The sequence below is a fragment of the Oryza glaberrima genome, chromosome 12 (assembly GCF_000147395.1).
Source record: "Oryza glaberrima chromosome 12, OglaRS2, whole genome shotgun sequence".
Taxonomy (NCBI): Eukaryota; Viridiplantae; Streptophyta; class Magnoliopsida; order Poales; family Poaceae; genus Oryza; species Oryza glaberrima.
In genome coordinates, this window is record NC_068337.1 from 22,817,338 (window position 1) to 22,961,516 (window position 144,179).

Consider the following 144,179-nt stretch of genomic DNA (forward strand, 5'->3'; position numbering starts at 1 on the left):
GACTTATCTATCTATCTATCTATCTATCGTGGTGTCTTAATTTCGATCGCATAAAAATATCAATAAATTTCGGTCACTTTTAGATGTCACACCTAGATTTATTAAATACTCTCTCTGTTTCAAAATATATACGCAACCTAGTGTAAGCATTTTCTTTTTGTGGTAGTGCATATTCATGTATTTGTAATTATTCTCTAGTTTTTTAACTGATTGATGTTTGTGTCTATCTATTAATTCATGGATTATCAACTTGTATGTAGCCCCGTTCCGTCGTGGCGCCTAGCGGGAAAATTTAAATTCTAAAAACCCTAATTACGAAAATTGTTTCTTTGCTTGTTGTCAGTCTCCGTGCCAATTCCGGATCTCAAATCCCCGATCTATCGTCAAGTTCAAATCCCGAATCCAAATCCTTCCCAAATCAAATCCCTCCGCAAAAGTCTATTTTACCTCCCTTAGGATCGGTGGGCCGATTTCCTCTCGGCCCATCTCTCTCTCCCTCCCTCTCTCTCTCTCCCTCCCTCTCCCTATCTCCCTCGCTTTGCCCGCGCGTGCGCGTGCGCGTGCGTGAGAGCCGCGCAGAGCGCCTCCCCCTCGCTCTCCCTCTCCCCGCCTCCATCCCCGGCGAGCTTCCCGCGCCGGCGTGGTCGCCGCCCGTGCCGCGCCTGCGCCGTCTGCGCCGCATACTCCCTCCGCACGGTGAACCGTGTCACCGACAAGCGGGTCCCACCCGGGACCACGCAAGGTGGACCCAGCCCACCGGCTTCCTCTCTCCGCCCCTCCCCGCGAGCCTCCTTGGGCCGCCCCTCAGGCCGGCCAGCCCAATGGCAAGGCCGGGCCGCGCCAACCCCTCTCGGGCCGCGCTCAAGCCGCCCGCGAAGTCTAATTCCCCTTCCTCTTTCTTTTCTTTTCTTTTATTTTCTCAAAAAGGATTTAAATAAATCCTTTTCCTTTAGATAAAAAATCCAATAATCTTAGAAATTCAATATCTTCCCAACCGTATGTCCGTTTGACTCCGTTCAACTTCCAAAATTTCCCAAGTCTCGAGATCTATCTAATGGCACGCTTAGAGGTCAATAATAGGGCTTTATTTTCGCCGTTTGTTGAGTTGTCCCGTTTCGCGTGTAGTTTCGGAGCCCGAAGACCCGCAGTGCGAGGATTTCGAGGATCAAGCTCAAGATCCGGGCCTACCAATCCGGGACTAAAGATCGCTATCTTTAGTCCCAGGTGAAATAACCGGGATCTTTCCTTTTTTTTTGCATGGCCCTGTTGCTGCATGGTTTATATATATATATATATATATATATATATATATATATATATATATATGACCTAAATATATATTTACATTAAAGAAAATGTGTACATGCATATAGAAAAATAGACATGTATTACTTACAATCCATTATGATGTCCTAGCTAGCTAAGATTTCGACGTAGTAGTAGTCATTATCTCAGAAGCTAAGGACCTATGAATTGTATTTCCGTCGTAGTAGAATTCACCCTTGGGATCAAGGATTTGTTCGTTGATGAATCCCATGAGTTGTTCTTGAACCGCCACGATAAATTCCTTGTGTGTGAGGTTATCCCTCATGCGAATAAACTATATGAATATATGAAATTAATTAGTAATTAAACAACAAATCGATACGTACGCAATGAAATTTTGAATTTATTTGTATGTACATCGAGCTCTCTTGTGGTGAAGATTTGGTCTGCAAGGCAGTGGCAATACTCGCACACGTAGTAGCCGCACAAGTTAATTCCCTGCTTTTTCTTTGCGCACTATATATAAATGACAAACGGCGAGAGATCTAATTAATATACACTTGTATGTATTTGAATTGTAGATTCAATATAAATGTAGAGCCTATGTACTCACAAGAAAATTAAACTTCCGCCTAAGTCTTTCTCTCCATTTGCTGCGGACCAAATGACGGAACCGATACCAAGCCCTACATGGAGTTTAAAGCTATGATTCGTAGTAGCAATTAATTATAACAAGATTCTTAATTAACATAGGAACTTATGACAGTACCTGTATATAAGTTCGAAAACCTTGTGAAATGTAGACTCTTTTTTATCCATTGAGTCATATACGTTGACGGTGCAGGCCTCCAAGTCGAAGAGTAAAAGGACCTAGTGGAATCTGCAATGTGCGTCAGATGCATTACATATGAAACACTTAGCATGTTCGTACGGGAATGAAATTTGGTATAGGAAGACAGTAAAAACTAACTCTGTGTTGTACGGCAATAGTATGAACGTCTTGTAATGCTGCGCCTTCAGGAGATGGACGAGATTGTCCTCTTTGGCTTGCGGATATTGGTCGAGCATTGCGACGTTTACTTTCCGAGGGTCGATGAATCTAGTATCGAAAACCCCCCGCCGTCGGGCCCTTTGAATCTCCATTCTACAACGATAAAGGGAAGTATATATTATATATAGTCTACTTATATACAAGGACCTAATTAAATTAAGGAAATGTAATAAGAAATCTAACTGAACGGTACTTACAAAATCTAGCAACTCATAATAGAGACGTCGAGGGCGTCCAGCTGGTATAGTTCGTAGATACCCTTGAAATTGATCCAGAGAATATCATCTCCTTGCAAGAAGTCCGTATCCCTGATCCTCGCTCCGATCATATCTCTACCGGTTGCGCTCATCTCGATGTACAGTTCATGCAATTTGTACATTTGTGTGGGTAGGGACTGTAGCTGCTCAGGCTTGACAAGCGATTTACCGAGTTCGTACATGTATTTCACTTTCACCTTTTCGATTGGTGCGCCTCGTAGCAATTGATCCGTAGTTAGCCCGGTGTCATTAATAAATTCTTGTATTCCAAAATCTTCACCGGTCACCAACGGCTCGATCTCCTGGTTTGGTTGCTCTCCAAGCTGAGGGACTGGTTTGAACTTTCCAGAAGATGCATTCTTAAGTGTTCGCTCATAGTCCGATAGCTTTATGGCCTCCTTGGCAGGTGCAGACATATCCCTGAAGAAGTTCCTGACACTCGGGTCTATAGAAATCTTCTTTTCTGGACTTCGAGGCTTCAATTGTCTCCTGACTTCTGATGCCACATAAGCGTCAAGCTCCTCTTGCGTGCAATCGTACCCCGGGTCCTTGTTTTTTGCGGCGTCAACTTTCGCCTTCTTCGTTGCCCTTGTGGGGGCTGGCAGTGGAGCTTGGGGGGCCCTCGACTTGGAAGGTGCCGGACGAGGAGCGTGCGGAGGAGTCGGTGTAGGAGCATGAGGAAGAGTCGGTGCAGGAGCCTGAGGAGGAGTCGGTGCAGGAGCCTGAGGTGGAGACGGTGCTGGAGCACGAGGAGGAGACGGTGCAGGAGCCTGAGGAGGAGATGGCGGAGCCGGAGGAGATGGTGCACGAGACGCCGCTTGTCGCCCAGGGAGAATGATGTACCGCTTGCGCCATAGTATAATGGTGTGGCTTGTGTCTCGTAGATGCGTCTCACCGTCTCCTCTAGGGTAATCCAACTTGAGGTCCTCGTACGCGCCTTCTACCAACTCAACTTCGACCTTGGAGTATCCTGCTGGAATCGGCCTGCAGTGGTAAATCCCTGAAGGGTCCGTTGGGATGGCCATGCCCGATGCCACCTTCACGTGGTGAGAGGTTATTTATTAGTAATCAACATATATAAGCAGCAACTTGTGGAATGGACAAGTCTAAAATCTATAAACTACGAGCTTACCTTTATTGATAAGTTCTTGAAGAGAATATACAGCTCACATGGTGTACGCTGAGTGATGTCATCAACGGGGCTGGTGGTTTTGTCCTGGGTTTGCATGGCATCCATGCTCTGTGATCCTACCTGCCCCGTTGAGGCGCAGCTGCTACGATTGCCTGAAGGGCTCACCATTGCAGGAGGAATAATCGGCTGGGGATCATGGGACCGATGTGCGGCCATGCGTTCATCAACCTTCCTTGCCACCTCCTCTTGCATGCTGAGCTCGTAGCTCGATACCCTGTACTCAAGATCTGCAATCTTTGCCTCGGTATCTCTCTTGCTCCTCATCCGACTCCTGTACGTGTGGATGTCCTCCTTGAATCCAATCTTTCAAGGAATCACCCCTTTCCCTCATGTTCGTCCTGGATGCTCTAGAGTTTGTAGGGCGACTGACAGCTCGTCCTTCTCTCTGTCGGGTCGGAACGTGCCCTGAGAAGAGGCTTCCACTGCGTCCGTTAGTCGACGCGCAGCCTTGTGTATCTGATCGCTGAAGACCAGGGAGCCATCAACTGGGTTGAGCGTTCCACCGTGAGCATAGTACCAGAACTTCGATCGATCCGGCCATTTAGCGGTGGCCGGTTCGATACCCCTCTCAAGTAAGCTTGCCTCCATCTCCTCCCACTTCGGCATCGCGACGCTATAGCCGCCTGACCCCAAGTGGTGATGGTACTTCTTCTTGGCGGCATTTTCTTTGTTTATTTCCATCATCGCCTGCCCTTGTTGACCTGTCTTATATGCATTGAACTCGTCCCAGTGATCCCTTAGCTTTGGGAATGTGTCGAAGTTCGGTGTCTGCCCCTTCAGGATATATTTCTGGTACATATCTCCCTTGAAGCTCTGAAACTGTTCTGCCATTTTCTTTAGAGTCCACCTTTTCACTTTGTCCTCTACGCGGGAAGGGTGAATGTCTCGAGCATTGTGGTCCACAGCATCTCTTTATCCAAATCTAGGACAAAGCTCTTATGATCTCCGCGTGCCCTTGTTCTGCGCCAGTACACCGTACTGACAGGCACGTTATCCCGCACAACCCAACCGCTGTGTCATACGTAGTTCTTGGCTGCTTCTGCCGGGGCACTAGGTCGGCCGTCTTCGTCCACTTCCGTTATGATGTGCCGACCCTCTAGCTTCTTCGCGGCACCTCATTGCCCGCGTGCCCTCTTCTGTCCAGCGGAGGGTTGACTTCCACAAGCCTCCTCCTCCTCGTTCCCCTCCGTATCCCTCTCCACGTTCCCCTCCTGGTTCCCCTCCGCATCCCTCTCCACGTTCCCTTCCTCGTTCAAGTACTGGTTTGGATCCTCGTTCCCCTCTTCTTCGTTCCAGTACTGGCTGCTTCCCTCCGCGATTGTATCGTACAGTACCTGTTCCTCATCGCGATCAACCATCTGTTCATACAAGAAATAGTTGCTAAGTCTAGAGGTCATATTTGCTTTAACAATCTTATATGCTTTAACAATCATATATGCTAAGTCTAAGTGTTGTATATTAGAACCCTAGATAATCATTAAAACTGTACTAATCTTGTATTAAAACTCTAACAATCATATATGCTAAGTCTAATTACAAATCTAATAATCTTATATTAAAACTCAGATAATCTTGTATTAAAACTCTAATAATCTTATATTAAAACTGAAATAGTCATATATGCTAAGTCTAACTGTCGTATATTAGAACCCTAGACAATCATATATGCTAAGTCTAATTACAAATCTAATAATCTTATATTAAAACTCAAATAATCTTGTATTAAAACTCTAATAATCTTATATTAAAACTCAGATAGTCATATATGCTAAGTCTAACTGTCGTATATTAGAACCCTAGACAATCATATATGCTAAGTCTAATTACAAATCTAATAATCTTATATTAAAACTCAAATAATCTTGTATTAAAACTCTAATAATCTTATATTAAAACTCAAATAATCTTGTATTAAAACTCTAATAGTCAACTATGCTAAGTCTAAGTGTCGTATATTAGGACCCTAAGTAATCATATATGCTAAGTCGTCTAAGTGTCGTACATTACAACCCTAGATAATCATATATGCTAAGTCTAAATGTCGTATATTAAATCTAATAGTCTTAATTGCATTAAAAATCTAACAATCATATATTTACATCACTTGCCTGCGTGAATTCCTTCGAGGGCTAGCTACCACTTCGGCTTGAGGGACGACGACGACAACGTCTTTTCTGCAACATACAAAAAAATGTATTAGGATAAACGCAAAGTAACATATATTGTATTTCACGTTCGTGTTCTCGTTAAGTTCACGTTTCGTTCACGTTCGCGTTCTCGTTAAGTTCACGTTTCGTTCACCTACGTTCGTTCGTTCACGCACGTTCGTTCATTTACGTTAACGTACGTTAAGTTCACGTATCGTTCACGTACGTTCGTTCACGTACGTTAAGTTCACGTATCGTTCACGTATGTTCGTTCGTTCACGTTATCGTACGTCAAGTTCACGTGTCGTTCACATTCACGTTAAGTTCACGTTCGCATTCACGTTCACGTACGTTCGTTCGTTGACGTTCACGTATGTTTCGTTCGTTCACATGGCGGCAGCGGAGCGGCGGTGTGGCGACAGCGGAGTGGCGGCGTGGCGGCGCGGCTGCGGCTTGGCGCGGCAGCGGCGTTGCGCGGCGGCGGCGTGGCGGCGCGGCGGTGGCGTGCCACGGCGTCGTGGCGCGGCCCGGCGTCGTCGGCACTGCCGGCGCGACGTCGGCGCCGGTGGCGGCCGCATCGAGGTCGGGGTCGGCATCGTCGGGAGGTGGAGTCATGTTCGGCCGCGACGACGTCGGCGGCGGCGTCGGCAACGAGGCGGCCGGCGGCGGTTTGGGGAGATAGAGAAAGAGATTGAGGTCATCGAGAGAGAGGGAGGCGGCGGCGGCTCTCACCCCAGAGATGCGGAGGCGGCGACGACGGCGGTGTCGGCGCGGGGATGCCCTAAGCAGTGGCGGCGAAGGAGAAGCCGAGAGAGATCGATCGGGGAAAAAACTTCTAAGTGTTGGTGGAGAAGACGAGGGCGCGCATCGGGAATATATATACCCCTAGATAAGATCTTTAGTCCCGATTGTTCTCAACAACCGGGAGTAAAGATATCTTTAGTCCCGGTTGTTCTCGGTTGTTGAGAACAACCGGGACTAAAGATATTTTCCTGCTATTTCCAAATTCTTTTTAAACCCGGTTAGGGTTAAGAACCAGGACTACTGATAAACGCACTGAATATTGATTTTCATTACATATGTGTTTCTAAAATAGAAAATAATGCATTAAAATTATTTAAAGTTGAAAAATTAATGACAATTACTTCGAAAAATTATTGTTGTCTGTAGTAAATTAAGTGGATAAAACGTAATAAGCAAATATATGATTTAAAATTAATAAAAATTCTAATAATCATATATAATTAGCATATAAATGATATTAAATTGTTAAAAATTGTAATTAACATATGTATATACATACCACATGCATGATTTAAAATTAATAAAAATTCTAATAATCATATATAATTAGCATATGAATGATATTAAAGTGTTAAAAACTCTAATTAACATATGTAAATGCCACATGCATGATTTAAAACTTTTAAAAATTCTAATTATCGCATATAACTAGCATATGCATGATTTAAAATTGTTAAAAACTCTAATTAACATATGTACATACCACATGCATGATTTAAAATTAATAAAAATTTCTAATAATCATATATAATTAGCATATGCATGATATTAAATTGTTAAAAACTCTAATTAACATATGTAAATGCCACATGCATGATTTAAAACTTTTAAAAATTGTAATTATCGCATATAACTAGCATATGCATGATTTAAAATTGTTAAAAACTCTAATTAACATATGTAAATGCCACATGCATGATTTAAAACTTTTAAAAATTCTATTTATCGCATATAACTAGCATATGCATGATTTAAAATTGTTAAAAATTCTAATAATAGTACGTAATTAACATATGCCATACAACAATTGATTTATATGGATAATAAATACATCCAAAATAGTTTACATCGTGTACACAATAATTACGGCAATACATCGGCGGTGACTGTTGACTGCACGTACTTTCTCCTCACTATCGTTCCCTCCTTGTGATCGCTACGTGAGTAAGGGGTGTCTTCATTTGATAGGAGGATGCTAGGGTCAATCGTCACCGTGAAAGGGTATTGCCCATCCAACTGATCGTAATCCTCGTCAGTCTTGTCCTCAACTCCGACGATTTTTCTTTTGCCTGGGAGAAGCACGTGACGCTTCGGCTCGTCAGGCCCTCTGCCCTTCTTTCCTTTGCTAGGCATGTCCTTCACGTAAAAGACTTGCGTTACATCATTGGCAAGGACAAAAGGTTCGTCCGAGTATCCAACCTTGTTAATGTCAACCGTTGTCATCCCACTATCATCAATCATTACGCCTCCACCAGTCAACCTAACCCATTGGCACCGGAACAGAGGGACCTTGAGAGGACCATAGTTAAGTTCCCATATGTCCTCGATGGCACCGTAATACGTGCCAGTTGTTCCATCGTGTCCCATGGCATCGATACGAACAACGCTGTTTTGGTTCGTGCTCTTCATGTCTTGGGCTCTCGTGTAGAATGTGTACCCATTGATCTCATATCCCTGGAATGTCGCGATCGAGCCAGATGGTCCCCTCGCTAGGAAGGCCAGTTGTTGGTTGATCGTCTCGTTACCCATGAGATGTTGTCGTAGCCACGTGGGGAAAGTATCAATGTGATGCCGCGTAATCCATGCATCGGACATACCGATGTTTCTGGCGCGAACTAGAGCCAAGTGCTCCTCGATGTAAGGAGCTACCAATGAAGATTGTTGCAGAACCGTGAAATGGGCTTTACGGAATAAATTGTTGTCTACCGTCATTATTGCTTTCCTTCCGAGAGTTCCCTTTCCCCGCAGTCTACCTTCATGGCGTGATTCAGGTACCCCGATTGGGCGAAGGTCTTCAATAAATTCTACGCAAAATTCGATGACCTCCTCTGTTCCATACCCCTTGGCGATGCTTGCCTCTGGACGAGCACGGTTACGAACGTACTTCTTCAGAACGCCCATATAGGTACACAGGCCTGAGAATACTGATCTCTTTGACAAGGTGACAAAGCAGATGCGTCATTATATTGAAAAATGAAGGTGGAAATATCAACTCAAAACTAACAAGACATTGCACCACATCATTCTGAAGGGCTTCTAATCTATCCGGATCGATGACCTTCTGCGCAATTGCGTTCATGAAAGCACATAGCTTTGTTATTGTTGCCTGGACATTGTCTGGAAGGATACCCCTTATTACAACTGGTAGCAGTTGTGTCATCAACACGTGACAGTCATGAGACTTTAGGTTTATGTACTTCTTCTCCTTCGTGCTTATTATTCGCTTTATATTCGTGGAGTATCCAGACGGTACCTTTATGCTCTCCAAGCATTCAAACATACTTTTCTTCTCTGTCTTGCTAAGAGTGTAGCTAGCTGGACTCAAGTAATGGCTTCCTTTATCCTTTGGTTTCGGGTGAAGGTCGCCCCGTTGTTCCATATGCTTCAGATCATTACGTGCTTCCAGTGTATCTTTCGACTTTCCATATACACCTAGGAAGCCAAGAAGGTTTACGCAAAGGTTCTTTGTGAGGTGCATCACGTTGATTGCATGGCGGACGTCCAAGAATTCCCAATAGGGTAGCTCCCAAAATATAGAGTTCTTTTTCCACATCGCCACGTGACCATCTTCGCTCTCTATAGGCTAGCTTCCAGGCCCCTTTTCGAACACTACTTTAAGATCTTTAACCATAGCAAACACTGTTTTCCCGCTGCGATGTTTAGGCTTCGTACGGTGGTCCGCCTTATGTTCAAAGTGCTTGCCTTTCTTCCGTACCGGGTGGTTTGCAGCAAGGAATCGACGATGACCCATGTATACAACCTTCCTACAGTGCTTAAGATACGTACTTTCTGTTTCATCCATACAGTGAGTGCAAGCCTTGTACCCCTTGTTGGACTGACCGGAAAGGTTGCTAAGTGCAGGCTAATCGTTGATGGTTACGAACAGCAGCGCTCGTAGGTTAAACTCCTCCTGTTTGTCGTCGTCCCACAAGGGGACACCTTCCTTTTTCCACAACAGTTTAAGATCTTCGACCAGTGGTCTTAGGTACACATCGATGTCGTTACCAGGTTGCTTGAGGCCTTGAATAATAATCGGCATCATTATGTATTTCCTCTTCATGCATAGCCAAGGGGGGAGGTTGTAGATACACATCGTAACAAGCCAAGTGCTATGGCCGCTGCTCATCTCTCCAAAAGGATTTATGCTATCCGTACTTAAACCAAACTGTATATTTCGTGCGTCCTTTCCAAAGTCTTTAAATTTTCTATCAATGTTTCGCCACTGCGAACCAATGGCGGGGTGTCTCAGCATCCCGTCCTGTTGACGCTCTTCAGCGTGCCATCGCATCATTCTAGCATTCCCCTTGTTCGTGAACAAACGCCTTAGCCGTGGTATTATAGGGAAATACCACATCACCTTAGCAGGAATTCTCTTCTTTATTAGTTGCCCGTCAACTTCTCCTGGATCGTCTCGTCTAATCTTGTATTGTAGTGCTTTGCAAACAGGGCACGCTTCTAGGTTCTCGTACTCCTCACCGCGATATAGGATACAATCATTCGGACATGCGTGAATCTTCTGAACTTCCAGTCCTAGAGGGCAGACTATCTTCTTAGCCTCGTACGTTGTCTCGGGCAATTTGTTTCCCTCCGGAAGAATGTTCCTGACGAGATTCAATAAATCGCCAAATGCCTTGTCACTAATACTTTTTTTGCCTTCCATTGCAAGAACTCCAAAGTGGTATCCAACTTTTTGTGCCCCTGCTCGCAACCTGGGTACAACGACGTTCTGTGGTCCTCTAACATCTTGTCCAATTAATGGGCCCCCTTTTTACTTTCGCAGTCCTCCTTGGCGTCCTGCAACATCTGACCAAGATCATTCGCAACGTCGTTACCATCAGCATCCCTTTCCTCCTCGCCCGTTTGATTTCCTTCAAATCCAGCGTACTGAGCAAAGTTCGGAATATTGTCGTCTTGCACTTCATCCTCTCCCATTTCAACCCGTTGCTCTCCGTGGGATGTCCAACAGTTATAGCTTGGCATGAACCCCGACTCAAACGAGTGGAAATGAATAGTCCTGGATGCAGAATACTCCTTCTGATTCTTACACTTATTGCATGGACAACAAATAAAACCCTTATGCCGGTTAGCTTCGGCCACTCTCAAAAAATAATGCACGCCGTCAATAAACTCTTTGGACCGCCGGTCAGCGTACATCCATTGCCGATCCATCTACATGAGATGAAAAAAATCGTACACAAATAATTATTCGTACAATAATGACAGTCATACAATAATTATAAAATAATTACAAACTCTTTCAATAGTCATACAATAATGATATATCATTATTCATATAAAAATTATAAAATATTACACCAAATAATTCTTATTTACTATTTCTAATGTTTTAAACTAATATTAATGTGTTGTACTTCTTTTAATTTTCATTTTAGTTTGTTTTCTATTATTTAAGATAAACTTTCACTATATTTTCCTTCTCAACTATTTTATAAAACCTTCTTTAGCAAATAAACTAAATTTCTATATATTCTTTCTTCCCCACACAAATTTTCTCTCTCATCAACTTACAACTAAATTTTGGAGACAAAAAAAAGTGTGCAAAACATAGCTCCAAATGTAATATGACAAAAAAAAACATTGGAGGATGAAGTTGCTAACCTTTTAGGCACCTCCGATTTGTATATAATCACCAAAATAAATTCACTAGAAATTTTGGCATGACCTCCCCTCTTTTTTGAAGAAATTTTGAAGCTTGCTCGGGCAGCTGGAGGAGGAAGAAGACATACATATATATAGGGGTGAGACTTTAGTCCCGGTTGGTGTTATGAACCAGGGCTAAAGAGCCCTGGTTCATAACACCAACCGGGACTAAAGATCCCGGGGGGGCCTGACAAGCCCTGACAGCATTTGAACCGGGACTAATCTTTAGTCCTGGTTGGTGTTACCAACCGGGATTAAAGATAAAATATGCCCGTTACCCTTTTTAACCGAGACTAAAGATCATCTTTAGCCCCGGTTTTTATTGCAACCGGGATTATTGTGGAATTCGGTCGACCAACGAAAAATGGTTTCTCCGCCAGTGCGGAGCCGGCGGATCAGCTCCAGCTGCTGCACCTGCACGGCGGCGCCATGGTCGACTTCGCCGCCGACGGCTGCCTCTGGTCCTTTTAGCTAGCTAGCTAGCTGATTGATCGATCAGCAGCTAATTAAATAAGTAATTTGGTGTAGTAATTACGCGCCAACCATGATCAGTATAGCAGCAGCATATATATATCGTCGTTGGCTTAATTTGTGCATGCATATGTATATATGAACGCTGTGTACTACTTCCTCCGTTTCATAATATAAATCATTATAGCATTTTCTACATTCATATTGATGTTAATGAATCTAGATAGATATATATGTCTAGATTAATTAACATTAATATAAATGTGGAAAATGCTAGAATAACTTATATTGTGAAACAGATAAAGTAGTAAGTAGCATGTATCGTCTGGACTTCTTCATTCCGTACCTCGCCATGTATGAAACCTAGATCGACTTATCTATCTTTCTATCTATCGTGCTGTCTTATTTTCGATCACATAAAAATATACATCATACACCCATATTTGTTAAGTACTCTCTCCGTTCTAAAAATACTTAACCTAGCGTAAACATTTTTTTTACTGCATATTCACTTTTATTTTTTTAACTCATTGATCGATGTTTGTGTCTTTTTATTAATCCATGCATTATAAACTTGTAATTGATCATATCATTAGTGTTGCATGTATATTTATAGCCAGCATGCATCATGGGTGCTATATTAGCTACCAGTTAGGCACGCATATATGCATAAAAAGTTAACAAATACTACTACAATGTGAAAAAAAGACAAATTTAATCATATGAATTTAGTGAAACTAATATAATATTGGTAAATACTATTATACGTTTTTCTATAAACCTGATTACACTTTAAGGAGTTTAACCCTGAGGATAAAACCAAAACATTTTGATCGCCAGGCCAGCATATGATCGTCCACCGCGTACGGCCGTCTGATTGATCCATTGGCTGCTTGTTTGATTGGCCCATTGGCCCTGGTCTTCCCGTCGAGCCGGGGTAGGGTAATTCCCACTCCGTGCGTTAAAAGAAATATATATACTGTATTACTGTATTTTTTCTTGTATTTCACCATTGTAATTTTGACAAAATCAAATATATTTTTTTCTATTCCTCCGTTTTCTCGATTATGCAATTTAAAAGTAGTCCCTAGAATTTAAATTTTATCCAAAAACATATATATATATATATATATATATATATATATATATATATATATATATATATATTAAACTAGTACTTACTATGGTCTATGAAAGGAGACTTTTATCATTGAACTACTCATACTACCGCTGCTATCCCTTGACTTTATTAATTACCATAACTGAGAAACTAAACACGTATTTTTAACTCTCTTAATATCCATGCTGAAGGGTAAAATTTGGATGGGGAGTGTGTGTGTATGGATTTATACCTATATTGGGACCTTTCCTTTCTTTGTCTCCCGATGTAAAGCATGCCAGAGTACTCAAAAGCCATGCATTCCACGACAAGACTCTTTAATTGGATGCCCAACTTGCACAAGTGGCTGACAGCTACTACTTGTGGAGACAACATAGGACATTAGGAATAGGAATATTGTCACAGTACACTAGCAGTGGAGGCATCCACCATCTTTTGATGTCAAGGCTGATATTATCTTTTGAGTAAAGTATGAGGGCGGTCCTTAAATTTGTAGAGGTGTATCATCTAGATCTCTAAACTTTTAAAATGCATATCTAAGTCCTAGAACTTATTATAGTGTGTCATCTAGGTACCAAATAGCCACAACCCCTTCAACATCCTACATGGCGTTGATGTGGCATGCCACATGGACATGACGTGACATCATTTTGACTGACAAATGGGACCAATTTAAAATTTTTCCTTTTTCTTTTTTCTTCTCTTTTTTCCTCTTTCGTCTTCTTTATCTGTGACCCGAGCAGAAGAAAGGAAAAAAAAAGAAGAATGAGAAGAAAACAAAATAGAAAAATAAAAGAAGAAAAAAAAAGAAAAGGACACATCACGTACATGTGGCATGCCACATCAGCGCCACGCAGGATCCTAGAGGGGATATGTCGATTTGGGACCTAAATGATACACTTTGACAAGTTCTAGGACCTGGATATGCGTTTTGAGAGTTTAGGGATCTATATGACACAACACTATAAGTTTAAGGACCGCCAATGCACTTTACACTTATGTTTTATTGACCAGATAAGGAGGACTACCTCCGTTAATTGGAAAACGGTCATACCTCCATTTTTAATTCAGAATTCACTCAACAATGCGCGATTACCGCTCTACAAGTCATATGTATTTCAGAACCAGTGGTTCGGCTGAACCAGGAATGGTGCCACTGGCCTCCATCTTGCTGTTTGGTTAGCGATAGCGGTTATGGGTACACCGACCTCCCAAACCACCATTCCAACCGTCATCGGAGGCTATAAAAGGAGGAGCTCATTCATTTCCAAAACACACAACAAAGTAAAGTACAACTAACTTACGGCATAACAAAGGGCAACTTGATGATGCTCTCTCTCATGATTCGATCTTCTGATGAGGGGACAACTCTTGCTTTGATCGAGTGCGATGTTTGTGACGTGGCTATCAACAAGAACAAGTTCAGAACGTCGTGCAATCGCTACACCACAAATAATATCGTACCAACCATGACGCGCGATTGATGATCTCAACAATGCAAACGAGAGAACATTACAAGAACAAGGTAAGATGCAATCTAAATATTATGAATAGATAATTAAGCATGAAGAAACAATTGCAATTGAAGTGGTGGATCTAATCGACCCGGCAAATCAACACACCAACTATTGGGGCTCTAAATCTATAGTAATTGACTAATTGAGCGAGGACTAGAGAGAAGGTCCATGACACTTGGCAAAATTCAGCTAAACAAAACCCAATTGTTCTAGAGGGTGTACATAGAAATTTATAGAGGAAAATAGAGATAGGGTTAGGTGCTGGTTCGTGGAGGTGGAGGAACACACTTCCGAGATGGGCCCAAGGCCCAAATTCGGTTTCAGCAACAACGCTGCCTTCTTTTGACGATTCCCACTGAATTGGGATGAATTTTGATATGAGACCGAATGCGTTCATAAGATGATGACGTAAGCTTTCCAACAAGTGCAAGATTACCCAAATCGGAGTTGACATGAATGTTCTAGGTCTATTTGAAGTCAGTGTTGTCTCCGGAGGCCGAACTGGATTCCAAAACTCGTTGAACTTGAATATATCTTGTAAATCCTCCATTCATCTGATATATTATGCGGCAATGTTTTATATTTCTCATGCTTGGTTCTATGCCTATACTTGATGGTCACATCATAACTGCTTTATTAGTGAGAGAGTGAGGGGAAGCTTCGGAAGGAGTGCCCCAAAATTATCGGAATTCTCTCCGAGAATTTCAATATGAGTACCGGGTTTGTCATTATTCTCCCACCGGCGTTCTGGAGGAGCGCCGGAGTTGTTGGCTTTCTTCTTGCTTGTACCTCGTCGCATGCTTCTTTTGTAAAGTAAGTATTCGAGTTTTCTCTATGCTATTTAATTAGTTTACTTAAGTGGGATATATTCATATTAGTGCGGGTTTGTTGCTTAGTTTATAATTAAGTGCTCTAGTACTACGACTCTAGATAAAGAAGGAAGTTCTTGCACGAGGCTAATAACATAGTAGTCAATAGCTTAGGCGTGATGTCTAAGTTGGCGATTATCTTTGTTTGTTGTGTGCTCCATAGAAAGTGAGGTATGCGACAGGTGGTGACAACCTTGTTCGTCCTTTGTATCCCTCCACGTTCATGTGCATCATAGAGCTCAAGACCAACCTCAGCATGGTAGAACTGGGTAGGGCTGGTGCTTGAAGCATTCGATAGAGTTTTACCTTTAACTAAAGTTAGCTAGTTAAATTCATAGGAATCCTCACTAGCCTATCCTTTCATCAGTTATTGTCCTTGGATAGAATCTCGTTCTTAGATATACACACAGGTTCCCTATGATTGGATACCCTTGGAGTAATTCGAGGTGAAGTGCTACAGCGGTATCCAAGCGCTTGCGGATTTCTCTGTGACCGTATCAAATACCAACACTAGGTAGGGGTGCATCAAGGGTTTTTGTCAACAAGTGTGATGGAATAATCTTTAGGGATAGTCGGATTTGACTTCCCTCCAAGGCACGCATTTCGATTTGGGGTTTCAACTTCTCGCCAACGACTTCAGCAAGCTTTCCCTCTTTGACTCGGATTCGATCCAGTCGCTATAGGCTCAAGACTTATTCGGTTACGTTCGGCCTTGCGAACGAGGCCAAGACCTACTCCAGATCAGATTTCCTTGGCCAAGCATCAAACCAGTCATGGGAGTCTACGGCACTGGCATATTCGGCCAGAATCTGGGTCTGCAAACTTTGAATTTGGGTCCATCTCCTTGTGTTCGGTCAAGGCATGGTTCTCCCGTGTAGGGCTGTTAATATATCTGGATCGGTAATCTTCTATGAAATTGTGTTCAGGAAAGCATAGAGCTATTTTATTGTTGTCCGGACATTATCAGGAAGGATATACCTTATAACAGGAAGTAACTGTGTCATCAACACGTGGCATTCATGGGACTTTAGTGAACTTCTATTTCATGCTTATTATTTCCTTTATATTTGAGGAGTATCCAGATGGTACGTTGATGCTCTCCAAGTATTCAAACATACTTTCCTTCTTTGCCTTGCTCAGAGTGTAGTTGGCTGGACTAAGTAATGGATTCCTTTCTCCTTCGGTTCTGGATGAAGGCCGTCGCGCTATTTCATATGCTTGAGATCATTACGTGCTTCAAGTGTATCTTTCGACTTCCCATATACACCTAGGAAGCCCAACAGGTTGACGCGAAGGTTCTTAGTTAGGTGCATCACGTTGATTGCGTGGTGGACCTCTAATACTTCCCAATAGGGTAACTCCCAAAAATAGACTTCTCCTTCCACATCGCCGTGTGACCATCTTCACGTGCTATAGGTTGGTCGTCAGGTCTCTTTCCAAATACTACTTTCAGATCTTTCACCATAGCAAACATGGTATTTCCGTTATGATGTTTAGGCTTAGTACAGTGGTCTACCTTCTCTTCAAAATGTTTGCCTTTCTTTTGGACAGGATGACTTGCAACAAGAAATCGACAATGTTCTATGTGCTTTTGCTTCATGCATAACCAAGGGGGAAGGTTGTAGATACACATGGTTACAGACCAAGTGCTATGACCGCTGCTCATCTCTCCAAATGGATTCATGCCATCTGTATATAAACCAAACCTTATGTTCCGTGCAACCATTTCTGAAGCCTTGAGATGTTCTGTCGATGTTTCGCCACTGCGACCCATCGGCAGGGTGTCTTGTTCTTCTGTGTACCAGCACATCATTCTAGCATGCGCTTTGTTCCTGAACAAATGCCTCAGCCATGGTATTATACGATAAAATAAAGTATAAAAGGTAAAAGGTGGCGATGCGCCGAATTGTATTGATCATGGAGATGAATTACAATGACCCCCGGGTGTACATATTTATAACCATGGGTAGATACTAGTCCTTATTGGACACTAAACACACTTTCCTAAAGATAAAAGGAAACTAACAAATACTACCTAATTAATAGATAAATTGCCATGCCGCATCCTCCATGAACTCGGTCACTTATGGATAAGCTTCCTTTAATAGATTAATTTCCTTAACCGAATATACTAGGAATCCGACTATTAGCGACGTGATAATTCTCTTAGGAGCTTACCAAATTTCACTGTTAACACATGCCCCCCAATTTTGGAGTATGAGAACTCATGCTTCAAAATTATCATCTTTCTGATCTTGATGATTCCAAAATTGATCTTCCTTTACTTCTTCCAATCGTCTTTCATGAGCCGATACTGTCTACATTAGATGAGCTAGGTTGTCAAACTCGTGGCAAAAGAATCTATCTCTGATAGGTGTTGATAGCCCTTGGAATTATGTAAGATCTGTTAGCTGCTCATTGCTTAGACTCAAACTATAACATCGGCTACGGACATTACGAAATCTCTGAATATATTCCATAGCCGATTCTCCTTCTTGCTGCTGAACTGATATCAAATCTGAAAGTTTCATCTCATCGATGCTAGTAAAGAAGTATGTATGAAATTGCTTTTCCAGATCGGCCCAACCTTTGATAGAATTTGATGGTAAAGAAGAAAACCATGTGAAGGCTGATCCAATCAAGGACAATGGGAAAAATCTAACTTTCAAAGTTTCTTCAGCCGATGCCTCCCTACATTGTGCTAAGAATCGTCTTATGTGTTCCATTGTAGATATATCATCTTGCCCTGAAAACTTGGAGAAGTCTGGAACCTTGTATCGGTGTGGTAATGGAACCCTATCAAACCATTCAAGATATGGCAGCCGATACACAGAAGTTTGTTCCTTGGGCTTAAGTCCAAACTGCTCCTCTACTAACTTTGCAATTCTATCAGCCAAATCTTTTCAATGCTGATGACTTTGAATTCCTTCTGGCCGATATTGTTGATATGCCTCATCATACTGTTACTGATATGTTTGCCCCCCAAGCCGATATTGTTGTTGTTCTTCAATCTACCCCCCCCCCCCCCGAGCTAGCATCTTTGAACAATTAACTCATCAACTGTCCTTTTGATCAAATCTTGTAATGTATCCGCCAAAACTCCAAATTGATCGAACAAGGCACGATGAACTGATTCATCAACTATAGCTTGAAGAGTTTCAACCATCGACTTAGGAGATTGTTCTTTCATTGCATTGATTTCCTCTTCAGACATGTTGGGTGCAAAACTCGTGTCCCACCGGGCGTGCCAAATATGTGTTGATGTGAAAAATACACACTGGCCTAGGAGATCTGCTTAGCTCCAATGCAAGTCCAAAACTTGATGAGATGCGGGCGTGCCAGTCAATTTGATCCTGCAACTAGATATGTAAATAGCAGATCAATGAGTCGATCGGTTGACAAGCTGATGGAGTAATTCCAGCCGATATAGCCGATAATAGCCGATGCCAATTCCAGCCAATGTCGATAGGGTTTTGGGCAATCGGCTATATGTCTAATGTAGATAACGATATAAAGACAATCGGCTGATGATAATAAAATATAACAATAATATAATCCACTAGAAACCAATTGGCTAATAAGAAAATGATAGGATAAGTACTGATCTGATGGCTAAACCATACATCGGCTAGAAGTCCGATGTCATAAAATCTGCAAGATTAGATAAACAGTGAAACATTTGTTGTGATCGGCTAAATGCAACATATATGTAATCCTTATAAGCCGATGCAACTTCCAGATAACTTATCGGCTATCACCCCGATAAAACACTAGCATGAACCTATTGGCTTAACAAGATTTATATTATCAACGACAATCTAGTAGGTCGAACCTAACCGATGAAGCATGAGATTGTATATGATAATCTAATACTCGATGAGCCGATAGATCTGTCTAATGTGATGGATATAAAAAATTTATTTAGAACAACATTGTGATTGTAGAGATATATCAGCTAAGATAAAAGATCAGACCTAACCGAGACAGTCCCAACTAAACCGATGCGTCTCTAAACAGAATGCAATTAGAGATAGAATTGAGATATCAGGTAGGCAAATATATCAATAAAACTAGAGCGATCCAAGAGATCGAAACGATGTAGCCTTGAACAACACCATGTAGCTGATAGATTCACCAGGGTCGGCGGAACGTAGGACTTACCCCTTCGCCGGAGATCGAACTAAACCGATGTAACCCCACGTCAGGTGCCAAGTTCCGCCGGTTGATAAGTAAAACCTCGGGAAAGAGGATGGCAATGCGCCGAGAGTAGTTGTATTGATCATGGAGATGAATTACAATAACTCCGAGTGTACATATTTATACCCATGGGTAGATACTAGTCCTTATTGGACACTAAACACACTTTCCTAAAGATAAAAGGAAACTAACAAATACTGCCTAATTAATAGATAAACTGCCATGCCGCATCCTCCTTGAACTCAGTCACTTCTAGATAAGCTTCCTTTAACAGATTAATTTCCTTAACTGAATATAGCAGGAATCCGACTATTGGCGATGTGATAATTCTCTTAGGGGCTTACCAAATTTCACTGTTAACAACCACCTATTAATCCAGGGAGTGGTATCGTAAGACACATGGGGTTTCCGGTGTATAAAACCGGGGGACCACAGGGAGGGGGTTGGAGGAGCCCGGCTGTCGTCGTAATGGTAGCCGCCACCGGATCCACCTCCTTGACCGCCGTGGAGGACTGCCGGCGCCCCCGTCACCCGAGCACCATCCTTCATCAGATCCGCTCCCCGGTACCTCCCACCACCCTGAGGGGAGGGGAGTGAGCCAGCGAGCCACCGCCGCCGTCGGTCTCCAGCCCTCCGACCAGATCTGGTAGGGGAAGGGAGTGGAGGAGTTGGCGCTTCTCTCCCCTCTACTGTTGCCGCGCCGTCGGTGCGCTCCTCCCCTTCCAGCTGCGGCCCGTGCCCCTCGCAGTCCGTCGTGGTCGTGCGTGGTTTTATCTAGTGTAAATATAGGAGGTTACTATAATGGAGTTTTCTCATTGTACCTGTAATTGGGGCTAATTAACGCCATAAATTTGCAGGTACTAATGAATACAGAATGAATTGATCTACCCCTCGACTCAAAGCCTCAAATCATATCGCTCCATAGAAGTCTAATTGAACCCTTCACAAAGTATCAGAGATACCAGTTTGTTTGGATTCCACTGATCAAACACTGGTGGAGAAACCATTTATACTCCCGGTTGATAACCCCCCTTTAGTCCCGGTTGAAAATAACCGGGACTAAAGATGGATCTTTAATCCCGGTTGGTGTTACCAACCGGGACCAAAGATATCGTATATCTCCTTTTCTTTTTTTTCATTGTTTTTTAGCCAGAGTTTAATCCCTCTATTTCCTCCCAAATCGAGTGGGATGCATATCCAAATCAAACCCCAAATCAAAATAACATCCCAAAACATTCACATCACAAATCTTAAGTTACTTGTACACACAAATCAAATACATCACAAATCTTTAAAAAATTACACACAAACCAAATACATCACATATTATACATCTCAGATCCATACAACAAATCACAAAATTATACTCCCTCCATCTACTTTTGATAGTCATATTTCCAAATCTGAAAATTTTATTTTTGATAGGCATATTTCAATCCAACAACCTTATCATCTTAATGATTTTCTTGAATTTTATGTGTGACTCTCCATTCTTCCACACATGATTGGCTACATGGGCTTTGAGAAATGTAAATATTAATGAATCGCTTGTTTACGAGGAATGACTAGTAGTATGTTTAAATGGATGATAAGTTGAATTACTTATCCTTGGTCTATGTGTCAAGATGAAATATGACTATCAAAAGTAGATGGAGGGAGTACATCTCAGTGAATCACAAATTGTAAAAAAAAAGAGAAAAAAATAATGGATGTCAGTAGCGCCGCCTGCCGCCGCTTGCTACTCGGCTAGTGCGCGGCGCCTGCTGCGTGCGGCCCCGCCGGCCGCCTGCCGCGTGCGGTCCTGCTGGGCACGGGAAGGGAGGAGGCGGCCCTTGCCGGGATGGGAGGAGGAAGGGGAGGAGGGGGAGGAGAGGGCCGGGATGGGAGGAGGAAGGGGAGGAGGAGAGGGAGATGGATCTGAGGAGAGATTGGATGGGAAGGGAGGAGTCGGATGTGAAGGGAGGAGGGGGAGGAGAGGGCGGGGTGGGGGGAGGAAGAGTAGAGGGAGATGAATCTGAGGAGAGGAGAGGCCGGTTGTTGGTGGGAGGATAGGGAATAGGGATTATATACTACGCGTGATTTTAGTCCCATTGGTATTACCAACCGGGAGTAAAGATCTAGAAGATCTTTAGTCCCGGTTGGTAAAGTGGTGATCTTTACTCCCGGTTTGTGACACCAACCGGGACTAAAGATCCCCGCCACTCTGACAAGGTACTAACAGGGGATGAACCGGGATTAAAGATGATCTTTTAGTCACTAAAGATCGTAGAATGGCTGTGCGGTTTTAAACCGGGACTAAAGATCCTCTTTAGTCCCGGTTCTTTTTGTAACCGGGACTATTGTGGTTTTGGGGCGACCGAGCAAAGATCAGTTTTATAGTAGTGAAAGTTTTAAAGTCGAGGTCTAATATAAATGGTTGAACACGAGAGTCATTCTTGTTCAGGGTATCACAGAATATGCTTCAGGCATTATCATATCACATATTGCAAATGCTTATATTATCGTACTTTTTTTTCATACCTTTTAACTCCATCTTGATAAACTCTAGTACTATATATTGTGTTGGTTTATTGCCTTGCACATCCTCTTTCAGCCAAGAAATGATTGAATTATATATAATGAGAAAATTCCATGTGTAATCTTGAAACTTTGTCTAATCCTTTCTATGTGCCTGAATTCTGCTCATTCCTTTACGTACCCGCGAATTTTAGTTTGGATCCTTTTTACACCCTTCCGTTAATTGACTACAAGTTGACCGTTAAATTGCTATCCAAAAGTTTATTTTTCTCTTTGGAATGAAGATACATATATATAATTATGAAGCATATTGTTGGAGGGTAAAATTTGGTTGTATGAGACTATTATATGAGTTTGTTATGCGAGATGTTTTTTATGATAAAATTTATTTGTAGATATGACATAAAAATTAAAATTAATTTATTAGTAATTAAAAATTGTTTATGTATGTATAAATAGATTTGTCTTATATAATAAACATGTTGTACTACTATAAAAAAAGTATGCTCCATATATAATTTTTAGTAACGAAAAGATAAATATTGATTTTTAGTCATGTGTAAAAAGAAATTGCTTAAACAATTTCTCGCATTACAAACTCATAAAAATATATATGTCTAATACGACATTTTTTATACTCCATAAAGAACAAAAAAGACAAAATATACCTTTTTGTAAGTACTTAACAGTCAACTAACGAAAAAGGTATAGAAGGATCTAAACTAAAATTCGGAAGTATACAATTAGAGAATGAGCATAATTAAGAGGCATATAGAAATTATTAGAAAAAGTTTCAGGGGGTAGTTGAGTTATGAATCCAAACACTGCATCTATTATATTTGCCTTTTGAGGAACTTGGATTCAGGATATGATCTGTCCAGATAGGTGAAAATTCAATCGTTTGGCAATTGATACGTAGGTATGTGATAATCTGTCCGTCCAGATGATCTGTTTTGGTCACAGGGTGGAATTAATATATGGGCGCTAATCATCATAATGTTTTGGTGCGGTACGTACAGACCTACCATTGCAAATAAGCAGTGCATGAAAATCTAATTCGTGTGGAATTTATTTATGTAGCAGACACATGACCAAATTATCAGTTTACTTGGAGGACAGTAGCATATTTACATTGCTAATTAACTTGTGCAATGTTTGCATTCGGTCTTTATAGCACGTACATGCATATATGTTGGTGACTGACTATCCGGGCCAACGTACTCAAAGCTGGAAAGGGAAGATAGTGATCAAAAGAGGATATATACTAGTGTTTTATTGCAGAAATAAAAGGATGTGAGCAAATTCAAACTATCTTACCTTTCACAAATAAAAGGATATATAACAAAGTGCTAGCTAATTCAACTCTAGCTCTTACCTTTCACACCAGCTACATACACATATATGTTTGCCCAAAACCACAAAGTAATTTTCAATTAAGGCGCACACAACTCCTGATCTCATATCAACGGCAGATTTTTAAGTTTGCATGTTGAACTATAGTGTGTTATTAAAAATTCAAGATTAATTTCATTTAAAGTAGGAAAACAAAATGATTTATTTGAGTAAGTGTTATAGTAGACCCAGACCCATGGACGATGGATTTTTGGAGCTAGAAAGTTACCCAGTTTCAAGAAAATCTTGGATCCGGAGCTATGCAAGACAATACGCACATAATATTACACAAAGTGGTCTGAGAAAGTACATACAACACATTTGCATATATGCTGCATGAGCATGAACACATGAGTTTCTTGACACAAGACAAGGGCCATGATTGATTAATTATACATGACAATTAATTAATTAACGCAATTGTGTTGCTTCACCTTAATTCAGAAGCTCCAGAGATCGGCGGCGGCGGCAGGGACGTCGAGCGGCGCCAAGCTGCCAAAAAGGAGCTCCTGCATGAACGGCTCCGACTCCCAGCCGTCGCTGCTGATCATCGCCTCCTGCTGCGCCGCGCCCATGCTTAACTCCAAGGCGGCCGGATCAGGATCGCCGGCGACGCCGCCATTGCCAATGCTGATGCCACCACCGCCGCCGCCGCTGTGGCTTGTCTTTGACCGCTTCGTCGGTGGTGGGCGGTGGTCGCCGGAGAAGTGGCCGGTCTTGGCGTTGTCGTCGTAGGTGCCGACCAGCCGGCACCGGCGCTCGTCGACGCCGCGCAGGTTGTTCTTGCCCCCCGCCTGCGCCGCGGCCGCGCGCCTTGCGCCGCCACGGCGGCCGCCGCTGTGCTCAGGCGCCATGGCCATGACCTGCTGGGTTGACAGATTTGTCACTGAATATTCCAAAGTAGCTGATGTACCTGCATGTATATATTCAGGCAATTGCTCATAATTATATGTTTCAAAATCCAAATTAAATAGTAGTACTACAAATTAATCGTCAACAAATTTAGTGCAAAACCAGTCAATACCTGTATACAGAGACTTTGAGATTATATTAGAGACTGATGTACGTACGTACGTATACCAACAATCTTGTCGTGAAAATTAACTTAAAACATAGCGATTGGAAAAAATAAATGGCTTAATTTGTCCTTTATAACATACTCCATGCATGTGATTTTTATATATGCAACGAATTGGTCAAAACATTTGCATGCCAATAGAATACATAGCGCCTCTCCTCGCACATGTGAAGCAATAAATCGGTATGCTAATCAAATCTGCATGCAAAACTAGACGCGACAGGCAATTAGGATGATCAATATTGAGTGTTTTTTAATTTATTTATTCGCTGATCAAACATGAACAGAAGGAGTATACTAGTACGTGTGTACTAAGTACTACCATGCTTACTTCAATGCCACTTTTCGTGTAGTGGCATCTCAAATATAGCAATGCTTGACATCAATGTGCTCAGTTTCTCTCACTATTAGAAAAAGGATTTTTCCACGTGGCCCAAAACCATTTTCGCAGGCGGGGAAGAGGACCGCTGCTAACACGTCGACTGTGAAAATAGACCATTTTCGCAGAAAATCATCTCAAAAAAATAAAAAAAACCACGGGCGCCGCCAGGCAGTGCTCTACTCCGTCCACTGCCCCACATAGGAGACGGAGGAGTCAAGCTGCCGCGTCGGTGCCGTCGTCGTCGTCGTCGCTCGTCGTGGACATGGGAGAGGAGGGAGCTGCCAGCGCGCGGACATGGGAGAGGAGGGAGCCGCCAGCACATGGACGTGGGGAGAGGAGGGGAGCCGGCAGCGCGAAGGCCGTCGTCGTGACCGAGGGGAGCCGGCGTCGCGGTCGTCGTCGTCGCCGAGGAGGGAGCCGGCGGCGCACGGACATGGGGAGAGGAGGGGAGCCGGCGTCGCGGTCGTCGTCGTCGCCGGCGGCGGAGGTGGGGAGCCGAGGAGGGAGCCGACCGCGGTGGACTTGGGGAGAGGAGGGGAGCTGGCGGTGCGAAGGTCGTCGTCGTGCCTAGGGGAGCCGTCGGCGCGCAGAGCCGGCGTCGCGGTCATTGTCGTCGCAGAGGAGGGAGCCGGCCGGCGGCGGAGGTGGGGAGCCGGCGGTGCGCGGCCGTTGGAGAGGAGCGAGCCTGCCGGTGGCGCGCGGACGTGGGGAGAGGAGGGGAGCCGGCGTTGCGGTCATCGTCGTCGCCGATGCGCGGAGGCGGCGTCGCTGTCGTCGTCGTCGCCGGCGGCGGAGGTGGGGAGCCGAGGGAGCCGGCCGCGGCGGAGGTGGGGGCCCGGCCGGCGGCGGAGGTGGGGGTGGAGAGAAGATTTTTTCGAAGTGTGTGTGAGAGAGAGAGGGGGAGGGAAATGAATGGTGGAGAGGAGAGGTGAGGATAGGATAAGGATGGGGGAGTAGAGAATAAGGAGGTAGGTACGATTTTTGCAAGCGGACCACCTAAGGTGCGCCTGTGAAAATTGATTTTCGCAGGCGTCGCTTAAGTGGTCCGCCTGCGAAAATGGTTTTCGCAGGCACCGATTTATATTTTTGTAGACAGTCGTTTGGCTTCAAAGGTCATGTCCGACTGCGAAAATAAGACCCCTACGTCAGGAATAATGCTTTTTCTAGTAGTGTCTCATGGAACATCAGATCTGATCATATGCACAATTGACATATATGTAAAACGGGCAATTGGATATATATGTGGGTATGTGCTGGTTGTGAAGTAGTGTTCACAACCATACCCTCTTCATAAGTTGACAATGACTTTCATACCCTCTTCATCAGTTGCTCATTAATTGACCTTCCAATAGAGATTAAAATATTAAAAATATTAGTCCCTCCCTTCTACCATCCGTACTCCTGCTCACATCTACCGTCTATCATCAACCAGGCATGATCGAGCCTTTTACCGACAAATTTTAAGTACAATGTGTATCTTGGATCCAGAGCCATGTCAAATAGAATCTATAATTATATATATGTATATTTATTTATATATATGCAACATTTTGTAAGCCAAGTTGGTTTTGTTATGTTGGCTGCTAAAATGGCGAGCCTGCCAGCATTAAGTTGATCGAAATGTACATAAAGTGCATGCAACGATCCTTTGTAACTCAAAATGCTAGCTCTCACAAGTCACAACTCACGAGATCAATATATCTTCGGTACTGCTTTTCAGTACAAGTTACTCTCTTTTATTAGTATATTGTCGTGTTATGCTATCAGTATAATTTCCTGTAAAATAAAGGATCACAATAGTAAGTGCTCCCTCCAATCCAAAATAAATATAAGGTGATTTATAAGAAGTGTATGCATGTAGCACATCATTTCTACTCAATTATTATTATTTAAATCCTTTGCCCTCAAGATCTCTAATTATTTTGGATACATGCATTGTATTTTTTTAGGGTAATACAATCAGGAAGGTGATAATAATTATTTTTTTTATCTTTAGACTAATGCTTGGTTCGATCAACTCTTTTGGGAAGGACTTTTAGTGCACTCAAAACGAAAAAGCTCATTAGCACACGATTAATTAAGTATTAGTAATTATAAACTTAGAAAATAGATTTATTTGATTCCTTAAATAACTTCTACAAAGAAAGTTTTTAAAAACGTATCATAATAGTTTGAAAAGCGTGCTAATAAAAAATGAGGAAGTTGAAATTTGGACTGAGAAAAAAAAAACTAGGCCTAAGGGTAGTTATCCCTTGTATTTTGGAATGGGTGGAGTATTACTATTGTTTAATTAGCTGTGCGTGGAATCAATCTCAAGATGACCAATTTATTTAGGTTAAGCCTAGTTACTCTTACTTTCTAGTGGAACTGGTTTCAAGCTGCAATCAAATTAAGTATGCAGCTAGCTGCAGACCGTAGTTAGAAATGTCAAAGCATGGCCAACCTGAAAATAGCTAGTATCCAAATCCAACTTAATCTGATGCCACTACATTCCGGAACTGACAAAATAAACTACTGCATTAATTAGATTAACATCGTGAAGCAGAGAACGAAAATATGCATATATTGAACGACATATCATTCGAAGGATCGGAAGAATGACAATGTAAATGCTATGTATATATGCTATTGACTGTGGAGACACGACATATATGAAAAATATGCAGAGAGTCGAGAGAGATCGAGAGACAAACCGCTAGCTCTTCTGGCCGGAGTCCGGCGCGGCGGCGGCGAGACGGTGGCAATGGCCATCTCCTCGTCGTCGTCGTCGTCGTCGGTGTCCATCATGCAATACCTGAGGAACTCTTGTTCAAGGTCGTGGAAGTCCTCCTCCTCCTCCTGCTCATCGAACTCAACTCCGTCGCCGTCTTCCACTCTGACGACCTCCTCCATTGTGGCAGCGTGGCGACGGCGGCGGTTGTCTTGGCGGCTTGCTCGATACATGGATGGGGATAAGAAGATGGATTATTGGTGGTAATTTTTTGCAGGCAAATGTGTGGATGGACAGCACCACCAGCAACAGTGGCACTACCGGGAGTGGAAACCTCTGAGGCTGCTGCCTTTGAGAGCAGCACAAAGAAAGGTATAAGTGAAGAGCCTCCTTTTTTGGACGCACATTTTCCTAACCGTTAACCGGTGTGGCTTTTTCTTTACAAAAGTTTTCTATAGAAAAATTGTATTAATTCATTCTTTAAGGTAAAATAATTAATACTCCCTCCGTATTTTAATGTATGACGCCGTTGACTTTTCGAACAACATTTGATCATTCGTTTTATTCAAAATTTTCATGCAAATATAAAAATATTTGTGCCATGCTTAAAGAATATTTGATGATAAAAAGTCAAAATAAAATAAATGATAATTATATAAATTTTTTGAATAAGACAAATGGTCAAACGTTGGTTAAAAAGTCAACGGTGTCATACATTAAAATATGGATTAAAATATGGAGGTAGTTAGTGCTTGATTAATTATGCACTGATGACATATCTTATTTTACGTATCTTTTCAATCTTCTCTTTTCTCTCGTGTCAAACATACCCACTTTTGGTAGGAAGTGAAAAGGACACGGTAATAAGTACTAATGCTTTAAAACTACTCCCTCCGTCCTACGTTATAATGGATTTTAGATGGATGAGCCACTTTTTAGGATGTATAATAAATTTGGACAAGATACAGATTCGTAATACTAGTATGTGTCATTTTCATCTAATATCTTTTATAATATAGGATAGAGGGAGTAGTAATTTTATAATGGAGCAGTGTATACTATATTCACATCCGAGAGAGACCTAGAAGGAATGTGGGCAAGCCAACAACAACAATACACAGCATCAGCTGTACTACTAGTACAATGCACAGCATCAGAGTTGATGAGGCCTGCAGCAGAACCAGCCTTTCCTTTTCTCAGCATCTGCGAGCAGTAAACAACCCTGTCCAACCAACAGTCCAGCAAAAGACCCTGTCCAACCGCATGTCCAACAGTCCGACCTGGTACAATATCTATGTTACCTCGAGATTCTCCCGTTAATAATATTCTTTTCATCCCATAAAAAACAAACATGGTACAGTATCTATGTTGCCTCGAGATTCTCCCGTTAATAATACTCTTTTCATCCCATAAAAAACAAACATACATGGTACAATATCTATGTTGCCTCGAGATTCTCCCGTTAATAATACTCTCTCTTTCTATCACATAAAAAACAAACCTGTTACAATATCTATATTGCCTCGAGATTCTCCCGTTAATAATACTCTTTCTATCCCATAAAAAACAAACCTAGTACGTGATGTAAAATCATAGTATTTACTAATCTCTAATTTCGACAGAGTCATGATATCCAAATTCGTAGTACTTACTATTATAGAAACGGTTTTTTTGGACAATCTGCTCCTGCAGGAGCCGCTGCCACCACTGGATCCGCCCACAGGAGCCTCTGCCGCTGGACGGTAGAAATCGATGCCACCGCCGCTCGCGGGAGAAGTCTCTATCGGCGGATCCCGCGTTCCCAGTCATCTCCCTCCCGACACTGACTGGACGGTCGGCCTCCGCCGCTGATCTGATGCATGATACCGGTGGCAATCAACAAGAGAGGAGAGGAGAAGAGGGGGATGGGGAAGGGAAGGACGGGAGAGAGAGAGAGAGAGAGAGGGGGATGAGAGGATAAGGCCGAATACTAATGCTACTCATGGGTTCAGCTAAAATATTTCCCTCCCGCTCGTTGGTTCGATTTGGCTCGGTTTTTTGGGTGCACCTATAATATATTGGGAAAAGTCTGAAGTACACCATTGAACAATTGGGTGAGTATGAATTACCCCCTCAGACCCGAAAATTCGACATGTTTATCCTCAACTATCAATACCGGATGAAACCCCCACTCCCCCAAAGCAGCTTTGCAAGCGGTTTTGGTGCTACGTGGTAGTCCAGTCAACAAATATTTTAATAAAAAACAATGGAGCCCACCTGTCATATCTCTCTCCTCTCTCTCTTTCCCCTCTCACACTTCTCTCTCTCTCACGTGTCAGATACCGAGGAGGAGCCCCACGTGTCGGCGGCTGTGAGCGTCCTCGCGACGAAGGCCGAGGAGGAGACACGCGCTGGTCGTTGCGAGAGTCCTCACGGCGGAGGACGAGGCCGAGCTGCACGCAGACGGCTGTGAGCGTCCTCGGCTTCCCCTCGCAGAGGGAGATGAGAGAGAGAGGGGGTTGAGAGGGAGAGAATTGAGCGTCGGCATCGGCACGTCGTTGTCCTCGCCCCCTCTCCCCCCGCTCCACCGCTCCAAGCTTCCTCCGCCATCCCAACCCACCGACGCTGCTCCGAGCTACCTCCGTCGTCCCCACCACCGTTGTCATCCTTGGCTTCCCGTCCGCCGCTCCGAGCTGCCTCTGCTATCCCCGCCCGCCGGCACTACTCGAGTTGCCTCCCTCATTCCCGCCCGCTGCCATCGTCCTCAGCTCCCCCTCCGCCAATCAGAGCTGCCTCTGCCATACTCGCCCTTCGCCGCCGCTCTAAGCTACCATCCTCAGCTCCGCCTCCAACGACTGCTCGATCATAGAGAGAGATGGAGGTGAGGGGAGGGAGGAGAGAGAGAGGTGACAGGTGGGGCCCATCGATTTAAGAAAGAACAAATGCTAACTGGACTACTACGTAGGACCAAAACCACTCCGGTTTGAGTCGGGAGGTAATTCATCTGGTATTAATTGTTGAGGATGAAAGATGTCTAGTTTTTGGGTTTGATGGGGTAATTTGTACTCATCCAATAGTTTAGAGATGTAATTCGGACTTTTCCCTAATATATTAATTATATGTACCAGTTTTTTAATTAACTGGAACCTAAGATAAATTAAATGTGCCATTTAAAAAAAGTTACCTATCGTACTGGTATCGGTTTTTCTCTACAACCGGCACCTACAATTGGTTAAAAGTGCCGGTTGTATATTTTTTCAGCCCGTGGAGGTGGGAAATGTCTATAGATGTCGGTTTTAGCATTTCCGGCACCTATAAGATCGCCCTCTTTATGTATTTTTGTAGTAGTGAATAATGGAAAATCCTATATACGACCCATAAGACTGTAAATTTGGACTGCTATAAATAGCCCTCAAAATGTGTGTAATAGATGTTCCATTTTTCGATAAATTGACAAATTAACACATAACTGTTGTTTTTCTATTCCACTCTCCAGGTAAAGCCAACCTTTCGCTAGAAGACTTTATCCTTGGACAACACAATCATATTATCTAGAGGGTCTGTCGAGTTGGCACAAATACCTCGTATGTTAGTGTGCTTAATTTTTTGAATCAAATCATTAATTCCTATTATTATTGGTGTCGTTTTTATTTAAACCGTCACTGGTGAGATGTTACCGGCATCGTATCGGTTCCGGTTCTAAATTTGAGCCCCTTGCCCACGGGGTTTTGGCTTGGTGGACTATATGATGAGACGTTGAGATGTCACATATTAAGGGGTTGTTTGGTTTCTTCCCAAACATTACCAACCCTCGTTACCAAATCTAGCCAAATGTGTGGCTTATAAATTGATGGCCACATCTTTTAGGCAAGGTTTGGCTAAAAACTGGGTATATGACATGTAGGTCTTTGAAATAAAAACTGTGGCATTGCCACAACTTTGGCATTGAAACATACATATGTCTTGAGAAGTGTGGCAAAGTTTGGTAAAATGAGGGAGTGAAGCAAGTAGCCCCTAAGGCTTCTTTAGCATGATATAGATTGCATTGCATGTTTGCATATGACTTTTCACTATGAGTCGGTCGCCACTGTTTAATTATTTTAGGGAAAATTGGAACCATGCCATTATAATTTTGTAAAATTTGAGATAGGCCATCCTGACCCACATGTCATTGACTCATGTAGGTCTTACATGTCATTGAGATACCGATGACATATCTCAAACTTTGCAAAATTTAAGCATTGTGCTGCACGACCAGTCAAACGTCGGCAAAAGTTGTCGCTCCAGCAGCCGGTCAGATACATATATAGCAAGGATGCTTGCAATGCAAGTGGTGGCCAATTAATCAAAGAGACGCAATAATGCTGCAAATCATAGGAGTACCAAACTATTACAAACAGACACATATAATGCAATAGACGTACGGATGCTAGCTTTATGGACCGACCGGCCGGCGACCAGCTAGCTTAGAAGAACCAGAGGCATTCGGCGTACGTACGGCTCCAACTCCCAGCCGTTGGTTGCCTCCAGTGCATGACACACACAGCAGCACTGGGCCCAACTCGCCGCCGCCGGAGCTGTCTGCTTCTTCGTCTCCTCGCCGGCGACGACAACGACGGCGGCAAACAAGTTGGTCTTGGTGTTGCTGCCGTAGATCCTGCGCGCCAAGGCATCATAGGTGTTAAAAGATGCCGATCCACCACACGTGAGCACCCTCGATGACCTTGTCCCTCATGATCTCCGCCCCCACCGCCGTCCGGCTTTATTGCCCATCTTTGCCACCCTCCTCTTCATCTTTCTTCATCTCCCGGTGAGTTTTGCCACCATCTGATGTTTTATCTTTTTTGATGTCGTCATACGAAAATGAAAAAGAAAATACGTACCACAAAAGAAATTGGATTATTTGACAAATAAAGGGTGAAAATAAGATAAGATTCGTCGGACATTTTTTCCCCTCTTCTGTACTCCATGCCTGCTCTCAAATAAAGAAAGAAATAGAAAAAAAAAGTAGAAGGACGAGTCATCGATCCTTAATTTCCCTCCAATAAGAGTGGAAAGCTAGGAATCATACATAGCAATCATTAGAACGAGTGTACAAAAACACACTTGTAAATCATGCTGTCCGGGGACTCCGGCGTCCGGACACCATGTGGTCCTTGCTACGTTTGTTTCTTTGTGAAAACGGAATGTGCACATATTTTTCAAATAAAAAACTTGAAATATATAATCTCTGTATATATACGTAGACGTATTTTCAACCAGAAAAAGATTAATTGAAATAACACACATTTACGTACAAACCTTAGCTTCATCTTTTAGACACCGTATATGAATATATACACACACGAACGAAGATATACTATATTAATTTATACCCCCGGTGTGTTATAGTTAAAACATACCCAATATTAATAATTTTTTACTGAGATAATCCCTTGGCTCTCCTATATGTCTTAAGAGATGCTAAACTATCTTCCTTAACTCTGACGGTTTCTGATGCCTTTTTCTCTTCAGGACTAGTGGAAGTAGATCCTTTGAAAGTATGGTTACTGGAGTGTGAGTACTAGTTTTTGGTACTTGTCTAGTAGGTGCATGAGTGTCCACTCTTTTAATTTTCCAATAACAGGTTTCATTCTTTCTAAAAATTTCTTCCTGCAACAAAGTTATAGAACATGCAGTATCGAAATCATGATGTCTATGTACCATGACTACCCCTCCGATATCATGTCTACGACCTTCAATGAACTTAGTAACAATATACACAGGAGTGAGAGCGCTATCATAAGCCATGAGCCGATGCATCAAACTATCAAACTGCTCCACATACTCTGTGACTGAGCTACTCTGTTGTGCATGAAACCACTATCTAATGAGTGCCTCCTGTCTGTTACGAGTGAATCTAGCATAATACACCAATTCACACAGAGTAGCCCAAGAAATACCAGCAATCTGAGACCGAATTGTTGTACCAAAAATGCAGCACTACCACAAAAATTTAAGGTAGCAACCTTGACCCAATGCATCGGCAAAATTCCATACAAATCAAAGTACTGCTCACAATTACTCTTCCACATTTGAGGATTGTTACCATCAAACTTAGGGCATGTGCAACATCAATGTGTGTTTGATTCTTATTCTGTGATAAACAATTGGCATATGAGATTATTAGTTTTGATATTTGGAGATTATTGGCGAAATGGTTTTGGAGATGATTGATTTGCAGGTCATGAACATGAACTGCTGTTGATTGTTTGGACTGGTCAGACCAGGCAAGTGCTATCGGTCAGACCGGAGGTGTGTGTGCGATCAGACTGGCCATTCCGTAGTATGACCGGCCGACTTTGTGTCGGTTTTGGTTTCGGATAAATTTGTTGGATATCCGTGGATAATTTATGTTTATGACTTCTAGATGGATACTATGCGTATGTAATACCGTTGTTTGCTAACAATGAGTCAAGTTGATGAGAACTTGCTCAAATATGGTTTCTTGGTTGATGCATGTGTAGGTGGTCTTGATGCATCGGGAGAGTATTGCCGGTGATGGATCGGGAGTCAACTTGAGAGAAGATGACACTTGGATGATCAGGATATCATGCGGGATGCTTAGGCTAAAGGTCAATGCACGTGGCTGGGGAAGATTCCATATAACATATGACGGAGCTATTGCGTGCTTATGGGATGCGGAGTCGAATTCGGAGGGAGTCCAAATTTGGTACAATTAGAGTTTGTAAAGTTTGTTTCTTGTACGGGAAGGTTTCCTAGGGTATTAGGACTTCTTGTACAAGGTTTGTTCGTGACTTTAGGCTGCCTACCTCAGGTATATATAGAGAGGGAGGGTGTGTCCTCCCGGTATCGCTTTAGAGATAGTTGAGTTGAGAGAATAGTTAGGGTTTCGAGTTTAGCCGAGATTTTTGTGAGGAGTTCTGTGATTGCACTTTGTAAAAACAAAGAAATGTAATAAAGTTTCAATCTATTTGGAGAGATCTTCGATTTGTGTTTGCTCGGGTTTGGCGGTTCGACCGGCGGGATACCTGCGGTCAGACCAGCAGGAGAGCGATGGTTAGACTAGAGACAGGATCAAGCGACTGCATTGTTCACATAGCGGTTGGACCGGTCGATCAACACCAGTCAGACCGGCGGCATAGGCGCGGTCAGACCAGCGGATCGACTCCGGTTAGACCGATCTTCATCGGATTCGAGAGTAACTTTTAATTCTGCAAGTTTCGGCTTTTGGGTACTACAACCATTCACCCCCCTTCTGGTTGGTTTAGTTCTTGCTATTCGGTCCTACAGCATGTATTAGAGGACTAGCACTCAGATCTACCACCCCATTAACCGAACTAGGTGATGGCAGAGCTAAATCAGAATGAAAAGGAACAGGGGTGAAAAGGTTTTGGTCTCACTTACCAGCAATCCAAGGAGAATTCTACCCAGCTGTGTCGAGGTGGCTCTTGCTTGATTACTGTGCTTTCAATCTGCGTAACCTTCTCGCTGAGCGTCTGCACTGAAACCCTGAGTTCCTCCACCTTCTTCTCCACCAGAGGAATCCGCACCTCGATCACCTTCTTCAAATTTGCAAAATCATTTATCGACCTCTCCTCCGACTCCTCCCTTTTCCTCTCGTTTTCCTCCATAGTTCTCAACGGAAGATCTAGTTTCCCCTCATGCGCCATGGGTTTTATGGGTGTGCTGAGCTGTGACGCGGGCAACAGAATCGACCGCTCCCTCTCTGAACTCACTCAACCGGAAGAAGGCAAGTTGCATTTTCGCGGAAAATTGATCCGAAGAACAATTCCCAATCCTTCTATGGAAGGCTCTGATACCAGATGGTCGACTACTCGGAGAGCTAATTAGAGAAAATAGAAAGGGAAACAAGAACAAGAACGCACACAGATAATTCAGGCAACTATTTAGTAGATATATTGCTCCAATCCATCAGGATTGAGCCATCGCCGCCAAGTTGCCAAGCCTGAGTTCATCAAGCAGAGTACTCTCTTCTCTTCTTATATTACAGTCTCACCAACCATCGATCCTTCTCTCTCACGCTAGTGCCACAGCTAATGCAAGTCTGTAATATAATGGATCTATTATAAGGCCCATTCCGGCGTGGTGGCGCTAACTCTGATTCTTCTTGTTCATCATCTGGCACGCCTTGCTTCCCAGTCTCCCGCCCTTCTTCTTCAGATCAGCAGTTCTTGTCGCTCCTTGTCCATCATCAGTCTCCTTGGCATAGGCTCTGATTAGATGCAAAGAACAGATAAGTTACTGATCAAATGCAACGCCACTTTACATATTCGACAGCAAAGTAGAGACAACTGCAAATTAAAGCTGTCAGTTTGGATTCTCTTCTACAATCGATGGAAAAATGAAAGCTCTTAATTATTTTCTAGTGTTACGTTCACTTGTTGAATTTTCTTTTTGTTGCTTTAAACATAATAGTGCTAACAACAAGGCTGCGGTCAAATGCAATGGCAACACATGCATATTACGGGGGTGTTACCTACTGATGATGATGCATGCGCCCTGAATCTGATTGATTTTTTTTTATTTCTCTTCAGTCTATAAATAATTAAACTAGCTAGCTGATGAACTGAGGTTCTGATTATTTTTTTCCGTACGGCCAACTGAAGTTCTGATCATTTGATGGTTCTGATCGAATTGGAGTGAAGAGACGCAAGCTGCAAATTCAGTCGAAATTCCTCTGGTCGATCATTTGTTTATATAATATATTTCATGAGTCTGAAAGAAATTAAGATACCAATTAATTACCCTTTAGCACACATCTTATAGTATATATCTCTATCTCTACTATTATAAAAATTGAAAATGTTTTTTTACTGGTATTTTGGTACATCAGCCATGTATGAGTCGGTTTTTACGTACGTTTGCTTTTAGAAATACATATCCGTATTTGAGTCAGTTTTGAAGTTCGTTCGCTTTTGAAAATATTGAAGGAGAAAACTCTTAAAAAAACTAGCATGCTAATTTGAGACGATCGGATTCTGTCGACGTTTGAGATCGCGACTACCGTATTTGGATGGTATAGGGATCGTTGATACCATGGTTATACGAGATTGAGGTAAAAGAGATGGAGACAAGGATTTTTATACAGGTTTGAGCCCTTTATCTGAGAGGTAATAGCCTTACTCCTATTGGCTGAAGCCGTTGTTGCTCTATATTCATCTGGATCACACAAGTACAATATTGGGGATAATCTATCTAGCTGTCGTCGACTTAGCGGCATGGATAACCAACTCGTAATCGATGGCAAGGTAGTCTTCCTCCTTGAATGCGAACTCGTCGAGATCAGAGATGGCACTAGATCCCTTTTGCCGACCTTCGCAGGCACCGGATTGGGTTTGTCTAGGCTTATCTCTGATGTCGATATCTAGTGACGTATTAGTTTATGTATATGTTGTGTCTTGTGGCTCTGTTCCCTTTCCTCCTAGGGGGCTTGTACTTAAAATCATAAATGCCACTTTTCAAGTAGAGTTAGGGAGACCAATATAGATACAATCTGAGTAGTCCTTGTCATTTCCATATAGAAATTTATTCGTCATTCCTTATCCGGAACTCCTTCTACACACGAGGTATGATTCCGTATAAGACATGGTATGTGGTGGGTCATACCAAACTTAGTCAACTACTATTAAGTATGTGGTATCCATAACCATGATAGAATCTTAATTGCAGCTCATGATTTTTTTTTCTAAAAACAGAATATATATCCAAGCGAATTCCTACAATGTATTTCACCCTAACTAAACCGCATAATAACAATAATAAGATTAAAATATCGTTCAAGCGTTGCAACGCACGGGCATTTTTCTACTTATTATACATAAAAAGAGATAATATATACGTACGTGATGTATAAAAAAAATATACTCCCTCCGTTTCAAAATATTTGACACTGTTGACTTTTTAAGTACGTGTTTGACCATTCGTCTTATTCAACAAATTTAAGTAATTATTTATTATTTTCATATCATTTGATTCATTGTTAAATATACTTTCATGTACACATATAGTTTTACATATTTCATAAATTTTTTTAATAAAACGAACGATCAAACATTTGAAAAAAGTCAACGGTGTCAAACATTTTGAAACAGAGGGAGTATAACTGATGGTTTAATTAATTAATACACACGCGATGAGTAGATAATTAATCTGCAGGTAGCACGTTAATATATAATTAAATTACTTAACTTAATTAGTTGCACATCATCAAGAGGAGATGGTCAAGGCGACATCCGTGGTGGTGCTGGTGCTGGGCTCCGGCCTGATCATCGCCGACCTGGCTCTCCGGCGGCGTCTCCTGATCGCCGTCCAGCTCCACCTCGCTGAGGAACTTGATGTGAACCTCGAGGTCCACATGGTCGTCGTGCACCGCGGTCGGCGGCGGCGGCGGGGGGAAGTTGGTCTTGGCCTTGGCGCCGTGCAACCTGCGGGCCTCGGCGTCGTAGGCCCGCGCCGCCTCCTCCGCCGTGTCGTACGTGCCGATCCACAGCCGGCGGCGGCGGCCCCACGCCCCCCTGGACCTGATCTCCGCCGACCACCGCCCGGACTTGCGCCGCTGGACGCCGCGGAAGTGGGCCCGCACCCGCGCTCCGCCGCCGCTCGGCATCATCGTCATCACGCCGGCGATGAGATGATTTTAATTTGCTAGCTAGCTTAGCTACTGATTAATAAGCTCAGTGCTGCTGTAATTTCTTTCCCTCCTCCTGCCCATGTATTTATAGCCGCGCGCGGACATGACTACATCACGCTATCAACTTTATTTCTAAAAAAAGAAAGAATTAACGCTCTTTCCCCTATCTTTGTGTTGCCTTCCTAGTAAAGGAAGCGGCGTTTGAGCGTCCACCAAGCACGACACACCATCATATCATGTGCCTCCATGATTGCTACTAGTACACTCAAATAGCGCATGTCTTTTTTTTCTTCTTATATAATTTTATCTTCAATTACTTATCCGGTCTATAATCCGACTGTACAGTTGTGTTAGTTGCGAATAGATATTTATAACAAGATCTTACATGATTATATTCTGATAAAAAACATCTATGTTGCAAATTACTTTTATCATATATACAAATTACTTTTAGATTTATCCTCTTTAGTAACTTATATCTTTTAAATCACATATTATTTTCAAATCTATTTGCATCATTGTACTCTACATAGAATATGTGACAAAACAAGATTCATGTTGAATATATTCAAACATTTTATCAATTTAAAAGTAATTTATTTAAATTATAGAAGTAACTTAGCTATATAATAGAAGTAGTAGAAGTAATTACATTGTGAATGAGTTGAAAAAAAACTATGTAGAGTTAATTCACACGTAAAGTGTAGAGAAAGATTTTAAGCAAATGTATTTATGAAAGTAAAATTAATAAAGTCTGAAATTAATTTACAGCAATCATAAAAGTAACTTAGCACACAATGAAAGTACGTTTGTCAAGGATACGAATAAGAGAATTCATTCTAGTGAGAAATATATGGTTTATCTAAAAATTAAATTTAAAGTCCATAAATTATAGAATTGATTAAAAACAATAATAAAAATAATCAACTTAGAGCATTATGAATGTAAAATCTAAAAGTAATTTATATATATGATAAAAGTAACTTACGTATATAATAAAATTAATTTACAAATATAAATATTTTTTCATCGTAATATAATCATGTAAGATCTCGTTATGAAGATTTAATTGTAATGAATACAATGGTATAATCGGATTGTAAATCGGATAAGTAATTTGAGAGAAAATTTTATAAGAAGAAGAAAAAGACATGCATGTCTAATAGAAAAAACGCATGCAGGCATCTTCACCGCTCCCCCGATCTAACGGCTATGACACAGGTGCACAATCGGACGAATCTAAGCAGCGTCGCGTGATAAGATAATATCGAGAGGCCTCGCTGATTATACGCATAACATAAATTCCTATAATAGAGGTAGAGAGCATTCTATATATGGTACTACTCTACATGTACACTAATAAGAAAGAAACAGGCACTACTACGTAGTACTAGTCCACAACAGTCCTCGCCAATATCCAAAAGATGTGCGACAGTTACTGCCGAATATATACTCACTCCGTTCTCCCCTCCATCCATAAGAGTTACGTTCTCCCCTCCATCAATAAGAGTTACGCATATTTCATATTTGAGTTTTTCTAAATAAGTTATTCCTGTTCGTAGTCTATATGGATCCAAAACCTAAATATAGAGATAAATTAAATGTTTGATCATAACTTGATGAGTTATCTTAATATTTATTGGTTGCATGCGTGTATGCACTCGTCAATCTTTGTTAAATACAAGACGAGTTAATTTCTTCTTGGTTTTGATGATAAAAGTAATAGGTGCAAATTTTCTGAAATGAAGGAATACCAGATAGATCGTTCAATTTTATGCTATTAGAATATATCAATATTCAGAACGAATGATAGAAAGATCTGCAGCAGGTAGACAAGTTGAGCCTGCAGGCAACATCAATCGATCGTTTTAATGGACAACTTGATCATCGGATCAAATGTTCCAAAAAAAAAAAAGAGAAATTTGGTTTTATAGCATCGAAAGTTTACAACTTTAGAAATATAGTACTCAAAGGTTCTGGTTCAGTTCTGGTTCACTTTAATAGCACCGAAAGTTAACTTCCGTTACTCTATTTAGCATTCCGTTAAAACTGTGTCGTTATCTCTTGAAGTGTCACCCCCTTTGCTTTCCTCCTTCTCACATCTCCTTTCTTCTTCCTCCGCCACACAAGCAGGAGGAAGCATCCTCGAGCACAAGATTGATGGAGGAGCTCAACTGCTAATACTGTGGTGAAGTTCGAGGGCATCATCAGGCAAACTCCAAGACAACTTAAGTGGCAGCCACAGGGGTAGGTCGACGGCGGCGGCCGTGCAGCTCGAAGCCGATGGCTGAGGGCAAGCTCGATGACCAAGGCAGCGGCGGAGCTCAAGGCCGGTGACAGAGGATAGCTCGAAGATCACGTCTTGATGGCATCCGAGCAGGCAAGTTTGGGATCGGTGGCTGACGGTGATTTACCCATGGGCGTACTGAAGCGACAGAGTGCTAGACACCATGGAAAGAATAATTCAGATTTTTTATGTGTATTTTCTGGAAAAAAAAAGGGTAAAGTAAAGAAGTTAACAGAATTTTGGATGGAATGCTATATAGAGTAACGGATGGTAACTTTCGGTACGGTGCTATTAAAGTGAACTAGAACCTTTGAGTGCTATATTTCTAAAGTTGTGAACTTTCGATGCTATAGAATCAATTTTCCTAAAAAAGGAAAAATATTACCTCTCCGTTCCAAATTTTATAAACTTACTGTTTAAATAGCGAAAATGCTACTTACCGGTATCTCATCCGGATAGGACTAATCTTCTTGTTCCAGCTGTGTACCGCTTTACATCTATCTCATTTAAGGCACCGATGCTGTTGGGAATTTTTTATTGTTTCAGACAAAACTTAGACAAGCTTGGGAAGGAAACACATGGCTGGCATGGGGGAGGAATCGGCAAATCCTACGGTAGCAGCGACAGCGCCAGCGCCGGTGGTCATTTTTTCTTCCCACGGTGCACTCTAGGTTCTTCTTCTCGCTCTTATTTTGGTCCCCACGGATGCAACCTCCAACGACGAGCTCCGGCGTGGCCACTGGTGACCAGCTCCCGGCGTGACATGGCTATGGACAGTGGAGGATGAAGCCTCTGGCGATGAGCTCCGGCGCGGCACGGCGCATGGACAACGAAGGACGTAGCCGCCGGCGAGACGAGCCCGGGGTGGCACGTGGTAGCGAAGGACGTGGTCACCGGTGATGAGCTCCAACATAGGGCGTGGACGACGAAGGTCGCGGCCGCCGGCGACGACCTCCGACGTGAGGCGTGGACGACAGAGGACGCGGCCGCCAGCGACGACCTCCAACATGGGTTGTGGAGGGTGGGGTTGCTGGCGACAGTGCCTCGGTGCTCAACTCGTGATACCTAGTAGGAATCACCTGATATCTGGTAGGTATCATATGATACCTCGCAAGTATATCACCCAATACGTGGTAGAAATCATCTGATACTTATAGGTATCACTTGATACCGGTTAGGTTTCAGGACATGATACTTTAGAGTTATCATGACCTGATACCTAACCAGTATCATCCCGTTCAAAAACGGGATTCCGTTGTATAGCAGCCCTCTTAAATAAGGTAGTTGTTACAAATAGGTCAAAGTAGGCAAGGAAAGTTAACTTGCTCTCTCCGAATTTCTACTTTTCAACTTTTATCCCATAAAAATTACATTTTTAGTAATGTAGGATTCAACAAAATGGTTGCATTAAAATTAAAATACGTTTCCTCCCTTCATTTCATCCCATCTCTAACCTGTTGTCTCAACCTTCTTTTTAATCAAGTTTATATATGCAATGTGTCATGTAATGTGTTTATTAAATATGATTATTTCGGTCATTTGTCTATCTTCCTAATTTATCTTTAAGTTCCTATTTTTTTTGGACCAATGTAGTCTTTAATGATTAAGGAGAGGTATCAAATCAAATGGGAAAGACTGTGATTGAGTAAGATAACAAATTCGGTGGATAAATTAAATGAAAAAAATGGTTGTGATTGGTTATGGGCTTAGGGTAGGGGAGTAGGTAAAGATCAAAATAGTTGTAATTTGTGAGAAACTTTGAAGTTAAGAGCAATTAAGTTTAATATTATAGCTAACTACTAGCCATAAGTTTATATTAGATCTAACGTCACGTCGGTATGACCGGCGCGGGTATGACCGGTACACATGGGTGTTCGACATGGATGTGACGATAGAGGCACACAATATCGAGATATCGTTTCAGAACGATGAGCCCGGCTGCCGAGTCACCGGACGAGATGGCGTGATAGTGCTCCGCCCTGTATTATGCAAACTTTGCAGTAAGATTGTAATCCTATTGTCTAATCAATAAAGCTCTCTGTTCCTTAAAAAAAAAACTAAGGAGTAGGAAAGACAGACTTAAAAAAAAACGTCCTCCTACTGGCTTGTTAATTTCATCGCTCGATCAGCTCCAGAGGTTGGTTCTTTTCGGTGCCGATTTAATTGAAAATAAATTTGCCACAGTACCTCCTATGTTAGTGTGGTTTTTAAATTAAATCACATCTAACAATATCGGTGTCATTTTTTTAAAGCAGCATTGATAAGATATATATTAAAAGTATCGGTTCTAAATTTAAGTCATGCTCAGGGATCTTGTGTGGGCTTAAAAATGCCTCATAAGCGCTGGATTTTGGAACCGGAACATACGAAGAGGGTGTCACATATTAAGGAATCTGTTCTCTAGTGATAGTCTTTCATGCTGCTGGCATGCTAAACATTAGATACTCCCTCCGTTTCACAATGTAAGTCATTCTAGTATTTTTCATATTCATATGTCTAGATTCATTAACATCAATATAAATATAAATATAGAAAATACTAGAAGGAAGTATTAAATTGTATGTTTGCCTCTCTGTTTTTTTTTTTCATGATTTCACTAGTTTGTTATGAGTCGGTCGTCGCTGTTTCCAGCATCGTGCTGCGTATACGATCAGGCCTTCCTTCTTCAAACGTCGCCAAGTTAGGACATAGATCGACGAGATCAGTTCTAATCGAATACGGAGGTTGCTCTGTTTCACAATGTAAGACGTACTTTTTATTTAGCATTGTCTATATTTATTATATAGGTCATAACATATTTAGATGTATAGATACATTATCATCTATATAAATATGAGCAATGTTAGAAAGTTTTATATTGTGAAATGGAGGGAGTACTGATTAATTTAGCCAAATGTTATCGCTCTAGCGACCGGTCAGATATTGCAAAGGATCGATACTTGCAAGTGGCCAACCAAGAGATGCAATGCAAAGCAAAGCAAAGCATATGAGTGCCAAATTATTACAAATGCATAGATAGACGTACGGATATATACTAGCTATCTGATGGATCGACCGCCCGGCCATTGTTGGGGTTTAAGCAAAATGTTGTCGCTCAGCATCGACCGGTCAGATATAATCACTAATGGAGAAAGCATTTTTACACCCGGTTTGTAACCTTCCTATAGTCCCGATTTTGCAACCGGAGTAAAAATCCAGGACTAAAGATAGGCATCTTTAATCCCGATTAAAATAATCGAGGTTGAAAATCCTTTTTTAATCGCGGTTGGTGTTATCAACCGGGACTAAAGATAAAGTCCGGCCAAATACGACTGGTAGTGTTTTTTTTTCTTTTTTTATCCTTGAATATTGATTTCACTACATCCCCAAATCATCCAAATCGTGAAATCCCCAAATCGATCATTGTAGAACTAAAAGGATCATCTCCAAATCTCCAAATCAATCATCTCCAAATACATCACAAATTCTAAAAAAAAAAAACCCATCACAAATACATCACATATTCACATCACACACAGATCAAATACATCACAAATTCTCACAAACAAATTCATCACAGATCTTTAAAAAAAAAAATCTCCGGCCACCGTCGCTCCACTGCCGCTGCCGCCCGGCCACCGACCCCACCTCCGTCCGGCTGCCCTCCCTGCTTCCGATCTGCTGCACATTTGAGAGGAGAGGATGAGAGGAGGAAAAGGAGAGGATAAGAGACAGAGGAGAGAGATAGAGGAGGAAAGGGATAAGGAGGAAGTAGTTGCGATTGTTGAGGATAAGATAAGTGCGAGGGATTATATACTACGTGTTGAACTAAAGATATAGATATTTTTTAGTCCCGGTTGATATTAACAACCGGGACTAAAGTGGTGATCTTTACTCCCGGTTGGTGGGACTAAAGATCCTTAGCCCTCTAACAGGCCACTGACAGGGGATGAATCGGGACTAAAGATGATTTTTAGTCCTGATTGGTGTTACCAACCGGGACTAAAGATCATAGAATGGCTGTAGGGTTTTCAATCGGAGCTAAAGATTATTTTTAGTCTCGGTTCTTTTTGGAATCGGGACCATTGTGGTTTTGCGTCGACCTAGTAAAGATCAGTTCTCCAGCAGTGAATTATATGTATGCAATGAAAAGTCTTGCAAATTAGAATATGAGTGCCAATTAAATCATATATTACAAACAGACACATGCAATGCATAGATAGACGGATACTAGCTAGCTTTAGTTAGAACATCCAAAGGCAGTCGTTGGCGGCGGCGGCGTTGCTCGTCGACCCCCCCAGGCCCAGCGGCTGGACGTCGCCGGCGTACGCGTAGTTCTCAAGCAGCTCCAGCCCCATGCTGTAGCCGTAGCCGTACGCCTCGTACTGCCAGCCGTTGGTGGCCTCCAGTTCATGACAAAGCACCACTGGACCCAACTCGCCGGCGCCGGGGTCTGCGGCTACTGTCTCTGCCGCCGTCGCCGCCGCCGGAGCTGCCTGCTTGTCCATCTCCTCGCCGGCGAAGGCGGGAGCGGCAACGACGACGACGGAGGGTTCAGCAACCGGGAGGCCGTCGTCACCATCGCCGGTGGTGGTGGGGAAGTTGGTCACGGCCTTGCTGCCGTAGAGCCATCGCGCTGTGGCGTCGTAGGCCAGCGCCGCCTCCACCGCCGTGTCGAACGTCCCGATCCACACGCGGGTGCCCTGGACGACCGTGTCTCTTATCTCCGCCGCCCACCGCCCGTAGGGGCGCTGGCGGACGCCTCGGAAGCGGTGCCTGCTCGCCGGCCGCCGCCGTCCGGCTTTATTGCCCTTCTTCGTCACCACCTCATCATCTTTGTTCATCTCCCCGCGAGTTTTGCCACCACCTGATATTTTATTATTTTTTGTCGTTATACGAAAATGAAAAGAAAATACCACAAACTAAAAGAAATTTGATTATTTGACGAATAAAGAATTATAAGATAGTAAGATTAATCGAACTTTTTTTCCCTTATATACCGCATATGCCTGCTCAAATAAATAAAGAAATAAAAAAAGGGTAGAAAGAGCCGTCGATCCTTTCCTTCCAATAAGACTGGAAAAGGAGTCATATATAGCAATCATTACAACGAGTCTGTACAAAAACATAGTACTTCTGAATCATGCTGTCCGGGAAACTCAGGACACCACGTGATCCTTGCTACGTTTGTTTCTTTATGAAGAAAGAATGTGCAAATATTTTTTAAATAAAATAAAAGACACTCACATAGACACACCTTAATTAGTTTCATCTTTGAGGCAACATATATGTTTATACACATACAGACAAAAGACATTATACTAAATCCTGGATGTGTGTTATAGTAAGTGTTTTAGTGTGTGTACACACACACAGAGAGAAAGTAAGTGAAACATTAGAAAGAAGAAAAAGAACACTATACAACGATTGTACATACTTATAAAGATAGTCCTAAAATACCGATTGAAGATTTGTATAGAGTATTAGTTAGTCAACCTATGAACAACTTTACACGGCTTAGAGCAAGTTTAACAGTATACTCCACTACTAGCTCCAATTCATTTATAGCCGCTCTAATAACTAATGCATACAATAGTTGCTTACTATACTATTAATATATGGTCCCACATGTCATACACACATTGCGTCTTAGAGACCGTGCTACAGCTGACTATAGATCTGTAGTCCGCTGCTTTTCTCTCTCATCTTTTATCTTATTAAATATATTTATAGCTGACTAATAGTTTGTTATTGTACCTGCTCTTTATAGGACACAAAACGAAGATTCTAGAGGTAATATAGTTTATTAGTAGTAGTAGACTCGATTTTTTGGTTATTAACTCCATGTAGAGACAAGAGCAGAGACAAACCGAGATGCATCAAAAGAAAGAAAAGAAATAGTGAACTGTATACGACTACCAGTAGTAGTAGCAGCTCGGAGAGTTGCAGGGACGACTATTGTCTTTGGCTGGTCGTCGCCGTCGTCCAACACCGGCGCCGCCGCCGCCGCCGCCGGCAGCCGAACGACGGCGCCGCCGTCAGCGTATCTCTTCCTGCACATCCTGCTTCGGCTGGCTGTTCCTAGCTTACACTTGGAGACTTTGGAGTTGGGATCAAGTTGAGGAGAGCAGAGATAGCTAGCAGCTGTTCTTCCTACTCAAGCTAGTAAAGCTCCTGCTTGCTTGCTAACACAGGATATCAGAAGGAGCGAGGAGCCTTTGCTTTGCTGATTGGGGACCTTGCATTGGGAGGGCAGGCAGAGCGACCGCCCTGCTGCATATAATGCACCCAAGTTTGGCAGCTTGCTAATTCGTTCCAAACCAATCGTTAATTCGCTGAGAAACTGATTAAGAAGTAGTATTAATTATTACAGAGTTAAAAAGATAGAACTATTTTATATTTTAGAAAAATAAGTTTATATAAAATGGGTTTAAATTATATTAAAAAAAAGTATTAATCACTGATGATTTAGCGAATGATTCAGTGCATTTTTGAAAATTTGTTTTCTTCATTGCACCAACGTTGTTGGGGCCGTACTCCAACTTGATGGCATTAATGATATTGAAGTCATCACCCTAGCCTCCTTGCAAAAGCTAAGTTACTTATGTGAAGAGGATTGTCATCAATGACATAGACGTCGAGGACTTATTTGTAAAAGAATCAAACATGACCTATTTGTAAATTTTTTTATCACAAATATATCATTTTTTGATTTTTTTTTTTTACAAATAGGTCCTCGCTACAAATAACATTGGTACCGACCCTTTTATATAAGTGACTTAGCTTCCACGAGGAGACTAGGGGGAGTGTCAATGCCATTGACACGTACCGTCATGATGAACAATGGTATTAATGACATAGGTGCCGTGAAAAGGATCATTCCTGGAAGAAGCTTTTTTAAGATCTATTTGTAATATAAGTTTTTTTTAAGATCTACTTTAATTTTATTCCTATAAACCAAATATAATTATGACTACATGTAATATTAATGATTACTTTAAATAAACCTCTAACAAAGTTGCTCCACTACTATATTGTTTAAAATGAAATTTATTGTTTTGTCCGTGTATCACAATATTATGTTACAATAGGCACTAGTAAGACATATATGTGTGTTACAATATTTTTGACAAAAAATCTACGCTCGGCCGATAGTGCCGGAACTGTGTTGGCGCGAACTATCGACCGATTACAGGACTCTGAAGCCAATATTGATTCTGGGCCGATAATAACTTCGGGGCTTACCAATTTTCACTGTTAACAAATATATAATCCTATTGTAACGATTGTCTGTAGTTACAACGAACCGCAACCATTGCGTACGTTGCTATATCGTTCTCCTGTAACGCATGTCCAAATGTGTCACAGAATGTTGGTTCTGACACAGTGACTGTAGCAGGGGATATCAACAGGACTTTTTACTTTTTGATTCATTTTGAAAATTTATTTTATAAATAGGAGACTTGCTAGTCCGAACTCTGAGCTCGGATTAACGTAGTAGCGCGTCTTTAAAAAATATGCAAAAGGCATATTATTACAATCAGTAATTTTAGTAAAGCATGGTATTTTAACAAACACATGTACTGTACAGTAACATATGTGGTGGTGGGCCAAAATCCAATAATTCGGTTCACCACCGTATTAGCGATCGGCCCATGTGGGTGCGCGCGGGGGGGGGGGGGGGGGGGGGGGGACGTGGCCTGACGAGGAGGGGGCGTGTGGCGTCGGGCCAAAATAGGTTGGTGGCGTCCAGGGCCTAGGCTATGGATGCATGCAGTTCGGCTTAGTGGCACCACCAGCCTGGATAAGCCGAAAGGGTGGGGGAGAGAGGGGTTACGGTTAGGTAAACCCTAACCACCCTGCGGCTATTGCACAGTCGCCGCCACCGTCACATCCACCGCCTTTCCACCACCGCTGCCGCCGTCGTTCCTCCTTCCTTCCTCCGTCAGCAGTTGGCAGGATAGATCTACGCCGATGACTCCCACTCCTCATTGGAGTCGGAGGCCAACTGGGTCCGCACGACGTTCGTGAACCGTGGGGAACGACACGGAAGGTGGCAATGAGGCCAGGGTGTCGTGCGGCGACGACTCTGCCATGATGGCGACATGAAGAACAACAGCTCCCTCGTGCGTATGGCTAGGGTTCCGACCCCGCCAAAACTTGGCAGCATGAGAGTGGGCGAGCAACCTCTCCTTGTCTCCATGAGATCCAACGGAGGTGGTTGCGATGTTGGTGACGGCGTTGTGGCGCCTCCAGGAGCCGGTGGAGACACCATCTGCACTGAGTGCAAGCAAGGGACACTCCCTGGCAACACCAGCGCTCTCCATCCATGGATGGTACATTATTGTACGCCTTGGACTTGGACATGGCGGGGTGCCACAACTTCCGGCGAGGGGGGACCAGTAGAGTGGGAGCCAGCGGAGCGGTGGCCAGTCCAACGTTGGGGACGTACCACACGAATGGCGGGGTTGGTGGTGGTGGCCACCTATCCGAATCGTCGCTCCGCGTACGGTAGCCCCGACACAGCCTGACCGATCAGCGAAGAAGGTGGTGGAGACGGCGAGCGCGATGCCGACGAGGGAGGGCGGGAACGGCATCCAAGATCATAGCGAAGGTAGGCATTGTACCCTCGCAATTGATTTCCTTCTTTTTCCTCTTCTCTTTCGCGAGCAGTGCTGATGATGTGTTGATATTAAAGCGAGAGCGAGAGAGAGAGAATGAGCGAGAGGATTAGATTATCAATTATCATCGGTACAATAAATACATGGAATTGGTTAAGGCCTTGTCGGTTGAAATGGAGCGTCGTGTAGAGGGCAAGGAGGCGTGCCCAACCTTTTGCTGCCAATCGCATCAATTTCATAACATGATCTTTATATGGTGGACGATCATCTATATGATCACTCCATGGACCTGCGCGCTACTTCGCTCTCAAAGTTTAACGTGTGAAAGATGATCGATTTGCTTTCGATAATGATAAGCAAAACGAGGTGAGTAGTTAGCACATTACTAATTCAGCGTTAATTATTTGAAACTTAGGGCACCTAAAATGGTTATCTATAGGCTCTCTACAAGAGATCCATGTCAGCATATTTTTCTACTTGGAAGAGATTAAATGAAGAGAGAGAGCAAAGCTATCTACTAACTTGGAGATAGTCTATAGAAAAAAACGAGGCAATGAATTAGAGAGCTATAGATACCCATGTGTAGATATACTATTGAGGTGGTATACTATTAATTAGTCTATTGCAGATATGTACATATTTTATAGATAGCACCTTACTTTACTATTGCGGGTGCTCTTAAAAGTAAGTTAATATTATTTTTTTAAAGCAACTTTTTATAGACATTATTTTTTAAAAACACATAAATTTAGTAGTTCGAGATACATGCATGTGCGTGGAAAACTAAAAGTTTTTCGTCTCTTTGTCGTCCTTCTGTTTATCGCAGCAGGCATGGTGGAATTCACTGTTTTAATCGTCATAGTTCAGAACTGGTGCATTATATGACACTATAATGCCAAGAACACATTATTAAGCAGATGACCGATATTAACCTTTCAGAGTCAAAATTAAGCAGAGGATTCAAATTAAGGGTTCATTAAAACAAATGATTGGAAAAAAAATCGATGAATAGTAAGAAAATGATTTTTACTAAAATGCCGGTGCAAAACAGAGTATTAAAGAACACGTGAAAAAAAATAGGAATAGTCGTTTGAGTCGGTCACATAAAAAATGCATGAACTGGATCAGTGAGATAGACTCAAATAATTTTCTTTAGAAGGTTAGAGTTCTTGTTGACTTTCCTCGTAAAATCTAAATAGAACTATTGTCCATTCTATAGAAATTTTAAAAGAAAGGATGGAGTTTAATTCTTTGTTTCATATACCTTCGTATAGATTTCTCCTGTATGTACCTTCCTACTACCAACGATTAAATTGACGATCATATGTAAATATCCATGAAAACTGGAACTAAATATTTTTGAAATTTAACAAAGAACAATTATAGGCATAAACTATATTACCACCAAATCTCAAGTTAGAACTCAACTTCTTTGGAAGAAAAAAAAATAGGCTAGTAATGCCCCCTTACAATAATTTGCGTGAAACCGAATGAACTTCAGATTTGTTCTTTTGCATAAACTTAAAAAAACTTTCAAGCCTGATTTTCATAAGTTCTAACTTATCTAATTGTTTTCACCTGATATTTTGTCACAATATATAATTACAATCCTCTAAATTACCTATATTTTTGCTAGGAGTCAAAGGGGCCTAACTATATGAATGGCTTAATTAAGGAAATCAATCAATAATACAATTAGGAAAGGGGGACACGAATCCGACGTTGAGTGCGATGGATTGGCTATCTCTGTTGGTGTCACAGTCGACCTGTATGCAAGAATCTTCACAACAATCAGGGAGGGGATCAGTAGCAAAAAGCTAGGGTGATTCCTCCGTGGATATGCCGTCGTACAGTGATATTACTTGCTATATGTTGTCCTAGGTTGTACCCGTCTGCATCAACAACATGTGCATCAACAACATGCGCCACTTGTGCAACCTGTCTTATGGCTCATTTTTATGGCATATTATGGATGCCATGAGAGTTTTGTCGGCACACATGTTTATGGTTTTTAAGTGGGATATTTACATTATTCTTATCCTTATATATGAGTTGTATTGTGATTCCGCTCTTTTTTCTAGAGTTTGTGATTTTGTTTTAATTACTTTTTTTCGAACGAACCTTCAGTTTTCCCTATATTGATTGAATGGCCGTTGAGTGAGCCCAGATTTGGTGGGTTAAATAAATGGAAAATAAAGCAAACTATACTGCTTGTAAAAAGGAGTAGTGGTGTGCTAGTATCTCACAACTTTTCTTTTTTTTTTTCAAAGAAAAGATATGTGAAGTTAGAGAGCAAACATGTCAACAACTCGCACCAATTCTATTTTTTGTGGGAATGAAAAAAGATTAATATGGGACTAAAAAGGTTCACATCTGATTAATAAATATGTAGATGCCAATAACATATGTTAATGATAATTCTGTTGAATTAAAATTTCGTTGCAACCCACAGACAATATGCTACTTGTTTCTGAAAATGTAAGGAGACCACTGCACCCCAGTCAGGTAAAATACTAGAGCCACGCATGCGAGTTGTTCCCACCCTACATGTATACGTAGCTACATCAGCAGAGTTTGCAGCGGAGACGACGGTCGCAATTAGGCGGTGGCTCCGACGGCAACATGCAAAGCAAGTGGTAGACCGGTGAAGGCGGCCATGACCAGTTCTGCGGTGTACTACTTCGTTAAAAATCCTAGTCATGAATCTAGACCGTATATATTCTGTTCGTAGTTAGGATTAGGATTTTTATGGGACGGAGGGGTAGCAGTGTAGGCGGCGCTTCCGGCTCCGGTGGCAGCGCACGGGCGAGTGCTAATGAGCATGGCTCACATGGTGATGCCCAAGCGTTCAGTTCATCAGATCAGGTAATGTTAAGGTCAAGGCCACCGCGAGCGACGAGCATCATGATGTTCGCACCAAATCACGCTGCTTCACCTTCAGCATACTATGTGTAATCCGTAGCAATATCTAGAGATGCGCCGTTGCGGGGGAGGCGCAAGTCATAGAACGAACAAGCCAGAGGGATCCCGTCAATGTTAACACGCGTCGTCGGTTTATATATCTTAGGTGTGGTGTTTGGATCCACGGACTAAACTTTAGTCCCTGCCATATCAGATGTTTGGACACTAATTTAGAGTATTAAACATAGGCTACTTACAAAACTAATTGCATAAATAAGAGCTAATCCGCGAGATAAATTTTTTAAGCCTAATTAATCCATAATTAGCACATGTTTACTGTAGCATCACATAGGACAGCAATCATGGATTAATTAGGCTCAATAGATTCGTCTTACGAATTAGTCTAGGGTTATAAAATGGGTTTTATCATTAGTCTATATTTAATAATCTCTCCATCTACTTTTGATAGCTATATTTCATCTTAGCACACAGGTCAAGGATAAGTAATTCTACTTATCATCTATTTAAACATGCTACTAGTAATTCATCGTAAATAAACGATTCACTATCGTTTATTAGATGGAGGGAGTACTTCTAATTAGTGTCCCAAACAGTGGCTTAGAGTCAGCAGGCTAGCTATAGCTACAATAATGTTCTCTATCAATTTTGGGATTAAAGAAAAGAGAGTACGGTAGTTTTGAAAATTTATCCCGATTCGGAAAATGTTTTGGCACCCAAATCAGACACAACGTACACATCGTACACTGTACGCGATGGGGCCCGTCCCGTGGGCCGTGGCTGGATATATATGAGGTTCAGTCAGCGAAGCTAACGTGTGTTTGCTTTTGCATTATTGCCCTCACACACTGTGGGCCACTCACAGCGCATAACCGTCAGTGATCAATCGATCACAACTACTACTAGACAACTTCATGCCGACAGAAATAGTATTAACTTTTCAGCTATATATACAAATCCATATCATACGGACTCAGGCACTCAGCTATACCGCTTTGCCTGGTTAATCTATTTTTCCTGATCTTTAAAAAAGACCTTTAATTCTTAGGACACTATCATATGGCCCTTAAGCACAGGAGGAAAGAAGGGCCACAAGAGGAAAGAAGGGACCCACATTATATCATATATTCACCACCAGTCTCACGCACTTATATTGTGGAATCCATCAAAAACTAATACCATCTGCTGCTGAGCCACTAATACGGAGTAGTTCGGTAATACTATACATTAAGGATACCCTCTTATGGCTATTAAATTAATGGTGAGGGCAAAATACTAATGTTTCTCTCATCTATGCAAAAGTAGTATTATTATGGAGTAAGAGGTAAAATGTAGGGCGGCATATATAATAAAAAGATAAAATATCTTGATTTATGGACCAAGAATAGATAAGACGAACTAAAAGAACACTGTTTTAGATAAAGACAGAGAGTGTCCCTAAACAAATTTAATTTTAGCCTCACTTATCTATCCTAAAATAAATAAGTTTATTACTTTCGATGTCTTATACTACACCCTTGGTCCGCAAAACGAGGAGACCCCTTATTAACCCTTATTTATCTGTAAGCAAGGATTATTTTGTTTCCTACCACCATGCTTTTGAAAACCGAATGTACAAGATGAAGTTGTTCTAGGATGGACCGAGTAGAAACAACAAAATAATGATTTTACCTCGTTTTTCGTTAGCACGTTTTTCAAACCACAAAACACCATGCTTTATGTGAAAACTTTCTATATGAAAGTTGTTTTAAAATATCAAATATATCCAATTAATCACGCATTAATAGCTTCCTTGTTTTTGCGTGTCCAATTTTAATATTTACCTTTAGAAGATTCAAACGAGACAGTCTTTTTCTGATGGAGGGATCAAATCTTTAACTACCAAGATGTACTGTACTTGGGTAGGAAGAGTCGTCGATCCAAGAGCTGGCCAGTCGATACACTACTCCCTTCGTTTTTAATATATGACACCGACTATTTAAAATATGTTATATAATTTATTTTATTTAAAAAATTAAATTTATATAGTTATTATTTGTTTTATTATGATTTAATTTATCGTCAAATGTTTTCTTAACTTTTTTATATTTTGTACACAAAATTTAAATAAGATAAATAGCCAAATATTTATAAAAAAAATTAACGGTGTTATATATTAAAAACGGATGTAGTATGACTTATCTTGATTCTTTTGTTAAGCATTTTAAATTTAATTAAATTTATAAAAGTTATAGCAAACTTCCAGCACAAATAGACATACTAAAAATATATTTAATTTTATATTATATATTAATTAAATTAATTTGGTATTACAGATGTTGTTAAATTTTTTTATATAAACTTGACCAAACAAAAAATTTAACTAAAAAGAATCCAAAAAGGTCCAAGCAACAGTAGCTGCGAAGAAAGAAAAGTACGAACCTACTACTTTGGCAAGTTGATATATAAACGAAAGAGGAAGATGCGAAGAGAAAGCGACTGTACGTACTCCAATAATATGGAAAGGGGAGCTTTCTGGAGGAAAGCGAAAGGTTTTCATCACAGGTCTGGGCCTGTCCTTTTGCTGCTGGGTTTTAAGCTTTGCTATACAGGGTTCTAGGCTGCACAAACACATGGCTGTAAGAAGCTGCTGCTTGTTGCTGGATAGCTGTAGCTACTGTAAGAGCAGGTACAATAGCAGGCTATAAGCCAGCTATAAACATATTTTAAAAAAATAAAAAAGAGAGAGAAGAGCAGCGAGCTACAGATTTGTAGCCAGCTGTAGCACGGACTCTAAGACGTAATGTGTGTATGACAAGTGGGACCATATATTGATAGTATAATAAGTAACTATTGTATTAATTGGCTATTAGATTGACTATAGATGAATTGGAGGTAACAGTGAGCTACTGCTGGCTGGTTGGCTGCAGCTAAGACAGTCTGTGTATATCTATCTACAGTACCGCATCTATGCATGCAGGCTGCAACTTGCATCTACACAGTAATTATGTATCGTACTATAGGCTTGTTTGGGGAGGTTATGATTTTAAGAAATAACTGGTTGTTAGCTAGTTTCTGAGAATTTAAAAAAGCTGAGTTTTCCTATTTTTGGCTTCTAGTTTATTTTCTAGATTCTACAATTACAACTACTCAAAATCTAGACTAAAAGCTAGACTGTTTGGGAGAGTTTCTGATTCTAGGAGAAGCTACAGTAGCTATAAGCCCCTCCCCCATACATTCTTGTTTCTAAAATGTTTCCATCCATGTGTTCTATAACAAATCTATTTTTAAACAATTATTATATTTAAATGTGTGAAAGTTGGAAACAAACATATTAAAAATAGATAAAGTAGTGAACAATTACACCGAGATTTAATAAATGAGGATAGTATTTTTTTTGTTTCTTTTATTTGTATGTTAATAAAAAAATCTCAACTTATTTTGGCAAGAAGAGAGGGAGCAGGTAGTACGTGTGCTGTCGGAGACCTTAATTGCGAATAGCTGCTACTAATGTACGAAAAGCCCCAATTACCTGCTGAAGCAATGCTGCACAAGAAAGCAATATATGCTGTTGCAAAACCAAAACAGCCCCAGGCAAAACCACGGTACACAAGCCAAAACCACCGCCGGTTTTCTGAGATCTGCGCTAAGCCTAAACATGAGGAGGAGAACCATCGCCTGTATAGCTAACAGATAGTAGGAGTGGTATGTTATAGTAATTTTTTTAAAATTCAAAGGTCAAAATAATTATGTAAATTCAAATATAAAATTCAAAACCAAAATTTAATTTCCTCTAGCAAACTATTCACTTTGGACCGTCCTTTTTTCCTATCCTGCCCGGCCCAACCGTAGCCAACTCCTCTTTCCTCCTAGACCGGCCCAGTCCGCGCTATGGCCCACGGCCGCCTCTAGCTGCGATAGCTCACATACACCTGTCCAACACTTCTTTCCCATTCCATTGCTTTTTGTCGCTGCCATTCAGGGGATCTGGATCCCCTGATTTTACATGTGTAAATAAAGTCAGAGAGCTACAGTGCTGTGATTTTAGGAGTATTTTTAGCCATCCGATTTCTAGCAAACGACAGAGATCGATCGCTATAGTAAATTGGTGAATAGTAACTATGAATAGTTTTTTTTTTTTACTGGTTTCCACTGTTGCCACTGTATATCACAGCAAATTACTGTACCACAAGACACATTTTACTGTTCTTCCTTGCCTTCTCCGTCCAAAGTTAGAGGAGCCTGATCCCATTCAGGGCCCACGACAAACAATTCCGCTAGCCATCTTGGTCCCATCATGGCCCCATGTCCCTAATCATCTAGTACCCTCTAATGACTCCCCTAATCCCCTCTCGTTATACCTTCCTATCGAGTTGCATAACTGTGTGTGGCGTGATAAAGTGATTTGGTCACATCAGATGGGCTAGCGTGGCCAAAAGGTTCAGATTTGGAAATACTTTTTAAAGAGGTCCAGCGGGGAGCACAATTAAACTTTTCAAGAAAATGGGGTTACATTAATTATTTCTTAAAGAATTTAGCTTCACAAAGAGGTTTTTAGAAAATAAATTATTAGTTTCCTTTATTTGCAAAATATTTCCTTAAATGATATTATTTCACAATCATGTTCCTTTCATAAATATTACTTAAAATCCATAATTTGAATTTAATTTCCTTTTAGATTATTCTTCAAATTGTTTAAATTTAATTTTTGGCACTGGCACAACAAGAAAATAAAATAAAATCCAATAAAGTCCGGCATGAAGGAATTTTGAAAAAGAGTTTTGATTATTCGAAATTCTCGTTTTCGTATGTTGTAAGTGTTTACACCTAAATTTGGCACCTAGATTCGAAATAAGGAAAATTTCCAAGATTTTGGAAAGTTGTCGGTTTCCTCCGCAGGGCCGGTTTGACCACCGTGTATAAGCCGGTCAGACCGCGGCTTGAGGGCCGGTCTGATCGGCAGAGTCTGAGCCCGAGTCTGTTTTCGTTGGGTCTCGGGATTCCTTACTCGAGAGGCTATGTTTCGGGTTTCCTTTGGTTTATATTCCGAATTGAACATGGAGGAGGACTAGTAAGAGGCAAGACCAACCCCTATATAAGGGACAAGGCCGGTTCAATTGAGACACAATCTACCTACAAGCCAATTTAATCGCTTTTTTCAATATTTCAATTAGTTCTAGTCTAGTCGTCCATCTTTGTCGATTTGCACCGTAAATCGTCCGCCTTCGCTGCGAGAGTACGAAATCCTTTGTAGGTTTGTCCTGTAAACCTTCCGTTTGCCCACGAGACGAGTAGTTATCTATTGTTCTATCTAAATCGGCTCCGCTAGCCAGTTTAATCTATCAAAACCCAACTTAGTCTAGCTTTTTGCTAGATCGGGGTGGTTGGCGACTCCATATCACCGCAAGGAGATTAGGTGTCCTATCTTGCTTGTCTACTTATCGAAGAAGTTGCCAACATGATTTTTTGGCGACTCTATCGGGGACGTCATCAACATCATGACCAAGCCGGAAATAGACCCAACCAATGTTATCCCAATCTCATTGGAGGATCTAGATGAGGAGTCACGTCAAGACATGGAGCGGCAATTCAAGGTGATGCAAGATGAGATGTTGGCGAGATCATTCATCAAGACCTGTCAAGGAGTGATTCATAAGCCTGGAGCTCCTCTCCAAGTCATCTTTGATAAGGTAAGTACCGATGATGTGCTGTTCCAGCTCAAAAGCTTGTGGCAAGTTCAGTAGATGAGACCGTTAATGCTACTTTTAACAATAAACTTGAACCTGCTATGAGTTCTTATTTTGATAAACGGATTGATGCCACTACTAGGAAAATGATTTGTTGCCACGAAAAAAATCGTGGCAACAATGCTAAAATCGTGGCAATAGATACATATTGCCACCATTTTAAAACCGTTGCTAGCCGTGGCAATAGAAACAGTAGCAATAGGTTATTGCAACAATTTTTATCTAGTGGCAACAAACTTTGATAATGCCACAAAATAATCGTGGCAAAAAAACATATTGCAACACTTAACATCGTTGCAACAAATAATTATTGCCACCACTTCGTGCGTGGCATTAGTTGTGCTTGCCACAAAATAGTTTCGTTGCAATATCTAATATATGTTATTGCCACATAGCATTAATCGTGGCAATATATCATATGGGTTATTGCCACTAAAATATTTTTGTGGCAATAAGTATTATTACAATGAAATGAATTTCTTCTAGCTTTTATAGAAAAGAAATTGTGTTACATCAGTAATTGGATGGATCATTTGGTACTATTGCAACATGAGTAGAAATATATGTTAAATGGCAAAACCCTTGCAACTCATGCGCACAAGAATTATGATGTCTGATATTTCCGCGAATAAGACATAATATATTTCAGATACCCAAAGTAATGATGACAATATGAGTATGTTAAATTTCCAAATGCTGAAATACAAGTTGTTTGATAAAACTAAAAGTTCTGAAACTAATGAGTTTGTAACATTGTTGTCGAAACTAGCTTTTCTAGACATCACTTGTTTGATTTTGTCGTGGTTTGCTCCAGCCATTCAACAGTAACAGAGTTGATTGTTCCTCCTGTACAAATGTATGGACATATAGTTACAAGTCGTATTTAAAGTAAAGAAAGTCACCATGTAAAATGCAGAGCTATTTTATCTAGTTTTCTGCTAGCATGTATAGTTACCAAAACTTCATAATTTCTTCAAATAAAGGACATTGCCAGAGTCTGCAGTGCAACTAATTTTAGTATCTAACATGATTAAATTGAGTTAGAAGTCATATGCCATAACTATCATGCCACTGTATGGACATGTGTGTTCTTTGGATTGATGGAAACATAAACAAATGTGATTAGTGCTCACTATATCTGACATTTTTTAAGCCATGCCCCTGTTATTTACTGACTTGTGAGACCCACTGAAATATATATGCTTTGTTACATATGTGGTGGCTATATATAGTACTGTGTTGCTAATCATTTATATGGCATGCATGCTTATCTTAGTTAGCTCAGATAAACAAACCAAAGGCCTATGGGGCAGTAACAGAAGCTTAGATGCCCCATATACTAATAAACTAAACAGGCAACTGTTTTTGTCAGCAAAGGGGACGTGCCAAATACTAATACAATCCAATGAGTTAAGTAGCAAAAGTACCAGATCATTACCTGGATGCTACACCAAACCCCGAGCTGATTTAGATATTTCTTTCATTCATTCTTCCATTTTCTCCTCTGGCCTGTTACAGGATTTGGCCATACACAATAAGAAATTATTTTTTTTACAAACAGACCATGAGCAGGAAAACATATTGTAAATTTTTTTGCAAAAGATCATTTCAACATAGCAGCTTGCTGAAGATTTGTAATTACCTGATCAGTTCGGGACCGTACAAAATTTCTAGCAACATTCCTAAGATGTTGTGAAGAAATATTTTGCTGGGTAGTACTTGTTGTTCCTTGCAAATTAGCGCTGTTAAAAAGTGCTTTCACAATTGTGTTGTTCTGAATGCTTCGAGCCTTCTTTGTTGTGTCATGTGGTTCTCTATTCTCAGTTGGACAATCTATTGCCAGATCAGACTTCACACCATAAAACAAGAAATATATATATTATGATTCCACATTTGACATATATAAGATATCAAATATTGGTGAATGTGAACATTTTGGCAATCATTACCTGTTGTTCCGATGCTACGCTTTGCGTAGTAATCATTTTGAGAATATCCTCCCGTAGCATTTCCCTTTCCTTACGTTCTTCTTCTTGCATTTTAAGCCTTGCATTCCGTTCTTCTTGTTCAAATCGAAGCCTTTCATTGCGCTCTGCTTGAAGTGCCTTATCACTTTCTTCTTCTCGAGCTGCAAGTTTTGCTTTCAACTCCTCAACCTCAGAAGAGAGCTTATCATTCTGTTGCTGGGTTTCAGAAGTTACATGAGCTTGTTCATACAATTTAGCATGCAACATTGCTGTAGTGGTTAGAGGTTTAGCCATGTAACCTTGTCCACGAGCTTGAGATGTTTTACAACCTGTAGAGTCCCTATAGCATGCTTGGAAAACAATGTTTTGCTCTTCATTTGTTACTGCATTTCCTATATCTGCTTCTCTCTCACTGATCTCATTGTGTGCATTTTCCTAAGGGGAAAAGAATGCATATGTTACTCCAATGCACTATAATAGCGAACAATAAGGGCCCCTTTGAATCGTAGGATTGAAAAAACGGAGGAATAGGAAAAACACAGGATTTTGGTAGGAATGCAAGTGTAAAAACATAGGATTGCAAAACACAGGAAAAATATAGGAATGACCGTTTGATTAGACCACAGGAAAAATGCAGGAATTAGATGAGAGAGATAGACTCTAGGAAAGTTTTCCAAGAGGTTAGAGTGGATGTTAAATTTCCTACGATTTTGATCTAGAATTGTAGGAATAGGAAAGTTTCCTACGTTTTTCCTTTTCTCATTCCTACGAATCAAAGGCATGAATAGTGTAGGATTTCAATTCCTTTGTTTTTCCTCCATTTTCCCTCCAATTCAAAGGGGGCCTAAAATATTTCATAAGAGAATATTTCTTACATAGACATCCTTTGATGCAATGTTCGACCATTCACCATTCCTCATATGAGTAGCTTGCCATAAGTCAAGTATACTTGGCTCTTCCCCTGTTTCCTTATCTCTCTGTAAATACAAAGTTATACCATGTTAACAAATAGGTCATTTCTCATAGCAAAGATAACTAAAATACTAGATGTACCTTCTCATAGCTGGTCTGTGAAAAAGATTTCGCACCAGTAACATGAAGAGTCCTCTGCTTCTTACGGTTTTCAGAATTCTTTTGGCTCATCTCCTGTATCCATAAATAGAAGTAAGAGCATTGGAAGAAAACAAAAATTTACAAAATCAAATGTGTAAATCATATAGCCTGGAATTTTTTATCAGTCCCAAAATAGTGTATCAGATATTCCCATTCCAGAATGTTTAGTTCTTCTGGCTTATTTTTAAATCGCAGACCATCCGTACTATATGCTTGGAATGTAGCATGCAAATTTGAGCGCCATCCTTTGTAACGCTCCCTTGCAATGTCCCTAATCTTGTTCCTTGTACTTATTGTGTCTGCGAGGTCCCACTTAGCCTGACAAGAGAGAAAGTAAATTAGTTTTAGCTATTTAGAAATGAACTGTGTTAACGACAATAAAGGCATTGTACTGACCAGCACATCAATAACTATAGATTTTTTCACTGTCTCATGTATATCTTTCCACTTTCTAATTCCAATTAGTGGTGCCTTCTTTTTTGTATACATAACAACTTCCTCTACGAAGGAGCGGTGGTTTATTCCTATGGGACCTCCCAATCTCGTAGAGAATTCAATTTGGAGTTTCTGAGAACCACTACTGAATCTTTTTTTAGCCACTTTAAAACATTTATGTGTACCACGCCCTTTCTTGTGTGATTGGTCCATATCTGCAATTTATTAGAAATAGTTTGCATATTAAGACAATAGTTGTGTTGATGTTCCATACAAATGAAAAGGAACATATGAAATAATGATTTTGTAACCGTACTACCTTCTGATTGTGTACGACACCGTCGAGCATGAGATGGCCAATCTGTTGGTGATGGATTTGTATCGTTGGTTTCCAGATCATCAAGGTCACTATGTTGTTCAGAACTAACATTTGTTGATGAACACTGACCTGCAACAGATAGTTTTTTTAAAGTATATCATGAAAATGGCAATTAATATGAATATGCAGTGCATATGGTTGGGCAAAATAGTTACCCCTCTCTTGTTCCCTGCGTTTTCGGAGTGTATGTAATATTTGTACTCTAGCCTCTGAACTCTTGTATGCTTTGATTGAGTCCTCTCGGAATATTGCTGCGCATGCTATATGACAAAATATTTTTTAGTTAATTGCTGCACTTCTTGAATATAGCGCTAACGACTTGATGGTACCACATTATTATGGAGTTGAGCACTGAAGTTAACTCAACAGAAATTAAGAGTTATCCAAATATACTTACCTTCTCCAGCTTCATCTGATTCAGATCTAGCCATTTCATTCGAGGACTTGACAGGTGTTATGCTAACTCTACTATCCACGCATGCTTTCTCCCGCTTCACACATATTCTGACCTTCTTTTCACTTTCATGGGCTGCAACCATTCTTTGCACATCACTGTCAGTTTGTATTCCTACTAGAGTGGCCATTGAACTGCTCTCTCTCTTCTTGTAGTACATGTAGTCCAGTGCTGTGAACCCATATTCTTGAATCAAACCAATTAAGTTGAAAAAGCACAAAAGGTCCTTGTCCATTTCCCTCTGTACAAGTTCATGTTCTGGAGCTGCCCCATCGAGTTGAAGAATTATTGTCCAGGTGTCCTCGGCCATCCTACACACCACATAGAAAAAACACCAAGTATTAGTTACATGAAAAACTCTACAATATGTATATATTCAGTAAAAAGTGGTGAGCTAAAATATTCTAGATGTCAGGTAATAGAGAACTACAACAATAGCGTCCCATTTTGAATCGTAGAGAATTGTATGAGAACAAATTCTGAAGTAATACACGCAGGAGAAAGAAGTTGGAAACCGTGCAGCAACAGAAGTAGAAGAAGCAGAGGTAGAGGATGCAGTAGCTGGTTGCAAATCAGCTGTAGAGGAAGTAGTAGTAGAAGAACATTTAGTATTGATAGAGAATAGTATACCTTACACCTTGAGATGGCTGAAGTCTTTGTGTGCAGGACGTTTCAAGTCAATTACAAAGAGAGACTATATATATGCACCCTTCCTACCCTGTGCTGGTGGATCTGCAACAAAAATGAAAAAAATTGTGCGAGTTTCTTTTTCTCAGCATATTTCAGAATTGCAAATAAGAAGTTACAGTGCTGCCATCAAATAAATTTGACAAACACAATTCGTGCATAAACAAATGATATGAATGCTATGTGAGGTAGCAAAATAGCAAAACGTATCACACATAATATTTGTAAAGCTAATACAAGGTAATAGAGGCAGAAAGCCAGCACCACTAAGATTTTTAGATAAAAATCAATAACAGAGAAAAAGATTACACAAAGAATTCATCATCTGAGTCCTGGTCTACTAAATGTGTAGGTGCAACGTGTCCATCGTCAATGTAGGTATCATCCTCTTCCTCATCCTCTTCTGAATCACCATCCTCATACGTGGACTGGGCAGCATGTGCTTTTTCAATTACAGAAGCATCACCACTTACTCCTTCCATATCAATTCTACTCCAGTTTGTGATATCTTCATTAGTTCGTGGTATGTTCATTTCTTCCACTCCCACATTAATTGAGTCAATGTCAGCTTCCATCTCAGCTTGAGGCATGGCAAAAAGGTTTTTAGGCTTAACTCTTACAACAGTGGACCAGTTTGGTTTGTTTACATCTTTCACATAAAATACCTGCTCAGCCTGAATGCTCAGAATGTAAGGTTCATCTTTGTATCGAAATCGAGTTGTATCGATGTCAATAATTCCAAACTTATCCTTTTTAAAGCCTCTACCTTGGTTTCTATTTGCAGGAGGAATATCATACCAGTCACATTCAAACAGGACAACCTCCTTATCCAATCCAAACTTTAGAGCAACAATTTTTCTAATCACGCCAAACCAATCAATATTGCCGGTGCTATCGTCACCTCTCACAACTACACCACTATTTTGCGTATTGAGGTTGTTTTCTATGCGAGCTGTTCGAAACAAAAAACCATTAACCATACACCTGTTGTAAACACGTGCTCGATGGTCAGGCCCTCTAGAAAGTGCATATAAAAGATCACTTGTTTTTCCTTCTCCATGGAGTTTGCTAATCTGGGCTCAAGAATACATGGAAATTATTAGTTTTCTATGATAAAAATAAGTCTCAGTGTAAACAAAAACTAAAATATGTAGATCATCCTCACTTTATTTTCAAACCAATCTACAAATTCATCTTTGTGTCGCTTCTGAATGTTACGTGGATTCTTTATTTTCAGTTCATCAATGTGTTCACTACAAGAAGAATATATTGGTTGAGTAAATAAAATTAATGAGCATGACATTAAGGAAAAAGGCACAAAAATATCATACTTGACCCATGGAGTCGCTTCCTCACAATTTGTTAACAAATAATGCCTAATTTGTTTCATGTCATTCTTAGAAAGTAACTCAAAGGTGAACCCCTTCTTGTTGCGGTCTATTGTGGAGAATATGCTTAGTCCTGATGGTGGTTCATTTATAGTTGCACTTTCATGTCGCTCTGGCCGGTTAAGTTTTGTATCAATGTTATCCAAAAAGCGAGAACAAAAGGTCATGCACTCCTCTGCTACATAACCCTCTGCAATGGAACCTTCGGGGTGGGCTTTGTTCCGCACATAGCCTTTAAGTGTACGCAAATATCTCTCTATGGGGTACATCCATCTATAACAGACAGGTCCTCCAAGTCTAGCTTCTTCAGCAAGATGAATAGGCAAATGCATCATGATATCAAAAAAGGCTGGTGGGAAGATCATCTCTAGCTCACAAAGAGTTTCGCTGATTGAAATGCTCAATTTCTTCAAATCTTCATCATTCAACTCCTTGGAACATATTGCATTGAAAAATTTACTAAGCTCAATCAATGGAACTACTACTTTTTCAGGCAATATCTTGCGTATAGCTATGGGAAGAAGTTTCTGGAATATAACATGACAATCATGAGTTTTAAGTCCAGACACCTTACAACCCTTAACATCCACGCATCTCCTTATGTTTGAGGCATAACCATCAGGCATTTTAACTCCTTCTAAAAATTTGCATAAATAGGTCTTCTCATCCTTACTCAAAGTATAGCATGCTGGTGGCAAGATGTATTTATCATTTTGCACCAAAGGATGTTGATCCTCTCGTATCCCCATAAACTGCATGTCAAGACGAGCCTTCAAATTATCCTTGGATTTACCTTCCATATCAAGCAAAGTGCCAAGTACACTATCACAAATATTCTTCTCAATGTGCATCACATCCAAATTATGCCTTACAAGCAAAGTCTCCTAGTATGGTAACTGAAAGAATATACTTTTTTTTCGCCAGTTGTACGATCTAGTTTCCTCGTCGCGCTTTCTCTTCTTTGTGGCCCGCCCAAAAATGACTTGATCAAAACTTTCATATTGTTTTAGCACTTCATCACCTGTTAATGGCACTGGTGCAGCTCTCTTTTCAACCTTATTATTAAAACACTCCTTGTTTCGCCGCCACTTGTGGGTCAAAGGCAAAAAGCGGCGATGGCCCATGTAGCAATACTTATGCCAAAACTTTAACCAAAAATAGTCAGTATCTTTGTGGCAGTAAAGGCATGCTAACTTTCCTTTCGTGCTCCATGCAGATAACATTCCATAAGCTGGGTAGTCATTTATTGTCCATAAAAGGGCAGCACGCATCCTAAAATTCTCTTTCTTTCCAGCATCCCATGTCAAAACACCATTTGACCAAAGTTCTTTGAGCTCATCAATCAAGGGTTGTAAGTATACATCAATGTTATTTCCTGGAGATTTAGGGCCAGGTATAAGCATTGACATAATCCAATACGGTTGTTTCATACACAACCAAGGTGGCAAGTTATATGGGATTAATATCACAGGCCACGTAGTGTATGAAACACTCATTATCCCAAATGGATTGAATCCATCGGATGCAAGCCCAAGCCTAACATTCCGAACATCAGATGCGAATTGTGTATGTATATCATCAAAATGCTTCCATGCTAATGAGTCTGCTGGGTGTCTCATTGTGTCATCACTCACTCGACCCTCCTTATGCCATTTCATGTGCGACGAGGTAGTCTCGGTCATATATAACCGTTGTAATCGAGGAGTAAGAGGGAAGTACCGTAGTATTTTGCGTGGAATACGCCTCTTGGTTCTACAGCTAGAATTGGCCTCGCTTGTGGTACTAGACCCTTCTTTCCATCTACTTTCATGGCAGATTGGACATTCATCTAAGTCTGCATACTCCTTCCGAAATAGCACGCAATCATTAAAGCATGCGTGTATCTTTTGGTAGTCTAGGCCAAGGTCTCTAATAACCTTTTGCACTTTCTCTAGGCTATTCGGAATGCAGTGGTCTTTTGGTAGAACAAGCGAGAACAGTTCAAGTATGGCCTCCAATGCCTTGTTACTCATCCCAAACATGCATTTAATCTGAAAAAGCCTAACAATGAAAGACAACTTAGTCACCTCCTTGCACCCTGGATACAATTCCTTCTCAGCATCTTTTAGTAAATTAAAGAATGCCTTAGCGCATTCATTTGGTTCTTCATTCTTTCTACCTTCTGCTTCAGTGGCGGTAACATTCCCATCTTCAGTGAAAGTCCCACTGTTATCAGCATAATTGTCTTCATGAGTACTTGAGGTGGCTTCAGGATTAGTGCCCCTTAATAGACTATTGATCATATTACGAACTGCAGCACCATCATTTGTGACGTCATCAGCACCAACTCCTTCAGTGACATTGTCATCATCTGAATCTTCACCGTGGTAAACCCACTGTATGTAACTTTCATCGAATCCATTCCTTAGCAAGTCACTTTGCACTTCGGAGCGTGTTTTGTGTACCACATTAAGGCATCTTCTACATGGACAGGGGGCATTATCCCCAGGATTATCATCTTGAAATGCAAAATTTAAAAATTCCTGCAACCCTTTTTGCCACTCTGCAGTTGCCCTACTCATGCGCATCCAACTCCTATCTACTGACATGCTTCCTGCTTATCACTATACAATATTACTAATAGTATCAAACCACCCATTTAATGAAAAAAAACAAGGAAAATATGGTTGGCACTTTATGATCTTAAGGAAAATGGAGAAACTGTGTGAACATAAACTCATCTTGCCAGAACTTGTCTCTGTAGGCTGACCAGAAAAAATATTCCTGTACAAAGATATGAACAGATAAATTAGAACTAAACAAAATCATGAGGATTTGAGCTGAAAAATAGACATTGGACAGTAACAGATATATTGGTATTCCCATGGAAGGTGTTTCTTATTTTTCAAAATTCATATGAGAAATTGGACAAACTGAAGAAATTAATAAATATGAGAGACCGTGTATAGCAAATTTGGATATTGTGCAGTATAACCAAGGTAACCTTGTGGGAGACAGAAATTCAGAAACAAAGACAGAAATTCGGAAACAAACATAACTCATCTGAGCTATTCTACGCTAGCAATGCTCGCCCTGCCTGCTCTGCTTGCCTACTAAGATAGCTAATCTGAAGTTCTAAACTACTCACTGTCGCTGCCGCTGCGGCCGTCACCCCATCTGCAGCAAGCAACATCCTTTGCTCTATGTTACCGAGATACAGGGATACGGATATGGATAGGATACATCATTTTCTGAAAAACATGGATACGGGATACGTCTATATATGTATACAAAAATAATATGAATTTATGCCTGGGAAATCAATAGCACTAGTAAAAAAAATAAATCATGTCTTCCAGTCTGATTTCTCTCTATCTTCTCCAATACCTCAATTTAATTACCTCCACAACCCATTGGATGGCAGCTTTGTGCCCTGGCCTACGTGGTAGTGTGGTGGCGATGGCATAGGGCGTCCGGCGGTGGAGGCAGTGCTACGCCCAGCGGCGGCAGCGGCAGCGGCGCGACGCGGCATATTCGGCATCCGACAATACACCCGGCTTCCGTCAACGGTAGTGTTGCGCTCGGCTTCCATCGACGGCGGCGGCGCTGCGTTCAACTTCCATCGATGGCGCCGCGGCCGACCCCCCATCTGCAGCAAGCGACATCCTCCGGCTCTGCTTCCTCGTCGACGCCGGGGCCGAAGCCGACCCTGTGTACCCTCGCATCCTTCCATTGTAGTGGCTCTCTCATGCGTTTACTGAACCCTCGTCTTCCCCAGCGAACCCTCGTCTTCCCCGGCAGATGTGGCGCCTCTAGCCGGGCACCTCGCTTGGATCCCTCCCGCACACATCTCCGGCATGTTGCTTGTGGAACTAGGGCTGGAGGATCAGATCGGGATGAGGAAGATGAATTGGAGGGGATGCAGGCGTCATCCGGTCGCCGGCGCAAGTGAGGCGGCACAGATGGCGGTGAGCGCCGACGGATTGGGAAATTTGGCTAGACCGTGAAAAAAGAAATTGTGTATTCGAGGAGGATGAGGGGATGAAAACGGAGGATACCTGAAGGCTGAAAGCTGAATCACTGAACGGAGTGGAGGAATTCCTCGTGACGCGGTTGACGGCGGCACTGTCGCGGTGAAATCACCAGGCGCTACTCCTCCGTGAGACTTTGGAAGTCACGGGAGCACTGCCCAGCCGTGTGAATGGAATAGATTAGATTGATAAATAGTACTAATAACTGAACTAACTTTTTTAGGAGTTAATCGATCTTTTCACGCGCCCAAAACCGCGAAACACAGAAATATTTCGCGCTAAATTTTGGGAGGTTCGGCTGAGTCGTGGCAAATGTTGTGTGCTTATTGCCACAAAAATCGAAGTCGTGGCAATAGGGCTTGTACATTGCAACGATATTTTTTTTGTGGTGATAGCTTAGTTTTTATTGCAACGATATTTTATTTGTGGTGATAGCTTATTTTTGTTGCAACGAAAATAAAAGATATTACAACGATTATACATCGTTGCAACAGAATATACTTATTTGCCACGAAAAGTTTTATCGTGGCAATAGTATGATATATTGCCACCAATTATTTTTCGTGGTAATACTTTCGTGGCAATAGCTAATTTTTCTTGTAGTGTGCTTTTATGAGCTCCAAGTCCGGCTCTCTCATGACCAATTTGTCGCATACTTCTGTTGTAAGTACTAGCCAAGCTCCTATTCACCACATATTCAGTAAACTGATGGGGCGACCATGCAACATGCCGGGAGTGAAAACCCTAGCACTGTGGCCGGTCTGACCGGGGCTCCCTATACCAATCAGTAGCATGGTCTGACTGATAGTACTCTCGTCGGTCAGACGCACCGACCTTCGGTGTGACCGGCCAGATGGCCGGTCAGACCGCGCCTCTGACCACTGGTTAGACTGGCACAATAATTCCAGCTCAGGATATAGATCTGATCACGGTTAATTCTGTTTTATATCATCTTCCTGCACATGATGCTCCTTTAACTACTGTTAATCCTCAGGTTCCTCCACATATACCTAATGCATACAATGATCCGAATAGGGGATATCCTCAAGATACTAGATATGGCCAATATAATAATATTGTGCCACCACCCCCACCTTTTAGGCCACCGAACCCACCAAGACCTGAAAATATGGAGGAACGTGTTAGGAGCATCATTAGAGAAGCCTTTGGAATCGAGCCAAGGAATCGTGCTAGGGTTCACCAAAAGCTGTATCCTGATTATTTTGATAATACCCCATATCCTCGTGGTTTTAGGGTTTCCTAGTATACTAAGTTTAATGGTGAGGATTGTAGAACTAAATGGGAGCATATAGGCCAATTCTTAGCACAATGCGGTGAGGCTAGTAATTTGGATACTTTTAAGTTGCGTTTTGTTTTCTTTGACTTTGTCTGATATCGCTTTTACATGGTTTACTTCTTTACTAGCAAATTCTATTTGTACTTGGGCTCAATTAGAACAAAAATTCCATGATTACTTTTACACTGGTGAGACTGGGCTTAGGTTATGCGATTTTTTATTTTTGCGGGAAAAAAACCGGTGTTTAACATCGGTTAGGCAAAAGTATAATGAATATGTCACTAATTACATTAAGATGTTTAGAGATGCTAAAAACCAGTGTTTTAGTTTGAATATAACTGAAAGAGATTTGGCTTACTTACTCATATTAAAGAAAGATTAGATAGCCCATAATTTCTTGATGTTAGTCATGCATAAAGCTCTGGCTTAAGAAAGTCGGGTTATGGATAGTAAGAAATTTGTTAGATCCAATGACAAGAAACCTAATGTTACTATTGTTGATTGCCCTAATGATAGTGATTCTAAAAATGATGATGGTGATCATGATATATATGTTGCCGAGTGGTCTTGGACTAACAAGAATAAGCCTTTTGTATGTTCTAACTTAGTTACAGACCGGGGGCAGTCTAGCCGGTGCATTATAGCCAGTCTAACCGCAGATGACCGACGGTCTGACCAGCATTGTATGGCTGGTCTGACTGGAGCAACGAAGCGGTCTGACCGGGTTCAAACAGGAGGCTGGGGGGCACATTACAATTGATTCAATCAAGGGCGGAATTATTTGTGAATTCAGACATTTGTGCCCAGGAGTGAGAAGAAGACTAGAGAATTCCTTTAAAAGATCCTAGTTTTAAGGTTGATCGGAAGATTCGGCGGCAAGTATTCAAATATACTTTACTTGATGGAGAGATATATCGCCGAAATATAGATGGGGTGCTATTACAGTGCTTAGATAATGATCAATCTAACTTTGTTATGGGAGAAGAACATGAAGAAATTTGTGGGACTCATCAATCGGCCCATAAGATGAATTGTTTGCTTAGGAAAGCGGGGTTTTATTGACCGAAAATGATTGATGATTGTTTCAACTACTATAGAGGGTGTGAAGCTTGTGAACGGTTCAACAATTTTCAATTGGCGCCTGCCGCTGTGCTGAATCCTATCATCGAACCATCGCCGTTTCGAGGTTGGACTTTGGATTTCATTGGTCAAATTTATCCTTCATCATCCAAAGGGCATTGGTTCGTGCTAATTGCAACAGATTACTTTACCAAGTGGGCCTAAGCCGTGAGACTCAAGAATATGACTCACATGAAGGTAATTGACTTTATTTTGAAGCATATTTTTCATAGATTCGGTATTCCTTAAACATTAACTACGGATTAAGGAGCTTCTTTTATGTCCAAGGAGGTGAAAATTTTGCCGAATCTTATAGTATTAAATTGTTGAGTTCTTCTCCTTACTACGCTCAGGCTAATGGACCATCTGAGTCGAGTAATAAAACGTTGTTCAAATTGGTCAAGAAGAAGATTGAAAAATATTCAAAAAAAATGGCACGAGGTGCTTTCTGAAATATTGTGGGCTCATATGATATCTAAACATGGTGCTACTAAAGTTACTCCTTTTGAGTTGGTTTATGGATAAGAAATCGTTTTGCTGGTAGTCGCTTATGGCTTTCGCCATAGGGCTTCACCTGAATGGTCTTGACGTCTTTGGCTTGAATCCTTACTGGTACTATGGTTTCGGCAGGTCCGGTCGAAGGGCTTCATGGCATGCCTCCAACAAGCCCCTCACGGGCAAGGGTGAGTAAGGAGTTTCGGCCGAGACCGTGCAAACTATACGGTATGGCATGAGGCGCCCCCTTTCGGCCGATGTTTCTGCCGAAACCTCTTTTTAGACTCCTGCAGAAAAAATATGAACACTGGCGTTCGCCTTTCGAGAATGGCGAAGCTGTATTATGACACTGGGTGATTATATTTTGCCAAGTTTGTCTGCTTTGCGTGATTCTTGACTTGTATTTTTTTCTTTCCCCTTTTCCCTATTGTTTTAGCGGGGATTTCGCCGAAAGTCATGCGTTCGGCCCCCTTTTGGGGATTGGCGAAAAGGTTTGTTGACTTTTCAGCTTTCGACTTCCGTTTTCGACTCGTAGCATTTTGCGCTGGGAAAAACGCTTGTGTTTTGCGTAAGTTGAATGTAACGGCGTTCGGTATCTTTATTCCGAAACAAGCTGTCACGGTTTCAACGTTCGGCAAGTGATGCTTCGGCCGATTCGTTTCGCCCCCCTGGCGTTTTCGTCGATCAAGCGTTCGCCTTTTATGTAGCTATGTGGTTGTCAAAATGGCGAATTGGAGGCGAAGACATCCTGGTCGAACCTTAGAGGATTACGACCGGTGCCACATCCAGCGCCGCGATGACATTGCCACACTTTGGTTAGACTTCGAAATGACTAATCGTCAAGTTGTTATCGCTTGACGTCGGTGTGTATTTCGCTTCCTTCCCCCCTTAGAGTCATGTACAGTATAGACGACGAACCGTGTTCGCGGGACTTAGTAGGGGCGAGGCAAAAATGTTCTGAAACGGATGATGTAATTTTTTTTGCTCCTTTGTATAACACGTATGTGCTTTTGCCCGATGGAGCTTGTGCATGTTTTTATGTTTCTTTTCGCTATCATCGCATTTTGTAACTTGTACGTTCGGAAGGGCGAGGCGTGTCGGCCCCCTTGCGTGTTAGCGAAAGGAATTCACATTGACTTTTCAGCCCTCATCATTCGCTCTCGACTTTTGGCATGTGCGTCCAGAAACGCTTAAGTATTTGCATAAGTCGAGTGTAGCGACAATCGGTATGTTTTCCGAAAACGAGCTGTCGCGGTTTCAACATTCGGCGAGCTGTGCTTCGGCCGATTCGTATCGCCCCCCTGGCGTTTTCGTCGATCAAACGTTTGCCTTGGAGTTTTTCCACGAAATATCATACACAAAAAAAAAGGCAAAGACACCCATGAATTTTATATGACTGAGCGTCAGTTTTCCATTGCCCAGCGTCGACGCAGCATAATCCCCGTTTTTCCTTCTTCACCGCTAAATTTTTTGTGTTGATCTAACAACTAGTGATGAAGAAGATGCTCAAGTGGGTAGTCCTTCGCCATTTGAGGACTGCTTTTGTTAATGAATCGGATGTAAAGTCCGAATGCCTTTTGGCGGGCAATGGAATTTATTTGTAACTTGTGCTTTTTGGCAAATAAAAGGGGTGTGGTGTGTGTTACGGCTGTTCGGCTCGTACTTTCCCCTTTTTGCCTTTGGCAAAGGTATTTTTAGGTACTTTGATCGTTTTGACCGTTGCCGGCTTTCGGTCTTTTTAGCACTTCGACCTTTTTAACTGTTACCGGCTTTCGGTCATTTCTTTAGTGCTGCTAGGGTTTTGTCGTTCGTCCCTTTCGGCTGCCCCGTTTGTCTGCGGGTGTGCAACCGATGCGAACTCGATTTCAAGATTTAGCCCCTCGCACATTTCCTTGGACTTCTCGGAGTCAAACCGCTTGTTATTGCCGGTAATGAACTCTTTCGGCACACCGAATCGGCAGAAAATGCTTTTCTGAACGGATTTTTACACTAATGCCGAAGGTACTGCCTTAGCCCATCGAAGGCAGCTTGACATTCAGGTGTCCAATTGAGTTTGCCGGCCCCTCGGAGCATCTTGAAAAGTGATAAATCTCTTTCGGCTGCTCTTGGGAGCAACTCCTTAACTCATTTTCGCCCCTAGCCCTTGTCGCCGTACCTCGCTTGTACTGTGGCGAAAGGCGTGGGCATGGCGAAACCTGTTCGCCCGCAGCCCTTGGCGCCGTACCTTATTGGTACTATGGCAAGGGCATGGCGTGTGGCAAAAGCTGTTCGCCTGCAGCCCTTGACACCATATCTTATTGGTATTGTGGTGAAGGGCATGGGTATGGCGAAAGGCTCCAGAGGCTAGGGTAGCCTCATAGCCCCCGAGCTTGGAAGCAACTCATTTCCGTCCCCAGCCCTTGTCGCCGTACCTTGCAAGTACTGTGGCGAAGGGCATGGGTGTGGCGAAAGGCTCCAGAGGCTAGGGTGGCCTCGTAGCCCCCCAGCTTGGAAGCAACTTATTTTCGCCCCCAGCCCTTGATGCCATACCTTATTGGTACTATGGCGAAGGGTGTGGCGTGTGGCGAAACCTCTTCGTCCGCAGCCCTTAACGCCGTGCCATATTGGCACTATGGCGAAGGGCGTGGGTTGGCGAAACCTGTTCGCCCGCAGCCCTTGACGCCGTGCCTTATTGGCACTATGGCGAAGTGCATGGGTGGACGAACCCTCTTCGCCCGCAACCCTTGACGCCGTACCTTATTGGTACTATGGCGAAGGGCGTGGGTAGGCGAAACCTGTTCGCCCGCAACCCTTGACGCCGTACCTTATTGGTACTATGACGAAGTGCGTGGGTTGGCGAAACCTGTTCGCCCGGAGCCCTTGACGCCGTGCCTTTTTGGCACTATGGCGAAGGGCGTGGCGTGTTTCGCCCGCAGCCCTTGACGCCGTGCCTTATCGGCACTATGGCGAAGGGCGTGGATGGGCGAAACCTGTTCGCCCACAGCCCTTGACGCCGTGCCTTATTGGCACTATGGTGAAGGGCGTGGGTTGGTGAACCCTCTACGCCCGCAGCCCTTGACGCCGTGCCTTATTGGCACTATGGCGAAGGGCGTGGGTTGGCGAAACCTGTTCGCCCGCAGCCCTTGACGTCGTGCCTTATTGGCACTATGGCGAAGGGCGTGGCGTGTTTCGCCCGCTGCCCTTGACGCCGTGCCTTATTGGCACTATGGCGAAAGGCGTGGATGGGCGAAACCTGTTCGCCCGCAGCCCTTGACGCCGTGCCTTATTGAAACTATGGCGAAGGGCGTGGCGTGTGGCGAACCCTCTTCGCTCGCAGCCCTTGACGCCGTGCCTTATCGGCACTATGGCGAAGGGCGTGGGTTGGCGAACCCTCTTCGCCCGCAGCCCTTGACGCCGTGCCTTATGGGCACTATGGCGAAGGGCGTGGGTTGGCGAACCCTCTTCGCCCGCAGCCCTTGACGCCGTGCTATATTGGCACTATGGCGAAGGGCGTGGGTTGGCGAAACTTGTTCGCCCGCAGCCCTTGACATCGTGCCTTATTGGCACTATGGCGAAGGGCGTGGGTGGACGAACCCTCTTCGCCCGCAACCCTTGACGCCGTACCTCATTGGTACTATGGCGAAGGGCGTGGGTAGGCGAAACCTGTTCGCCCGCAACCGTTGACGCCGTACCTCATTGGTACTATGGCGAAGGGCGTGGGTTGGCGAAACCTGTTCGCCCGTAGCCCTTGACGCCGTGCCTTATTGGCACTATGGCGAAGGGCGTGGCGTGTGGCGAAACCTGTTCGCCCGCATCCCTTGACGCCGTGCCTTATTGGCACTATGGCGAAGGGCATGGCGTGTGGCAAAAGGTGTCTAGAGGCTTGGGTGGCTTCGTAGCCCCAGCTTGGACTTAACTCACTTTCTCCCCCAGCCCTTGTCACCGTACCTCACGGGTACTGTGGCGAAGGGTGTGGGTGTGGCGAAAGGGGTCCCATTTCGCCCTTTCGGTCTGTGTTCCCCACGGACGGCGCCAGCTGTTGTCGAATGGACAACTATGCCACGTCGAAAGGCGTGGTTCTCTCAACAGTAGTTGGAATGTAAAAGCAATTGTATTGATTCGTGAAATATTTTTTTGGGGATCCCCCATTACATAGCCCTAGAGGTCTATTTATAGCCTTAGCACAAGCTTGCACCTCCTAGGGTTTAGGGTTACAAGGGATTTTACATGGTTGCCCTTATGAAAGAGGCATTTACATGGGTATGTAGTGTCATTTGCACATATGGGCCTTTAATGGGCTGATAGGCTGGGCTTGGTCTATGGCAAACGGGCCTAAAAGGCCAGGGGCGGCCTGTTGGGCCTCCTTGATGCCGAACTCGTCATGGCGAAGTCTTTGTAGTTTGCCCGAGATGCCTTCGCCCGAGATGCCTTTACTTTCGGAATACCGACGCGGCTTTCCAGCCTTCGCCATCTTCGCTTATGGCTTCTGCCATAGGGCTTCGCCTAAATGGCCTTGACATCTTTGGCTTGAATCCTTGCTGGTACTATAGTTTCAGCAGATCCGGCCAAAGGGCTTCATGGCATGCCTCCAACAGAAAGCAAAGTTGTTTCAAATAGGAGATTTGGTTTGGAAGACAATGTTGCCATTGGGTTCTCAATCTAAGGAGTTCGGTAAGTGGTCACCTAATTGGGAAGGTCCTTATCGAGTATACGGAATTGCTCGAGGAAATGCATATTTTTTTAGAGACACTTCAAGGAAAGCGTTTTCAGAGAGCAATCAATGAAAAATACTTGAAGAAATACTTTCCAAGCGTTTGGCAAGATATTTAGGAAGTCCTACGGCCGGTAATTGGATTATCGCATTAAATTAGCATGTTAAATACTTTTAGATTCACAATGTTCACCTAAAAGGCATGGGGCATGTGTTTACACCTAAATTTGGCACCTAAGTTTAAATTAAAAAAAATTGCCAAGATTTTGAAAAATCATCGGTTTCTTCCACAGGGCTGGTCAGACCGCGACTTGAGGGCCAGTATGATGGACGGCATGTGGCCGGTCAGACCGGCAGAGTCCGAGCTCGAATATGTTTTCGTCAGATCTCGGGATTTCTTACTCGAGAGGCTATGTTACGGATTTCCTTTGGTTTCTATCCTGTATTGGACGTGGAGGGAGCCTGTAGGAGGCAAGACCAACCTCTATATAAGGGACAAAGCCAGTTCAATTGAGCATACAATCTACACAAATCCAATTTAGCGTCGTAAATCGTCTGCTTTCGCTACGAGAGAGTGAAATCCTTTGTAGATTTGTCCCGTAAACCTTCCGTTTGCACACGAGACGGGTAATTATATATAGTTTTATCTAAATTGGCTCCGCTAACCGGTTTAATCTATCAAAACCTATCTTGGTATATCTTTTGGGTGGTTGGCGACTCGATATCACCGCAAGACGTTTAGGTGTCTGGTCATGATTATCTTCTCGCCAAAAAAAAAAAAAAGTTGCCAACAGGTATGAAATAAAAATTGATCAGCGCTGAATTTGTTCTGAGTACATTAATGCGCGCGATTATCGATCTCCTCTGTACACAATACTCCAGCCACACAGATCTTTATTTTTTTTTATTTTATTTAGACGCACGCGCGCATGCACTAGTCATACGATACTCCATTGGGACGGGCAAATTAAAGTTAATTACTACAGTACGTACTTCTAATTAATTGCACATCATCAGCAGGAGGTAGTCGTAGCGACAGCCGTACTGCGGGCTACCGGCCGCAGCGACTCCGCCGTGCTGGCTCGGCGGCGGCGGCGGCGGTGCTCCGCCGTCGTCCAGCTCCACCTCGCTGAGGAACCGCATGTACTTGTCGAGCCCCCACGGCTCGTCGTCGCCGTGCACCGACTGGGTCGCGCTCGCGAGCTCCATGTGCAGTTCGGGGTTACCGTTCAGAGGCGGCGGCGGCTCAGCTCCGCCGTCGTCCAGCTCCACCTCGCCGAGGAACCTCATGTACGCCTCGAGGTCCCACGGCGGCGGCGCACCGTTGATGTCGTCGTCGTTCGGCGGCGGGGGGAAGTTGGTGTTGGCCTTGGCGCCGTAGATCCTGCGGGCCTCGGCGTCGTAGGCCCGCGCCGCCGCCTCCGCCGTGGCGTAGGTGCCGATCCACACGCGGTGGCCCCTGTAGCTGCTGTCCCTGATCTCGGCCGACCACCGCCCGTAGCTGCGCATGTGGATGCCGTGGAACCGCACCTCGCTGGCCGCCCTCGTCCTTGTCGTTCTCCTGCGGCGGCCCACGTCGTCGTCGTCCGCGGCTCCGGCGCGACGGCGAGGCTTGCAGTTGCACGGCGCCGCGCCGGGGCAGAGGCGCCGTCCATGTTTCCATCCATCACCGGAGTCGCCGCCGGCGGCGGCAGCCCGCGTCCTCCTCGCCGGCTTGCCGACCGGCTCGTCCGGGATGAGACAACCTCCGCACATGTGCACTGTGGCTCTGCTTAATTAATTAGGCGCTTGTTCTCGTGTGGCAAGCTCTTCTCAGGGTACCCTTAGTATTTATAGCCGGTAGTCGCTTTCCGTATGAAATGCTAAAACCGGTAGCTAACTACATTTTTCCTAATTTTACATGATGAGAAAAAATATAGAACCGAAACTTTTGAGCAACTATAGCCGTCGGTTTTTAAAAAAAATATAGAATCAACACTCTATCACCTTTAATATATTATAAGTATAGGTTCTGGTTGTTTAAATAATCGGCTCCACAAAAATCGAGACGAGCTGGCGGAGTGGGAGCAAGATACTTTTAAGCCCCCACACCAAGGAGGAGTCCTCAAACTTATCCTTTCCTCCTCCTATCTCTCTATACTTTAAAGAGACAATAAGTTAAGGCCAAGGAGAAAAATGAATTTTTAACTGGCGCTTCCTCCTTGCGTGGCGACATGGTGTACACTGGCAGCAAGATCCTGGAGGCGGTGGCGGAGGAGTGGATGGATTGGTGGGGGCCGTGGGAGTGGTGGCGTTGGTAGTGGCAGGGAGGGGAGCGGAAAGGGCAAGAGGGAAATGGATGGTTGGGTTTGGGGAGTTTGGTGAGTGAGACTTGGGAAGGGGGGACATGAAGGCGCAGTGGTGATCCAGCACCTCGTCCTCCCAGTCGCCATCGCCGACGGCCGCATCATTCCCGCTGTCCTCGTCGTGGATCCTCCTCTGGTTATCTCTCATCGTTGCTGCATCGTCGATGTCGTCGTTAGGGGTGGGCAGAAAAAGACCGAGACCGAGAAATTCGGTTAGTAATTCGGTCTCAGCCTGTCAAAGACCAAAATTTGTTCGGGTGATTTGGTTATTGGGCTCGGTTAACCGAATTAACCGAGAAAACTGAATTGTGGCCCAATAGGTCCAAGAGGCCTAATAAGCCCAATACACCACTAAACCCTAGAGGTCACTTGCTCCAACCCACATCCTCATCCATCTGACCATGCTCATCACGCCGCCCTTCATCCATCCCGCACCACCCTCCGTTGCTTCGCATCCCCATCTGGCCATCCATCCTGCGCCGCCCTCCGCCTCCATCGCGCCGTTCTGCCGCCTCCGCCTCCATCACGCCGCGCCACCGCCGCCGCCGCCCTCCGCATCCCCATCCATCCAGCGCCACCTCCGCCTCCGCCTCCACCACTCCGCACCACCTCCTCTGCCTCCATCGCGCCGCGCCGCCGCCTCCGCCCTCCGCCCTCCGCCCTCCATCTCTACTCCACCCTCCGACTCCATCTCACCGGCGTGCCGTCTCCGCCCTCCGTCTCCACCTCGGCATCGCCTCCGTCTCCACTCTCCAATCTCCAGCCAGCCCGCCTCCACCTCGGCGCCTCCATCACGCCGGCCACATCCCGCATCCGTCTCTATTTGTGACTTGTGAGTTGTACTGTGGCTGTTGTGAAGTTCAGACTTAAGACCTATCTTGTGATATATTATTTGGTGTTTGATGTTGCCTATTATTTTGTATTTTTGTGATATATATGACTATGAAAAAATGTCTGAAAAGAGGGGAAATGCTGTCAAGTTTTTTCATTCCAAACTTATCTCCTGAAAATTCGGTCAGACCGAGACCGAGACCGAAAAGATCGCGACCGAATTTGTCGTACCTAAGTTTCCAAAGACCGAACTAACCGAACAACCGAAGACTGAGACCAAATTTTTCGGTCTAACCGAAAGTTTTCAAATTTTGACTTCAAAAATTCAAATTTTGAGTTGAAAGGATTTTAAATCTAGATTGAAAGTTTTCAAAATTTGACTTCACGTATAGATTTGCTTTCAATCTATTACTAAAAAAATCTTCTAGAAAAAGAGTCTTATCTTAATTACCGTCGTTATCTGAAACTAACATATTAGTTACGTTAGATATACTCGTCGGAAAAATAAAAACCACGGAAAAAATCCACCGGCATACGCGATTAAAAAAACGACGGGAAAAATGGAAATCCGAAAGTGAAAAAAAGCAATGGAAAGAAAAAAAAAGAAAACCCACCCTCAGGCCGTGTGAGTGTTGCCGGCGCGCACGCGCCAACTATGAAGCCCCCCCCCCCCCCCCCATTAAGTTGCCTGCATCGATCCGTCGAGCACCCTCGTTCCTTCTCCGCACCGTGCTCTCTAGAGAGAAGGGATCAGGAAGCTAGTGGCTGGGTGAGGTTTTCGTAATATCGTCCTGGTTCTTAATTTGCAATTCGATCTCTCGCGCGCTTAAAAAATCATCTTTTACAGACGAGCTCTATGAAGACGATGATTATTTACATCTATAGGACATCCCGAATATTTTTTAGTCCCCCTATAAAAATAAAAGGAAATATAGATTTTTCAGTAGTGATGGTAGCATAGGGACATGGGTAAACATTAGCGTGATTCAATTAGCATACAACATTTACTTGTTGCAAAATACTAAAACCACTATAACCTGGCCGGCCTCTGTTTAAGAAAACCTAAATCCACTCCGGTTTCTGTCGTTGTCAAGTGAGAGGGGAGACTGTTATAAAACCGGCCCCAAAATCACATCGGAAACCAAACACGGAAAAAACGCCATAGGAGATCCAAACACGATGACGACACCGAGGCACGATATTTGATAACGGAGTTCAGCCGAGGCCTATATCTCCGGGGCACTGATTACAGGCGCTCCTCCCCGAACCAGCATATTACAGCGTATCAGAGTTACAACGACTCACGGCAGATCACCGCCGGCAGCCGCTCCCTCTCGCTATGCTAAGTCGCCATGCGGTTACAATAGGCACGCCCGTCTATTTATGAGAGATCCTAGGATAGAGTTCGACTCATACTCTAGTCCTACACCTAGTACAACTCTAAGTACTAAACTGTAACCGACTACGTACACATATTCGACACAAACTCTAACAGAGACAACGGACTACCAGGCAGTGGTGCCCAATCCTCCCCCAGATTCGGCGGGAGGAGAGGCGGCCGCCTACCAGGTGGCGGCGGCCTGGCTCAATGTTGCATTAGGCGGTCATAGGAAGCCTAGAAACCTTTGGTATAGGAGCTCTTAGTGGAGACCCCCGATTTTGGAAATCGAAAATCTTCTGTGTTTATTCGTACCAATCCCTGGATTAGTAGTTGGTACACACATACATAGTTGGATCACAACATATCATGAATGAATTCAGGCTAAAAGAGTTAAATACTTACATTAGGGCCAGGTAGGCCAACAACTATCAGAGAACAACAGCGGAAGACAAAATAATATAAGAGCCCGGTTAACATGCCACAGGCAGTCGACTGGGGAACGAGACCTAGAACAAGACCGCACTCCGATCATCTTGTTGGATACGCAAGCGTACCGACAAGGGCTTCTCTTCAACACTCTCCTAAAAGATATATAAATAGCAACGGTGAGTACCAACCGTACTCAGCAAGCCACCACAGCAACAATGCACATGATAGGGGTATTCAAAGGATGGTTATGGTTCTTTTGCGCAAAGCAAGTTTTGTAATTCTTTTCACAAGCCTAAAACCTAGCACAGACTGATCAAATTTTAGTTCCAGTATTCACATTAAACAACGACGGTTCTGTCCACCATCCATTGTGATCCCAAGGATAGTTTCCCGCCATTGAGTCGTCATGGTTTTCTGAGGACGTCCACCTTCCCTCCTCTCAGGAAGTGGCTCCATCAGCATAAAAATCATCATGCAATAACCCATCCCACACAAGTTAAGAATTTAGAGTCTAGCCAAGTGTAATACACGTCCCGGTGCTCAATAACCGTGAGCACGCTATTCGAATAGATTTGGTTTACTCACACTACAGTGGATGTACACTTTACCCGCACTCCGCGACTGCCCAACACATGAGCCTCGTCCCAACACATGAGACGCGCCACGGCAAAACTTTTCGATAACCTCGCATTGGCAGTACCCGCTCCATGAACTTAAATCCTCATGCACTCTAGGCGTCCATGTTTCTAGCAGTGAGAGGAGTTCTGGCGCTCCCGGGAAAGAGAAGTCTCACACACATATTAAATTATGGTTCAAGTTAAGTTCTCTCTCTCACAGACTCATGGCAGTCCTACCAATGGCGACACCGATGTAGGGCTCGCCTCTCGGCCCTACCTCAACGGCTGTCCCACCGTAGCGCACCTGCCTCACTCAGGGGTGAACCATCTATGCAGGGATACTGCCTCCGCTCGGCTATCTAGTCTGCTAGGTCTATACCCATACAAGAAGTGCGGTTGTACGAGGGGTCGTTTCATGCTTATCTTCATGGCTCGGTCCTTAATTGACCGGGGACGGTACTAGCCTTTTCCAGATACCACCCAAATCCACCGTCCGCTCCAGTCGAAAACAGTTGTTTTCACTTTATTTTCCTTTCATAAATCATGTCATCAATTTCATGGCAATGTGGCGCTCATGTCTCCACATGCCGCATCTCAATTACCTTCCCAAAGGTAATTGCCCAAGCATTTAGCATTTGATAAATATGAGTATGCATGATTCTAGAATAGCATTTCTAAGCAATTGTCATAATTGACTAGGGACTCATACGTAAACATGGTTACGAAGGAATAAGGGGTAAACAATAATCAAGGCATGGCATAATTCACAAGTAGGATGTTCATCATTACATGCAATTTTATTTATAAACAAAATAATTTCGCAATTGGGATCAACATGTTCAAGGAATAGTGATGACTTGCCTGCTCAGAATCGTCCTTATTCTTTATACAATCTTGATCAACCTTCACCTCCTGGAAGTTGCAGACGTTGCCTCACGACTAACCGATACACAAGGTCTATAATATGCGAGAAAAACCAATATTCAAACAACAATCAAATATGCGCAACAAAATGTACTATTCGTGTTTGCTAATGGATCCCAATCATGCTAAGGCTAAAGTTTCTTAATCTTTCTATTGTCATCATTGCCTATTTAAGAGTTAACCAACATAGCATTTATGGGATACATATATATTTGGCTAATCGGTGGTTTAGTCTATCAAATGGCTATGGAAGGATTATGGCTATGTATGCATCTATCTAAATAGGACGGTTATATACTAGAGGTTCTATTGTTAGATGGATTTAGGATCAATCAAATAATTACAGTGAATCATTTGTATTATTATTTTATTGATGGAAGCTTTACTTTAATTATGAACATATTTTACTTGTCACAATAAATTATAAAAGGTTAATAATTACCCATGCTTTGTATGTTAGAGTTGTTTAGGTTAATCATATTATGGTTACAGATTATCCCATCACATAATTTTACAATGAATAATCCTAACTTACAGTTGAACTATAATTATAATTATATGAGGTCAAGATTTATAACTAGTATTTATCTAATATACATGTTTGTCATATACTCCTTCTAATTTAATATATGCAACACGCAAATTAATACTATATCGTACAACTATAATGGGATGTATATTATATGTGTAAGCAACAATATCTTATTATTGGATCATATATTTGAGTAGTTGCTTTTTACTGTAAGCTATACAATACATGTTGATTTTAAGATGGCTCTGTTTGGTTAACTAATGGATGTCAACCGACTATATATATATATATATTCTACTTCACATGACATTGTATCGACTAATTTTAAGTGGTCCAAATACAACTAGCTCTATGATTATTCTCCTAAACAAGTTAAAGATTCATCTATATGCGTTTATATTTTAGTTACAAAATATGAGGCTAAACTTTATGTAAATAATTTATAAGTCATGGATTTAGTTATATTTGGACATAGACTAGTAAATGGCACTAATATTTTCCTATATACCCATTAATTTGAAGGATTGATTATAACTAATTTATGTGGTTGCTACAGTGACAAAACATATTAAAGATAATTCTGCTACTATACAATATCCATTTTTATTTATTGGCACACTATTTAGGTTAACTATTATCTAATCATTTGATATTAATTAATTTATAATTATAAATATATTTTATTAAATAGTGAATTATATACCATTGGAAAGCTTATGAATTTAGATGAATTTAGGTTCAAGTTTTACTCAAATCCGAGTTAAAATGAGAGAGTTATGCTAGTTTAAAGATTTGAATTAATTCTAATAATTGCGAAATGGTACTGTTCCTAATTCATTTATTTATAATACAACCTTATCCACAAGCTATAGTGACTGACAGGTGGGGTCTTCCTATTTTCTTTTCCTTTATTTTACTTTTCTTTCTAAAGGAATCCGTATGGGCAAATGACAGGTGGGCCCGACTCCTTTGACTAGGGTCAACCGGCCATTAAACCCGGTAGGGCCCGCTTGTCATAGACCCGAGACTACAAAACCTCCCTTAATTAGATTTCTAACCACCCGGACCCACATGTAATAGACACAACCAATAAAGATTAAGAAGGGGATTACTATTCACTAAACACGTGGGGCCCACTCTAATCTCTCCTCTCCTTTCTCGTTTTCTCTCTCTCTCTCCGCTACCTCCCTGCTCCCTCTCTTTCTCGCGGCTCGGCTACCCGGCGGCGATGGCGGCGGGACGAGGGGAGGGGCGGCGGCTTACCGACGGCGGCGGCGGCGCGACGACGGCGCATGGCGCGGCGGCACAAAGGCGGCGGTGCGGTGGCGTGAGTGCGGCGCGACGACGGCGCACGGCACGACGGCACGAAGGCGGCGGTGCAGCGGCGCGAGGGCGGCGGCGCGGCGGCACGAAGGCGGTGGCACGGTGGAGAGGGAAGAGGGGTGGAAGAGGGAGATGGAGTGGGGAAAATGGGGGGGTGGAGTATTTATAGCGGAGAAGGGGAAGAAAGAGAGGGGGAGGGGTGGCCGGCCTGACGTGACGGCGGCGCGGGCTCTGGACGGCGCGGGGCTCGGCGCGTGGTGATGGCGACGGGCGACGCGACAGCGACGGGCGACGCGACGGCGACGGCGGAGCGTCGACGGGACGGCGATGTGGCGACGGGACGGCGCGGCGCGGCGCGGGACTCGGCGTGCGCGATGGCGGCACGACGATGACGGGCGACGCGACGGCGACGGCGACGGCGGAGCGTCGACGGAACGGCGACGGGACGGCGCGGCGCGGCACGGGGCTCGGCGCGCGGCAGTGGGGAGGAAGAGGGCTAGGGTGGCTAGGAACTCCATCAAACACCTCATGTGCAATGAATAGTGCTATCCCTAATTAAACCCTATTTTAGCCTATCTCCTATACAATTTTAATCCTATAAACTCTAATTTTACTAGTTAAATGTTAACTAAATTTAAGTACTAAATCCTCATGAAAATTTATCCAAAATTATTACCACCCATATTTATTTATTTATCACACAAATGAATTCTTTTTTTTGGATTAATTTGGGTTATTGACCCTAAGGTGAACTTATATATTTTTGAAGACTTTGAGGTAATATTGAATTTAATATAACGACTTGTCATGATTAGTACATTAGCAGATTGGTCAAGTTTAGTTGTATAGCAATATATTTTACACAGATGGGTTCAATCTATTTATTCTATAAATAGTAAATTGAGACTCGGCACAATATTAATCTAATTGTTTAATTAAAAACTCACATATTTTTATAAAGCTTAATTTAATTATATGACCATTATTTTATATGAGTGACTTTATCAAGTGTTCAAATATTAATGTATATATATTTCCATGAAATTCTCATTTGTTAATAGGATCAGTATGGTGGTAATCATCATTTCATGTGGATTTATAATACTTCATGTGAGATTGGATCCAAATACATTAGATTTAATCTTACAATCCCATTAGTTAAACCTGACATAGAGCTATCAACATGGTTCGAATATTTAATATTTGATCTATGATTTATAATAAAAATTAATATTTTATTTGGCTTGCTTTCTTGTGCACTAATGTATTCTTGTATCATATATTTATTGTTTAGGTGTACGCCATTAATTTGATTCTCCATTGTTACAATTTATATTTGGCAAGCAATGACAACCATAACACCCAGCATGATGCAAAAGTTTTAAAAAGTTCGAAATTTTAGTGATTTTTATTATTAGGAATTTTCAGGATGTTACACTTAGGCAGCAGGTCGCCGCCTATAAAAATGGCATATATTCATTATATTCATTGGTCATTAGCCACAGTGGTCGGGCCTTCTGTAAAAACCTGTTTTAACCATCTATAAATTGGATTTTTTGTTTCTTTAGTAATGATCTTTATAGCTGGCTCTGCATGTGCACGAAGATACATGCAAGCCCCAAATGTTACAGAAGAGCATACTTCTTCTGTAAAAAATATAAAATATGAGGTATTTGGATTGTATGATATATCATAATAGTACGAAGGATCTTGTACAGAGTCGTAGTAATAAGATGTCTCACCCAATCAAAATATTTTATATTTTGGTAGGAAGAAGTATATACGTGCTCTCTCCGTTTCATAAAAAACCAACCTAGTATCGAATGTGACATCCTAGTACTATAAATCTGGATATACATCGGTTCACATTCATAGTAGGAGTATTATCGTAGTAGTAGTACATTTGTTTGTGGAGTGCCTACAAGTGACATAAGAGCAAGTATAATAGAGGTGTTGAATGCTGAGGTGGATGAGAGAGGAGAGAAGAGAGATGAGAAGCGGACTATAAGTTTATAGCCAGCTTAGGCATAAGAACCAAGAAAATCTGTGAGACAGACATGTGAACCATATATTTATAGTGAAGAGTTAACCACTGTATGAGTGGATTGAGAGATAGGCTATAAAGATTTATACAGCAATCACCTGGATGTATTATTATCCTTACTCTAATGGAAAGAGTTGGGGATAGCACTGGCCAAACGTAGGCCGGTCAACAATAGTAAAATTTTAAAGTGAGCATCGACAGATGCTGCCAAAGCAGTATGCTTTGCCAGTGATTCAGCAGTGAAGGATGCTTTGCTAGCAGGCGACCAATGAGGACGCGACCATACGGCCAAGTGGATACAAGGGTTCCCAGTGTACGGATGCATTATATTTTCTTCTCTTTCTGTTTATTTTTTGTTTGAAATATTTTGGGTGCATTTAGTTCATGCTAAAATTGGAACGATGTAACGGAAAAGTTCAAAGTTTATGTGTGTAGGAAAGTTTTTGATATGATAAAAAAGTTAAAAGTTTGAAGAAAAAGTTGGAAACTAAATCAGACCTTCGTCGCTCTTGTCGCCGCGCGGGGGTCAATTAGGTCCGCTCACTAACTTCACTACTGGCACAGATTAACTTCAAGCTAGCAACCGGATCAAAATAGATAATAGAAATATTAAGAGTATTTTTATTATTTATTTAATCTTCTTTAAGCTTGACCGAGTTGAAAGAGTCAATTAGGCTTTGGGGGGTGAATAGGCTAATTTACAAACTCAAGTAAATGTGGAAGTAAGGATTTTTAGAATTTTCGAAAATAGTAGAGTATACGCAAATCAAAGTAAATTATACATCTAGCTGTCTACAACAAGAATATACTAGCACAAACAACAACCATACCTATAGCGGCACAATCAAACAAAGCTAGAGGAGAGAGAAAAGGGATATCACCAAAGTTGTTACAAGATGAGTTGTTCCCGGAGTTCAAATCCTTAATGGGATTCTACTCTCCATTCAGGAGCTCACAGAGAGCCTGGTCTTCGCTAAGCCTTTCCTCAAGAAGTTGCACAAATCACTCCTCCTTCTACTAGTGGTATTTTTTCCCTTTTGGATGTGAGATCCGACCTTCATAAACTTTTCTCGGCAAACCACACGTAGATCGGTGGCTCAGGAGTGACACCTAGCCGCCTAGTAGTCCTCAACCTCCAAGAGTAAAAAATGATACAAAAAACTCTCAGAGATGATGCAAGTGCTCACAAATCTTCACGAAGCCAACAACAAGCACTCTCACAAACTCGAATCCACAATACTCACACACACACCAAATCTGAATCACACCCGGGTGGAGAGGAGGAACAAGAAAACAGGGCTCGAAAGTGAATCTCAAGATAAACCAGCCAAGGCCACGAAATATCCAATCAGTCCAGCAACCCTCACAAGTGGAGAGAGTGGACGATTTATAGCCACAGCTCCAGATCTGTCCGTTATGCAGTAAATGCATTTTTCAGAAATTCCGAAAAATAATTTTGGACATATCCGAAAATATCCAGATCAGTGAACAGTGAAGTCAACTATAGATTTTTTTGAGATTCCGAAAACCTTTCGAACAAGTCCGAAAATTTCCAGAACCAAAACAACCTTCTGGATATTTTTGGAAATTCCGAAAATTAGTTTCGGACAAGTCTGAAAATTTCCAGAAACATTTTTTTGGATCGCAATCATTTTTGGAAATTCTGAAAATCGATTTCGGACAACTCCGAAAATTTACAGAAACATTTTTGCCTTCACTGCCATTTTCGAAAATTCCGAAAGCAGTTTTGGACAAATCCGAAAATTTACAGAAACTTATTTTGCTTCTCGATCATTGTCAGAAATTTGAAAAATCACTTTCGGACAGCTACGAAAATTTCCAGAAATTGTTTCTGTTTATTTTCCAAAATTCGAAAAATCTATTTCAGACAACTCCGAAAATTTCCAGAACACAGAAACCAAGGAGAAACACTCTTTAAAAAATGATTTTGAGCACATTTATCACTCCTCATATGTCAATGCATCATCTCTCTTAATAGTGCGTTTTTCTAATGACACAAAGAAATAAAAATACACAATATAATTAATCTTTGATCATTGCCACAACTCATGACTTTGTCGCACGCGTTGAGATATGCATTGCACTACAAATCGGCACGGACTAACAATCCTTCACATTCACTTAAATAAAATTGTTAGTCCTCTCTAATCGTCCTGTCATTAATCATCAAAACAATTAGGTGCCTAAATGCACTTTCACGAGTTTATAAAAATATTAAGAATATTCTTAAAACCAAGAAAATATATTCAATAATATATTTAATAAAATTAATTTTGTGACTAGTTTTCTCGCTTACATTCAGAAACGAAAGAAGTGCACAATTATACTTTTTTTTATTAAATACACCTCGATCTGGTAAGTATGCGTGTGGTTTCATTTCATGGAAATCTACGGTCTTTTAACAAATCAGAAATGTTAAAGACAGTAGATTTCTAGAATCTAAGAAGTTTTAATTAAATTTCAAATTTGACTAATGAGATGATTAGAAAGGTATATTTTCCTTCAAACTAAAATTACTTATATTTTAAAATGGGCTGAGTAGGATGGAAAGGGCACTACTAATAAGATCCTACTCTTGCTTCTATACATGGTACTGATCTTTATCTTATTTACAAAACATATTAACCATATATAATACAATAGAGTATAGAGTGCATATGGTCCTCCATATAACAACTTTTGGTGTTTAAATATTATTTGTTATAGTAACTTCTCTATCTAGTTTCTCATCACAACAAATCATAATCATCTCTTATTTAATGATTTCAGCTATCTCTAATTATCTCAACCAATCACAATAATTAATCTCTATTTTATTTCATAACTTTAATAAGTGTGTCAATCCCCATGAAGTTATATTTCGGGACGGAATAGAAGAGTCATTGTCGGGGATCGCTAATGGGCAGGTGATCGCTGTGGGCGATCACCCCTATCCCTCCCATAACATGCTCCTCTCCCCTTCCTCCTCCCTTTTTCTCTTCCTACTACACCATATTTTTTTAAAAAAAAACAAGTTAGAATAAAAGTTTAAAAATAGAAAAAAAAATCTAATACTCTTATTTATGTACTTATGTATAGACTTTATACTGTAAACTTCACATGTATGAACTTTATATATAGAAATACTATATATATAATATATTTGAATTCACATTCAAATTTGAATCGGGTATATAAACTTTTGACTTATAAACTTTGGGCACATATAATATTTATGTATAGAAATACTATATATATAAAATATTTGAATTCGAATTCAAATTTGAATCAGGTATATAAACTTTTGACTCATAAACTTTGGGTCTATAAACTTTAGGTGTATAAACTTTAGATGTATAAACTTTAGATGTGCAAATTTAAGGTGTATAAACTTTAGGTGCATAAATTTACTAAAATAGAAAAGTAATTAATGCGATGTCAAAAAGGAAACCACGTGAGGAAGGGGCTGATCGCGTGGGGCGAACGGTCGCCTATTAGGATTTTCGGTCGTTGTCGATATATGCAAATTAAATTAAGTTGTTTGAGAATTAATTAGGGCCTTTTTAATTAGTTGGCAAAAATTTTTTCCCATGCATACCACATCAGATATACGAACATACATTTGAAGTATTAAACATAGTCTAATAACAAAACAAATTACAGATTCCGCCAAGAAACTGCGAGACAAATTTATTAAGAATAATTAATCCATCATTAGCAAATATTTACTGCAGCTCAAATCATGGCGCAATTAGATATAAAAGATTCGTCTCGCATTTTTAACTGTGTAGTTGGGTTTGTTTTGTCTACATTTAATACTCTATGCATGTGTCCAAATATTCGATGTGATAGCGTGAAAAAAATTTGTTTGAGAACTAAACATGCCCTTACTACTGCACAGGAAAAGGAAAAGAGAAAAAGAGGTCAGGAGCATAAGCAAGTTGAGCGGTGCATGCACTGCATATCGATTGATTTGATTGGCAAGTTGATAATAATGCATCGATGGATGCAGATGCAGGCAGGTAGTAAAAGCTACACATGACAAGAGTTTTTGTTTTAGGACAAAGAAAGGTTCAGCTGCTAGCGCATATACAGTAACTGTAATTACCATTAACACCCTATAAAATTGGTAATTGTGGAAGCTTTTCCTCTCACAAAAACTCCACCAATATTTGGCAGGCTTCAAACCAAACACAACACCCAATACTACCAAAATGTGTCAAAAATCAACATTACCAAATTTTTATATGGCCGATTTTGGTAAAAAAAAAAAAACTAAACAAGCTAGCTCTACATTATGTATGGATTATCATTGACATTTGTCTCCTTCAGCTATCATATGTGTTAAGGAAGCACACTTGTAAAGGGTGTGCATAGCAGTGTCTATGTGCATATATGTGTAGATCTCCCTTTATTTCATTAGAAAAAGTAGATACAATGCATCATATACAACATGGCAGCGTGGGATCAGGACTACAGAAGAATGTAATCCAATTAGCATAGATCTTGGACAGCTACTTGCAAGTTGCTAAGTCTAGAAACCACTGAAACCTAACCAGCCTCTGTTTTAGAAAACCAAAACCGCCCCGGTTTAATTTGATCTGTTAGACTGTTACCTCTCCTACCTGATCAGCCTGGACAAAGTTTTCCCACACTTCACTACCTGGGAGGCTGGGATACTCGATAGGGGGTATAGCAGCTTCTCTACATTTTAACAAGGAGTAAAATGCATGGATGTGCTTTAAACTTATGTGCATATATTATATGTTTCTAAACTTTTAAAATGATATTTTGGATTTCCAAACTTATCATAGATGTCACATAAGTCTAAATGGACTTAACATGTTTCGTGTGCTGAGTGAGATGCCATGCATGCTGACGCCTGCGTGTCAATGGGTCCCACGTATGTTAGTGATATATAGTATAAAATTAAAAATATATCTTTTTTTATCTGACTGATGTTTAGGTACCAGAGAGCCGACCGATCTTTGCTCGATTGGTCAAAATAGCAATATCTCGGATGTATAATGAATTGGTGTTAAAAAATAATCTTTAGTACGAGTTAAAATGCCCAATGAAACTTCAACGATTTTGGAATTAAAAATGGAGGTATGACTGTTTTCCAATTAACGGAGGTAGTCCTTCTTATCTGGTCAAGAAAAGATAATGTCAGCCTTGACATCGAAAGATGGTGGATGCCTTTACTGCTACTCCACAATATAGTAGTATTCCTATTCCTAATGTCCTATGTTGTCTCCACAAGCGCATACTAGTCGTTAAGCTCTGTCAGCCACTTGTGCAACCTCTCTGCAGCCACTTGGGCAAGTTGGGCATCCAATTGAAGAGTCGCTTGTCGTGGAATGGCTTTTGAGTACTCCAGCATGCTTTACATCGATCGGGAGACAAAGAAAGGAAAGTTCCCAATATAGGTATAACATCCATATATAGGCCCTGTTTAATCTTAGGGGTGAAAAGTTTTTGCGTGTCACATCGGATATACGGACACATATTTGAAGTATAAAAGTAGTCCGCTTATAAACTGTGCACGAGACAAATTTATTAAGTCTAATTATTAATCCGTCATTAGCAAATGTTTACTGTAGCACCACATTGTCAAATCATGATGTAATTAGGCTTAAAAGATTTGTCTCACAAATTACATGCAATCTGTGTAATTAGTTTTTTTTTCTATACTTAATACTCCACGCATGTGTCCAAACATTCGATATGATAGGGTGAAAATTTTTTGTTTGGCCACGTATAATAGCAGTAGTATATGAGTAGTTCAATGATAAAAGTCACCTTTCATTTTATTTTGGATAAAATTTAAATTCTAGGAGCTCCTTTAAATCATATAATTGAGAAAACCGAAAAATAGAAAAAAATGATTTTGTCAAAATTGTCAGTGTAAAACATAGGAAAAATACAGGAATATATATATTTATTTTAGCGCACAGAGTGGGAATTACCCAACCCCCGGCTCTACGGGAAGACCAAGGGCCAATGGGCCCAGAGATTGACATGCAATAGTGGAGTAGTAAATTTAAAACAAGCAGCCAATCAAACGGCAATCAAACAAGCAGCCAATGGATCGATCAGACGGCCGTACGCGGTGGACGATCACATGCTGGCCTGGCGCATATATAGTAGTAGTACGTACACAATCGATCAAAACGTTTTGGTTTTATCCTCAGGGTTAAACACCTAAAGTATAGAGTGTCTGTTAGGTGTAAAGTTTTTGAAGTATACGGATATACATTTGAACGATTAAACATAGACTAATAACAAAACAAATTACAGATTCCATATGTAAACTGCGAAACGAATTTATTAAGCCTAATTAATCCGTCATTAGCAAATTTTTGCTGCAGCATCATATTGTTAAATCATGGCGTAATTAGGCTCAAAAGATTCGTCTCGCAATTTATATACAAACTGTGCAATTGGTTTTTTTTTCATCCATATTTAATGCTCCATACATGTGTCCAAACATCTGATATGACTTTTTAGCCAAAATTTTTTGGAATCTAAACAAGGCCATAATCAGGTTTATAGAAAAACGTATAACAGTATTTACCAGTATTATATTAGTTTCACTAAATTCATATGATTAAATTTGTCTTTTTTTCACATTGTAGTAGTATTTGTTAGGCAAATTTTGCTACAGGACATCGCGACTTCGTGGTATTAGCTATAGGACACCACACAAAGTCACTTTTGAGGGAAGAACCTCTCAAAATGTGATTATTTGCCAATGGACAGCACGGACATTAAAATATTAACTTCTCGTTCAATAGGAGAGATAAAAAGTGTAAAAGGTCAAAAATGCCCCTGGCCCACTTGTCATATTCTTCCCCCACAACTAACTCCCTCTCACACTGCGTCCATATCCTCCGGTCGCCGCCGGTGACCACCCCGACGCCGACGTCACGGACGGCGCGGCCGCACCACCACTACTACCTAAAGCAGCTCAACTCGTTCGGCGCCACGGCTGTGCTCGCCTTCTCCACCACCATGCCGCTCTCAGACATCGCCTTTACCCTCCTCGTCATCCCTTACCTCGTAATTCTCTCCGTCCTCGCCTTCTCGCAGAAACCAGGCAAGCCCAACCCCGGCGCGCCGGTCTTCCTCGGCCACGGCCGATTCCTCCTCAAGGTCCACGACGCACTCAGCTTCCTCGTCGGCGCCACGCTCCCTGCGCTCTACATCCTCGACGGCCTTCGCTCGAGCGACACGGCGGGTGTCGCCGCAGTGTCCCCCTTCTCGCCACGCAGATCTCCCTCCCCATGCAACCCCTGATCCGCCCTGTCGCCGGGGAGAAGACGTCATCGCCGACGCTGCTCCATCTCCGCCCCCACCGAACCGCTGCTCCGCTCGGCGCTTGCTGGAGCCGAGCCGCGCCACTGCCTCCCCCACCGCCGGTACCCCTCCCCGACGTGGTGTCCCCTGCCGGCGAGCGTGGTGCTGAGGTAGGCGGCGCTTGCTGGAGCCGAGCCACGCCGCTGCCTCCCCCACCGCCGGTACCCCTCCCCGACATGGTGTCCCCTGCCGGCGAGCGTGGTGCCGAGGTAGGCGGCGCTTGCCGTAGCCGAGCCGCACTGCTGCCTCCCCCACTGCTGGTACCCCTCCCCGACGTGGCATCCCATGTCGACGAACTCGGAGCAAAGGCGGCGAGGAAGAGGAAGCAGGCCACGGCCAGCGCCGCCACGACGGACTTGCCGCCGCCTGCCATGGTTGGGTGAGAGAGAAGAGATGGGAGAGCTGACATGTGGGTCCAGGGGTATTTCTGACATTTCACGTGATTTCTCTCTCCCATTCTACCGGAAATTATTATTTTAGTGGGTGTGGTGTCCGCTAGCAAATTACCACGTTTATAGGGTGTCTTCCCCAAAAGTGACTTTGTGCGGTGTCCTACAGCTAAAACCGTGAAGTCACAATGTCCTTAGCAAAATTTGCCTATTTGTTAACTTTGTGATGTAAATGTTAACTCATTTTTCTATATTTAATTGGTTAAACTTTTTATGCATGCTGGTAGCTAATATAGCACCCATGATGCATGCTGGCTATAAATATGCATGGAACACTAACGATATGATCAATTACAAGTTTATAATCCATGAATTAATAAAAAGACACAAATATCAATGAGTTGAAAAAATAAAAGTGAATATGCACTACCACAAAAAAAAAATGCTTACACTGGGTTGAGTATTTTTGGAACGGAGAGAGTACTTAACAAATCTGGGTGTGTGATGTATCGAAATTTGTTGATATTTTTATGTGATTGAAAAATAAGACAGCACGATAGATAGAAAGATAGATAAGTCGATGTAGGTTTCATACATGGCGAGGTACGGAATGAAGAAGTCCAGACACAATACATACTACTAGTACACAGCATGCATGGACATATACACATATGCATGCACAAATGAAGCCAACGATACGCTGCTGCTACTGATCATGGTTGGCGCGTAATTACTACACCAAATTACTTATTTAATTAGCTGCTGATCGATCAATCAGCTAGCTAAAAGGACCAGAGGCAGCCGTCGGCGGCGAAGTCGGCCATGGCGCCGCCGTGCATCAGGTGCAGCAGCTGGAGCTCATCATCCGCCGGCTCCGGCTCGTCGGCGTAGTTGTACACGGCGCCGCATACGACGAGCCCCATGCAGCTGTAGGGCTCGAACTCCCACCCATTGGTTGCCTCCAGTGCGTTGCCCAGCAGCACCGGTGCCATCTCCCCTGCTGCTGCCGCCGTCTCGCCGCCGGCGGGGGCTACTACCATCTCCGGCGCCGGCTTCTTCCTCTTACTGTTCATCTTCTTGTTGGCCACGGCGGGAGCTGGAAGAAGTGGAGCCACCGGCGGCGGCGGCGGCGGCGGAAGCGGGAAGTTGGTCCGGGCGTTGGGGCCGTAGAGGCGGCGCGCGACGGCGTCGTACGCCCACGCCGCCTCCTCGGCGGTGTCGAAGGTGCCGACCCACGAGCGGGAGCCCTTGATCATGTTGTCCCTAATTTCGGCCGACCACCGCCCGCTCTTGCGCCGGTGGATGCCGTGGAAGCGGTGCCGGTGCTGCTTCTTGCTCGCCGCCGGCCGCCGTCGCCCGCCCTTGTCACCTGCAAACACCGCCCGGATTAATTAAATTTTGATATATATGCACATTTTCGAGTACATATGTGAATCTGAAATAAAAATACCAAAACAAAAAGGATTTGAAAAAAAAAAACATTTCCCCCGGCCCTCTTTCTATTGCATTTGTGCTCTTTTCTTTTTTAAATATATATATATATATATATATATATATATATATATATATATATATATAATGGAGAGCCCTTTAATTTGTCCTAGGAAAAACCAACTTATAGAAGTAGAAAGAACATAGTGTAGTGTTAATAAAGAATAAGAAAGAGTCTATATATGGCTAGTACATACAGAAAGGCCAAATCGGTAAGAACAAAGACCGTGAGTAGTAAAGTCTTTAGCTAGGGTGTGTATATTTCTCTCCCTTCTCAGCTTGTTATCTCTCGTTTTCCACGCATACAAACTACTAGTATTAAACAATTATGTAGAAAAGTTTACCAACCCCCTCAAAAGAAGGTACACAGACAAGGACCAGTGTCCTTCCAATAAGTTGGGAGAGCTAGCAATAATATAATATTAGAGTAATAAGCAGGACAAGTGCTTAAAAAATACTCCTCCACTTCATGCATCATTTTTGTTGATTGACATGGGAGCACTAGAATACTACTCCAAATAAGTAAGAGCTGAAGCAGCCGTCACCCATAATATATTTCTCTATCCGTATCAAACTAAATCAACTTCATTACCCATCAACTTTTATAGCCGAATATATTTTGACGGTAAGACAAGAGATCAGCGGTGTCAATCTATAATAAACAACTACTTAACTAACTGCTCCTACTGTACATTAGATCGACTAGCTAGAGATGGATCGCAAAAGAGAAATGAAAATACTCATGAAATTAAAGACTGAAAACAAGCACGCATGAAAATGACTATATATACCTTTGTCCGGGAGTGTGGTGTTTTCGCAGTACCTCCGGAACTCCTCCTCGTAGTCGTCGTCGTCGTCCGACAACACCACCACCACCGTCTTAAGCTTCTCCTCGATGCAGGGGCCTCGCATTGCCCCCACCGCCGGCAGCCGGCGGCTGCTGCCGGCGGCGGCGCCATTGTTATCGTTTTCTCCGCACATATTATCGATCGAGATCAAGATATATATGTTTAGTCTACTCCTACCTTAATTAGCTAGGTCTTGATGCGTGCGTGCGTGTGTGTTTTTGTTTTAGGAGTAGCAGCAAGCTAGAGCAAGCAAGTGGGAGGAGGCTGCATAGAGCAGCCCAGCATTTAAGTAGAGATCAGAGGTTGGCAGCTTTAGGACGATGTGAACGTCTTTAAAAAAAAAAAGAAGAGGCCATTTTCCGGTTTAGGAGAAAAGGAGGGAAAAAAATGGGGCCCGGGTGAAAGATTCTGCTGGCTCTAAAATCACATTAATTTTGTCATAGACCAAATCATCACAAAACGTTTTATTATAATAAAAAAGTAATTAGTCATAAATACGAACAATCATGCTGAGTCACGGACTAGCTTCAACCTATCGCATCGATTGGATAGGTTCAGCCACATGAAACATATATAACCACCTGAGTTAGACCAGATCGGCTATGAACTAAATAGATCAGTGGATAACAGACCCTAAACATGCCTCATTGGCTATAATACTGCCTACCATATTTGATAAAGAAGCTTAACACAATATTGTGAAAATAGCTAATGGAACAATATTTAGAGCAGAATAAGATAATATACCAGCTAATACCCTAGTACAGACTTATATAGGCAAATCAATCTTTATAAATATATCAAACTATGAGCGGTTAGCAGTTTAGATAGCCCAGCCGATACCGAAATAACTTGATATAGCTATATGGAGTGATATGTCTATATAAGTGGCAAATATACATAAAACTTAGTAAAGAAGTATATATATTAGGTTAGATCAGTTGAAACTCCAATATTATACTTAATTATAATTGTTTCAAGGATAGTTTCTTGGGTTCAATAAAAGACTATGGATGATGCATCACAAAGTAGATAAAGAAACCTAGAGCCTAAACAAGTAAACAATCACTTTTCATGATGATAGATGTCTTAACTAATCTAATCTAGTAAGAACATTTAGCTGAAACCGGCAAGAACCCTAAAGCGAGAACCAGCCGATAGAGGTAAATCTAGATACTAAGACTAGATTAGCTAAGACATGATAGCAGATGACTATGATAAAAGAACTAAAATATCTAAAGTGACATAATAGCCCCGATAGCACAAGCCATCGAGACGTGTTACCTCTTGCGAAGCGAACTCGTCGAAAAGTAAAAACGAAAAGGGTGGCGATGCGCCGAAGTTGTATTGGATTGTCTCCCGTATTACAATGCTAAAGGGGTCCTATTTATACCCCGAGTACAAACTTAGTCCATTATGGACACAACTCAAACCTTGTTAAAGATAAAATACAAACAAAACCATATACGGCGGTCTCTTATCAAAATCTCTTACAAACTGACATAACTAACCTAATTAATACATACAATTGCCTTATTCAAGCTCTGTCTATAATTGGCAATGACAATTATTTCAATCTAGGCCCATGTCAAACCCAAGTCATACTATATCGGCCGAATCGGCCATCGGCTTCATCAACCTTGATTAGCTCACACTTTGTTTTCAGCCGGTACGACATCTAGCCGATGCACAGTCCGTCTCCAAATCCAACTTGATTCCACACCAAATCCGCTTCAATCTTCTTCCTTCTTCTCCGAATCTGATGCAAAATTCCATTGTTAACAGATACCTTTGGTACTAGATTTGTTACCAAATGCTAGTACATAAAGGTTCTTACAAGGCAATCAAAACATATTTTTGCACTTGGTTGGGCGGCTCATCTCGCTCGAGATATCTATAAAAATCAGCATTTTTCTGAGGACAGCACAGAGAAAATCACTTTCCACGAATGGTTACTTATGTCGTTCGCCTATGAAAAAAGTCATGAAAAAAATAAAAGTCCTCAAAACCAAAACACTAGCTCCTATCCGTCGGTATCACCATAGCCCTAGTAGCCGCCGCAGCAGTCAACGCTGTGCACGAAGCCGAGGGAGGCAGAGCTAGTCACCCCTCCTAGGGTCGGGGGCGGCGGTCTGTCATTCCTGAGTCCAGCGCTGTCAGATCCACCCTCGTGGGACTCGTCGCCATTGTTGTCATCGTGCTAGCCACTATTGTTGTCGCCGTCATTGTCGTCGCCGCAAGGGGCGGTCGTTGTCGTTGTCGCCGAGGCCCCGCTACTCTCGAGGCCAGCGGAGGTGGATCCACCACTCCCAAGGCTGATGGCGGCAGATCCACCCCTCCTGGGGATAGGGCAGCAGATCTGCCACTCCCTAGTTCGGCGCCATCAGATCTGCCCACGCTCGGCTTACCGTCATTGTCATCATCCCCCTAGCTGCCATTCTCGTCACCCTAGCCGCCGCCGCCATCGACGTCGTCGTCATTGTCACCGAGGCTCTGCTGCTCCTAAGAACGGCGAAGGGGGATCCATTCTTCCCTGGGAGGCAGCGGATCCACACCTGCGCAGCTTGCTGCCGCCATCATTATCGCCTCGTCATCACTGTTGTCGTGGCCGCTCCCGTTACCACTGTTGTCGCGGCCGTTGCCCTTGCTCCCTAGGATGGAGAGAGGGGGTGAGGATAGGAGAGGAGAGAAGGGAGGAGAATGTGGAGTGAGTTAAGAGTTGGATTTTTTTTTTAACAGAAGAGAGAAAAGAAGATGGGGAGGGGGAGCAGTTGGCCCTGATGCTAGGCGAGCCTCTTAATAGCCCCACCTATGAAAGATAGGTTTATATTCGTAGGCGTGTCTGTTAGGTGGCCCACCTGCAAAATTCGATTTTTGCATATGGTTCTTGTCTCCTTCGCAGGCCAACATTATTGCAGGCAAACGATGTCATGGCTCACCTGTAGGCTAGAGGGGGTCTCGTATAAAAAAAATTTAATAGTGAGAAGTACCAGACACGATTACTACATGGACCAAATCTGGTAGCTATACCACAATATATAAAGTCAGCGAATATAAATTATACCATTGCAATGCTATGTTTTATAGTCCCTCAGATAATAATAACGATAGTAGAATTTGTGGACAAATCTTTTTACCGAGGGGACAGGCAGGGAGTTCCTGCAATTCACTGTAGAAGAAGAGAGTTGATCTAGTTTATAAGGAAAACCGGATCCAGAAACCTTATAACACCACGGTTAATTAATGGAAAACCGGCGAAAACCCTGACATTGACATACTGAAGTTAAGAACAACAGTCCAACAAGGAAAAAAACTCCTAAAACGAAGCCTTCAAGAAGGTTATGCCAACAAAACGGCGACATCATCCGATCCTAACGAATATAAGGTTTTCACTCGCAGAATTCTCTTAAAGTGGAGTTGAACGAGGGCTCCAATAGCAACGCCTTCAAGAAGGTGAACGGCGCTCGAAGGCGTTGCCGTTGCTAGCACCGGAATCGGAGCAAGGCTTTCGCCTCGGAGTCTCATCAACCATACCATCCACAGCGGAAGCCACCAAATTCATACCACCTGCCCAACGACCTGATCGAGGACGCACCGAATCTGGACCTAGAGCCAGATCCGGTCGTCCTCCTCATCACCACCACCGGCCGACGCCACAACGCCACCACCAGCGTGGGAGAGCCACAACGCCATCGCCATACGTGGGGAAGGCCACCTGCAGCACTGTCCATCGCCGGCCGCCCATGGGGGAGAGCGATGCGAGAGGAGCCAGAGGATTTTCATGGACAAATTATATCTGGTAGTCTAGTTTTGTGGACAAATCTTGTGTATCTCAATTATTTATGTTTTATACGATAGTAGAACTATATTTGATATACAACACTTGTTTTTATTTTTTATGTATATTTGGTACTTCCTCCGTTTCACAATGTAAGTCATTCTAGCATTTTCATATTCATATTGATATTAATGAATCTAGATAGATATATATGTCTAGATTCATCAACATCACTATAAATGTGAGAAATGCTAGAATGACTTACATTGTGAAACGAAGGAAGGATATAAATATATTGACCAATCTACGCCATTATTATAGGTAATATAGGCCTACTATACGCGATGAGTAACAGGATAGACCTTTCTCTTTCTTCACATTAACGCGCTACTATGCATATGTAAATTATTTATAGTCCTCAGAATTAATAAACGTGTGACCCTTTTTATTTAGCCCGTCTCTTTAGGATCGATATATAGAGACATATACTACATCCGTTGTTATTATACGACACCATAGACTTTTAAAGATATATGTTTGACCATTTGTCTTGTTAAAAAGATTATGTAATTATCTTTTATTTAATTGTGACTTGATTTATGATCAATTGGTTTTTAAGCATGACTTAAATTTTTTATTTACATAAATTTTTTTAATAAAACAAATAGTCAATCGTTCTAAGAAAAGTTAACGGCATCGTATATTAAAAATCGAAGGTACAGTATGTTCAGTGCATGCATGTTGTCTAATAGAGACTTGTGCAAGTTATGCCAGCCCTCTGCCAAGACCCACCTGGCATCCTTGCCACTTGTGCAAGTTGGCTGGCCTGGGCCCACCATCAGAGTTTTGTCCTCAAGTGCTCTTGAAGGAAAAAAGAAGAAAGGTCATTACTATTGCCTCAGTTCTAAAAAGAGTGCAGTTTTATATTGTTATGTTCTAACCGCTCGTTTTATTTTAAAAAAATTATTATTATTATAGATGATAAAATATAAATAGTATTTTATTTGTGACTAATTTTTTAATTTTTTTTTCATAAATTTTTAAAATAAGACGAACGGTTAAACATTAGATACGAAAATCTACGATTGCATTTAAATTGGGACAGAGGTAGTACTATGTACTTATGGCTGAGTGATGAATTTGGTTGGGAGGATTTTCTATTTAAGTACCTAGCTCCTTGTGCTTTTTCGGTTTCTCATATGCATATTTTTTTTCCAAATGTTTTAACTAATGACTGGATTTCTTGTCTCACTGATGGTCAACTAAAACATTTATCCTATCCGGTTCTTTTTCCATAGTTGAGCGTACGCCTTGTCGCTCCCTAAATTTAATAAAGAAGGTAAGAGAGAGATAAAGTGAGCCCACAATCTAATTAGTGGAGTAGTATTTTGCAATAGTTAGATGTAGCGCAGTATTATTATCTTTAGATGATATATGATGTAGAAGTTGATTCTGCTATCAAAACTTGGTCAGTACTAGTAGTTTATTCTTCACATATATATGAACTATAATTTTATGCTGTTATTATTTTGTATTTTTCACTATAGTATATTCGGTAGTATCATGTTTTGCATCATGACTTGTCATTTTATTTCATTAATTTTTTTTAAAAAATAATAGTATAATATCTTATAGTTATATTGTGGGACGAAGTTAGTAAGAGTAAGGATAATAGTGAGTTATAAGTCAGCTATACGTTTAATATACGCTTATATGGAGAAAAGAGAAAATAAAAAAATGAAGGGTGTTGGTTCTTATGCAAGAGATAGATCTGCACGTGCTCTAAGATAAAAAAATATATATATTAAAAGCATAGGTGAGAGAAAGAGAGAGGAGAAGAAAAATTGAAGATAATTTTATAGCTAATCTATTATATATGGCTAACATGAATTAATAGATAACAGCTAGCTTTAGGGTGTTTTTAGTTCCACGCCAAAATTGAAAGTTTGATTGAAATTGAAACGATGTGATAGAAAAGTTAGAAGTTTATATGTGTACAAAAGTTTGATGTGACGTTTTTGGGTTCAAAGTTTGGAACTAAACTCAGCCTTTATAAACTTGCTGTAAAAAGCTCATCTTTTTTTTTTCATGACATGACTGCCAGCTGAGTATGATGATGGATTAATTAGACTTAATAAATTTATCGGAATCTGTAATTTGTTATGCTATTATTCTATGTTTAATACTTCAAACATGTCTCCGTATATCTGATGTAACACACCAAAAATTTTCGTTGACGAACTAATTAAACAGGCCCTAAGATGAATTTAATAGGAGTAACAGTTAGCTTCACTATTAAACTTGCTTGAAAAAGCTCATCTTTTTTTTTTCCATGACATGCCTGGCCAGTGGCCAGCAGCGTGCAAGTGGAGAGGGATGGAGCCAATGGGAGGCGAGTAACATCGTACGTACGGTCGGGAGATGCAGCTTTGGGCAACATGCATGCACATATGCAGTACTTGGCCAAGACTATGGTTTTTAATTACTACAAGCAGATGATCCAAAATGTCGTACGATGATTCCTGCGTACCTGCACATATATTTACTGTGGGGGGAGCACCCAATTGTACATCGGTCCATCGATCGATCCGTATTCATCATTCATGAATGCATGACCGAGATGCAGTGTCGACTGTTCCATCCTACAGTACAGTATTATTTATTTTTAATATAAATGCAGGACCGATCCGACTATAGCTTAAAAACGGAGTATATGTGTAAATTTGAATAAATATATATTAATTCTTACCGGTCTTACAGGAATAGAAAGGTGCCAGATTTTAGTACACAACTGACACTTTTCTCTCATAGGATAATTAAATAGGTATAGATTCTATTTAAAAACCGATCTCTATTCATGGAGAAAGGTGCTGGCTTTTGGTAATATGGCTCTCCCGTAGGGTGGGCGCGTGTGCGGAAAAGTACTCTATAGGTACCGATTATACCATTTCTGGCACCTATATAGTATGCCGACATATTTATCAGTTTTTGCAGTAGTGCGTACCACGGGAGTTATCCTATTGTATTTTAAACATGTTCGTCCTGATCTTATCCGAATAGGTCTTCTGCATCTTACCATATGTGAGATCGTCGTTCTCTATTAGCACTCCTCTTGACATGGTATCCAGTCTATATATATATATATGTATATATATATATATATATATATATATATTTGTATGATAATCGTATATGAAGGTATTTTAATTTATATACTTGAGAGGTATTCCATATTTGTTACACTGATGAACAATACATATATATTATTTTAGCGAAATGATTAGGCAAGATCTTTAAATGAATAAAAGGCATTTTATATATTTTATATTTTGAATGAAACAGAGAGAGCCCTGATATTAATTCACATGCACATATATATAGATAGATCAGAACACAAAGAAAACCATACTAGCTACACTGGTGGAGAAACCCTTTATAGTTCCGGTTCGTAACCCTCTTTAGTCTCGGTTTTTAAACCGGGACTACCAATCCGGGACTAAAGATCGATCTTTAGTCCCGGGTGAAATAACCGGGACTAAAGATCGATCTTTAGTCCCGGTTGGTAACCCCAACCGGGACTAAAGATCGAGCTGACCTTTTTTTTTTTTGCATGGCCCTGTTGCTGCATGGTTTATATATATATAAACCATACATATATATGTTTTTGTACATATATGCATATATATATATTATTATATTTATATATGTTTCAATACATATGTACATGCATAATATATATGTATTTATACATATATATGTTATGCAAATGCATATATATATATATATATATATATATGACCAAAATATATTTGCATTATAGAAAGTGTGTACACATGCATATAGAAACATATGTAGTCATGTATTAATTACAATCCATTATATGTCCTAGCTAGCTATGATTTCGACGTGGTAGTAGTCGCTAGCTCAGAAGCTAAGGACTTATGAATTGTGTTTCCGTCGTAGTAGAATTCACCCTTGGTATCAAGGATTTGTTCGTTGATGAATCCCATGAGTTGTTCTTGAACCGCCGCGATAAATTCCTTGTGCGTGGTCAGGTTATCCCTCATGCGAATAAACTATATGAATGTATGAAATTTATTAGTAATTAAACAAGAAATCGATACATAATGAAATTTTGAATTTATTTGTACGTACATCGAGCTTTCTTGTGGTGATGATTTGGTCTGCAAGGCAGTAGCAATACTCGCACACGTAATAGCCGCACAAGTTAGTTCCCTGCTTTTGCTTTGCGCACTACAAATAAATGACAAACAACAAGAGATCTAATTAATGTACACACTTGTATGTATTTGAATCGGAGAAATATAAATGTAGAGCATGTGTACTCACAGGAAATTTGAACTTCTGCCTAAGTCTTTCTCTCCATTTGCCGCGGACCAAATGACGGAACCGATACCAAGCCCTACATGGAGTTTAAAGCTATGATTCGTAGTAGCAATTAACATAATAAGATTTTCTTAATTAACATAGGAACTTATGACGGTACCTGTCTATAAGTTCGAAAACCTTGTCAAACGTAGACTCTTTTTTATCCATTGAGTCATATACGTTGACGGAGCAGGCCGACAGGTCGAAGAGTAAAAGCACTCAGTGGAATCTGCAATGTGCGTGGGATGCATTACATATGAAACACTTAGCAAGTTCGTATGGGAATGAAATTTGGTATAGGAAGACAGTAAAATTAAACTAACTCTATGTTGTACGGCGACAGTATGAACGTCTTGTAATGCTGCGCCTTCAGGAGATGGACGAGATTGTCCTCTGTGGCTTGCGGATATTGGTCGAGCATTGCGACGTTTACTTTCCGAGGGTCGATGAATCCAGTATCGAAAACCCCCCGCCGTCGGGCCCTTTGAATCTCCATTCTACAACGATAAAAGGGAGTATATTATTTTCTATAGTCTACTTATATACAATGACCTAATTAATTAAAGGAGACGTAGTAAGAAATCTAATTGAACGATATACTTACAAAATCCAGCAACTCATAATAGAGACGTCGAGGGCGTCCAGCTGGTATAGTTCGTAGATTCCCTTGAAATTGATCCAGAGAATGTCATCTCCTTGCAAGAAGTCTGTGTCCCTGATCCTCGCTCCGATCATCTCTCTACCGGTGGCGCTCATCTCCATGTACAGCTGATGGAACTTGTACATTTGTGTGGGTAGGGACTGCGGCAGCTCAGGCTTGACAAGCGGTTTACCGAGTTCGTACATGTATTTCACTTCCAGTGTATCTTTCGACTTTCCGTATACACCTAGGAAGCCAAGAAGGTTTATGCAAAGGTTCTTAGTGAGGTGCATCACGTCGATTGCATGGCGTATGTCCAAGAATTCCCAATAGGGTAACTCCCAAAATATAGAGTTCTTTTTCCACATCGCCGCGTGACCATCTTCGCTCTCTATAGGCTGGCTTCCAGGCCCCTTTCCGAACACTACTTTAAGATCTTTAACAATAGCAAACACTATTTTCCCGTTGCGATGTTTAGGCTTCGTACGGTGGTCAGCCTTATGTTCGAAGTGCTTGCCTTTCTTCCGTACCGGGTGGTTTGCTGCAAGGAATCGACGATGACCCATGTATACAACCTTCCTACAGTGCTTAAGATACGTACTTTCTGTTTCATCCATACAGTGAGTGCAAGCCTTGTACCCCTTGTTGGACTGTCCGGATAGGTTGCTAAGTGCAGGCCAATCGTTGATGGTTACGAACAGCAGCGCTCGTATGTTAAGCTCCTCCTGTTTGTCCGCGTCCCACACGGGGACACCTTCCTTCTTCCACAACAGCTTAAGATCTTCGACCAGTGGTCTTAGGTACACATCGATGTCGTTACCAGGTTGCTTGGGGCCTTGAATAATAATCGGCATCATTATGTACTTCCTCTTCATGCATAGCCAGGGGGGGAGGTTGTAGATACACATCGTAACGGGCCAAGTGCTATGGCCGCTGCTCATCTCTCCAAAAGGATTCATGCCATCCGTACTCAAACCAAACCGTATGTTTCGTGCGTCCTTTCCAAATTCTTTAAATTTTCTGTCTATGTTTCGCCACTGCGAACCATCGGCGGGGTGTCTCAGCATCCCGTCCTGTTGACGCTCTTCAGCGTGCCATCGCATCATTCTAGCATTCCCCTTGTTCCTAAACAAACGCCTTATCCGTGGTATTATAGGGAAATACCACATCACCTTAGTAGGAATTCTCTTCTTTGTTAGCTGCCCGTCAACTTCTCCTGGATCGTCTCGTCTAATCTTGTATCGTAGTGCTTTGCAAACTGGGCATGCTTCTAGGTTCTCATACTCCTCACCGCGATATAGGATACAATCATTCGGACATGCGTGAATCTTCTGAACTTCCAGTCCTAGCAGGCAAACTATCTTCTTAGCCTCGTACGTTGTCTCGGACAATTTGTTTCCCTCCGGAAGAATGTTCTTGACGAGTTTCAATAAATCGCCAAATGCCTTGTCACTAACACCATTTTTTGCCTTCCATTGCAAGAACTCCAGAGTGGTATCCAACTTTTTGTGCCCCTGCTCGCAACCTGGGTACAACGACGTTCTGTGGTCCTCTAACATCTTGTCCAATTTATGGGCTCCCTTTTCACTTTCGCAGTCCTCCTTGGCGTCCTGCAACATCTGATCAAGATCATCCGCAATGTCGTTACCATCAGCATCCCTTTCCTTCTCGCCCGTTTGATTTCCTTCAAATCCAACGTACTGAGCAAAGTCCGGAATATTGTCGTCTTCCACTTCATCTTCTTCCATTTCAACACATTGCTCTCCGTGGGTTGTCCAACAATTATAGCTTGGCATGAACCCCGACTCAAACAAGTGGAAATGAATAGTCCTGGATGCAGAATACTCTTTCTGATTCTTACACTTATTGCATGGACAACAAATAAAACCCCATTGCCTGTTAGCTTCGGCCACTCTCAAAAAATAGTGCACGCCATCAATAAACTCTTTGGACCGCCGGTCAGCGTACATCCATTGCCGATCCATCTACATGAGTCGAAAAAAAATGGTACAAAAATAATTATTCTTACAATAATGACAGTCATACAATAATTATAAGATAATTACAAACTGTTTCAACAGTCATACAATAATGACATATCTTTATTCATACAAAAATCATAAAATATTACACCAAATAATTCTTATTTACTATTTCTAAAGTTTTAAACTAATTTTAATGTGTTTTACTTCTTTTAATTTTCATTTTAGTTTGTTTTCTAGTATTCAAGATTAACTTTCACTATAGTTTTCCTTCTCAACTAATTTATAAAACCTTCTTTAGCAAATCAACTAAATTTATATATATTCTTTCTTCCCCACACAAATTTTCTCCCTCATCAACTTACAACTAAATTTTGGAGACAAAAAAGTGTGCAAAACATAGCTGCAAATGTAATATGACAAAAAAAACATTGGACGATGAAGTTGCAAACCTTTTAGGCACCTCCGATTTGTATGTAATCACCAAAATAAATTCACTAGAAATTTTGGCATGACCTCCCCTCTTTTTTGAAGAAATTTTGAAGCTTGCTCGGGCAGCTGGAGGAGGAAGAAGACATATATATAGGGGTGGGACTTTAGTCCCGGTTGGTGTTACCAACCAGGGCTAAAGATCCCCGGGATACACCAACCGGGACTAAAGATCCCGGGGGGCCTGACAGGCCCTGACAACATTTGAACCGGGACTAAAGATCATCTTTAGTTACCAACCGGGACTAAAGATCAAATATGCCTGTTACCCTTTTTAACCAGGACTAAAGATCATCTTTAACCTCCGGGACTATTGTGGAATTCGGCTGACCGATGAAAGATGGTTTCTCCACCAGTGCTAGCTATATTGTACAATACTATATTTCCTAGCTACTTATACATACGGAGAGGATACAGTATATGCATGGGAAATATAGACCCAAATTAAAATAGCTTAATTATTTTTGTGAAGGAAGGGATTGGATTAGTTAGCTATGCTAGCTAGTCGCGCATCGTCAAGAGGAGATAATCAAGGCGGCAACCGTATTAATATTGCTGCTTGTTACGGGAGGCAGCAGCCAGCAGCCACATCGCCGGCCGGCGGCTCGGCTCCGCCGCCGTCGGCTAGCTGCTGGTCCACCTCGCTGAGGACCTTCATGTACCCGGCGCCTCCACCATGCCACCGTCTTCTTCTAGGCCGGCGCCGCGCCGCCATTGGCATCTGATCAGATCAGGTGTAGTCGTAGTAGCAGCGGTGGCCGCCCGACGGCTTGGGGAAGCCGTGAATCCTGCGCGCCTCGACGGTGTCGTAGACAGGCCAGCGGCGCCGCCGCCTCCGCCGTACGTGTCGTCCCTGATAGATCTCTGCCGCCCACCGGCCGTAGGGCTGCTGATGAGTTGTTTAAATTATCCATGATTCAACAGTTCTAATTGGTTAATTATCAGAGATAATATAACCATTTGACTCTTGATTTTTATTGTCTTTAATCTTATACTATCTCGGCTAAGTACAATCTATTAAAATTATGGTCAATAAGAGAAGAATGCTAATAATTATATTTTATCTGATCATAGAAAATGACGATTTATCTCTTTCATACAAGTTGGTGATAATTTCTATTATCAAGGCGGCCCATATTCAGATACTATGTAAGTACTTGATATCTTATATTTACTCAATTCAATCTTATACCGTCTCGGTTCAATCCGAACTATCGAGTTTAGTTCTTATAAAGATTTAGATTGTTTGCAATTATATTTCATCTCTGTCGTGCCCGATGTTTTCTCAAACTTAATTCTTTATATCTAAACTCCATCGGTTATAGCCGATCGGTCCAGAATTCCATCGGCATCGGTTGGGCACACGATACTATATCGGCAACGTACCCCATGGCCCTTAGATCCGACCTTGTCATTTTTATTTTGTTAGTTTCATGATGAAACTAATTGGTATCATGGTATATCCTAAACCCAATTGATAGGATCTGCACTAGAGTTAAACAGATCTCTCAGACATTTGTGTACGACGAATTTCACGTCACCAATGAGGCACCTTCTATAGCAGTCGGATACACTGGTCGTGTAGACATATGTTATCCATAGTCTACACAGCCATGTGTCGATCGGTATACCTGTGTGTTAAATTTCATTAATTATTTCTGGTTATGCACAGACGAAGGAGGCAGTATCCCCCTGTGTGTACTGTACATGTAGCCACTTGTGCAAGTTGGCCTGGCTTTTGTGTACCCACTTGTGCATATGCTCTGTCCGGGGAAAAAAAGGAAAAAGTAAAAGTTTCAGATCAATGAGTAGATCCCGAAAAAAAACACCAATGATATGGAGCACTCAGATAATATCCATATCGGGATATATTTCCTCTATAGTCCGTCCAATTTTAAGTGTAGTCGTGTGGGTTTTAATGTCCAACATTCGATCGACCGTCTGTCTTATTTAAAAATGTTATGAATTTTTTTAAAAAAAAGTTAATCACACATAAAATACTAAACATAAAAATAGCGTAAAAACTACACTCTTTTTAATTAGGACGGGGGCAGTATCAGATTGCTAGTTACTGTACTTGGGGAGGGTTGGAAGAGTCGTCGATCCGGAAGCTGTGGGGGAGAGCGCGACAAAAATCACTGCAGGTAAAGAAAGAAAAGGCCAGGATCGGCGTACGATCGATCGATGCAAGTTGATGGAGCAAAAGAAAGAGAAAGATGCAGAATAAGCCAATATCTCTGGATATATGCACATGGGAGGGAGGGAGTACGACGATCGTTGCGCGCGCAGAGAAAGGAGAGGTTTTAATTGGAGGAAGCGAAAGGTGCTTCCTGCAGCTTGGCTAGGAGAGCATCCATCCAGTGCATCTCCATCATATCGTATGTACTATGTGTGTTGGGGATACAAGACGACAGGCTCTAGCTTAGCTATAGTATAGCTAGGCCAACTATAGAAGAGGACGATGTATCGGCAAAACCAAAACCAAAACCGCACCAGGTTTCTGCTATTCCTGGGCTTACTGCTAGGACAATATGTGTGTTCCACACCTTTTTTCTTTTGAGAAAATTTGCTACAGGACACGAAAAAAATTGGCCGTAGGACACCGGACGTATTATTTTATCATTTTCGGGATGAAAGCGGTGAGATTTTTTTTTGAAATACCCAGATTGCTCCCTGAGTGTGGACGCCTTCGCCGTTGTCCATCTTCCTGTTCTGCGTGCTCACCGCTTCTGTTAGCGTCTTGAAGGCGTGCGCCCTACCACGCTGTCCACCTCGCACCAAAGGGACGCGACGGCGTCATTGCCGCCGTGTCCCGCGTCTTCGCCGTGCTCCCGGGCCCCTTCCGCTGCGCCGCCTTTCCCCACCTTCGTGAGATGATGTCACCGCTGTGGAATCCGGCGGGGTGAGCGCGGACGCGGGCGAGGGCATCACGGAGGAGGGGAGGTGCGGGCGGGGCGAGGAGGGAGGAGATGAGGTGGAGGGAGGTGGTCTAGGCGTGGGCGCGACGGCGCGCGGAGGTGACGGCGGCGTCACGGAGGAGGGGAGGTGCGAGCGGTGCGAGGAGGGAGGAGATGAGGTGGAGGGAGGTGGTCTGGGGGTGGGCGCGGTGGTGGGCGGAGGTGACGGCGACGTCGATGCTGGGGACGGCGGTGTGACATCCTGACCCAAGGCTTAATAGAATTAATAGAATACTCATACCAACAAGTTTCAACTTCTTTTCCGGAAGCCGATCTCCAAAGAACTCTGAGGTTAAGCGTGCTTGGCCTGGACCGACCGAGAAATTCTTCCGTGTGCACACAAGTGAGAACAATGTTTGTAGAAAAGACTTGGGTTAATCTGTGAGGGCAGTCTATGTCCAAGAAAAGCTGCCAGATGTAAGTGGGCCCGGCCTGGGAGAAAGCTGCCAGATGTAAGTGGGCCTGGTCTGGGAGAGGCAGGATGTTACAGAATGGTATTAGAGCCAATTCTCGCGGTTTCATGGGCGCGTCTGTCGCACTTGCGTAGACATGGTGTGCATGGCTGGTGTGGACCCGGAGTGGTCACATAGCATGGCACATGCGCTGGCACTGGACACACGGACGTGGCTAACAGGGGATGTTCCTGGCTTGGGGTTGACCGACGAGGACGTCGATCTCTTAAGGGGGTGAGGATGTGACATCCTGGCCCAGGGCTTAATAGAATACTCATACCAACAAGTTTCAATTTTTTTTTTTGGAAGCCGATCTCCAAATAACTATGAGGTTAAGTGTGCTTGGCTCGGAGCAATTTTGGGATGGATGACCGACCGGAAAATTCTTCCCGGTGCACACGAGTGAGGACAAAGTGTGTAGAAAATCGTACCAACAAGTTTCAATTTCTTTTTCCGGAAGTCGATCTCTAAAGAACTCTGAGGTTAAGCGTGCTTAGTCTGGAGCAATTTCGGGATGGGTGACCGACCGGGAAATTCTCCCCGGGTGCACACGAGTGAGGACAAAGTGTGCAGAAAAGACTTGTGTTGGTATGTGAGGCGGGACGCCACCAGACGCTGACTTGTGGATGGAGCGGTGTCGTTCGGCGTTGGGCGTTGGCGAGAGGAGGACGACGACCCTGTCTTGGGCCCACAGGTCGGCTGCAGCAAGTAGAAAGGAAGGATCAGAGGGAGGCATTCCCGTCATTTCAAAATTTCTCTCCTCTCTTTCAGCCCAGAAAATATAAAATAATGACTCCGGTGTCTTACAGTCAATTACACAACTTTTATAGTGTCCATGGGCAGTGTTACGTTTTTGCGGTGTGTGTCAGCCAATTACATGATTTTTGCGTGTCCTGTAGCAAATTTTACCTTTTCTTTTTCTCAAGGGAAAACACTATTAGGCATTGCCCAGTGCTACCTCCATCCTAGAAAGACCTCGTCGTTTATGGTTATTTTATATCTAAAGAAACATTAAAATAAGAGTAATATATATTTAAAAAAGAAATAAGATAAAAAAATCACTAGTGGTTACAAATGTTGTAACCAATCAGTTCTCGAGAGATTCTTAAAAACAGTCAGGTATATATATAAAAGCTGTTTTAATTAATTTGTTGCTAGCAGACAAGTATATACTCCCTCCGGGTAGATAATACTTGTCGTTTGGACAAGAACACGGTCTTAAAGAATAACTTGGACCATTATTTTTCATTATAATATGTATAAAGGTGTTAACAAATATATTATTTTATTAAAGTACTTTTAAAGTCTAATCTATACATGTAATCATCATATTTGAAAAATAAATATTTTAAAAATAATTCATAATAAAAGATTTTAAAGTTTAACCTCACTATTAATTATCAGCCCGGAGGGAATATGTAGATAAAATAAAAGTATATACTCTCTCTATTTTATATTATAAGATGAATTGAGTTTTTTCGAAATAAAAATTCTTCAACTTTGACCGTATTATATATATAATGAAAACGTTCGAATTAACCCTCCAAACTATTGCGGTCGTTGAAAATTGCACTTGAACTAAAATACGGGACATTTAACATTTTAACTTTTTATCCGAACAAACTACCCCCTAACTCAAACCAGAGTAGTTTTAAACCTACGTGGCACACACATGCAGTCCAATCAGCAAAAGAAAAATAAAAATAATCAATGACCCCACAAATCATGTCTGACCATTCTCTCTATCTCAGCAAAAAAAAAAGAAAGAACAAAAAGAAAAGAACGAGACAGCGTGGTGGAGTTGGCGAACCCGCCCTTGTGGAGGCGGCCCTACCAGCTTGAGCTCACTGCAGCAACCACAACCTTGAAGCTTGGAGGCCTCGCCGCGGCAGCGGTGACCGTGAAGCTGGAGTCTAGCAGTGCTGGTGACGGGATCTGCCTCCTCTTCCTCCGTTGCGACCAAATCTACCACCAGCCGCTGCCTCTACCAACCTACACGAGCTTGGCCTCCTCCGCCACCTCCGTGGATGGGCGGACATGCCGCCATGCCACGCCACATCTGCCCCACCACCTCTTCTCCATGAGTGTCCGCGCCATCGTCCCATCCTTCGGTGATGCCTGAAAGGCCTCTCCACCGCCTCCGATCAGTGTCGTTGTCACCACCTCCTAATCAGTGCGGCGAAGGCAGTTGCAGCTACTATGGAGCTGGAGCTCGTGCGGTGGAGGCCTCAGCGGCTGTGAAGCCAGAGCTTGCATGGAGGCACCGGAGAGGCTGGAGCTCTCTTGGAAGCGGCTATAGCGGCGGCTAATCATCGCACAAAAGCGGCGATGAGCGAACCGCACTAATCCTCCACAATCCTCCTCCGTATCCTCTTCCTCTTCTTTGTCGCCCCCATCCCCCTCCTCTCCATCCACTACTCTTGTTCTGAACACACCTTTAATCTGGCCTTTTGTTTGGTGGCGTTTGGCAGGGACAATGAGGAGGGGAGGAACGGGAGCGAGTCTGATGGCATTGTGGCGATAAGGAGGACAGGGAAGAAGAGGAGATGAGTTTGTCACTGACAGGTAGGTCCCATTAGTTAGATAGGGGAAGGGGGGTGAAGTGGAGGCTGACAGGTAGGGTCGAGGCCACGTATGCACCACATAGGACCAAAACCACCCTCAAATTCACATAGGGGGGGTAATTTGCTCAGTTTAAAAAGTTTACGCTTAAAAAGTCTGGCATTTTTGTTTAGGCAGGTAATTTGTATTGTCACAATTGTTGGGGGGGGGGGGGAGGGGTATTGTCACACAAGTTTAGAATATATTAGATCCAATCAGTACTATAGATACCTTAATGGGTGCCGGTTGGGAACCCCACATAGATGCTAGATTTTCTAACTGGCATGTAGCAAGCGGCACTGATGAGGAGGAACAAAGGTGACATTTTGGAACCAGCACCATTGAGGTTCCATGAATCCCAAAAAAAAATGTAGGCTCGATGCATCAGCTCGATTTTGTGCCGATGCATTGAGAAATTCACAATCACCCATCATTCAAATCACCCAAGAACACAATCACAAAATCAACATTGAAGAACAAAATTAACATCCGACACCATCCCTAGAGCCCACACAGAGAGAATATAAAACCAAAAAAATCACACATAGAGGAGAACATACAGAGGAGGGCACCATCGCTGCTGCTGCCGCCGTCGAGTAGGTCCCCCACCTGGTCGCGGCAGTGGATTCGGTCTCCTCGTGCTCGTTGCGGCAGATCCGGCTGCCCCCGCGCGCCCGACATGGAGTGGCAAACAGGAAGAGGGGCAACCGATGGGGCGTGGGTCGGCGCCCAGGTCAACGCAGCCGAGCACAACATGGCCAGGAACCGCTAGAGTAGTGACGCCTCGTTTGGACCGCTCCCGCCCAATGGTCCTGCCCTGCAATGAAGATTCATCCACTCTTCATTTTCACCATCTTCTTATTGTATTTGAACACTAATAATTTAAAGGTAGGTTTGAATCTTACCTCCTCTTGTGTTCTTCATGTTCTTCGTATTTTTCATTTTCACTGTTCATCTTTTACTGTAACACTTGAAAAATCAAATTGTGATTCCTACCCGCAATCAACTTACCTTCTATTTCTTAGGTCCGATGGGCGATGAAGATCCAACCAACATCCTCAATGCAGAAACTAGTAGAATCCCCTTTAAAAATGCCACCCTAAGTAATGCAAATTGGCGTAAGAGCTTTAGGTCTTGGCCATCAAAGGTGGTGGGCTGGTGCAACTGGTATCAGCGGATGCTATCATCAAAGTACCAGTTTTGAAATGACTTAGGCAGTGCTCAATGCATCAACCTATCCCTCGCCAAGATGGATAAAGATGAACCTCTGATATCATCGAACCTAACCGAGGAAGTCCTAGCCACATCGATGCAAGCAAAGATGATGGAACTTACTTCTCGCCAGAGGTTGGACTTAACTGATGCAACCCATGCTCGAAACAAAGAACTCACCAAGAGTAAATAAGGGTGGCGATACACTGGAAATTGTGGTGTACATATTTATAACCACTCGTCAAATCACCCCTGGGGCACCTGTTAACACCAAAATTTGGTAAGATTTTTTAATTGATTCCGTTATGGAAAGAATACAATCAGCCAATGGGAAGCTTATCCAGAAGAGTCCGAATTCAAGAAGGAATAGTAAAGACCATGGCATGGCAGCTTGATTTATCTATTAATTAGGCAGTGTTTATTAATTTTCCATTATATCTTTAGGAAACTGTGTTTAGTGTCCAATTAGGACTCTTAATGACCTATGGGTATAAATATGTCCACGCGGGGTCATTATAAATTATCTCTCGATCAATACATCTCTTGGTGCATCACCACCCTCTTTTCCGAGGTTTTATCACTGGCAGAACTTGGCACCTGACGCGGGGTTGCATCACTTCGCTCTCCAGTGAAGGGGTAAGTCCTAAGTTCTACCTGACCCTGGTAATTGTGTCGGCTATATTGGCAGTTCAAGGCTGCATCGCTTCGATCTCTTGGATTACTCTAGTTTGGTTGGTATATTTGCCTAACTAATATTTTAATTCTATCTTTAATTGCATTGTGTTTAGAGACGCATTGGTTTTCTTATGACTGTCTCGGTTAGGTCCGATCTTCTGTCTTAGTCGATACATCTTTATAATCACAATGTTGATTTAAATAGATTTGTTACATCCGCCACTTTATACGTGATTTATCGACTTTATTAGGTTTATTCGTTGCTGTAAACTTAATGCTGCATTGGTTTGGTCCAACTTGTTGGGTTTACTATTGATTAATAGATACTCCCTCCGTACTAAAATATAACAACTTTTAGCCTTTAGGATTTGTCCCAAAATATAACAATTTCTCCACCAACATTCTCTTCCCAACCAATCACAACCCTCCACCATTCACTTTTCCCACCTACCTCCACTACACATCCAATCAAAACCCTCCACGACTCACTTCTACCTACTTTCTTAATAATCATGCCCAACCCTAAAACTTGTTATATTCTGGGATGGAGGGAGTATAATCTAGCCTGGTAACCCATGTATATTGTTTTATCGGAGTGCTAACCGATAAGTTATCTTTACATCAGACTTCAAGTCGATGTATGTTTTAACCATCGAGACTACATTTAATATTATGTATTAATATCGGCCGATTGGTTCATTAGACTTCTATTTCATCATATTATCGTCGACTGATTGGATTGTTTGTTCAAGTTCTTCCATTGTGTTTATCTAAGTGTCAGAATCTATACTAAACATATAGCCGATTGTTAAAAACTCTATCAACATTGGCTAGTTTTGCTACATCGGCTTACTGACCGATCGGCTCTTTGATCATCAATTTATCAATCTTGTCGGTTGTAGGATCAAATTTGTCTAGGACGCCTCGAACCTCATCAAGATTTAGGACCACTGGAGCTAAGCAGAATTCCTGAAAGAGTGTCACGTTTTCCGGCTTCCAATCAACATGACCCGAACACAGCAATCGTAGAACCACGTCTCCTCTGTTTATCAACCATGCATTGCCCGATGGACCTTGCTGAGAAGGCTAATCCCTACATGTGAATCAAAGAACACAAGTAAGAACAAAATAGATTGCAACTCAATTTGCACATGAATGATTAAGATTTCAAAATTGGGGTTCCACAAACCGAACTAGTGACGAAACAACGATGGCAGAAATAGTCTAAGCGAAATCCCCAATCTAAACGATGACGTTTGCTGAATAAATATGATTCGGGACATCCTAAGGTTTAGCTTACGACACAATTACAAAGCCCAAGGCCCAAATTAGACTCGAACGGGATGATTTACGTGGTTAGTGTTGCAGATTCCCGATGGTTCATTAGGAATTTTGAAGTGGAACCAAAACCATCTAAAAGTAGATTCCATAAGCTTTCCATCAAGTACTCATGGGCCCCGAAATTCCTTCTAGATGAGTAATTAGGTTCATTTAAAGTTGATACTATCAAGAGACCCAAATTCAAATCTAAAACATGCAGGACTTCATCTATTGTCTTCTATGGACCAAAAGTAACGTGGTGATGTAGGAGTAGAGTACATGGGAAAGTTCTTGGTTTGGTCCCCAATCAACATTTTTTACCATCTAAGCACTTCGTGAGCCCGTATACTCCTTTCCTTCACCCACACAAGTATTTCTGCAAATGAGAAGATACAAAACTCATGGTGCAGTAACGTTTATTCAAACATATAATAAGTAAACCTAATATAAAATGTATGCACATCTAGCTTGTTGATGTGTGACATAAGTATGATTACATTCGAGCCATGGAGCATGAAGAAGAAGAAAGAAAGCTTCCTGCTCTCTACTTCTTCGTCATAGTAAGCTTTCCGATATTGCTCTTTTTTTTGTTAAAAAGACTTTCATGTTGTTGTGTTAGCATTCTTGATGGGGAGATTGCGAACTTCTTTTTCTTTTTAGTCTTTTGATGATTTCTCAGACAATTTTGGAGCCTTTTCATCTTGATGCGTACAATGCTTCAATTCTATGGATTGAATTGATTGACAGTCACATGGATCTGAATCTTGTTACTTGAATCAAGTATATGCTCTGTTGCATACTTCATATTTTGTTCTGGCTCACAAGCTAAATGAGTTGGCTCGAGCTTTCACAGGCCGATCCAGGCCAGCCTTTTAGCTCATTAGGAAAAAGAGCCGAGCCAGCTCATCATTCTAACGAGCTAGACCGAGTTGAGCTGGCTCGACATCCACCCCGTAGCTGCATGTGCATCTATTTGCCCTTCAGGCTATGATGACAGAGAATGAGAGATGAGAGAGTAGTGAGGGGCAAAATGGAATTTTCTTTAAGGGTTCCGTCCATTTTGCTCCGTAATTGACTGGTAGAGCTCATGACTAAAACATTTGAAGTACTATTTGTGTAGGGATAAAATGGTACGGATTTTTTTTATCGTATCGATATTGTTCCGTAAAAGAACAATAAAAAGTTAATATAGCTTTCGATTGTAAAATTTAGTATTTCTAATTTTTGTCCGGATCGTATTATAGTTGTCACTAAATAATTAAATTTATAAATATGAAAAATTCTCGACCCTACCAATACTGTTTCCCTAAAAATAATATAAAATAATATTGTTTTCGGCCTTTTTCATCCTAGTAGTGCTTCTCGTGGGTCTTTCATATAGAATCGTCACCTATAGTTTCTTAAAAATGTTGGTTCTATATTTTTTTTCATCACATGAAGACAGGAAAATATCCATGCATGAACCGACATCAGCCGTCTGTTATTAGGAGTTTTGTAGCTGTATTTGCTTGAAAGAGCTTTGTCAAGCTTTCCAAGTCTCGCGGAGGGCAAGGTTCGGTGACCAATAAAACATTTATGCAATAATAATGACATATCTGGAGATCAATCAAATGTGACGAAGATACCAGCAAACTGCTGCACATATATTGTTTCATTTTAGTGTGACATGGTAAGGCTTCAAACCAAATAAACTATACTAATGCTCATACATTCGTGACAGAGTCTATTTCATATATTCGCAACAGAAAATGAGCCTTTTTGCAACAGAGGATCTGCTCTTATATATGCAAAGGACCATTGCTGCATATGGTTTACCAATTAAACATCTTCTTTTAATAACATTATTTTAGTGCCACATGGTTAGGCTTCAAACCAAACAAAGCCATATTAATCCTCGTGCATGCATATGAATCATATGAATCAAAACAAGGTCATCTATTCTGTGCACGATACATTTCTAATTAAAGATGAGCTGTTTCTTTTTTCTTTTTTTCTTTTTTAGTACCAGATCCTCTGCTCTTAAACAGCTTCTTTTAATAGCACTACACTATTTGGCGCGCTCAGCCGCTCCCTGCGAAGAGCAATATATATATAGTTTGTATTTAGTAAACGTTGTGTGATTATGGATGGTATAGCTCTAATATGTCCACGATTAGATAAACCTAGTAAACAGAAACATTGTTGGCATATGTTGCCGCCTGGTAACTATAGATCCTGATCAACTGATCTCTGTTTTCACGTCAAGCTGAGAGCTTTCTTCCTGCACTAGCTTTTGCAGAGAAAACACATGCATATGGCCCTCTTTCATTTCTAGAAAAAATATAGAAATGTTATACCTAGCTTTCTAATTTTACAATTTTTACTAGTATGCCAGAACACTGTAGCGGTTGATGACCTGGACCATCCATCTTAGATCAGACGATGGAGAGACAATAAGGTCAGCTACTAATGCCCATTTTTACCGTGCTTCTCTGTATTAATTAACTTGCCAAGCATCATATTGGATGTGAGGCCAGGTTTATCCCATTTTCAAAAAAAAAAATTGTTATCCCTTCCGTTTTTCCATCATACATACATACATACATACATACATACATACATATATATATACATTATATATATATATATATATATATGTGATATGCGACAGAGAAATTTTACGGTTATTAGGAAAGTACATCGAGATACCTAAATTTTATTTGATACCTTAATATACCTAGTGACTAACAGATTAGGGTAACTATTTGATACCTAAGTTTTATATTAAAAATGTAATAATACCTTTTGGTATCTTTTCAAGCATGATAAAATTATATATCCGACGTGACGAGTTGAAATAGGCCTCCAACAATATTTTTCTCGTGAGCGCGCAAATAGATTGCACGTCAGTACATTAGAAGAAAGCAATTATTTCGATACACAGCGTAAACGGCCAGACGGCCATTGCCTGAGTGAAGAACAAAGAAGGCCTCCAGCAATCAAATTCTTCACAAGACATCCCATACATGAGTTAATAATACTACAAGCATTTATATAATACAAGAAGCAAGGTTCATAATTCATATATTTGGCGCTAGCACCGGTGATAGTCATAGTATGATCGATCCAACCACGAATCATACACTCATAAAGCTAGATACTACTAGCTAGCAACTAGCAGAGGCAGTACACGTACACACTTAATTTAACATGGAAGCTAATCTGCATACACATGGCACTAATTAACTAACTAATATCTCATACTAGTAGGCTAATTACTAATCTGCATGCTTAATTAATTTAGCATCGATCAGTGAGTCACTGACTGATGAACGCATGCATGCTTACACGTACGTACCTTTGCATTGGTCGATCAGAAGCTCCAGAGATCGCCGACGGCGGCGCCGGCGAGCTCCTGCCCGTTGAGGTAGTCCAGCGGCGAAACGCCGCCGCCGAGGAGGAGGAGCTCCTGGATGAACTCCCACCCGTCGCTCACCTCCTGCGCCTGCGCCGCCACGCTGCACAGTAGGCTTGTCAGCTCCACGCCAGCTGCTGCCGCCGCCGGAGTATCCACGGCTTGCGGCGGCGCCGCGGCGGCGCCAAGATCGCCACTGGTGTTGCATTTCTTTGGCCGCTTGGTGGAGCTGCAGGGCTTCGCCGGCGGCGGCGGCGGAGGGAGGTCGTCTTCGCCGGCGGCGGCGGGGAAGTTGGTCTTGGCGTTGAGGCCGTAGAGCCTGCGGGAGACGGCGTCGTAGGCGAGGGCGGCGTCGAGTGCGGTGTCGAAGGTGCCGATCCAGAAGCGGGAGCCCTTGATGACATTGTCCCGGATCTCGGCCGACCACCGCCCGTACGTGCGCTGGTGGACGCCCAGGAACCCGTGCTTGCTCCTCCTCTTCTTCGCCGCCGCCGGCTTCGCCTTCGCGCCGCCGTTTCCGCCGCCGCGCTTGCTGGCTTTAGTGGCATCGCCGCCTTTCTCAGGCGCCACCGGATTTGGGTTTGGGAGAGGTAGTGTTCTTGCCTGACGGTTTGTGACTGCAGATTCAACAGCTGATGTAGTTCCTGCATTTTCCATGCAAGATTATATTTCGCACAAATTTCAAATCCAAATACAAATACTGAACGAATTTTGGGGGAAAACAAGCGTGGATATGTGTTCATCAATGCAAATAAAATTCATTCAGAAACCAATTGGAGAAATACCATTTTGATCCCATCTCTTTCCAGAATACAACACACACATGCATCGATTGATTGTGTTATGGAGAACACTGAATAATTAATTTCGCAAACAATCTAATATGGATGCATGGTAACTAATGAGACTAATTATCCTCATTTTACTTGAGTTTATCATCTTCTGTTTTTTTTTTTGACAGTAATTCATTCATATTGATCAAGGTGACTCTGTACCTATCTGAATAGTAGAAGATCGAATCGATCCTTGATTTCATGGAGAGCAATTCATATCCTCATGCGTCACTTAACTATTTCCTCCATTTTATATTATAAGACTTTCTAGCATTATCTACATTAATATACATGTTAATAAATCTAGACATCTATATATGAATATGCGCAATGCAAGAAAGTCGATCTTATAATATGAAAGGGAGAAAGTAGCTATTTATTTTATACGGAGTGAAAATTGACAAGGTTTCAGCTTAAGTAAGATCGATGCCAGATTGATCATGCATGTGCACGTGTGCCTCATGCAGGATGAAATTAATCATGAAAATTGTCGGTGATCCATATTATCAGCTGTGTATAATAACCAATAGAACAAACATTTCAGAATTCAAGTTGGATTTGGCATTTTGGCTAGCTAACGATGGGCTGGTGAATTAAAGTCGGTAAACTGTGTGAGCTAGCTGCATTAGGAAAACTAACTGCGGTAGCTAGAAGTAAAAGGAAAATTGACTAGCAGTAGTGTGTGTAGCTGAACTCAGATTATATATTATGAGTTGTACTAGTATATTTTATATACTACAATTTTAGTTGTATAGCTAGAATGCCGTTTAGTATTTGTTTTTCTTTTCTTAAGGTAGAGAGAGCGGGTACCATGTCGGTTTGTGTTTTCTTTTTCTTTATATTTTTTAAAGAATCAAGGAGAGGATGGTTACAATGTCGATCGGTTTGGACTTTGGATGGCTAGCTCTATAAAAGGGCTTGGGACATTGGATATGCATGAGTTTACATATTAGTGTATATCCTTTGTAACTCATAGAGCTAGCTCATGAGATCAATAAGAATACAAGTTCTTGATCTATATATATATGTATAGTTTCTTGTGAAAATAAAACACCATATTGGGAAGTAATGTTTCACTTAGTTGTGTGTTGGAATGGATCTCAGAATGGAAATGATATTAACTTTGTATTTATAATGGAACTTTCAAGCTGGAACATGATATATATGAAGGTGAAGGTCGTAGTTAGAAATGTCAAAGTATGCCCAACCTGAAATACTTGCTGATTTTTTCAAAGATAGGGAGGATGGTTACAATGTCAGTTCTCTATATAAAAGGGTTTGGGATCTTGGATATGCATGCAGTTTATATGGAGCTAAGCTCCTGAGGTCAATAAACACACAAGCTCTCGATCTATGTAATTTCTTGTGAAAATAAAAATATCACATCGGGAAGTAGTAACATTATTTCATTTAGTTGCTTGGAATCGATCTCAAAATAGTCAATATTTTAGCTTTGTTTTATAGTGGAACTTTCAAGCTTCAATAAAACAATAAAATATGAAGGTGAAGATCATTATATCGTAGCAAGAAATGTCAAATGTCAAAGTATATATGCCCAACCTGAAGAAGCTATAGTACACCCTACCCAACTTAATCTAATCTGTACAACTGTAGATCGATTCCAAATCTAATTAAAAAAAGCAAACACATTCCATTCCCATGCATCAACTAATTAAAGATTGCTAGAAGGAGAGAATATATGCAAGAAGTTGGGCGATTTGGGATCGATGCCGCCACCAAGAAAAAATATATATATTTGAAGCATCAGAAGAGATTAAAACAGCAAGTGAACACACAAGCAAACGATGTATAAAATGGCATGGAGGAGATGAGGATCAGTGCTATACCTCTAGCTCCGACGAGAGGCCAGCGCGGCGGCGAGACGACGGCGATGATCTCCACCTCGTCGTCGTCGTCGTCGTCGTCTTCCTCATCCACCATCATGCTGAACCTGAGGAACTCCTCCTCGAACTCACGGCCGTCGTACTCGTCGTCGTCGTCCTCCTCCTCCTCCTCCTCCTCCTCCTCATTGTACACCTCCTTCCCGGGGAGGTGGCCGTGTGGCGGCGCCATCTCCACCGCCACCACCGACGGCGGCGGCAGCTCGGCGGCGGTGGCGACGGCGATGGCGCGGTGGTTGTCGGGGCCTCCTCCACACATGGTTGAAAACTTGGAATGGATCGATTGGATTCTCCAATGCAGGATGGAGATGTTGCAGCAGCAGCAGCAGCAACAGTAACAGTGGAGGTAGCTAGCTAGCTGAAAAAAGCAAGAGAGCTCACTCTCTCTATCTGGCCTCTGCCGACTCAAGTGAAGAAGAGACGAGGCAATGTCAATAAATATTAATGGAGCAAAGCAAGCAATGCAAAGCTTCACCGTCACAGCTGCAGATTCACAAGAGGGACACGTGATAGAGACACGTACGGTGTGTGTGGGTGAGCGAGTACAACAGCTAGTTGTAAGCCTATTTTCTCTGTTCTAAAATCTATCTAAAATATCAAATCACATCATATATATACACGAGGACTAAGGGTGTGTTTAGTTCACATTAAAATTAAAAGTTTTGTTGAAATTAGAACAATGTGACGGAAAAGTTGAAAGTTTATGTGTGTAGAAAAGTTTCGTTGTGATGAAAAAGTTAGAAGTTTGAAAAAAAAAGTTTGGAACTAAACTCGGCCTAAGATGCATCAGATTCCATTTAGATAGTGGTATTTTGAGACGAAGGTATCATTACCTAATAGTAGCGCTACTATAGTACTCCCTTCGTTAGAAAAAAAGAAAAACTTAACCTATGGTGGATGTGATCAGTCTCTCCTAGGGTGTGTGTTTAGTTCACGTCAAAATTGGAGGTTTGGTTAAAATTAGAACGATGTAACGGAAAAGTTGAAAGTTTGTGTGTAGGAAAGTTTTGATGTGATGGAAAAGTTGAAAGTTTGAAGAAAAAGTTTGGAACTAAACTCGGCCTAGTAGTACAATAAACCTAGATAGATAATAGTTCAGATTCGTTGTACTAGAAATAGTCACATCATGTCCTAGTTTAAGTTTTTTTTTACGAAGGAAGTATGTGGAGGAGAGAGGAGAAAGTCTTCAGAAGAAAAATGTGCTATAGATTTATAGCCATTTACAATACATGCAGGGCTCTAAGATATTATGTCTGAGAGGTAAATCAAACATTATAAGGGATATAATATATTCTAATATATACTACTATTAATTAAATTTGCTCTAGTGCAAGCAGCAACGAGCTAGCCAACACAGCAGCAGTAGCAGCACAGGGCGGAGGCAACAGACCAGACGGCACACATGGCTCAACTTGATTTGGGGGCTCGCGCGCGCGCACACCCCTGCACACTGTTAATATCAGCTTTACCTTCTACTACCTCCATTTTATTTTTTTAAGTGTAGTTACACGGGTTTCCGTGATCAATATTTAATTGTCCATCTTATTTAAAAAATTATGAAACTTTTAAAAAATAAGGCATACATAAAATAGTAGTCATATTTTATCATCTAATAATAATAATAATAATAATAATGTACGAACTATAAAAAATTTTAAATAAAACGAACGTTTAAACATTGGATATAAAAATTCACTACTATATTTAAAATGAGACGGAGGGAGTACTAACAATAACAATAAGTAACCTAGCTGTAGCTTTATAGCCTGCTTTGCCATGTGCGGCCAAAACCCTGGGCGCACTCAGGCAGGCAGGACCAACAATCAAAGTCCCTAGCATCCATATTAATATATTACTAGTTCGGTATGAATTATCATGCTTTAATATATATGTACTACCTCCGTCCCTTTATAGTTGTCGTTTAGGAGTTGTGCCCGGATGAGTCTCCTCTGACGTAAAGTCAGCGGGACGTGGGTTGTTGGGGCCCCACACGTCAACCCACGTCCCTCTGACTTTACGTAAGAGGAGCACGATCCGTTGTGCCCCCCTCACAAGCACATATTTCTAGCGACTAATAAATAAAACGGGACAGAAGGAGCATTAACTACCATCCATATTAATTATCATGCTTTAATATAGTACTAGTTCGGTATGAAACTAACTTGAGTGAGATTAATTAATGACGTGCAGATTGTGGTGCCAGTATTATTATAATTTTGCTCACATAATAGCATATATATACACGTTAAAATAAAATAAAATGATAACATAATTTTAAACTCTGATCTAACTCGATCCAATTGACCGATTCCAGGTATTTTGTAATTCATATCTTCATAAAACCAACGTATTGGATCGTTTAACACTAGATCTCTCTTCGTAAAGTCGGTATTGAAAGCCATACGGAATTAACACGGTAGCCTATCATCTATATTATCACCTATCACATAGAGCTTGCTTGGTTTCAAGCTAATTTTTGCACGGCCAAAACCTTGATAAATTTTGACAATACCAAATTTGTTATAATAGAATTTGTACTTGTGTGTATAAAATTTAACATCAAACCAAACATCCATACAATACTAATGGAGTTGTCAAAAAAATTAAATATAATTCAATGAGGATAAATCATCTTGTGATTGAGCAATGTCTTCAGCCCGGTGGAGATCAGGGAGGAGATGTGCGATGACGGCGGACCTTGGGAGGATAGAAGGGGTAACAGCGGAGGTCAGGGAGGAGAGGGATAAGTGGCGGATGTCGAAAAAGAGGGAGAATAGCAGCGGATGTTGGAAAGGAGGGGGAGTAGCGATGGAGGTCGGGTAGGAGACACATGATGGTGGTCAGCCTCGGAGTGGATGGAAGGGGCAGTAGCAATCCAAATCCACCCGCCCAGCCATCCTAATCTTCTTCCCTCTTCTCCTATATATTCTATCTGACTACCTCCTTCCCCTTCTACCTCCTTCCCCTTCCTTGAAGGGTGACGGTAATGGTCCCGATGAAGAAGGTAGCAGTGTCAGCAGCACCATTGGTGGCCTTGTGGATGGTTGATATATGGAGCTGGACTCAACGATAGCACGATTCCATCGGCCATGCGGTGTGTGGGGAAGAAGGGGAATGGTTGACGGCAGCAATAGGTAGAGGTGGACCTAGAGGTTGGTTGTCGCCTCTTCATCCTTGACCAATCGTCTTGGACCATTGCCAACTAGATATTTACTCCCCCACCCCCTCCCCCGTCTTAGCTATGTTGAAGAAATATGGGTGAGGCTGTCAGATGTGCCTCATTTACACATAGGATTAAAAATAGATTCATTTGTCACGTTGGATGCCATCTAATCAAAACAGTATGTAATGTATAGGAATAGAGGGGGTTATTCGTCTGGTTTGAAAAGTTTGGACCTATTTAGATTACTGTTAAATTAATGAACCTTTCCAAAATTTGGTAACGCTAAAATTTTACCAGGTTGATAGTATTACCAAGCTTTGGTAGGACAAACTAAATGTGATGTTATCAAAATTTCCTAAACACTACCAATGTTTGGTAACAAACTAAAAGCATCTACATGCTTATCAATTTTACCAAATATGATACGGTTTAAATTGGTATCAATCTGAACGGGTCCTTCGGAGTAGTTTGTAGTTTAGTAGCTTAATTCGGATGATCGCAGTAGTTCATGGTAATTTAGACATTTCCCTTAATTAAATTGAACCATATATATGAGATTTACTTTGTTGTGTTTGTCTCTGTTTCCTCGACAGAAGGTACGTACGGTTGATGCAGCAACAGCAGCAGCTGCTGGCGCGGCACGTGACATTAATCTGCACCCATCGTGATTAACAACCTGTTGATCCGTACATCTCCCTTTCTGTCCCAATCGTACACACAGTAATTAATTAAGCACACTGCAAGTTGTACAAGTGGCCATCAAAGGAAAATGACCCGGTGAAGGGCACCTCGCCAAAAAACAGGAATCGATAGTACTGTAAACAACGACCCTGCGCCCCAGCTGGCCTGTCTGTACATACTATATATTCAGAGATTTCATCAAGCTAGCGTGCACACATTATAATACTCCATCCGTTCCAGAATATAAAAAGTTTTAAGATTGAACACGGTTATTAAGAAAGTAGATAGGACTGAACAGTGAAGGATTATGATTGGATAAGTAGTAGAGCTAGGTGAGAAAAGTGAGTGGTGAAGGGTTGTGATTGATTGGAAAGGGAATGTTGGGGGTGAAGTCCTTATATTTTAGGACAAATCCGGAAGGCTAAAAATTGTTATATTTTGGAACGATGGATGGAGTAAGTTTATTTATGGATTTCTGTGTGTTAACGTTTAATCATCCCTCTTATTTAACTTTTTTAATGATAAGTATTTTGTTGTTATTATTGCCTCTATTCCATCATAATTGTACTTCTAGGATTTGAATTTGTCCCAAAATAATTGTCACAATATAGTACTAATGGTCCCATTAATCCCTTCTCATTCAAATTTCTCTCTATTTTACCCCCAACTACTCTATCGCTCTTACTTATACACCATCTAATAAGGGACATTATAGTCTTTCTTCTCAAACCTTAATATGTAGTAAACAATCTAGAATTACAATTATTTTGGGATGGAGGTACACTACTGAAGAAGTGATCTTTACTGGGTCATGCAAAAATCACATTACTCACGATTTGAGTAGGAACCGGGACTAAAGAATATCTTTAGTCCCGGTTCAAAAGCCCGTGGGTACTTCTTGATCTTTAGTCCCGGTTGGTCCCGGTTGAAAAAGTTATCAGGGTGTGTCAGGCCCCAACCTGTTAAGCGGTATACTTTTTCACAAAAAATATATTAAAATATTACTTTAAAAATCATATTAATCGATTTTTAAAGTTTCTAGCATCAATATGTTTTGAGTGCGGGGAAAAAAGTTTCCAAATACCCTCACACCTATAAACGAGTACACACACCCTACCCCTACGAACAATTCTGTAAATCTGGACTGGATTATTTTGATATTGATGAAGTTATTACCGCCGTCTCGCAGTCCAGGCCTCGAGGGTACGTCATCTTTAATAAAAAAGATAATTAACTGTAAATGTAAACACTCGTCCTCATGATAGATCACCTCAGATCGAGAGAGATGATAGACACGTGGAGACAATAGAGTCGGTACTAATAGCCCGCTCTGTCAGCCCAGATAAAAAAGGAAAGGTGAAAAAATCGTGGAGAGATCAATCAATGAGTAGTACGATTACAGTGCCCCTTACTTTGTGGGTGGCTCGCCGGGAAGGCCAAGAGCCAAGGCCCGGAAATAGACAGACTATATGCAGAGCGTGCAGGCAGGACAGCACAAGGCCACAAGCTAGTGGAGTACTACTAGTACATCCTTGCTCTCGACAAACTGGGCATTTAACTAATACTACCTGTTTATTTTTTACTCATTCCACACATTAAACATAATAGAAAAATCAAAATACCCCTGCTTTATCAAATTTCGAGGAAACTATGTTTTACTTAATCGTCTCGTTAACATGAAATAATATTTCTAGATATGTAGCATGTCTTATTAAAAAAATAAAATTTGATTGAAACCTGTTTCCTACGAATATATATTCAGCTATCAAGGTTGAAATCCTACTTCCTACGAATATTATGCGCACACATGTATAAGCTTTTAATATGACTTTAGTAAGATCAAAAATGTATCACTGGTTTTTGTCTTTTTAAACGTATGTTACTGAGCATATTCATAAGAAAAAATTCATGGACAAGATAACGAACAAAAGTAGTCATAGTTCTTTTCGTGCAGGGCTTAGCAGGATGAGAATCCTAATAATAATAATGATCACAATTTCAATCGCAAAATTGTGCGAGAGCACCGTAGTTGTCCTTCCTAGCCCCTCATTTATTTTGTGCTGATCAATCTTTTTTCATCCCTCAGTACGTCTTCAAGTTGACCAAGCTTGCAAGTTTGTGGGGGCTAATACACTACACATGCATTTATATAATCCAACAACAATCAAGATATACATATATATTCTTTACTTCCAATGATCATACTTGTCTCCGGTGATCGTATGATTGATATATCGAGTTCGAGACACAAAAATCATGAAACATTAATCTAACATGGAATCAAGTTGATTTGCATATATAGTACATATATATCACTAATTAATACTACTTGGTACTAGTAGTAATTAATTAATCTGGATAATAATGGCAGCAAATATATACACCGTGTTTAGTTGCAAACTTTTTTTTTCAAACTTTCAACTTTTCCATTACATCAAAACTTTCCTACACAAATAAATTTCCAACTTTTCCGTCACATCGTTTCAATTTCAACCAAACTTTCAATTTTAGCGTGGCCTAAACACACCCATAGTTTAGTTTTCGATAATGGCGATCTTGCACGTAATTAACTTGCTCGATCGATCAGAAGCTCCAGAGATCATCGCCGACGTGCTCCTGCCCGTCGCCGCCGCCGAGCAGGAGCTAGCATCTCCTGGATGATCTCAGGAGCAGGAGCTAACATTATTCAGAAGCCAAATTGGATTTGGGCGTTTTGGCTAACAATTAATGGGCCCCTGGTGAATCTGAGACGGTAAACTGTGTGAGCTAGCTAGCTGCATTTTGATAAGGAACATATATATAGGAAAACTAGCTGCTGCGGTCGGTATAAGTAAAAGGAAAATTGGCTAGCACTTAATTGGCTGAACTCAGATTATTTATGATTTGTATTAGGTATATATTAACTAATTATATACTACAATTTCTGTTGTACAGCTAGAATGCCGGTTAGTTTTTTTTCATAAGAGATAAGGAGAATTGCCATACAATGTCGGTTTGAATTTTTCTTTTCTTTATATTTTTCTTCAAAGATAGGGAGGATATGATGGTTACAATAAATATCTCTGTTTGGATGACTCTATAAAAGGGCTTGGAATACAATCTTGGATATGCATGAATTTACATAGTAGTGTACGTGTATCCTTTATAACTCAGAGCTAGCTCATGAGATGAGATCAATAAGAATGCAACTTCTCCTCCATATAACTTCTTGTGAAAATAAAATACCACTTCCTATCTTTCATATTAAAAGTTGTTTATATAAAAATATTGTAAGATTTTCAATTCAAAACAATCATATTATCAAAATATATTCAATGTTAAATTTAATGAAATTAATTTGGTGTTACAGATGATGCTAATTTTTTTTATAAACTTATCAAACCAAAAGAAATTTAACTAAGATAAAAATCAAACAACTATAAAAAAAATTAGATACGGATTGGAGTTCTACACTTCTACTAGCTATCTCATTGGGAATGAAGAAGTACAATATTCCATGCGTGGAATAGATCTATCAAATTAAAATGTTAATAGTAATTCACTTTGTGTTTCTAATGGAACTTTCAAGCTGCAATAAAATATGGAGGTGAAGAGATCCTAGTTAGAAATGTCAAAGCTAGCTAGCATGCCCATCCTCAAGTGTGTGTGTGTCCCAACTTAATCTAATGTGTAGTAGAAAGGAGAGAATGGCCGATTTGGGAGAGAATTTTTTTTTAAGGATGATCAGAAGAAAACGCACGCAGAAGAACCTTTAACTCCGATGAGGCCGGCGCGGCGGCGAGACGGTGATGAGACCTCGTCGTCGTCGTCGTCCATCGATCATGCTCACGGTGGTCGTCGTCCTCTTTCCCGGGACGGCGGCCGTGTGCCATCAACGCGGCGGCGGCGGCGGCGGCGACGGGGCCGGTGGTGGTTGTCGGGTCGGGGCTTCTTCCACACATCTTTCGATGGATGGGATGGATGGATGGAGAGGTCGTCGTTGTCGCAGCGGCAGCGGCAGCGGCAGCAGCAGTGACAGTACTGGAGGTAGCTAGCTACTCTACTGTCTACTCTGTGGCCTCTGAAGAGGGAGGAGGAAGAAATATACAGTACTCCCGTATTACTTGTTTTTTTAAGTTTTTGTTTGTCAATATTTGATCATTCGTCTTATTTAAACAATTTTAGAATTATTATTTATTTTGTTTGTCATTTGCTTTATTATCAAAAGTACTTCACATATGATTTATCTTTTTTTATATTTGCACTAATTTTTTAAATAAAACGAATGGTCAAACGTTGTAAATAAAAAATCAAAAACGTCACTTATTATAGGACTCGGAGGGAGTACTAAATTAATGGTGACCCTAATTAGGAGTAGAGAACAAGGGTCCTGTTTAGTTTCAAACTTTTTTTTCAAACTTTCAACTTTTTCATCATATTAAAATTTTTCTACACACAAATTTTCAATTTTTCCATCACATTATTCTAATTTCAACTAAAATTTTAATTTTGACGTAAACTAAATACACCCAAGAAAAACCAGTGGATCGATGAAAAGCTTTTGCTTCACACAGGCGCCCTAGCCACAGCTGCAGCTTCACAAGAGGGGACACGTATACAGAGAGGGGAGTAGCTACCAGCAGCAGCAGCAGCAGCATCCGTGGACACGGACACGGATTGGACCAAATCGACAAGACGACACACAACACGCGGCTGATCATCTTGATTTGGGACCTGCACTGCTACTGCTGCTAGCTTTACCCCCATTTCTCTCACCTGCGAGTGCAGTAACAACAATAGTTCCAAACATTTTTGTTAGAACTTTCAACTTTACATCACATCAAAACTTTCCTACACACATAAACTTAAAAAAACAAAACAAATTGTTAACAAAATAAATCTTACTAAATTTTATCAATTTAGTAATATTATCAAGTTTTTGTATGATTTCTAACGTATTTACTGAAGTTTAGTAAAAAAAAACTAAATGGATACACATCTTGATCACTTTATCCAAAAAAAAAGGAAAAATTGGAACCATGCCATTATAATTTTGCAAAGTTTGAGATATGCCATCCTGACCCACATGTCATTGATTTATGTGGGTCCTACATGTCATTGAGATACCGATGGCATATCTCAAACTTTACAAAATTATAATGGCATGGTTCCAAATTACCAAAAATAATGGTAGGATTTAAAATGACATCAGTCTAAACAATCTCCCTAAGTATCCTAGCTAGCTTAAGGTTGAGTTTAGGAGTGAGGGTTGGGAATACCTTCACTCCCGACATGTAAAACAGAGCGACGGTTAGTGCATGATTTATTAAGTATTAGCTAAAATAAACTTGATAAATAGATTAATATATTTTTTAAAGCAACTTTCCTATAATTTTTTTAAAAAAATATGTACCGTTTAATAGTTTAGAAAACGTGCGCGTGAAAAACGAGAGATGCGAGTTAGAAAAAGTGTGGGAAAAACACAACCTAAGTTTAGCCAGTGCCATTGCCATTTCCGCCCAAGAAACCCTTGGGTGCACGCAGGACCGCCAAAGTCTAAAGGTAAGTAGTCCCATCCATCTCTATTATTCACTAGCAGTACATTACAATCTTCGTTTTTTAATAGATGATGTTATTAATATATAAATCATATTTATTTATTTGTCTTATTTAAAATTTATGTAAATGTATAAGATATAAATCATATCTAAAAAACTTTTAAGTGATAAAACAACTCACAACAAAATAAATTATTATTAAAAAATTAAATAAAAGATAAATATGTGATAAAAAAATTAACGGTGTCATATATTAAAAAACATATATAGTACATCAGAAATTACAATCCATGCTTAACTATAATTACTTGAGTCGGTACAATACCTCTACATCAGCCGGGTATAAGGGTATTATGTTACACATCAAGTTTGTTCTGAGTTGGTTCCAAATAAATTATATGAGAGAGCAAAATTAGAATCCACTAGCAAGTTCAAGACTTCTAGTACGTTAAAATCCGAAGAATCATTTGTTTAGCTATGCGGGTCTAGGTCTGTGATCCCTCACACGATTTTGTCAGCTTGCGTAGCCGACAACTAATCTATGGAGTACATTATTACTTGCTCTTAATTATGTACACTTAATAATATCATGGTTACAATTGTCAGACACACCAAAATTAAATATGGTCCCTCTCGGAGCTTGCAATATTGGGAAACATATTCCTTTAGCTTAGCTAGCTAGGGCATAATGCATATTCGATCGATTTTTTCAGTGGCAAGCAGATATCAATCGTTTTGCTAGACTTGCTCGGCTGAGCTGGAGCTTCTCTGCCAGTTAATCTCTTCGATGCCTGTTCACTTTGATACCATTTTTAACCTTATTAAATTTTGATAAAGTTACTAAAAAAGTGGTTACATTTAGTTTGCTGCCAAATTTTGGTAACTATATAGGAAATCCTGCCAAAATTTTGACAACTATGCCAAAATTTTGGCAATGCTAAAATTTGGTAAGGTTTTTTTTATCAAAGTGAACAGACCTGAGATTTTACTGACCCTAGTAGCTGCGCAGTAACCATAGCTAGCTACAGCTAATCCGAGCAAAGGGTAGTAATATTTCGATTATTTATTAATTGATTTAATTCTCTCAATTTGAACTCATCAACCCCACACATATATTGAGCTTAGCTTCTTGTATATGTTGATTATGCGCAGTTTACTGTTGTTGCCGTTGTCGTTGCACCTCCCTCCATATTTAGCATCGGGATTCTCTACAATACTGTTCACTAACATATGGATATGAGGATCTATAAGACCCACATATCAGTGAGTGTGTGCAGTACGGCAGAGGAATTGCTTCCCATCGCTTAGCTTCACTGCCAGCAAGTTCATGGGCCTTTTTCACAACCTAAAATACTCCTTAATTTATCCTAAAATGTACTGCCCATACCATCCCATGTTCTCCAATCCGGATTTATATCTTACCTTTCCTGATAAGGCAAACAAGTCTTTCTACATTTCTCTCCTTATTTAATAACCATGTCATTTTCTAAAAATTGTTAGTACTACATCTTAGTATGGAGGGAGTAGATTGATGAGCCTTCATGTTTCAAGCTATAATGTTCCACCACCAATATATCAAAAGTGTGAGCCTAAACCAACAACATAAATTTCCTCGTTACCATTAGCCACGTATCACATAATTATGTGATCTTGAAGATATTTTAAATTTCAAGAGACCATTCAAACTGTATAACACCTGCTATCTTGATCAGCCTTATAATATAATACTAGCTAGGATGAAGGCAGTTTAACATTTGTAGGCAGTTTAACATTTAGAATTTGTCCTAAAATATAATTAACTTATTCACCAGCATTCTCTTTCCAACCTACAATTCAATTTCTGCACTTACCTTCCCTTCTCAACTAACCACAATATTTACTATGTAATTTTATCTACCTTTTTAATTAATAACTAGGACGGAGGTACTATATATATTAGCCAAACAATAGGCAGCTAAATTATACACGTTGTACTATTAATTATGTCAAGACTTAGGAATAATATATACTTAGTATAATTTAATTTAATCACATGAGATTTGTATATACTCCTAGTATATGTTTGGTTGTTTTCTGTCGCTGTTCCAGAACAGAACGTACGTACGGCTGCTGCATCTGCATGTGACAATTCATCTGCACCACTCGTGTTAATCCCAGTCATGTCCTTTCCTCTTCCCCAATCGTACACTAATTGACCATAGTACCACAAGTTGTGCAAGTGGCCACTAAAGGAAATGACCCAGCGAATTGAAGCTCACCTCGCCAAAAACATAAATTAATATAAACAACGACCCTGCTGGCCTGCTCTGTTCCGTACCCCATTGCCTGTAACAAAATTACTTAGGCTGTGTTTAGTTCACATCAAAATTAGAAATTTGGCTGAAATTAAAACAATGTGATGGAAAAGTTAAAAGTTTATGTGTGTAGAAAAATTTTGATGTGATGAAAAAATTGGAAGTTTGGAGAATTATTTTGGAACTAAACACGGCGTTAGCCTAGTACTCCTATCCTAACATACTACATACTATACGATATGATTATACTTTTAGTGTGTATTTAGTTCACGATAAAATTGGAAGTTTGGTTGAAATTGGAACGATGTGACGGAAAAGTTGGAAGTTTATGTGTGTAGGAAAGTTTTGATGTGATTGAAAAGTTGGAAGTTTAAAGAAAAAGTTTGGAACTAAACTCGGCCTTATATTATAATGCTACGAATCTAATATCCAGATTCATAGTATCAAGATATGTCATATCCGATACTATTAAGTTATTTTGGAACGAAGAAGGTATGTATATTTTTTCTGATTCAATGATATTCAGGGGGTGTCTAGATACATAGGTGTAAAGTTTTGGTGTGTCACATCGGGTATTATATAGGGTGTCGCATAGGGTGTTCGGCACTAATAAAAAAACTAATTACAGAATCCGTCAGTAAACCGCGAGACGAACTTATTAAGAATAATTAATCCATCATTAGCAAATGTTTACTGTAGCACCATATTGTCAAATCATGAAACAATTCGTTTCGCAAATTAGTCGTAATATGTGCAATTAGTTCTTTTTTTAGCCTATATTTAATATTTTATACAGGTGTTCAAACCTTCAATGTGATAGGGTGTAAAGTTTTGGGATGGGATGTAAACATGTAATCAATTTTATAAATAAATTAAGCACCATCCATCAAGCTACTCCAGCTATATATAGCTAGGGCACACAAGTGGCATTGTACGGTAATACTGTATACTGACTTACAGCCGAAGTAGTATGATGAGGATGAGCATGAATCTGCAGCTAGTAAATTTTGCACACTGGAAAACGACTGCTGCCCCTGGTTTTGCACGATTCAATTTTGTATGACCATGATCGGGGAAGGTGACGCTGTGACAAGCATATATGCACATATATTCACTGCTACTCTGTAGTAGATATAATAGGGCTGTGTTTAGTTCACGCTAAAATTAAAAGTTTGATTAAAATTGAAACGATACGACGGAAAAGTTGAAAGTTTATGTTAGTAGGAAAGTTTGATGTGATGGGAAAAGTTGAAAGTTTAAAGAAAAAATTAGGATCTAAACACGGTGTAGGTAGATGATTTTGTAAATTTCAAGCTCTTATTACTAGTTAGTATATTATATCTTTATTATTACTTTCATTATTACTTTCGTTTTGGTTGCCGATTATTACACGATGTTCGCCATAACGACGTTTAATTAGCAGCTGACGCCCTAGATAGCTGCAGGCCTTGTTTTGACTTTCTCATCCCACAGCCCGGCCCAAATAGTTCTGATCCTCTCAGATGGGCCTGTCAATAGCAGAGAATTTGGCCCATGAGATTTCTCTTTCTTTTTTCTGCGGGGACGGCCCATGATATTTAACACGTGTGGTTACTGGGCCGGACTATGTATTCAGAAGAGGACCATTTTTCTTTTTTTTTTTGCGCAAGAAATTATTTTGTACCCCATTCTGCCAATTTAACTCTGCATTGAAACTTTGTCCATCCGAGTTCAAGTCCTAGTCTCAGCTCACGTGCTAGCATATGTGCCAGGACTTGTCCTCGTTGTACTATCTTTATGAATAAAAAGGAACAATTTTTTTTCAGAAAATAATGTACCCTTCATTTGTTTCCCCCTTTTATTATGTCAATTAAATGGTGGTGCAAAAGAATCTTCATGCAGATACCATATGCTGCTTATATTTATTCAGATATCAGGGGGACTTGTAGCAGCAGCTGAAAGCCTGAAAGTGATCATATCCATGATGTGTGTGGAACTGTTCTTGAGTGACGACGACATGTTGTCGCTGCACTTTTTGGAGCATAGTGGAGATAACATATTCTTCTGTACTTCCAATGAGGAGAAAGGAGGATGGTCAAGTTGATAAACTAGTTTAATATAATGCAAGAGATTATGGTTTCAGATCTAGGATATCTCATGCTCTGGATCTTTCCTGGATTGTTGGCACTTTCTTCAACCACAATATGATCCCTTGATAAGCACAAATCTCTGTTAGATATATGTCTAGGAAGTTGATATGTTCATCACTTATCCAATCTTTGTCTTTGTTGGAGTATATGTAGTATATCCCTATTGTCATATGCTACTCCCTCGTTTACTGTGGGCACACTTTTTGAACCGTTACACTGTGTTTTTTTAAAAATTCTCTATATAAAAGTTTTGTTAAAAAATCAAATAATTTTTTTGAGTTTATAATAGTTAATATTTAATTAAATGGTGCACTAGCGGTCCCGTGCCTAAGTCAAATAGTGTGCTTTCGTTTTCACCTTTTTACTGATCAATGAGGTTAGAGTTCAGAATGGCCAGCTTGGTTCAGAAAACGAGCCTTTATAATGTCATGAACCAATTAGGAGATGGGCTGAATTTATAGGCTACCTGTTTTGGCAGTACTACCGGTTTGTTTCTTAGCTGGTTTTCAGGTCAAATCACAGTTTAATTTGCCATAACTATTTCCAAGTTGCATCTCCTATGAGTTAAATCTTTGGCAACTTGTGGCATCTTGAAAATTTAATAAGTAAAGGTCACTTTGATTTTATTTAGGAGAGCTATCATGACATGACATGTATATATGTGTGTTCTTGTTCATTAATGGGTGTTATTGACAGCAGTTAACGTTGGGTTTCAGATTGTGAACTGATCAACACTCTTTGAGCTTCAAAGTGTCCATGTAACTTCTCTATGCTTTTCCAGAGGAAACTTGCAATTAGCTTTAGTATAACTAACAATTTGCAGTTATTAATGGGTGGATACAAAATAGTACTCTGTTATCTTCACAACACTTTCCAGGAAATAATGGTTTTTGTTCTTGTCAGTTCCTGCAATTGGCTGTATCATGTATTTTGCTTGATTACCAGTTGATGTGGTTGTTAACATCTGTAGTCACACTCATAGTATGTCATGAACTCAAGGTGCCAAGGAACCTGTCATTTCAGACCCCTGAACCAACGGCTGCCATGAACTCTACCTCACAACCTTCACTCTCACCTTATTCAGGATATCGATCAAATCATTCAGAAAATCAGTCAACAGAAAGCTTCATTACATTACATGGAAAAAACTGAACTCATACATACATGGAAAGTGACCCTCTTATAATTTCTCACCTCACATACATAAAATTAGTCTTATTCAAGGTCATTAATTAACAGACTAGTGTTTCAAATGCTAGGATCAAAAAGGGAAATATGCTCGTCCTTGATGCATGAGCATTTCCTGTGGTGTAGTGCTGAAACAAGTCCAGACATGACATCCCAATTGATTGAGTGATCCATCTGAGTCTGAAATCTGAACAACCATTTTATGTAGTAACAGAAGGCCACAAGTGAGCCAAACATGTCAGTGTATTTTGGAGTGTCTTCATGCTCTGAATTTAACTCACTTCATTGGTACATGAACATGTCAGTTAACAATAGCAGATACTCATACTACTTGGACTGTGACTGCAGCTTGTCTTCTTGTTGAAAAGAAAGGAAAGGATTAGTTGCAGGATAGTAGGTGATCAACAATTAGCTTAAGCTCTACCTTTTCAGCCCAATATGGGAGCCAGCTTGATCAAACCCAACATCTAATGCCCTTGTTTAAGTAGGGTTTGTTATCAACTTATCATAATCTCTTCTTGGAGAGGTTATAGAATGATAAAGGCATCCATGCAGTGATGGTGGCACCTGAACTTTAAGCCGAGCTTTTTCAGAATGAGAGTAGGTACACATTTTCAATATCACACAATTCATCCTTGAATTGATGGTGACATAGTGTTACTGTTCATGTACTGAACAGAGCAAGATAGTCTCTGAATTGTTAATACAGAACAGAGCAAGAATATACTATCTTTTTCATATTTTTTTTTACCAAAGATTGTTTTTTCTTAATCTTCTCCATTATTATACTCCTATTTGTCTCTGTTTTTTGCACTGATAACTGGAGCAAATCTGGGCTGAGCAATTAGTAGTATATGCAGTCAAATGAACGGGGAAAAATGAGAAGTACATGAAAGGAACTGATTTTGTGACTCACCATTTGAATGAGGAAGGGAGAAAAGCATCAAATCTGGAGCTTGATGCATGAACAGTTGTATATATGATGAGGAAAATGGAACTTTGCATGCCACAACTGTAGCCTCCTATAACAAAACTTTTATTGTTTACTCGTTTTTTTTTCCTCTGCTTTCGTAATGAGGATCTGGGCGTATACTTCGAATCATATTTCATTACGCACATAATTGACTATTTCTGACTGCAGCTTGTCTTATTGTTGAAAAGGAAAGGATGATTAGTTGTAGGATAGTACATGAGCTATGATGTTTTAACTCTACTTTTTTCAGCGCAATATGGTAACCAGCTTAATCAAACCCATCTAATGATTTAGTTTTTAAGTAAGAATATTTGTTTGAGAGATAGTATAGAATGGTAAAATGGCACTTGAACTTTAAACTGAGATTTTTGGGAATGAGAGTTCTATACATTATCAAATATGGCACAATTCATCCTTGAAACGATGTGACATAATATAACAGTTCATGTCCTGAGCAGAGCAAGCTAGTCTGGATGGAAAATACATAACAGAGCAAGCATGGTATCATTTTTATTATTTTTTTTGTCAAAGAGAACTTGAATACTCTCTAATTCAACATTGTTTTCTTAACCTTTTTCATATTTATACTCCTGTTTGTCTCTCGTTTTTTTTTTTTGCATTGAGAATGGAGAACTCTGGGATCAGTAGATGTAGTCAAATAAATGGGGAAAAAAGAGAAGTACATGAAAGGAACTGATTTTGTGTGACTCACCAAGAAGCGTGTGAGAAATGGGAAAAAGCACACAAATCATGCATGAACTTCTAGTTGTATACTTGTATATAAAGGGTAAAATGGAGCAGTTAAAAGTAGCACCACGTAAATATCATCTGCTATCACCGAACTGTGTTCTTTGCATCTTCCTCCTCGCTTTTCATGATGATAAACCAGACTAAATTAGCTATTAGTATACTTTTACTTGGTGATAAAGAGATTGGAGAAAAACTAATAAAATAAAGTTATCATGCAAAATCCTAAAATTATTTTAGAGAAAAAATTGCACACCAGCATTCTTCCACGCCGGTTGAATTCAATGCATGTACTTCTATGCATAGATAGAATCTGCATTATGCGAAGTAGACCAGCAATCGCTGCCCAAAAGACTTGGTAAGTTAAGACATAACTAACCATATTCATACATGTTTAAATCACATTGCATTTATCACATGTGAATTTAATTCACAACAAAATCAATTATATTTATTTGTTGCAGATGTACATAAGTGTGAGCCCAATTGGTCGATCTATCTACACTCGAACATGTCAATGGCAAGACAATAGAAGTGTGGCAGGAGTAGGTCGCCTCCACCTCGTACGTGATGACCAACTTTAGGCTGCAACTGCTCACCTCTCGCCACCAACCAGCATGGTACCAAGCGTCCCAAATGGAATTCACCATGTCTGCCACTTCTATACGCTACATGCTACAACTGCAAGATCTATACTCCATATATGCGAGAGCTACAGTTTATGGAAGTTAGACTTTAGGAAATGTATATGTGATTCTTTTAGATCGGTAGGACATGTATATGTATGAACATTACGCATATATTTGTTCTTTCTATGGACTAAAAGAAACAAAGGCTAAATATCTATCACAACATATGTATTTGTAGGTACTAATTAAAGATTGATTCTCCACAGTAAAATAATGAGATGCGTTTACCCTGTCAAGCGAATTAATAGCTAGCTAGTATTTGGTCTGATAAATCCTAATTATATAATTTTAGAAAAAGAGAAAATAAATTTAGCATCCATACATTACTATATTACAATTACATCTCCAAACTACAAAAGAGTCCCTTGCCATTTACAAACCCCCCCCCCCCCCCCCCCCCTAAACTTCACACAAATCCTCACAGCTATGCCAAGCCCTAACTACATCACCTAGCTCCATTCTCAGCTGCTCCCATCCGAACCCCTGCACCTCGCCGCCGTTGCCGTCGACGTCGACGGTGACCTCCAGCCTTAGCTCGACGAGCAACAGCGGTGGTGCCAGACATCTCCACCGATATCGTCGTGATCCATATCCATCTCTAGCAGTGACTGCCTAGAGACTTAGTAAGTTAAACTAAGTTACTGAGATTAACAAATTAAGTACATTTCGTACATGTTTGAATCACATTATCTATCTTTTCTTTCTAATTAAGTTTGATACGAAGTGAAATTAATTATATTTGTGAATCACCTGAGGTCGTTATTTATTTGTGGCTATGGTATGTTTCCACTGTCCTATTTGTCCCCTAGTTCAGGTAGAATTCACCATGTTCTAACTCTGGGTGGACTTGCAATATAAGTGCAACCGATCTAGATGGTACAAGTGCACAAGATTATTATCAGCATAACAAATCAACAACGCATACACGCATGGAGCTAAAGATTATGGACATACAGGTTGCATTGAGTACGTACAGAAGTCTGGAGACGTATCTTTTTTTTTTCATTTTCCATTTCTCAAAAATTAATTGGTGCTTGCCTTAACACCTTATTATTAGATTTGTAGGACTGATCTAACACCATATGCCATTACGCATATAATTGACTATTTCTGACTGCAGCTTGTCTTATTGTTGAAAAGGAAAGGAGGGTTAGTTGTAGGATAGTAGATAATCAGCTATGATGTTTTAACTATACTTTTTTTTTTAATGTTCAAAAAAAACTATACTTTTTTTCAGCGCAATATGGGAACCAGCTTGATCAAACCCATCTAATGATTTTGTTTTAAGTAGGAATATTTTTATTATAATCTCTTCTTGATTGAGAGAGATTATAGAATATAAAGGCATCCATGTGGCACCCTGAACTTTAAAGTGAGCTTTTTTGGAATGAGAGTTGCTACACAATATCAAATGTGACATAGTATAACAGTTCATGTCCTGAGCAGAGCAAGATAATCTGGATGATAAATACAGAACAGAGCAAGCATGGTATCTTTTTTTTTTCTTAATTTTTTTGTCAAAGAGAACTTGAATAAACTCTAGTTCAACATTGTTTTCTTAACCTTTTCCATATTTATACTCCTGTTTGTCTCTCGTTTTTTGCATTGAGAATGGAGCAACTCTGGCGGCAGTATATGCAGTCAAACAAATTAATGGGAAAAAAAAGAGAAGTACATGAAAGGAACTGATTTTGTGTGACTTACCCAGAAGCGCGTGAGAAAAGGGAAAAGCATCACAAATCATGCATGAACTTTTAGTTGTATACTTGTATATAAAGTGTAAAATGGAGCCGTTAAAAGTAGCACCACATAAATGTCATCTGCTATCACCAAACCGTGTCCTTCGCATCTTGCTCCTCAATTTTCATGATGATGAACTAGACTAAATTAGCTGTTAGCGTGATTTGGTAATGAGAAATTGGAGGAAAACTAATTAAATAAAGTTGTCATGCAAAATCATAAAATTATTTTAGAGAGAAAATTTCACACAAGTAGTAATCTATACTGGTTAAGTCAAATGCATATATGTTCATGTTAAGTCAAATGCATATACGTCCATGCATTGATGAATTTACATTCTCGCTAACTGCCCAGAGACTTAGTTAAGACAGAACCAACCACATTCATACATGTTTAAATCATATTAATTTTATATCCCGTGAGCTAATTTAGGTATAAGAAGTAAATCATATTATTCTATATGCCGTGAGCTAATTTATGTATAAGAATCAAAATCAATTATATTTATTTGTTTGTTACATAGACCAAGTTAGAGATGTTAATAAGTGTGTGTCCCAATAGCAAAGATAATCGATTCCACGTTACGGGCCTAGGTCGCCTCTACCTCGGACATAATGTCAACTTCTGGATATAGTTCTTTGCCTCTGTTGCCCTCATCGCCGCCAGCGTGCTAACTAAATGAAATCATCGCCACCAGCGTGCTAGCTAGGGGTCCAAATGAAATTCACCATGTTTGTAGCTTCTGCAGGCTACATACTGCAAGCCCAAGGTTACATCTTAGGAAACTTAGACCATGGAAAATGCATTTATAATTTTTTAGATCTTTAGGACATGCATATGTACGAGCATTATATGCATTAGGAAGAAGGGGTAATTGTCTACACATGTATTTTAGATTTGTAGGTGATTGTAAAGATTATTCTCCCCAAAAGAAAATATTGTGTTTAATCTGCAAACTAAGGGAGTTAAGGTAGCGAAAATAATGAGTTGTGTTTGCGCTGCAAACTAAGAGAGTTGTAGCTAGCTAGCACAGTAGCACAGTACATAGTACCTTCTCATAAATCCTAATAATTATATATCTCTACTATTATAAAAATTGAAGATGTTTTGCCGGTATTTTAGTACGTCATCCGTATTTGAGTTGGTTTTTAAGTTCATTCGCTTTTGGAAATACATATCCGTGTTTGAGTTGGATTTTAAGTTCGTTTGCTTTTAAAAATACAAAAGGGGTCATATAAGGAATCTCTTTAACAAAACTCGCATGCTAAATTGAGATGGAAGTCGGACTTCTAAATGCAGCTAATAATTTTCTAAAAAATATCCAAGCGAATTCCCACAGTGAATTTCATTATAGCTAAACCACACAAATATAATAAGATTAAAATAGCATTCACCACCCGTTGCAACGCACGGTCATTTTTTTTTAGTAATTATATAATTTAAAAGAAAAATGTTGAGAATAAATCTAGCATTCATACATTGCTATATTATACAATTACATCTCCAAACTACAAAAGAGTCCCTTGCCATTTACAAACACCCCCCTAAATTTCACACAAATCCTCACAACTATGCCAAGCCCTAACTACATCACCTAGCTCCATTCTCAGCTGCTCCCACCCAAACCCCTTCACCTCGCCGTCGCCGCCGTCGACGTCGCCGGCGGCGACCTCCAGCCTCAGCTCGACGAGCAACAGCGGCGGCGCCACCTCCGACATCTCCACCGACATCGCGGCGATCCCCGACGACAGCCGCCCCCCCGCCAGCGGCAAGCACTCCACCCCTTTCTTCCCCACCACCACCACGTACCCGAGCTTCCCGCCGGCGAGGCCGAGCTGCTCCAGCGTCTTCT

The 144,179-nt window shown here is 41.3% G+C and overlaps 8 protein-coding genes across 10 annotated transcripts in view; all 8 read right to left on the bottom strand.

Annotated features, from left to right (window-relative positions):
• Window positions 1-23,874: 23,874 nt before the first annotated feature.
• Window positions 23,875-28,180, bottom strand: LOC127757935 (uncharacterized). Its single transcript, XM_052283524.1, has 2 exons — window positions 27,835-28,180; window positions 23,875-24,594 (listed from the first exon to the last, which is right to left on the bottom strand). Exons 1-2 carry the CDS (start codon window positions 28,082-28,084, stop codon window positions 24,122-24,124), a joined length of 723 nt encoding a protein of 240 aa, XP_052139484.1. The 5' UTR covers window positions 28,085-28,180; the 3' UTR covers window positions 23,875-24,121.
• Window positions 28,181-44,869: 16,689 nt separating this feature from the next.
• Window positions 44,870-46,964, bottom strand: LOC127757864 (ethylene-responsive transcription factor 1-like). Of its 2 annotated transcripts, none has more exons than XM_052283447.1 (2): window positions 46,670-46,964; window positions 44,870-45,617 (listed from the first exon to the last, which is right to left on the bottom strand). In XM_052283447.1, the coding sequence occupies exons 1-2, from the start codon at window positions 46,809-46,811 to the stop codon at window positions 44,995-44,997; spliced, it is 765 nt and encodes a 254-aa protein (XP_052139407.1). In that variant the 5' UTR covers window positions 46,812-46,964; the 3' UTR covers window positions 44,870-44,994. The 2 variants fall into 2 exon arrangements, with proteins under 2 accessions (XP_052139407.1, XP_052139405.1); XM_052283445.1 differs by having other exon boundaries at window positions 46,667-46,964.
• An 11,649-nt stretch (window positions 46,965-58,613) lies between these two features.
• LOC127757536 (uncharacterized) lies at window positions 58,614-61,386 on the bottom strand. The gene is made up of 7 exons (XM_052283067.1): window positions 61,303-61,386; window positions 61,037-61,129; window positions 60,859-60,960; window positions 59,966-60,418; window positions 59,659-59,865; window positions 59,455-59,525; window positions 58,614-58,862 (listed from the first exon to the last, which is right to left on the bottom strand). Exons 1-6 carry the CDS (start codon window positions 61,321-61,323, stop codon window positions 59,484-59,486), a joined length of 918 nt encoding a protein of 305 aa, XP_052139027.1. The 5' UTR covers window positions 61,324-61,386; the 3' UTR covers window positions 58,614-58,862; window positions 59,455-59,483.
• A 2,610-nt stretch (window positions 61,387-63,996) lies between these two features.
• Window positions 63,997-68,560, bottom strand: LOC127757534 (uncharacterized). Of its 2 annotated transcripts, XM_052283066.1 has the most exons (3): window positions 67,820-68,560; window positions 64,383-67,202; window positions 63,997-64,304 (listed from the first exon to the last, which is right to left on the bottom strand). In XM_052283066.1, exons 2-3 carry the CDS (start codon window positions 65,288-65,290, stop codon window positions 64,193-64,195), a joined length of 1,020 nt encoding a protein of 339 aa, XP_052139026.1. In that variant the 5' UTR covers window positions 65,291-67,202; window positions 67,820-68,560; the 3' UTR covers window positions 63,997-64,192. The 2 variants fall into 2 exon arrangements, with proteins under 2 accessions (XP_052139026.1, XP_052139025.1); XM_052283065.1 differs by lacking the exon at window positions 63,997-64,304 and having other exon boundaries at window positions 65,289-67,202; window positions 67,820-68,531.
• An 8,320-nt stretch (window positions 68,561-76,880) lies between these two features.
• Window positions 76,881-77,872, bottom strand: LOC127757835 (ethylene-responsive transcription factor ABI4-like). Its single transcript, XM_052283419.1, has one exon. It carries the CDS (start codon window positions 77,803-77,805, stop codon window positions 77,050-77,052), a length of 756 nt encoding a protein of 251 aa, XP_052139379.1. The 5' UTR covers window positions 77,806-77,872; the 3' UTR covers window positions 76,881-77,049.
• Window positions 77,873-94,777: 16,905 nt separating this feature from the next.
• On the bottom strand, window positions 94,778-96,706 carry LOC127758090 (ethylene-responsive transcription factor ERF112-like). The gene is made up of 2 exons (XM_052283720.1): window positions 96,507-96,706; window positions 94,778-95,593 (listed from the first exon to the last, which is right to left on the bottom strand). The coding sequence occupies exons 1-2, from the start codon at window positions 96,694-96,696 to the stop codon at window positions 95,007-95,009; spliced, it is 777 nt and encodes a 258-aa protein (XP_052139680.1). The 5' UTR covers window positions 96,697-96,706; the 3' UTR covers window positions 94,778-95,006.
• A 23,021-nt stretch (window positions 96,707-119,727) lies between these two features.
• On the bottom strand, window positions 119,728-123,605 carry LOC127756879 (ethylene-responsive transcription factor TINY-like). The gene is made up of 2 exons (XM_052282262.1): window positions 123,133-123,605; window positions 119,728-121,096 (listed from the first exon to the last, which is right to left on the bottom strand). Exons 1-2 carry the CDS (start codon window positions 123,443-123,445, stop codon window positions 120,411-120,413), a joined length of 999 nt encoding a protein of 332 aa, XP_052138222.1. The 5' UTR covers window positions 123,446-123,605; the 3' UTR covers window positions 119,728-120,410.
• A 20,140-nt stretch (window positions 123,606-143,745) lies between these two features.
• LOC127756747 (CBL-interacting protein kinase 4) overlaps window positions 143,746-144,179 on the bottom strand; it is a 1,596-nt gene continuing 1,162 nt past the window's right edge. Inside the window, exon 1 of the mRNA XM_052282124.1 lies at window positions 143,746-144,179. This exon is cut by the window's right edge and continues 1,162 nt beyond it. Within this exon, the coding sequence (XP_052138084.1) occupies window positions 143,872-144,179 (308 nt within the window). The 3' untranslated portion in view covers window positions 143,746-143,871.

What these genes read in the sequence shown, in the direction of transcription:
- LOC127757935 (XM_052283524.1), bottom strand. Translation starts at nt 28,084, where the DNA reads ATGTATCGAGCAAGCCGCCAAGACAACCGCCGCCGTCGCCACGCTGCC. An exon ending in TCCGGCCAGAAGAGCTAGCG is followed by an intron (nt 24,595 to 27,834) that starts GTTTGTCTCTCG and finishes ATATACATGCAG; the next exon opens with GTACATCAGCTACTTTGGAA.
- LOC127757864 (XM_052283445.1), bottom strand. Translation starts at nt 46,811, where the DNA reads ATGTGCAGGAAGAGATACGCTGACGGCGGCGCCGTCGTTCGGCTGCCG. An exon ending in AGCTGCTACTACTACTGGTA is followed by an intron (nt 45,618 to 46,666) that starts GTCGTATACAGT and finishes ATAAAATATCAG; the next exon opens with GTGGTGGCAAAACTCGCGGG.
- LOC127757536 (XM_052283067.1), bottom strand. Translation starts at nt 61,323, where the DNA reads ATGCTACATTCCAAGCATATA. An exon ending in TGCTACATTCCAAGCATATA is followed by an intron (nt 61,130 to 61,302) that starts GTACGGATGGTC and finishes TTATGGATACAG; the next exon opens with GAGATGAGCCAAAAGAATTC. An exon ending in CACAGACCAGCTATGAGAAG is followed by an intron (nt 60,961 to 61,036) that starts GTACATCTAGTA and finishes TTGTATTTACAG; the next exon opens with AGAGATAAGGAAACAGGGGA.
- LOC127757534 (XM_052283065.1), bottom strand. Translation starts at nt 67,027, where the DNA reads ATGTCAGTAGATAGGAGTTGGATGCGCATGAGTAGGGCAACTGCAGAG.
- LOC127757835 (XM_052283419.1), bottom strand. Translation starts at nt 77,805, where the DNA reads ATGTGCGGAGGTTGTCTCATCCCGGACGAGCCGGTCGGCAAGCCGGCG.
- LOC127758090 (XM_052283720.1), bottom strand. Translation starts at nt 96,696, where the DNA reads ATGTGCGGAGAAAACGATAACAATGGCGCCGCCGCCGGCAGCAGCCGC. An exon ending in CACCACACTCCCGGACAAAG is followed by an intron (nt 95,594 to 96,506) that starts GTATATATAGTC and finishes CGGTGTTTGCAG; the next exon opens with GTGACAAGGGCGGGCGACGG.
- LOC127756879 (XM_052282262.1), bottom strand. Translation starts at nt 123,445, where the DNA reads ATGTGTGGAGGAGGCCCCGACAACCACCGCGCCATCGCCGTCGCCACC. An exon ending in GCCTCTCGTCGGAGCTAGAG is followed by an intron (nt 121,097 to 123,132) that starts GTATAGCACTGA and finishes TGGAAAATGCAG; the next exon opens with GAACTACATCAGCTGTTGAA.